Here is a 144179-nt window from a genome sequence, read left to right on the forward strand (position 1 = left end):
GCGTCGGAAGCTTTGCGAGCTCTGCGGGAGCGATACGTCGTGGTCCTCCACCGTGTGCTCGTCAGATGCCTGTCCAACGATGTAACTTTGATATATTGTCCGAGAGTTAAGGAGGCAGTCCAATGACTAACGGATGGATCCCCGATAAGCCAACGACGAGCTTTCCAGTACAAAGAGTTACTCGAACGGCTGGGAATCCAAATGGAGATACGCGAAGAAGGAATAAAAGGACAGCGCCCATCAAACGCAGCTCGTCGCTTTGTCGAGAACAGAGTCCAGAACTCCCCAGGACAATCAGAGACACCCGTACCCTCACCGTTCGAGTTGACCACAGAACGCCAGTTCTGAGCCACACCCTCGTGTCCCTTTGTGCGCAATGGCGGCTGCACAAGTCTCGCTGCTGCTTCTGGTACGGCAAAAGCAGCTATGTGGCTCTTCAGTGCGGAGTGGCGCGCAACCAGACCTGCATTGCCTGCAATTGGCGTCACCTCAACGTGATGTGTATCCTACTCCGCCCGGCTGGCCGCACCCCGCTCAGATCAACGCCGCAGGTACAAGCTCGAAAAGGTGCCCCCGCTGTTGTAACGGCTTCGAGCGGACACTCCGAGGCAGTGTTCGTATTGCTGCAGACGGCCCGATCCTGAGCAGAGGATGCACGTCGACGTCTAATAGTGGAAACGCTTTCATACACCGGCCGCCAACAGGTGTTCATTCGTCAGGATGGGTCTAAAGCACTCAAATGCACCGTGGTCGGCCCAGAAGGGCTAGCGCTGGTCAAATTTGGCAGGGCGCGGGCTGCCAATGGACAACCGGTCACTTTGGCAGTCTTGAAAGTTCCTGAGATTTGCTCCGTAACCAGTCCGCAAATGGACAGCGTGCCAATATGTCAATACATGCACTGGATGGAAGGTGGTACGACCTCGCAGATCCCTTGTAGCTAGGTGCCAGGCAAGAAGATGACATCACAATAGTGATTTGACCTCACGCCTACTGGAAGGTGCCCTAGGCAAGGTACAAAGCATCAACACAGACCTCACTGCTGTACAAAAATTCCCAGGTTGGAACGTGCAAGGAATGGATTGGTTTCTCAGCATGCACTTATACTAGTACCACGCTTCTCTCATGCATTTCACCGGTACATGTCGAATTCGACCCGTCCGGTATGTTATGGCTCGATGCCATCGGCATTGATCTCCCGAGTCCAGAAAAGTCGCTACAATACAGCCCAAGCGAAGTATGTAAACGCAACATCACACGTACCCAAGGTCGATGCCAGGGACCGCTTATGATTCAGGCTCGTGGTTTTCCACATAAAAGGGCAGTCTCTAACGTACGAAACGCCGTTTGCCGGTGCAACTCAATCGGTTCCGGCAACAGCCCGTTTCGCTCGAACAGTACGACCAGGCAATTCGAGCGTACTTTGAAGAAAACCATGCGGAATGAGTTAAGGAACAGCAGCGTCCAGGCAACAACCTGTTTTGCATGTCGCACAATGCTATCATCCGGAAGGATGCGTTGACGACTACGCTTCGAGTGGTCTACGACCAGTTTAACTTCTGAAACTTGGTCCACCATCCTTTGCAAAGTGGATGCCGTTATTAACAACCGACCTCATACGTACACTTAAGACATAACAGAAGAAAGACGGCCACTTACGCCTTCTCAATTCTCGATAGGCAAGCGGGTGCTTTGCACGCCGCAAGAGTTGACAGTGACCGAGACGTCTTCAACCACAGCCGAGCTACAACCGCGAGTCCGCTACCGGAAATGCTGACGGCAGAGGTGTGGCGAAGGTGGAGAAAACCGTGTATGCTGTTGCTGCGTTCACCTCACAGCCGTACTCCGGCTTCTTTACCGCAACTGAAGGTGGAAGACGTCGTGATCGTGCAAGGCTACAACGCTTTGCCGGTGCAGTGGAATATAGTGACATCGTTGCACTACGGCGCTGACGGCGTTGCTAAAGCTTTAGCGCTGTGACTAGCAACGGTTCACGTTATAAATTGGGATAAAACAGGGTTCACTGTATGCCAAATGAATTCCCTCAAGTTTTTGCAAATTATTTGCGAGCGTACTCACGCTTTGCATTTTCAATTTGGTTCTAACAACACTTCAGTCGGATTTAAAGTCAAATCAATCCCCTCCCCTTCTGTAGTTTTCGAATACCGTGCGCATACTATCATGAGCAATATTAAAGGGAACACAGGCGTGCGTGGCAAACAGCCTCGAAACAGACTCAGAAAGATACGCGAACGGCGCTGTGAAAAACAAAGGGGGAAAGGAGGGAGCTGTATTACTATACTTCGTTTCATACATGAAGTGCAACGCTGTGAAGGCCTACAGAAGTAGTCCGCAAAGAAAGTGTATCGCTCCGCGCTTTTTTTTTCTTTTTTTTCTTCCGTGTGGTCTAACGCGTCGTTCTCGAGAGAAGTCACCGAATTTTAAAGTGCATGGGTTCGAAACCACGTGGCGACATTTTTTTTATTTTTCGCGCATTTTGTGGGAGTTCAATTCTGAATCCTATTTTGTTCCCAGTAACTCAAATAACTACGCGCGTGCGGAAACGAACTGCACGTATGCGTTCATTTGATGCATACCGTGCTCATTTGTGCGGGCCGAAACAAGCTCGCACCGATGTTTGACCAGCAATGGTGTCGCGATTCTGCAGCATTGTAAATTTACCTCATTGGTTCGGGCGAGAACTTGGTGTAAGAAGATGAAGTTAAGTCATTGAGTAGTTAGCACAGCTGCTCCAACCAGGCTGGGTTAACAACAGGTGTTCACTTTCAACTTTCGTTTTCGCCGTTGCCATGATGATCCACTTCTTTCTGGGCCTCTCTTAAAACATTGCGCATGGTTTTGATCACACCGGGCCGCCAGCACAGCAACAGGTTCAGTTTTTACCGAAACAGTTTGGAGCCGACTTTGGCACTGCACTCTGGAGTGGACGGAAGCACTTCGCGCGAATAATGCATCATTGGTTATTCATTGGAAAGGCCAGAAAGCAGATTTCTGTTTCTTGGAATACTGATTTATGGCACAGAAACGCACAATACATAGTTTAGATTTGTTATTCGCCCGTTTCCAGTCCAAATCATGCGGCATTTTTTGTGAATACTTGTGCGTGATTTGTTTCTTCACAACAATGTTTTCCCCGGAAGCACGAGTTATATTCTTTTTTACCATTGAAAAGAGAGCTCTTTAAGCTATGCTCTTATTCGCCAGAAAATCAGTATTTTAATGGATGGGTCAATTGTTTTTACTTACGGAACCTTGATATGGCCTGTTTTTCTGTGTTAAGGAAATATCTATGGCATATGCTAGTGCAGTGACAAGAAAGAGTACTACCTCATGAGTTGAAGATCTGTTGGCATACATAAATGCAAACAGGGGCAATACGGATTGCGTGCCATAGACAAATATTGCAGCAGGAGGCCGACTTTCGCGGTTTGACAAACAAACTTCATTTATAGGAGAGCAACTCTGGTCGATTTCCTGGTGGGTTCTGACTTCTTCCTTCCTTCCGTTGCATTCTTCCACCCAGTTTTTTCAAAGTCATGTGATCGTGCCGGCTGTACACACTTCACGACAGAACAGGAGAGCACTACAGTGTAGAGTCCTTCACAGCCCGGGTCACTTGGTGACGTTAAACCCCACAAACAAAACCACACGACGAGGAAACAGTTTGTTTTGTCGTGGTAACAGAGCCTCAGTAAAATATGTGTTTGGGCTATTTGGTGCATTGCTTAAGGAAAACGAGCGCTGCAAAACCAGGCCACAAAACACGAAGAGCGACGAGACGGATGCGCTGTTTTTCTGTCCTGGTTTCGCAGCGCTCGTTTTTCCGCAAATAGCAAAGCCTTTTTGGGGGAATTGGCTCCGCATGAATCAGCGCGAGCAGGCTGGATAGAAAGGTGTCTACGCTGCGGCTCTGCCAGCTGACCCTCGTGAACAAAGCCGCAAATGACAGGTAACGCATTCCTGGGAAGTGAAACGAATTCATCAACGATTTCCACCAGCCCTGTCTTCGGAATTAATTGATCGCCCGCAGGTACCTGCGGCGCCAGGCAATGATGTCGCTGCGCTCGATCAGCACAAGGGTCCGTTTTCTCTGATCAAAGGTGAAGCCGATGTCCTTTATTAACCTCCACAAGGTGGTTTTCGTGAACTTGTCGTCGTCTTCGTTGACAGCCTGTCGCACACTGTCCGGTGTTTGGATCTCCCTCCTGGCGTACATGCTCTGCACTTTCAGACGGCTAGCATGGACTGTGGAGCTTTCACGTTTGACGGTTCGCGAGCTTGAAATCTTCACGTCGTGAGGTCTTTTTTTTTTTCGAGACACCAAAGGCCCACGCAGACGCCTCGGAGCGCCTTCAATTTCGCCACGGTACGGGGCGAAATTGAAGGCGCTCCGAGGCGTCTGTGTCCTCGCTCATAATAGTACTGCCAGCACAGATTTCTTCGGGAAACGCATCCTGGTACGAGCGTACACATTAGCAAGTATACGGGCTTGGCGTTCTTTGACAACTTTGATGTGCGAACCCTCGACAAAATGCGTAGAGGAGCAGTGGTCGAAGCCGCACTGCTGGACGCCATTTCTTCGACGCTGCCCCAAATAGTAAACAAAACACGGCAGCCAAGGTCACGTGGAGAGCGAAAACCTGGTACGAAAGCGACAAACATAAAATACAAACTCGCATATTTCGATTCTTTTTCAAACAAAACGGGCTTTTTTTGTCAAGCTGATGATAAATATTTATGCTTGAAAGTTGCCGGCGAAGCATTTATTGTTTCTGGCTCACCGCAAGCAACACACTACTTTTGGTCACGGAAGTACACAGCGCAAACAAGAGCGCTAGCTTTGACAGCGTTGCACTTGATGTATGAAACGGAGTATAAGTGTTGGCACTCCCACCACGCTGGCATTTCTACAAAGCAGCAGTTTACGTCATTTCGCTGATAATATGGTATCCTCCGACAGCCGATAAGACGCACGGCGGGAATGGGAACAGTTGTTAGAACAGCGTCCCCCTTTCCACTTTGTTTCTGACGACGCCCGCTGCGTATAACTGATAGGTGGGTCTGAGGGTGTTTTCTACGCAGTCCTCTGTTCCCTTTCATATTGCTCATAATAGTACTTAAATTTATTCATATCATCTGTCGAGTCTGCGGCCTTTTTACATTGGCATTCAAAAAATTCTTCGGTGCCGTAAAATGTCTTTACGTGGCTTTTAAACGAAACCATGTTAACTTCTGTTTAACTTCTGTTTAACCGTGTTAACGTAATATTTGTCTACTTCTACATGCAGGTGTGTTGTTATTCCCTATTTTCAGGGCATTATTATCAGAGTCAGCTCCTGCTAGCCTTTCTTGCATTGCCTTTTGTCTTTGCCATAGGCACACATATCAATATTTGCAGGGAACAAAGTTTTTGTGCGTCAAACGTTTTTGCGGCTGTCTATCAATGAGTTCTTCACGGTTACTTCAATCTAAACAAGAGCACTGGAGCATAGCGCATTCAGCCCTTGGCTTGGGTAAACATCGAGTTGCGCCTTCGAGCTAGACCGCGCTGAAATTGCAACGCATGGTATTGTACCCGGCAAATGTTTGCGAATACCCTTCTGTTCGCGAAAAGTACCAACATGGCAGCAGAGGGCATTCAATTTACGGCTTCGGATAAACATGTGCGGTTGCCTTTGAGGATAGCACAGAAAACCAATTTTTTTATGGGGCAAATGTTGACGAATTCATGGTGTTTCCTGTACCTACTGCGGTTTTGTGCAGCCTAATGCTGGCTGTATATTGCTGCAATGTATGGAGCACTTTTCGGTTTACTAATGATGCATAAGCTAGTTGTACGTACACAGAGCGGAGGGTAATGCCTACTGAGGCTGTATGCAACCTAATTCTGCCTGTATGTTGCTGCACTCGTATGGAGCACCTCTCGGTTTACGATTAGTGCATAAGCTGGTAGTACGTACACCGAGCCGAGGGGAATGCCTACTGCGGTTGTCTGGAACTTAATGCTGACTGTTATATTTCTACAAACTATGCAGCACCTCTCGGTTTACGAATAGTATAGAAGCAATTGGTACGGCATAAAGTGGAGGGCATAGTTTTTTTGCTTGAGATACACTGGCTGAGATGAAGCACTTTCGCGTGGCTCCTGGACAGTAGTGCGGCGCATGCGCAAGGAGCAGTGATGTCTCATGTCTCACGGCGCACAGCTGGCTCACCGGAGCCGCCGCTGCCGCGATTGGATTGAATTGGGTGGGTTGGATTAAATTGAATTGAATTGGATTGTAAATCGTTTTAGCAGCAGTAAGCATGATAATCAGCTAATCCTAGACTACCAGGAAACGTAAGAATAACCAGCTGATCCTTAGCTCACGCTACTTATATCCTGGCGTAACCGAGCTAAGCCACTGCTAATTTTTTACATTATTGTCTCTTATCTCTGCTTGCTTCTACCTTCGAAGCCTCTTTTTATGGTTTTATAGCGAAGCTGTTTGTTCCTAACTGGTGCCTCTCATCGTTGTGGCTAAAACGCACTGCAGGATAGCCAACTGACATAACGGGATTCACAAAGCCACAACGAGCGCCTCAAGAAAAATAAAACGTTTCCTGTGGTCCGAAATAAAGAATGGTCCTTCGCGTTATGAGACCGATGTTTAACGAACTGTGTCTTTCCAACAATCTTTTTTCACTGCCCCACTTTAACCAACCACTTACACAAAAAACACAACGATGAATCTCATAGCCAACCTTGCTAGCAGAAAGCGGCTAAAATTGTTTGAGGTTCGTTAGCGTGTCCATCACAGACAGCCCCTCTGACGGTCAGGTGAGCCCTCCACGCTTCAGTAATTATTCGCGTAGGATCACCAAATTACTCTTTCAAGTGCTTTGCATCAACGTCGTGATGACGTATGACCACACGTGATTTCCAACTGCCGTGTAGAACCAGGACCATGACGAGGTCGTTCGGCACCCCGTTGTCACTATCTGTGGCTAAGACCCTGATTCTTTTGCGTCCAGAGGAAAGTCCTTTTTCAAGGTCCGCTGAATCAGGTTGCAGGAAGCAATCCCAGCCCGGCACTCGAGGAACAATGTTCTACCATCTCAAGTTCCCTACACGGGTAGCAGTCAAGCCCCAAGAAAAGTACAAACCTTTCTCTTTTTGCCCGCCACTAAACACGGTCTAAGTAAGGGGCTTCGATTCTTCTAATTTTAAAATGTTCGTTACCTAATAACAAGTAGCCGCATATTGAACAACTAAACAGCTTACCTTTTCTGAAGTATACTTGTGTGTTTGGAGTGAGATTTCGGCCTAACACGGCTGCTTCTACGCAGCAAGCGGGAGAAAAGCTAGCGTGACATTTTTTTGTCTATGGCGGTTACAATTTTTCTATCAATGCTGAAAAGGCCGGTCGGCGCTTCATAACATCGGACATGAGTTATGATTTTGTTACTAAATTTTTGTGCTGACGTGAATCTTCACCATCACTGCTGGGTAAGTGATTTCTAATATCATCGTCAAAGTACACAACATAACCGATTCAAGCACATTTGAACTAAGGGTCCAATAAAGTATCTTAATTTAATTAGGCAATGCCCTATATACTGACCCTGAATCGTTATTAACCCTAAGCGACCGGTCGAGCGTCGAAATGAAGTTTGCTGTAATTGAATGATGCGCAGCGAAAGATGCTTCGACTACATTTGTGACGGATGTATAAAATTTTATGCGGCATTGAACCGTTCGAACTAGGCGTATTTATGTTATGTGGTACCTAATTTGCTACAGTAGAGTCCGAAAGGTTTGTTTGTTCCCTTGCGGATGTGGCTTCGGTTTACAAATACTGTCAAACAAGCGTTTAACATTAATCTTAACTCTATGTGATTGTATTGGCGGACAACGATATTCAGGAATGGCTGCAAATGCCTCGAAATGATAATGATGGTGATTAGAGGTCGAAGTTTTTGGTAGGTTAGTGTTAGGAACTTTCTTGCTATATCTATGAGAAGCAGAACTTGCATCACACTACACACTTTTTTTTAGTTTTGAAGTAGCCTGCGTTATTAAACTTTATTTAAACGGGAACGAGCAGAAAATGCTTGGGGGTACGTTTATGTCGTACCATCGGACATCTCAACACAAGTATAAACGCGCCAATGTCATTGGGCTCAGCAGATAAATATAACGCCTCAATTTTAATCCCCGCCTTTTTGGCTTCCTTATTGTTGGTAACCCAAAAAAACGGCCGTTTTAGGGGTGTCAGTACGCAACCCGTTCCCCACAAATCTACTCCTCTTGCAACCCTCCTTTTTAAAGTATAGCATCCACACCGCCTCTTACATTCGTTTAAGACTCACTGGCACAAAAACAGTCGTAGAACCTCTCGACGTACTCACCAACGTAACTCGACATTAGCTTAATCAAAGTGGCCATGTCTCTCTCGTCACTACAGTAAAGTTCTTCCAGCTTGCCTGTTCTACTTTTCTGCGCCCTCTCAATGGCAAACGATTTCCCCCTGGTCAGCACTTTGAGCCCTAACTGGTACGTAACTTCCTCCAACCTACGATACCCTCTTGAATCCATACGAGTCCCCTTGAAACGCGCATCTAAACTATCCCCGCTTCTCATAGTACGTGTCAGGTACTGCTGGGTGCAGTTTGTTTTTCCGTACTCACGCTAGCCTAAGATTATAGAACCCTCCGGGGTCGAAACGACATAGGCACCAGATTGGGAAGGTGCTTCCCAGCTGCTTCAAACTCGGGGACTCAAGTTCACCGTCATGTTTGTAGGAAATTTGCATTTACAAAGTGCTCTCAAAGATCGAACAGCACTTTGCCCAGGCCACTGTAAAGAACGGTGTAAAACAGACGCTTCCCACTGGCCAGACCTTATCACGTAAAGAATTTTGTCCTTTGAAAACCCGTGAATATTTGTAGTGTTAAAGCTGGCTGACTGTATCATGCATAATTCACAGCATTGCTCCCTCACCGCAAGTTTTACGTTCCCTCAACTTCGGGTAAGTATTTCTGACTGCACCGCTTCGAAGTGCGATATGCATGCAGAGCTTTAGAAATTCAATAAGCATTGGTCTATGCGTTCCTGCTTGGTAGTAATTTCTGAAAAACCTGGACACCACTTTGCATATTATGCAGCCAACCGAGTCCCAAGACATGACGAAGAAAAGACACAACATAGTCTGTGTTCGCAGTACAGATTTATTCAGAAGTAGAAGAAATGTAAAAGGTCTGGGAAGCAAACATAAAAAATTCCCCCGCATTTCCCCGAAGGGGAGTATGAGGAAGTGCGAAGCACGGGGTGATGCTATGAGGGGACTCGCACTAGACTAAACTCGACGCGCTCTCAACCGCTATTTATACGGACCTCGACACGCGCTCGACCGCACCTGCGCTAAGCCTGCGCTCGACTAAGCCTACCGCGGTCGCACGTGGAGCCCGCCGACACGATGGGAAGGGAAGAGGAGGAGCGCACCGCACCGCAGCGCACCGCAGCTGCGAAGCGCCGACCGGAGTGAAGGGAGAGGAGGCGCAGTCACGTGAGGGGCACGTGCTCGGACGTGACGGGTTCGGACGTGGCTCGTTCGGCTCCTGCTTTTTTGCAAAGTTTCCGGAGATTTTTTGATAGTGTTCCCCTGAACTTTCTGCATTTTTGGATTCGTGAAGTCAAGAGGAACACGCTGATACCCTACTTTTATGGGTGAGTGGACGTTTGTGACTTTTATGGCCGCTTTTCTAGCGACCACGCCGTGACTGTGGAAACGCTAACCGCGCTCGTGCGGCGAGGCATCGCTCGCCTGCCTTTTCTCGCCGGGAGCTTTTTTCACGGACTTTGTGATGGAATGCGAGGTGGAAGGGGAGCCCTTAGCCCCCGAGAACTTTACTAAAGACTTCGGGTGGCAGCACGTTGTCTCCCGACGTTCTTCAGTGCGAAACTCGGCCATCAACCAGATTGGCGGCAATGCGAGCGGGCTTAAGCCTAACGCCGATTCGAACGCTATGGGCCGCGCCGACCGCGCCGACCTTAAAAGCAAGATCATTCGAGGGGGCAGGATGCCTCCGCTGCCCAAAGAAGAAGCGAAGATCGTCGTGCGGCCCCGGGGAGGCCTGTGTATCAGCAAGGTTGGACCTACTGTCGTCGCCGACGCCATATGGCAAGCTGCCGGGCTCGGTCTGGCGACGCGGGACACCGACACGATGTGTCCCAACTTTCAACAAAATATCATGGTGATAAGCACACCCAGCAGGGACAACGCTGCATGCTACGTCGGCATCGAGGGCATCACCGTCACCGGTCAACGCTTCGAGGTGAGCGCTTACGAGGCAGCACCCCACTCCACGTGCAAGGGCGTCATTCGAGGCGTTCCTCTTAGCGACGGACCCGCGGAGATCGAAAAAAAGCTGGTCAATTCAAGAAACCCCGCGGCGCTCGGCGCCAAACGAATCAAGAAAACTACCACCGTAGTGGTCCTGTTCGACGGGTACAGGGTGCCTAATTTCGTCTCCTACGGCGGCACAATAATCAGGTGCACTTTATTTCGCAAGCAAATGGACGTGTGCTACAGCTGCGGCCGCCTCGGGCACCGCTCCGATGTCTGCCCTTCGCCTAACGATGCCGTCTGCAGGGGATGTGGAGAAGCAAACCCCGACGCTCAGCACAGATGCTACCCCAAATGCAAGCTGTGCGGAGGCGGTCACCTTACGGCCGCCAAGGAGTGCAAGCGAAGATTCCAGACACCGTACCTGGTCAGGCGCAGACGGGGGGAACGCTCCCGCGCCGCGGAGAGTTCGAGACAGACCGTCACCTTCAACGACGACGATTTTCCGTCCATGGAGACCTCGAATCAAGCTCAGCAATCACCGTCTCAACGCCCATCCGCCCGCAGCCGCTCCCGGTCCAAGGGGAGATCCAAATCTAGTAGCCGCTCCCGGAGCCGTAGCAGGAGCCGTTCCATCTCCAGGATCCGGTCCAGGTCGAGATCCCGAATCCGATCCAGTCCCAGGTCCCCATCCGGATCCAGGGGCCGTTCGGTTTCCAGAACCCAGCCAGCATCCGGACATCAGCCCGCCTCTACACGTGGCGGGAGGCAACCGTTCCTCGCTTGGGCCGATTTGGTGCGTCCCAACCCCAGCGCCAATACTGGGGCCGCTCCGGGCGCTCGTAACAACCCGCTCCCAGAGCAAGCTAGGGACGCGGAAGTCATTCGTTTACGCAAAGAGAACGACGACCTTAAGAAAATGATCAACAGGCTAGTTAATGAAATGGCAGAAATCAGAAAACTCGTTTCGAATACGTCGGGTAACGGTGAGGCAGTCAGGGCCACCGAGACTCCAGTCGCGGCTCCGGTAGACGGTACTGCAACATCCTCCAAACGCAGGGCAGTGGTCGATCACACATGCGAGTTGGGAGTGTTGACCGCAGAAGTTGGCGAGATTAAGCAAACGCTCACTGCGCTCGCAGACGGCCTCAAACAGGTCACCGCTAACGTCAGCCTTCTTAGCGACAGCGTTCGGCAAATTCAGGTTGCGCTCGGGGATCCCAACAGGGGCCTCGGAGCTCTCGAAGATCGCATCGACGCCAATGAGGCGCGAATGGCTTCACCTGCTACTGTCGTACATCCTCTAACCGCTCCCACCGTACTGAGGGAAGCTACGCTTAAGTATCCCACCAACGCGGTGACAGAATGTCCCATTTTTAGCGCAACCTTAACTGCCCCGCTAGGCGGTAGTCAGTTCGATCAGCCCCATAATGGATAGGTCCAAAGAAGGTTTTCGCATTTGGCAATGGAACTGCAGGGGGTATTCTACCAAGAAAGCCCCTCTGCAGCAGTTTTTAAGGTATTTGGCGGTTAAACCTCAGGTCGTCGCACTCCAAGAAACATTAGTCTCCGCCGCATCGCTTCAAGGCTACAGAGCCGTATCGGGCCAGCCTGGTGGCCGTGGTATTTGTACTTTGATCGATAAAAGGCTAACTAATCTCACCCACGACCTCAAGCTGGCGAGCGGTAGACTCGAATACGTCATGGTGGAGGTACTGCTCGACGCGCCACAGCGGAATCAGCGAAAAAATAGCGTCTTCGTCCTCAATATCTATAGCAACCCTAGAGACTCGCGCCAACAGTTCAAGACCATCCTCAAAAAAGCGACCGACCTGGCCGGCCCTCGACCCTTGGTCGTCGTAGGTGATTTCAACGCCCCGTACGGCCTCTGGGGTTATGTCTATGACACTACCAAGGGGCGCAACTTTTGGCAAGACGCCAACGAGATGGACCTTACTCTGGTAATAGACAAGGCTTTTCCCACACGCATCGGTAACTCCGCAACCCGAGACACTACACCCGACCTCGCCTTCGTCAAGAACGTGGACGACGTGGGATGGGAGAACACCGCCATGGAGTTCGGCAGCGACCACTACATTTTCGAGACGCATTTCAAGGTCGCTCGAAGTATGGTCAGGGAATTCACGTTCGTCGATTGGGACCATTTTCGCAAGATTCGGGAAGAACCCGGGAGAGCGAGTGCACCTGCCAGCCTCGAGGAATGGTGTGAAGGCATCCGCAACGACGCTTCCGCGGCCACCAAGAAAGTGGTAACCGATCTCGACGTCGAGCAAATGGATAGTAGGCTTGCCCACCTGATCGCGGCCAAAAATGCCCTGCTCCGCCGATGGAAAGGTCAAAGACTCAATCGCAGACTTCGAAAGAAGATTTCGGAGCTCAACAAGGTTATCGATGACTACTGCAAAGTGCTGTGCAAGCAGCAGTGGGACGAGCTCTGCGAATCCATCGACGGACAGATACGTAACGGCAAGTCCTGGGGCATGCTGAAGCACCTTCTCGACGTAAGCGGCCCCAAGTCAAACCAGAAGCACACATTGGCCCGGGCCCTTCACGAGGCCACATGGACTCACACGGGCGACGAACTAGTCTCCAAACTCCTTCAGAAGTACCTGCCCATCCGGCACAACGGGGATGTGGTGACGCAACTCCCGGACTACCGAGGCCCTCCTCGCCCCGTACTGAATGAAGACTTCTCCGTTGCCGAGGTCAGACAGGCCATCTTCGCGCTCAATCGCAAGTCTGCGCCGGGTCCCGATGGGGTCACTAACAGAATGCTGCGAAACCTTGACGCCCCATCGATTGCCTTTCTGACCGACAAGATCAACGAGGTCTGGAAGAATGGCGTTGTTCCTGCAGAATTGAAAATGGCCTGCACGGTTCTCATCCCAAAACCCGGCTCGGAAGCTCGGAAGCTCGGAAGCTCGGAAGCTCAGGCCGATTTCTCTAACGTCTTGCGTCGGCAAGGTAATGGAGCACGTCGTCCTTAATAGGATTAACAGGTACCTCGAAGACAACGGGATTTACCCGTTCAACATGATTGGCTTCCGAGTCGGACTCTCGACGCAGGATGCCATGAAACTAATCAAGCATCAGATCGTGGATGGCCGTTCCAGGGACGTAAAGGCCCTGCTCGGCCTGGACCTCGAGAAGGCTTTTGATAACGTGCTCCACACCTTCATCGCCAAAACAATTTCGGACCTGGGCCTCGGTTCCAGATTCCACATGTACGTCATCTCTTTTCTAACTGCCCGGAAGGCCACGCTTCGCATTGGAGACTTCCGCTCCGACGAAGTGCCCCTCGGAGGACGGGGAACTCCTCAGGGCGCCGTAATCTCCCCCATGCTATTTAACATCTCTAAGATTGGCCTTTCGGAGAGGTTGGCACGAGTCGAGGGCGTCAAGCATACCATCTACGCCGACGACATCACCATCTGGTGCTCCGGTGGCTGCGAGGGAAGAGTTGAAGAAGCTATGCAGGAGGCGATCGATGTGACCGAGCAGTACCTCCGCCCCACCGGACTTCGTTGCTCCCCCGCAAAGTCGGAGCTTCTGCGTTACAGAAAGGAGAAGGGAGGCAGACCCAAAGACTGGAAGCCAGTCTCCGAAAGCAACATCACTCTTCGCACCAGTGACGGGGGGCTGATACCCAGGGTCGACGTCATTCGGGTCCTGGGCATGTTTGTCGAATTCAATGGCGGGAATGGAACGGCTCTCCGCAAAATCATTGCAAAGACGGAAAACGCTTTCCAGCTCGTTCGAAGAATTGCAAACCGACACCGGGGCATGAAGGAGGACAATCTCCTCAGGCTGATCAATGCCTTCGTACTGTGCCACTTCACGTACACGATTTCCATGCACAACTGGCTCAGAGCGGAACGAGACAAGCTCAACGCTCTCATCCGTAAAGTAGTCAAAAGGGCTCTCGGATTGCCCATCAGGACTCATACAGAGGATCTCCTCAAGCTGGGGTTACACAACACCGCCGAGGAGATTGCCGAAGCCCAAGAACGCGCACAACTCGCTCGCCTGAACACCACAGCAGCAGGCAAACGCATCCTCGAAGAGCTAGGCTACCCTTCAGCAGGATCCTCGAGGAGCAGTACCCCGATCCCTAGGTGCATTCGAGAGAAGTTCATAGTGGCCCCCGTGCCCCGAAACGTGCATCCTGTCAACAACGAGGGCAGACGCAAGGCAAGAGCAGCAGCGATCCTCAAACAGATCAAGCAAAAAAACATTATAGCAAGCTTCGTTGACGCTGCGGAGTACATCAATGGGAAGACCTTTGCCGTCGCTGTGGTCGACTCCAGCGGAAATATTTCTAACTGCGCTTCCATGCGCACATCAGACCCCCAAGTCGCTGAGCAAGTCGCCATCGCCCTCGCCCTGCTAGACGGTCGTGGGTCAGAGATCTACAGTGACTCCAAAACGGCAGTGAGGGCTTTTCAGAATGGCCGCATAGCTGAGCAAGCTGCTCGCCTTCTTAGCGTTTGGCGTACAGATGCTCTCACGCATCATTCAATTCACTGGTTCCCAGCTCATATAGGATCTCTCGCGGGTGCTCCCCCGAACCTCAATGAGTCTGCTCACGAGGCTGCGCGCGACCTCACTGACCGCGCTTCCTCTGTAAGGAGAGCTGACTCGCCTCCCCCTTACGGCCACAGGGATGCTCCCGCTACTTATAACGAGGTCACGAAATTTTTCTACATGTCTAGAAGGGTCTTTCCACCCACTCACCCCAAGTTGAATAGGGCGCAAGCCGTTTCCCTTAGACTATTACAGACCTGCACATATCCGTGTTTGGCAGTTCTACACGAAGTTTACCCCGACGTATATCGCGACGACACCTGCCCGTCCTGCGGACAGACCTCTACTCTAGCTCACATGCTCTGGGAGTGCGGGTCCGCACACCCCAAGTTCAGCAAGGAGGAGTGGGACTCTCTTCTGCGTAGCCCCGCTCTAGACAAGCAAATCCTGGCAGTCCAGCGTGCCCGCGACCGGACCGGTGGGCTAGACCTGCCGATCCCGACGTGGGACTAGCCGGGTGCGCGACGAGCTCGCGTCATCGCCGGACCCTCAATAAAGTTCTTTCACTCACTCACAGTCACGTGAGAGAATGCAGAACTAGCGGGTTTGTAGTATCACGTGTACACCACGCAGTTATCAAGCCGCTATAACGCCGCTGAGTCGCCAACGCACGCCGCTGACGACGTAGTTTGAATGTGTTCAAGATATAAGGCGCGTTACTAACACGGACACCAGCGTCGCGTCCGTGGCTTAGTCGGTGGAGCGTCGCGCTGCGGCCGCTAAGTCCTCGGATCGAAACCTGGTGATGGATGCTCTTTTTTTTTATATAGTGTAGTGGCCTGGCTGGCGCGCCGAGAGAGGGTGTTGCGAGCTGGAGAGTAGTAAAGGGGCTTTAGGAGAGTAGGCGAGGGGGGAGAGGGGGCGCTATGCGAGCGCCCTCACGCGTCGGAAATCCGGCGCCGTTGCTAGGCACGGTAGCTAGCTCCGTTGCTAGGCTGCGGACGGAGGACGGCGGTGGAAGCAGGAGTAGGCCCGACTAAGAAGTGCTTCGCACTTAAAAAAAACTTATTCTGGCCTCTGAATTGGAGGCGAGGGCTAGGGTTTGTGTAAGCACCATTCCTTCTAGGCTCGCTGTGCAGCGTTTTTTTTTTTTCATCGTTATCATTCAATGCGCTTTTGTATTTAGAAGACTGGTTCCCTCCTACTTTACATACAATTCTTTGCGTTCGCTGAGTAACTATCCCTGTTCAATAGTTTCATTTCACTACCGAAGGCACATAAAATGTAGGTGAAATTTCTTCGCAATTAAAAAAAACTTATTCTGGCCTCTGAATTGGAGGCGAGGGCTAGGGTTTGTGTAAGCACCATTCCTTCTAGGCTCGCTGTGCAGCGTTTTTTTTTTCATCGTTATCATTCAATGCGCTTTTGTATTTAGAAGACTGGTTCCCTCCTACTTTACATACATTTCTTTGCGTTCGCTGAGTAACTATCTCTGTTCAATAGTTTCATTTCACTACCGAAGGCACATAAAATGTAGGTGAAATTTCTTCGCACTTAAAAAAAACTTATTCTGGCCTCTGAATTGGAGGCGAGGGCTAGGGTTTGTGTAAGCACCATTCCTTCTAGGCTCGCTGTGCAGCGTTTTTTTTTTCATCGTTATCATTCAATGCGCTTTTGTATTTAGAAGACTGGTTCCCTCCTACTTTACATACATTTCTTTGCGTTCGCTGAGTAACCATCCCTGTTCAATAGTTTCATTTCACTACCGAAGGCACATAAAATGTAGGTGAAATTTGTTTGTAGAAACCATTTTTATCCACATGGATAATAAAGGCGCACTTTTGAATAGACTACCCGTTTTAATGTAAGCGACTGCTGTTTGGACCAGTTACACAAAAATACACGAAGAGATACAGTCAGGTTTTCGAAGTGGTTCACGATAGTTTGAGAGGGAACGCCAAATATGTACAATGCACTACAGCAAGCAGGGACCTTCTTGGGCGGAGAGGCAGGCAAAAAAGTCAGCTTTAAAGCATGCGGACAAAACAAACCAGTAATCGTTTCGTACCTAACGCATTAGTGTACTCTTAGAAAGCCATTAGGATTTTGTCCTCATGAGTAATAACTTTTACATTAACAAATTGTCACATAACAGGCCGAAACAGGCAATCCATTACCCCGCGCAAGCTTTGAAATCAGCGTGCATTGTTTTCCTCTTTTCTTGTTCCCACGCTCCCCAACAGCATGATATTAGGCAACAAATCAACTAGCTTCTCCGTTCATGTTCTCCTTTCGTACCTCTTGATCTAATAGTGGTCCCATTTGAGGTCCTCAAAACGCCAGCCCCGTTATCTGCTAACGGAAGCACCAATTCCTCCTCTATTGCGAAAAGTGCTTCTGGACAGTTTCTTCTTGTTTGCAACCTGTTCCTTATTTACAAATAACTTTCTAACCATATTTCTTTCACCTGAGCTTGCTTTGTGTATACAAAATAGGCGCACTTAAATCACAAAAGAATAAATCTTGTATATAGAGAGAACCTTCAGAACTAGACATGTAAGGCAGGGTTGGTGTCTAACGTGTAATGCAGAAAAAAATGGTCCAGATAATAAGAAAAGTTAAGTCATGCATGCACTAGTGCAAAAACAGTTTCCGCTGCAAAACCCTGTTTTCTGGTCATAGCCTCACGGTTACGCTTGTTTTTGAGCAGTTCATTTTCTGAGGCCAGCACGAAAGGCAGATACCAGAGCAACATGCCCACAACGCGCTGTGACCATTTGTGGTATTCCAAGCTGCCAGTTGTTTGGGATCAAAAATCGCAAAAAAAAACTTCTGGCTACTTTGGAAAAGCGACTTTCGATACTGTCGGCACACTAAAGAATTGTCAAGTCACATGCGTAGAAAGGACCACACGCATCCAATATTTCTTTGAATGGTCAATCGACAGCCATCTTCCTGAGAACTGAATTCAAAGTAACACGACAACAGAACCACTAATAAACGCATGTGGTTACGGCTCTTCACAAGCACTGAACGCTGTCATCAGACACTACACTACTAGCAAACACTGCGGCTTTACATTGACCAGAATATCAAGCCACAAAATCGTCTTGTAGTACAGCCATGTTGCGCCCCACTTTCTTTAAAGTCACCTCACGTTCTCAATACTTGTTAAGTTCCTGAACATTCACAGTTTTTGTATATGGAATGAAGGGCTGTAGTGAGTTCTTTGAGTTTTCCTTAAATATTTGTCGCTTAAAATTGGAGGATGGCTTGTGACGCGTCTTCTTTCGCTTGCCACACATCCCGAAAAGCTGTTCTCCTTGAGCGATGGCCTCCTGTACAAGGTCATGTCGGAGTGCCTCCTGTAAATAAAACACAAAAAATTAAAAACAACGCATTGAATCACTTAATTGTGGAGCTTTTTTTTTCTCTGCCCCTATTTTTTTAGTTTTACTAAAGTCACGTGTGTATACTTCTGTGGTACCCCTTCTTCTCTTTTCACTCCTGCTTGGGCTTTGTAAAGCCTGCAGTATCCTAATAAATCAATAAATAAATAAATAAATAAATAAAATACACAGTTGTTGAAGACAGGAAGATATTATCTCTACGGAGACCCGCGGGGCAGAAAAACAGCCAAGAAAACTGAACGGTATCCGCACAGATAGTTGAAGTGTTAAGGTTATCGAATTCTAGTGCTATCAATAACGCGAGAACCAAAATAAGGTAACATCTAAAAACACGTTAAAGGGAGCACGCAAACTTTTCATTGCTTTCAGTTAAGAAAAAATATCCCTCATTTTGAAGTTCTTAAACATCACCCACATAAGCAATACCAGCACTTGCCATGACTCCAATGACTCTTTACTCTGCTGTTCAGTAAAGCCCATGCGTCCTACTACATAAACTCAATCTCAGGCAAACTTTCGGCGCTGCAATTGTAAGTAGTGGCTCCAAACCATGGCCGGTGCTGTGCAAGGCAATGTTTCGCGGTAAAGAACTCAAGGTAGTCACCTTGCATTGTACCGTGCGCAGGAATCACCCATGTGGACAAGTGGTACAATCTACCCGTGAGGTAATGCACCCATGCCGGGGTCAGCGGAAGAAGCACCGCGGAAGGTGCTTTTCCGCGGGAGATCGGCCACCTCCCAATATATATATATATATATATATATATATATATATATATATATATATATATCAAACATGCAGTCCTTACTGCAAGTGCTATTCGGCTACTTGAAGTCGCTTTATAGCGCCGAATGCGGTGATTGTCATTTTGGCATGATACTGGCACAAACAAGTCAGTCGGGAGTAAATCGGGCGCGATCGGAAGCGGGAATCCAACCAACGACATCCGCATAACGCGTGCGGTGCGCTAACAACTGCGCTATCCTGGCGGCGGATTACCTCTCGAGTTAAGCGGGGGCATATATTTAGGCAGGTCCAGAGACCGGTCAACTAGCGCCGCCCCTCGACCACTGCGGGAGACGCGGAGCGTCTTTCGTTATCCCACCGGCTCGCCACTTTAAAAGTGGTCAAATGTCGGGGTGAGCCAATGGCATTTCAGGACTGCTGTACAGAAACAGAAATACAAGGACGAGGGATTCCGTGAGAACACGCATCAAAGATGCAGTCCTTACTGCCCGTGCTCTTCAGCTACTTGAAGTTGTATAGCCCGAATGAGGTAATTGTCCTTTTTGTATGATACTGGAATAAAGAAATCAAAGTCGAGAAATAATCCGCCGTTATAGGAAGCGGGAATCAAACCCATGACATCCGCATAATGCGTGTATATATATATATATATATATATATATATATATATATATATATATATATATATATATATATATATATATATATATATATATATATATATATATATATATATATATATATATATATATATATATATGGCAAGCGAAAACTGACAAAGAGAGCATCTGATGTTTGGAAATAAAAGTCGGTCCCAAGCAAGAACAATCGCAAGAAGGTTTGCTTAAAACCGAAAAATGACTTTCCTTGGTCACATAAAGGTTTACATCCCATTACCGCAGTAATGCAATGTAAACCTTACTCTAACGAAGGCAAGACATTTGCCGATAAATAAGTAAATGTCCTTCTGATTGTTCTTGCCGTGCAGGCACTCAAGAAAACCAAGGAAAACAAAGGGGGAGATCTGGTAGGTCATTTATTATTCTAGAACCAGATACAGCTTTCTGAAAGATAGAAAAAAAGTTGATCCAAACATCCAAAGATACAAGCCGGGTGGGACCCTAACACACGATCTCTAGAATACGCGTGTGGTGCGATGACCACTACGCTACTGGCGAGCCTCGTTTCCATCCACTTGCTTGTATATTTATCTTAACGTAAATGGTTCCTGTATTTGGGGATTTAGGGGGGCTAGCCAGCGCCACTCCGACAATCGGGGTGAAGGGGACCTTCTTTTTACCCACGGGCCGTGATTCGAGCGTCTACGACATGTCGGGAGTGGTCCACAAGCGTTTGAACCGTCTTAAGCTACCTATGGCAGCAAGCCTGCCGGAACAGGAACCCTCGCTACGCATATAGCTAATCAGAATGGGAAATGACGGGCTCGTGAATATTGACAGAAATAAGGGTAGTCAATCAAAAAAGCCAAGGAAATTAAAGCGTAAAATGTGATAGGTCATTTATTATTCTATAAACCGATACAATTTATTGAAAGTAATAAAGAACGAAATTGGAGAAATACATGAGAACTTTAATTTTCTCGGCATTTGCTGCATTCGGAAGTTTCGGAAAAACCAGCGAAAAACGACGCGAAGAACAAAAAAAAACCAGTGAGTGTGGTGTCCTTTCTTTGACTGCGCGTTCGTGCTTTTTTCGCTGGGTTTTCCAGAACGTGAGAAATGCATGCACTCCGGGTGGAATCCGAACCCACCACCTCCACATATACGCATCTACTGCGATGACCTTCACCAGACCACTCCGCTTTCGTGGGTATTTATCTTAACGGAATTGTTTGCTGTATTTACGGGTGGTAGGCAGCGTAGTGGTAGCCAAATACAATGAACGATTACGTCAACATATACACGCAAGAAAGTGGAGGGAATTCAGCCCGGCCTGTGGCGTAGCGGTCATCGCCGCCCATTCTCAACGTCGTGGGTGTGCGAAGTTATATATATATATATATATATATATATATATATATATATATATATATATATATATATATATATATATATATATATATATATATATATATATATATCTATATATATATAAATATATATATATATATATATATATATATATATATATATATATATATATATATATATATATATATATATATATATATATTGTGAGAAACTGCGACCGGTACCCAGGTTCGTACGCTTTGTTCCCCTCGAGCTCCCGCTTTTTCTTCCTCTCCTTCCCCGCTTGGCTTCGGTTACACCACCTTTGTGGGCGATTGCCCGCGGAACGAGCTTCCAGTTTTGACTTTCGGTTTTTGCCTTCACAATATATATATATATATATATATAGTCAGGTAAAAGATAAGAACAACTTTGCGGTTAACTTGTTTATTATAAATTAGTCCGACAGTTTCGGAAGTGGAACTTCCTTCCTCGGGGTCAATCCCACAATGAACACCGAATCCTTATGCACACTGCATGCGAGGGAGTCTCTCTTCCTCTCCCTCATCAAGGAGGGGAATATGCCAGAGAACGTAAAACATCCGGTAACAACACGGCACTTGCTGAGTGGAAAAAAAAAAGGAAAGGCGGTGGTTTTAGTGAGAAAACGGCTCGGGTGGGGGAAGGGAGCGGGACCAAATGTTTCTATCGGCCCGCTGCGGCTGGGATGAAAGAGAACTGACAAACAAAATACAGACAACGCGTGAGCACAGATGGGAAGAGCGGGGCAGTGGTGTAGTAACTAAGGACGCGGTCTTGGCCCTGCATTTGTTTCATGGGTTCACCCAGAACAGACCGTTAAACGGAGAGGCATTGCTTTTACCAAGAAACCGGTGATAAGTCTACTTTGTTTGCCCTTTGAAGGGCCGCGACATGGCGACAGAGAAAGGCACTAGCGGCAGCCAGCGGCGAGCCGCACAGCGGTCGGACCGCGCGGAAGACAGGGGTCAAGTTACACAGGGGCGCGGCGAGTACCCCGTCCGTCCTTGGCCGCAGCGTAGAGTAATGTAAAGGCACACATACGACGCGACAAGCGTGAAGTTCAATGGAGGGCCGACACAGAAAACCACTGAACTACGCCACCGCTATGTCTCAACAGAACACGACAATCTCACGGTACGGCCAGACCGGCACTGCCGTTCAACGTCACCTCCCTCTCTTTTCTTACTCTTCTTAGTTGTCCCAACGTGGACAGCATTTATCGCGCAGCACGTGCAGTGCGGGGTTTAGGCGTCTTTTTTGGGCGGCGCTCCCTCTCGGTAGGCGCCGGTAGGAGCCTGCCCCTTCCCCGCACCCTGAACCGGCGCCGACGAGGTGGAGACTGGCGGTTTGTCAGATCATTCAACTGCGAGGCCTCCCATTTTGTGCGCGAGGTCCGCCGCATGTGCCAGCGGAAGGAGTTGGGAGCAGACGTGCGCTACATCGATCACGCCTTCCACGAACTACCGGCACGGAGGGTCTTTGCTGCTGACGGGCTCCACGCGAGTTTTGAGGGCGTTGCGCTGCTGGCGGAGCACTTCCGCAACGCTCTCTCGTTCAGGGCGCTCGGCTGGCAGCGGAGACCCTTTAAACCCCGGGCACCGAACAACCCAACACCAGGTGCAACGCCGGCACAGCGGGAATGCCAGCGGGCTCCCCCTTCTCCCGAGGTCTCTCCCACCACAGCTGTGACCCCGAAGACTTCGCCACGCCGGCCCAACGGGACACGCCAGACCCCCCCTGAGACGACTGACGCGCGTGTTCGCAACGACTGACTCCGCCCAAGTAAAGGTACGGCCCGAACGACACGACCCTGGTCGCGCGCCTTCCTCTCTCTTCGCAAAAGCATAGATAAGCGAGTGCGCTACAACTTGCACAGCGCTACTTTAAAATCATATGCAACAGCGCGTAAAATACCTAAAGGACTGCGGCTATGGCTGACACCGGCAATGACCGATCTTAATGCGGATGAAATGGCGCGGTGGAACAATATTCTTGAGGACGCATCCTTGCAGCTAATGCAGGTAATAATAGGACACGGAGAAAGAAAGACATTAGAATTAGAGAAGTTGGAAAATTCCCTTCAGAGCAGCCCGGAGATATCCGAAACGGAAAGAATGGAACTCAAGGGATACGAATCCCAAAAAGAAGGAGGTGTAATGAACCAAAAATTTAAAAAAGATGCGGAGAGACAATATCCCCATTCCAGATCACTCCTTTAGGGAGCAGGGAGTTGGATACTCAGGAAGCCAAACCAGAACTGAGAATTCTTCCATTCCGGATAATCCGGCTGCTGTACCCTTGGGTGAGGAGAAAAGCATATGTCCTGTGAGTCAAACCCCATCTGAAAGTTCGGCGCATCCAGAATCCAACGTTGTCAACCTATCGGACGAACCGCTCATAGAATCTGAACTTAAACTGCTGTCAAAAGGTCTCACATTCTGTCCCTCTACGGGTAAATTTAATGAATTTCAGCTGTACCAGGACTTAGACAATTTTGCGAGGAACTTGCGCCTTCGTGAATACTTCTACGACCGGGAAACGACCCCAGACAAAAAAATTCCGGGAGCATCAGACAAATGTTGGACACCGAGCGATGGTCGGGACAAACATCTCGATATGTACATTTCGGCCGTTCAAAAAGACGTGTTGAATGCATTAAAGAAAACAAAACCTGTCCGCAACAACCTATCAACTGATGAGCGCAAGGCCCTTTTCTCACTCCGCCAACGGGATGACATTGTTATAAAGCCGGCGGACAAGGGCGGAGCAATAGTCGTAATTAACAAAACCGACTACATTAGGGAAGGACTCCGACAACTGAGTGATGAGAATTTTTATGAGGAACTTCCTGCGGACCCAACACAACAGTTCGTGTCGAAAATCACCCTTGAACTCACAAGGCTTCTTGAAAATGGCGATATAACTAAGGACATGTTTAAAGCAATGACGCCCACCCAATCAGCACCGGGACGCTTCTACCTACTCCCCAAAATTCACAAACCTGGCAATCCAGGCCGCCCTATTGTATCTTGCAATGGTACTCCAACAGAATCAATTTCCAGCTTTCTTGATTTTATTTTGAAAAACGCAGTTCCCACAATTCCGGCCTATATCAAGGACACAAACCATTTTTTGAGAGAGATGTCTGGACTGGTAATCCCCCCTGGCAGTTTCCTGGTTACAATGGATGTCTCATCGCTTTACACAAATATCCCCCATTCAGACGGCATCAGGTATACCGTGGAGGCATGTCAAAACGCTGATATGGCACTAGAGATCAGTGAGCACGCCCTTACTGCCCTACTTGACCTTGTGCTTCGTTACAATTATTTCCAATTCGAAAACAAACATTACCTTCAAATTAGCGGCACAGCTATGGGCACAAAAATGGCACCAAATTACGCGAACTTGTTCATGGCGGCACTCGAGGGACCCTTCTTGGAAGCTCAACCCGTTCGCCCGCTCATATACAAGCGATTCCTGGATGACATCTTTTTTGTCTGGCCGCATGGCGAGGCAAGCTTGCATAAGTTCATTTCGGATTTCAACGCGGTCCACCCTTCTATATCTTTTACGCATAATATCTCAAGGACATCTGTAAGCTTTCTCGACGTCACAATTCAGGTAGAGGGCACGACCACGATCACAGCCCTATATAGAAAACCCACAGATCGCCAGCAGTATCTGCACTTTGAAAGTGACCATCCACGGCATTGCAAGATGAGCATTCCCTATTCCCAGGCCCACAGATACCGCAGAATTTGCTCTGACAACGCCGACTTTGACCACAATTCCCAACAACTAAAAAATGCCCTCATTCGTCAAAAGTACCCAGCAGCAGTGGTCGATGACTCCATCAACAGAGCTCGTAACCTAAACCGCGAGGAAATTCTACATGGAGGGAATCCCAGGAATGAAGGAAGCCAGACAAATCTTGTCCTCACCCACTCATCTGCGTTGCCTAAACTTAATAACATTCTTTCGAGACATTTTAATATACTGCAACAAAGTAGCCGGCTATCTTCAATTTTCCAAAAGCCCCCCCGAGTTGTTTATCGCCGCGGAAAAAACCTGAAAGATATGTTAGTCAGAGCCAAGACGACTAACATTGAGGGCACTCAACGGGGATGCCAGCCATTCAAGAAAACACGTTGTAAGGTCTGTTCACACATGACAACCACCACTACGGCTAAAGCCAGCTCCTCAGATTACGTATTCAAAATAAATGCGCATCTAAACTGTGACAGCCAAAATGTCGTCTACATGCTTCACTGTGACATCTGTGGAATGCAGTACATCGGACAAACAAAAACCGCCTTCCGTAAACGCTTTAACAACCACCGTTCGCACGCTAAAACACAACCGAACTTGCCCATTTCAAGACATGTCAGCCCCTCAGGACATTCATTCGACCAAATTAAAGTCACTCTGCTAGAGACCGGTTTTCACTCTAAACGGGAGCGCGAACAGAAGGAATCGTACCTTATTTATAAGTTCAAAACGCTGACTCATGGTATCAACGAGAGCGCTGGCAGCATGTCGTGCCTCCGGAGGACCACGGACGTTGATTGACAACAGGAAGTGGATGCACATTGTTCTACCCCCTTCCTCCTAGCATCAAAGTTTTTTTTTTTTTTTTTTTTTACTTATTCAGGACCATCCACTATTAGCTCATCAGAAAACCGGCGCCTACCGAGAGGGAGCGCCGCCCAAAAAAGACGCCTAAACCCCGCACTGCACGTGCTGCGCGATAAATGCTGTCCACGTTGGGACAACTAAGAAGAGTAAGAAAAGAGAGGGAGGTGACGTTGAACGGCAGTGCCGGTCTGGCCGTACCGTGAGATTGTCGTGTTCTGTTGAGACATAGCGGTGGCGTAGTTCAGTGGTTTTCTGTGTCGGCCCTCCATTGAACTTCACGCTTGTCGCGTCGTATGTGTGCCTTTACATTACTCTACGCTGCGGCCAAGGACGGACGGGGTACTCGCCGCGCCCCTGTGTAACTTGACCCCTGTCTTCCGCGCGGTCCGACCGCTGTGCGGCTCGCCGCTGGCTGCCGCTAGTGCCTTTCTCTGTCGCCATGTCGCGGCCCTTCAAAGGGCAAACAAAGTAGACTTATCACCGGTTTCTTGGTAAAAGCAATGCCTCTCCGTTTAACGGTCTGTTCTGGGTGAACCCATGAAACAAATGCAGGGCCAAGACCGCGTCCTTAGTTACTACACCACTGCCCCGCTCTTCCCATCTGTGCTCACGCGTTGTCTGTATTTTGTTTGTCAGTTCTCTTTCATCCCAGCCGCAGCGGGCCGATAGAAACATTTGGTCCCGCTGCCTTCCCCCACCCGAGCCGTTTTCTCACTAAAACCACCGCCTTTCCTTTTTTTTTTCCACTCAGCAAGTGCCGTGTTGTTACCGGATGTTTTACGTTCTCTGGCATATTCCCCTCCTTGATGAGGGAGAGGAAGAGAGACTCCCTCGCATGCAGTGTGCATAAGGATTCGGTGTTCATTGTGGGATTGACCCCGAGGAAGGAAGTTCCACTTCCGAAACTGTCGGACTAATTTATAATAAACAAGTTAACCGCAAAGTTGTTCTTATCTTTTACCTGACCGTTTCTTCTGGCCCGTTGCAAAAATCATCGAAATCTATATATATATATATATATATATATATATATATATATATATATATAGTAAGGAAATGAGGGGCTCGTTCAGGAAATACAGAAAGATAGGACGGCAGTCTACAATGCCAAAGGAGGCATAGGGGTGTGGTTAGGCTCTTTTCTTTTTCACAACGGTTAATTAAGTAAACATTTTTTTAAATATACAGAAGAAAGAAAGAAAGAAAAACACGCGCCCAGAGTGGGGCCGAACCCACTCTGTTCGGTATATATATATATATATATATATATATATATATATATATATATATATATATATATATATATATATATATATATATATATATATATATATATATATATATATATATATATATATATATATATATATATATATATATATATATATATATATATATATATATATATATATATATTTATATATATATATATATATATATATATATATACAGTCGAGCACGGATATATCGAACTCCAGGGGGATCGCGAAATAGTTCGATATATGAAAAATTCGATATAAGAAATATGGGCTCTGAGACCTCAACTATGGCGGACGATCACTTACCGATCGTCGCATTCAAAAATGACAACTCATTCCGCACTCACGACGCAACAGGACGCTTTATTTCCGTGAAAAAAAAATCGCTGATCTTGGCCTGCTTCTTCGTCCTAGAAATGAAATTAAAGACGCTGGTCTCGATCTTCTCGAGGCTGCACAACTAGAAAATTCCTGCAGTACGCTGCGCCTTCGCACACCATGCGCAACACGCACGCAAAAGAAGAACAGTTCTTGTGCACAAGAACTTTGAAGGTAACAATTCCAAGGCTATCTGAACGGACTCCAACAAAGCGCTCGCGTTGGTCATCTCCGAGAGAAACAGTGATCTCCGAAAGGTGTGGGACCACTCGCCAAATAACAGCAACAGCAGCAAAATGCAAAAGAAGGTGGAGGCTGTCAGCGACTTCCTTCCCTCTTCCATTTCCAGAGATGACATCGGGGGAAGACAGACCCAGAGAGAGAGAAAAAAAAAACCTCTTTTCGGCAAGCCGGGAAACGTACGCAGCCGAAAAAAAAGAAAAAGGACGTGCGCAGTCGGGGCATCCCTACCTCGCACTGTCAAATTTTCTGAGCGTTCGGGCTTGTGTGCCTAGAGAGATTTAGCATACCGGGCTCCGTCAGCTAACGCTACGGCGGCCGGTAGCGGGGCCCGACTGGGCAAGCGCAAATTCGTTCCGGTAGGGGGGATTAGTTCCGCGAGCCAGTCTTCGCCATGCCCGCGCATTCCTCCACATCCTCCTCAACCTCAATCGGGGGTGCAGCGACCGCCGAAGAGCACCTTCCAGCTCGCGCGGCGTTCGATATACCCAATGTCGGGAAAAATACGGTTCGATATAAACGTACGAATTCCTATACTTTTACACGGAATTTTCAAGGGGATAATTTATGAGTTCGATATAGACAATAATTCGATATATCCGTGTTCGATATATCCGTGTTCGACTGTATATATATATATATATATATACATATATATATATATATATATATATATATATATATATATATATATATATATATATAGAGAGAGAGAGAGAGAGAGAGAGAGAGAGAGAGAGAGAGAGAGAAAGAAATGAGGGGTGGCAGTGAAGACAACCCGGAGACCAAAGGGGAGAATGTGGTAGGTCATTGAAACAGATGGAGAATTTGGAAACACACCAAGTGGACAAAGAATGCCCGCCGGGTGGACGAATCTGAACCCACGACCTCCAGAATACGCGTCTGGTGCGATGACCACCACGCTACCAGCGGGGCTATTTCCCCTCCACTTTCTCGGATATTTATGTTAAGGTATTTTGTTTTCCTCCATTTCGAGGTAGTAGCCAGCGCTACTCGGACTACTCGGGATGAAGGGGACCTTCTTCTTAACCCCCGGGCCGTGACTCGAGTGTCTACGACATATCGAGAATGCTCGACCAGCGCTGAAGCTTCATAAGCTCCCTGTCTTAATTCAACGAGGCCCTCATTTCCCATTCTGATGCCCTACGTGCAAAAGCAAGGGCCTCTGTACTGGCAGTCTTGGTGCCATAGGGAGCATAAGAGGGTTCAACGCTGGTCGACCACTCTATACATGTCGTAGACTCCCGTGTGTACGAGATTTCGGCGCACGATAAAGATCCCCAGGTGGTCAAAATTAATCCGGAGCCCTCCACTACGGCGCGCCTCATCGCCTGCGTTGCGTCGGCGCGTTAAACCCCGCAATCAAACCAAATCATTATACATGTCGTAGACACTCGAGTCACGGCCCGGAGGTTAGCAAAGGTCCCCTTCACCCAGAGTAGTCCGAGTGGCGCTGGCTACCACCCCCAAGTGCAGGAAAACAAAATACCTTAACATAAATACCCGAGGGGGGGTGGGGCGGGGGAATAGTCTTGTCGGTACCGAAGTGGTCACGCACCAGACGCACGTTCTGGAGGTCGTGGGTGCGCACCCCACCCGGTGGGCATTTTTTCTCGACTTTCTTTCTGTCTTTCCAAATTTTTTATCTTTTTTAATGACCTACGACATTTTCCCCATTGCTTTCTGTTGTTTTCTGGACTGCCAACCCTTATCTCTGCCTTAATTCAACGAGCCCCTCAATTCCTTTTCTGAATCGATATATATATATATATATATATATATATATATATATATATATATATATATATATATATATATATATATATATATATATATATATATATATATATAGTTTCTGTAGGTTACCACGTCATCCAGTCTTTAACAAGCGCTAACGGAAATAAAGCGATAGAATCAAAATATTGCTTGTACACGTGATGATGGAAGGCCGTTAGGCCTTTGTTTACTTTTTGATAATTTCGGTGAATGTTTGGCTTTGTTTTTTTAATCCAACAATTATGCAAATTTGCTGACACCACACGACTCTTCCCGTTTCGTTATTTTGTTCGAGATGGCGAGCTCGGCCCTGCCTCCCCAATTACTTTATTACATCCAGTGAAAAATGTATTCGTACGACATTAGGCGGTGTGTTGAGGGTATACATAATATTTAATGCTATGAAGCCGCTCCGGCTTCATATAACCAAAAAAGAATCCGGGATTATTTGTGTGACCTAGGGAAATTGTTTCCTTTAAGGGAGTACATAGCCACTATTATTCAACAGTTTCCTTAGGTGATAACATTAATCACGATTACTCCGTCACTTGATTATTTTGTGCATTTTACCTAGTGTCCGTACTGCTGCATAGCTTCAAGGGAGATTGAAACTATTTAAATTTTTTTTCAGAAGTCTTAAATGCTTGTATGACGTAGTCAACCAACACGTAGAGTGCTTAGATTAGGGGATCACAAAGTACATATAGCCTAAAACTACTGCTCTATGCCTATCAGATAACCCAGAAAGTTGCTTAATGCTCTTTCTGACTTTCCTGGTCTTGGCGCTCTTTGAATACTGGAATTATGCAACTACAGCGGTGTAGTGGCGATGCGCCGGCTCTCTTTCAGTTGCAGAAATCAACGCATTCGATGGCCGCTTTTGACAAGAAAGCCACAAAAGCAAAGCAGAAACAAATCATAGAGTGCCGCTCCGTGCCGGCGATAACTATTGCTTTCGCAGTGGTTTCAGGCACGAATTAAAGAGTGAAAGGTTTTTATCTGAAGTGTTTAGGAATTCCTTGAAGGAAGCACAATATAGAGTGGTTCAAATTTAATTGACTTGTTGAATGTCTCAAACTTAACTATATCTGCGCTGTTAGGAATCCGTATGAGACGGAAAACGTAGACTTTATAAAAAAGCCGTTTTTTCATCAATTATGGCCGCATGGGACTCAGGTTCTCGGTGTAGCTGAAGAGACGAAGGCAAAGATTCTGGGAATCAAATTCATTTACTCGCTATAAAATTAGAAAGGTTCACTAGCACCAATTCTGTACTTAAAATGCCTTGCAACACGTCACATTTGTTCTTATCCAAACCCTTTGGCATTTCACCTTTACTGACCTATTTCAAGTTTGTTTTTTACGCGTTTTTAGAACTACAAAAAAAATTTACCCGAAGAGCGTTTCCTTTGTTCGATTAAGTAGAAAGAGACGTTTAATTTCGCTTGCAAGCCATGATGACTTTTCTTTTGTCAATATTGCAACGTATATTGTAATGAACTGGTTCGTATCTTTTGACGCTAGAACTTCACTACGACTACTTGCGACTCTGATCTGCACTAAGTACACAAATACATTAAGATAAAAAAAGATTACCTTGTTGGAGTATTGGAACCATGTTGTCAGAGCCCTCATATCTTGCTTTATGACGTAAGTGCAGTAGCAGCTTCTGACACGCGACGTTGCTGCCTTGTCGGCTTCCACTGCAGAAGTCACCCGTTGTACTCCTCATCACCGAAGCCACGAAGAAAGAGACGCCTTCTTTCACAGACACCTTCGTTTGTGAAGACTATAGCGAGATTACTGGATGTCCATTCATCTTGAACGAAGCCGTCAAGACACCTCCACCCGTAGTTGTCTCGTAGGTACCAGACTTGCGGAACATATTCCTTAGGGCACTCCATTTGCTACAGACGTACTGCACCATCATCCGGCGGAAGAAACGGCTTCCCAGGGTGTACAGAATGATGTTCACGGCAAAATTTGTGTAGTACAGCAGCATAAAGTATCGCTGTAGCAATAGCACGAGTTCGGGCACTGGCTGGCCCCCGATGGAGAGCACGAAGACGTGGATACGGACGACGTAACTTGGCAGGTTGAGGATGATAAACACTGTGCACACAAGGAACAACATCCGGTTCACGCTGACCTGGCTGGGGTGCATGAGCAGAGGCTCAGCCTGTTGCCGCTGGAAACGGGTGGTGCCTCCCGATGTGACCGTCACCGTGAGCGGAACGCTCCTGGGGCTTCCACTGGTTGGCGAGCAGCCGCTCGAACCACCGCTCTGGTCTGCAGAAAGGGTATTTCGATAAAAATCAGAAGCAGCGCTTCATCTAGTTGGAAGAAGATCCACCCTTAAATATACGCGAAAGAAGCTGAGAGACGAGCGCAACGGGGCTATAAAATGGACTATATTAAAATCTGTGCAGCCAAGTACATTTATACCTTTTAGGCTCGAAACAGCCTGTCCAGATTTTGGGTTCTAACTGCTTGCGGCTTCGAAACGGACTTCCACTGCATGTTTGTGGATTTAGAGCACTATTAAAAATTAGGCATCTGTCACATAATTTTTCGTGATTTTGATATTGTTGCGTCTCAAGTGGAGTAAGACAATATGTACCGGCGGAGCAAGGTTTTTAAATACCGCCAAAGTGCTGCAATGCTTTACAAAACATTGAAGGACTCTGATGCAGCTGTCGCAAAGGAACAATAAACAAAGTTTCTGCAGTAAAAAAAATGACAAGCTCGCCACCATGTGCTCCCCAAAAAACTCTCAGAGAATCATTGGAGCCACTAAATCAAAATGACGTGGCACTTGGTCAGCGTGTATTTATGCCGAAGCATACTTCATACATGAAACATACCGTCGTTTCGTAAACGTTGTCGATGAAGTCAGAATGTCATACATAAGAGACGAGCGCGCACATAATTTCATGTCAGACAAGATGGCTGCCTTACGCTTGACGCCAGCAAAAACCGAGCGGACGCTCCGCCCTTAGAGTGGCTTAATACAGCTGTATTCGGTTGGTCAGGAAACATGCACAACCTGCCTACATTGCATTCTTCGCTGCATTCATCGCCGCCTATCGATCGCACGCTGTGCTAACACCGCGGGCAATTCAGCCTCGTCTGCTGGCGGACTCTCCCCAGACTACTCGATCTTCAGACGGTTTCTTTCCGGCGCGCAGCGCAGCCTGCTATCCCGCGCCCGACCAAGATTGATAAATTTTCTTTGATAAAATACCGGGTCCACTGGGATACATCCGTTATTCGTCTGCCCATCTGTTCAGACTGGCGAACCAATGTAGCAATGCTGACTGTCTCTGGCGAAGATACTCTAGATTATGTAAGGGAGTCTGGCAATCGGGCCTTCTTCAGGTCAAGCTACATTACGCCTAATTAGCTCGAACCCTCCGACAAGGTAAAGGACTAATCCACGTCTGGGACGATCTTTTCCTTGGGAGCAGAGGGGGCGACCTTGTTTAATGACAAGTAATTGGTTTCTACGATTGCATTCCGTCCTCATGTTTCTAGATGTACTGGCTATAGGTATATTAAATCGTAGCCTATGTCCAAACTATAAGCTATTTCGAAACGTACGTTTATCAGGCTTCCACTGAAGTTGCGTAATTATGGGGAAGTAATATGCACATAGCAGTGGCGTGCGCAAGACTGCATTACCGTTGGTGGGGGAGGGCAAGTCCGAAAAACAGAGTGGGACAATATGGTAGAAAAAACAAGTAACCACCAGCCCAACGCAAGGAAAAAAACTTGAAGATCTAAACGAGTATTAAATTTCAAAACATAAAAATCTTTACCACGCAGGCAGCTTCAGGCGGGAAAACCTATCAATTTTGAACATTACTGCTTTCCTTCAGGGGCACAGCCAAAATATAACATCATGTTAAGAGAGCAGAGATGAAAGGAACGTTTCCTTAGCGCACTTAACGGCAAAAGTAATTACTGTGGTTCGTTATTTGATGATTGTAAAGGGGCTTAATGTTCTTTCCCTTTCGACTTCCACCCTCGAGCTCGAAGCCTTCGAGAGTAGTCGCGGCCTCGTTGCCCTCCACCGCCCTGCGTACGCCATGTTCGGGTTGTGATAAATTTGCTCTGTAACTGCGTAAATCCTTCAGTTTTAAATGGTGACTGGACTGATAAATCTAATGCTAAGGAATTACAAGGCTCATTTAACGACCTGTAAATTCCTACCGAGAAACACTGTTTGTAAATTGGTGCACTACAGTTGATCCTGCACATGCGCCATACGTTCAAGACATTGCACGGGATGTGTGTGGAGTTCATGGCCGGTCTCTAAGGCCGCAAGGGATCTACATGTCCAAAGTCATTCCGGTTTTACGAACCTTTAACTGAAGCACTTCAAAGACACAGTTGTATTGAACCGAGAAATATTTTGCCAAAAAAGAGGAAATTTTCAGATCGTATCTATGAGAATACTGTCCTAAAATCACAGCGACTGCATTGCTGTTCTATTTAAAAAATGTATCACGTACAAATGCACAGTGGTTCATAGGGGAAGGGAAAGGCTCCACTTGCGGGCATGCCAGCATTTAATTCTTGGAAGAGGGCCACAACAGGGGCGTAATTTTCAATCTGGCAAGCACAATTTGGCACAACTTCGCGCACACCTCTATAACATATTGGGGTGATTCTATGATGAAGATTTACATACGTTGGTCTTGTGAATAAAGCTCTTTCTAGGGCGGCCTGTTAGCGTTTTGATGCTTATGCGTATGATTTTTAAAGATGTAGCTCTACGGGTAAAAGCTTTCTCATCCTCACCATTTTCGCCATTGCAGTCTGTTGGCCCGCTTTCCGTCCGATGAAGCCTGCTTCGTGCGTTGATGAGGTACAGGGCTCGACCGATCATGAAGTTCATGATTACGATTAGGATGAACGGCACAATTAGGGTAACCACGGTGTCTATGATGTTCGCGTAATGAAGAATCCTGCAACAGAAAAAGATGACAAGTAATTATGCGACCACCATCTCGCAACCTCCCATGGTCGCTTCATCACGCACAGTGACGTATAAAAAACACCCCAAGTCGATGCTCACTTGGGCTCAACGCGCAAAAGTGAGAAAGCGTGAATCCTCCGCTTGCAATGGACACTCATTCCTCCCCCGTCCCAAAAAGAATGCTCTTTTTCTCTTTTTACTCCCAATAAAAGAAAAAAAAGATCATAGAAGCTAACCCCAAGAGAATAAAACCTACACCAGCAGGCGTCGAAGTACACTTATACAATCACAGTGATTCTCCGAGGACAGTACTGTAAGCTCCAAGTAAAGTGCTTTGAGCTTCAAAATCAGAAAAACTCTGTTCTTCGGCATACGTTCATGTGTTCATATGCGGATATATGCCGGAAAAGGATGACCAGGCCAGTTTATTTCTAAGGGTACTGGCCTTGCCAGTTTACTTGCACAGAAAGTTCTTCATTAGGCCCGCATGTGGGACGTTTTGCCTGTGTGCGTGGACTTGAACATGAGCTGCGGTGGCAAGTGTGTCTCTGCTCCTATTTATACTTTATCCAAGCCTTGTATAGTTTAACTTCTGGCTTCTCAGTTAAAACAGGGCAAAAACGCTCAATGTGAAATTGAAGTTTTCACTCCGTATCAGGATTGATTCGTAGCCAAATAATTAGACGTTTTTTTTAAACAGTCCTCTAGGTGTGTACCTAAACTTATCAGCAATTTCTGCGTTTTTGGTTGACCTCTATTCTATAATACGTCGGATCAAGTGTGTCACTCGCTGCTGGAGCATTTTATAACCAGCTGTATTCTAGTGCTATGCTATGACAGCTCTTTTATTAGACCAATGGCTAATCGAGCCAAATCTTGGCCCAAGCAATTTCCGGTATAACAGGGATGTCATCTGCCTCCTTCGCTTTTTACTATTTATTTCGGACCACTGTGCTTTTCAATGAACTTGCGCAGACGTGCTCAATTTTGCAATGTTTTAGTCAATGAAATTGAATTCTTTGCATGTGCCAATGATGTGGCCAATAGTGCAGGTTAGCATAGTCTTATTCCGAAGCCTATTTCAGTGACCGAAATATAAGAGTTGTTTAGGCGCTAAAACGTACTTCACAAACAGTTCTGCCTTATATTTTGGGACATGGGTGCGCAACCCAAGCGGATCGCCTTGCATTGAGCAGTCATGGTGGCTACAACGAAACACCTAGCTCACTGGCGAACAGCTATTATCACAGCCCACGCTTCTAACCAATGTGCAGAAGAAGACTGAATAGTGCGCAGAGTTTTGAACGGCACAATATTGTCGGTAATGCGCTACGGCATGCAACGTGTTTTTTTTTCTGCAAAATTATTGTATGTTGCACGAATCTCACTTTGCGCGACAATTTTCATTTAGCTATTTTACAAGTCCTGTGAGGCATTTATGCGAAAAAAGGCATTTGTGTGCTCATGGCATTTGTTCCACGGCGCCCTCTTCTTCACAGTACGTAGGAAAGATTACTCTCTGTGCTTGTTTAAACTGGGAGACTTTCCGTCAGGCACCTGCTGCCTGGTGATTCGTGTCGTCTGATTACTACGCTTTTTTTCTAAAATAAACCTTGTATACGCATTTTCCGTGATGATAGGTCCTTTTCAAGATTGCCCAATTGTCTTCGATCCATTTGTTCATTTTTTTGTAACATAAGCACTAAGTATGCTTTGAAAGTGGTTTCATTTGCTTCCTGCGGAACGCGATACTTACACACAGTACCACTGAATATGCATTACAGGTACTTAATCAAAAATAATATTTCCAACACGTTTCCATAGATAGTAGTGCATTAATCTTCCCGGGCAAGCTGGGGTAATGGCAGCTTGTAAATTTTCGCTTGCTTGAAAGAAAAAAATTTTGTTTCGAGGTACAAACTAAGACTTCGAGTGTTTGCGAGTTTCCGCCAATGTTTGTAATATTTTTTGCGAAAATAGGAATTCCTTCAGTAGGTATTCAGCAACCCCGTCCTCTACTTAGATTGCCTTGACACTAAGCACCTCTCCCAAAGTATTATTTTCCTGCACCCATCACGCACAACAGTACAGAAGACGTACACAGCATACAAAAGTTCACAACATAGCATAAGGGACACAACTATATCAGTGCTCCTCTTATGGCAGTCCAACATTTAGAATTCGGCCTATTTGTAACTGCCGGTATTCCGAAAAAAAATTTTCTATGCGTCATGAAATGATGCAGGTCTATAGGTAACCAAGCCGTTGTTGTGGCAACGCGTTGCAATAATTCAGGTGTTGCTACAGCGAAAATTAACTCACGAACTAAATACCAAAATACGAAGGATTTACCACTGCAATTTGACTAGTACGAAACGAACACAGTTAAAGCAGGGAGAACTAAAAAAATTTTGGTTGATTCCTCCGTCATAGGATGCAGTAAAACACGAAAGTGAAATGAGCAGCGAAATCTGCAGCTTAGAATGAATTGCGGGCCGGTGGCTGTCTTGTGGACGTGCTTGGTGAGTGACATCCTGCTGGCGGGTCGCTTCGGCAAAGGTACACTGGTGTCATTTCCGTGACGAATATGACGTCAGTAAAATTTGAGGTATCAAGGCAAAAAACACTTTCGTGTTGAAATATAAATCAGAAAACCAACAGCCCAAAGTATAACCTGCTCTTAAGTACTAAAGTTTGCTTCCCCGCAAGAAGACCCTGCATGCAGGGGTGCACACTTTACAGCCGCTTGCTTCGTTCTACTGGCGCCACTTCCGTGACGGATATGACATCAGCGAAGTCTTCGTGTATCCGGGAATAAAACACTTTCGTGTTAAAAAAGTCACAAAAACCTGTGCTGTCTCAACCACGCGGACGTCCAACTTACTGTTCGAAGTCGGGTCTGTGTGTACAAGCAGTCACCCCGTCTTCGTCCACGACGACGTCAGTGAGCAGGAGAAGGTAAGAGTTGAGCATGAGTGAGGCGGCAGCCGTGGCGCCCACCGTGGTCCGGGCCCGGCCGCGGGTGTTCAGCTTTAACCGCCACAGAGGGCACTGCACGGCCAGGCAGCGCTCCGCAGTGAAGGTCACGGTGAGCCACACCGACCAGAAGCTGAACGCCGATGACAAGTACAGGATACCCTGGCACACGCCTCGCCGGTTCAGCATCTGCACGTGGAGTGGGAAACAAAGGAAGGAGAACAAGATGAAGCCCAAAACGTCTGAAATCAAAATCACATGACGATTACTATACTCCCTAAAGTAAAATTTTTCCGCAGCACGAACTGCGGTTTTCGCGGTCACGGCGCATATCTACTGCGTCTCAGCAAATGACCCCGTGACCAGCGGATGCACGGCTGTGCACGGTACGCTGCCGTTACCTGGTAGCGCTTTGCTGCCGCAGAGCATGTTGTTTCAAACCGTGTTTGAACCTCCCGCGCAAACGTCGCGTGATTCAGATGAGCCGCAAATGGAGCAGAAGCGGCCGGAGAAAGTGTGAGGGAGTGTTAGTGATACATAGTCATCCGAGGCGACGCGCAGGAAGAAGGCACCTTGGCAGGCCGTGCCGGCCTTCCCCGCACACTTCTGCCAGCCGCTGCTCATTCATTTTCTTTCTGCCTGGGGTGTCTCGATCCCTCGCTCGTCAACGTGGACACCACCGCCTTCGTTGCCGCGAAACCCCTCTAGCGGGGGCCAAAGTGCAGCGCACTGAAAGTGATTTGTTTCACCTTCCGCTGTAGGTTTGCTCAAATTTGCGACTTGGGCTAAAGAAGTGACTGGACCAACTGAAAAGTAAGAATTGAATTCCACTGAATTTCAGCTATTTGTGTATATTAGGAACCACACGCACACATCGCTAAATATGCCTGTATAGGTATACAGAGTGATCAAAGTTAAGCTGACAGGCTTTTTAACCCCCGCTGTCCTGGTGGTTCCACATGGAATCACATTGCTGTAGTCACTCTAACGCATAGAGAACTAAAGAAAACTGCTAGTTTTGGGGGCATTCTCCTTCCATGATAAGTTTTGCGTTTTAGCGGAGCTAAAACGCAAAACCATTGCAGCGTTTTAGCGGAGCCGGACGCTACAAAGAAGGAAAAGGTCCAGTGAACGCGAAATTACGACGCCGAGGCTAGAAGAACACGAGGTCCTAGGTTTATTTTCAGGCTTGTAAATCTGTAAACATTTGCACTGGGGACCTCATTTTTTGCTTGTAGGCTCATGTGGTCATAAAATGTAGAAAAACCAGCAAATGTGTTCCCCTTACAAATAACACTTTTAGTTGCCAGATGTCTTCAAATATGGGACTCATTAATAAATCAGTAGCCGTAGGATTTGGCAGAACACAGACCAAACATTTTCGTGCTTGAAAAAAAAAGTTGGGACTGAAATGGCTAAACATTATTCGCTTACATCTGCATGAACACCACCTCTACGATAAGGTTGTGCGCCCAGGAATACAGAGAATGAGGTACCCGCCGCGGTGGCTCAGTGGCTAAGGCGTTGTGTTGCTGAGCACGAGGTCGCGGTTTAGATTTTCGGCCGCGGCCACTTTTCTGATGGAGGTGAAAAGCAAAAACACCCTTGTGTACGAGTTTTCGTCTCCCGTAAGAGATCCCCAGGTACTCACAATTAATCCGGAGCCCTCCACTACGGCGCGCCTCATCGCCTGTGTTGCAGCTGCGCGTTAAAACCGGACAATCAGTCGACACAGAATGAGGTGGTAATTATTTATGTCGGTGGCCCAATTAATGAAAATAAATAATTACCTTTTTGACGGCTACATAAGGCGGCATGTTTGTATTTATCACTTAGACTCAATCGTATTTATATGGTATTTCATTTGGCAGAATTCTTCTGGCCATCCACACTCAGATATATCGAACTTCAAAGTTTAATTGCCCCTTCTAAAATTAGGCATGCAAGGCCGCGAGAACCGGCACAAAGCTTCCCCCTTTTCTGATGTGCAATGTTTAGTTTGGCAACGGGGGAGGATGCTTAGGCAAAAGTAATAACTGGCGTTCTTTTGCTCTCGGCTGGCGAAATGACGGAACAACAGCTGTTCCGAGCACGGCAATTTGCGTTTACTCAGGTCAACACTGAAAGGGTGAAAGTATCACTTTTGCCTATGGATCCACCCCGTTTTCAAACTAAACACCGTACACAGCAGGCGCGTCACATAAGGGAGGGGCTTTGCGTCTTTTCTCAGGGCCTTGCATGGGTTATCTTGCGAACTGCAATAAAGTTTGCCCTTCGATATCTCGAAAGAAGGATAGGCTAGGAGAATTCTGCCAACTGAAACAGTGTCAAAACACGACTCCGTCTAACATTTTACTATATACATGCCTGCGTACCGCAGCCAGTCTAAAATAATTAGTATATTTTCATACATTTGGCGTACGACATCAACAATTGCCGCATTATTAGGTGTCCCCCTTGGTCCATTACCCCAGTGTACAGGTGGCCTTCACGTAGGCATAAGCGCCTAATTAAAAAAAAAAAAAAAAAACCTGTCGACTTAAATTTGATCACCCTGTATATAGAAAAGGGTTAGGTTTAGTATATGGTCGGCAAACGTAAAACAAAGCACGCACCCGAACCGGCACACGCACATTATTCTTGAGTGAAAGGTTTAGTGATTAAAGCAAGCGACTTTTTGTTTTGGGACCTAAAACGCCAATGACATGCAAAGAATCGCGCCTGCTTTGTTGCCTACAACCGTACCCAACCGTTTTTTTGTAACTTTGTCCTTTCTCTGTCGAATTTCTTTTTTCTGACCATTGTCCGCCACGGAGTTACTAATCAAAAACTCCTTTTTACTCCGTTGAGTTTGGTTATGAATGGTTCGCGACTGAACACAACGGCTAAAAAAATCACGCCATATCCACGGAATGAATGATGATAAGTGGGGCGAAGCTCGAGAGGGGGAGATCATCGGTAACCGTAACTCTCCCGTGAAAGTTCGCCCATTACATCATTAAGAAAGACGTAAGACTGTGTGCGTACATTGTACAAATCAACTTTTATTTTCGGAGTCAATGCTCCCAGGCCCAGACCTGGTGAAAGACCCCGCGCCATCGAGGACTACCCCGCACCTTCACCACATTTTGTCACGTAGGATGAGACACAACGGTAAAGAAAGACTTTTATTTAGGGCGAACTTGTGCCCGAACAAGACAAGAGGAAACGAGCAAAGGTCCTTGCGTCTCGTTCGATCTCCGAGAACGACTACCTGCGTTCGTGGCGTGATCTCTTGCGTGATCTCCCCCTCGCAGTGCATGTGCGCTCGCGCCTCCGTTGGCGAACACAGACAAGCTCGCGCTCCCGGTGCCGAGTTTGCGCTGCCGGTTGCAGCCGGTTCTTGCGCGTGCAACGCGGCCCACTTTGCGACATCTCCGAAAGCATGCGGCGGTCACGTACCACGAGACACAAGGGATGGACAGACCCATGGCTTTAGGAGCTTCGCCCCTAAAAGGCGGTTACCACCTCATTGTGTAGCATAGGTAGCACAGACTCAAACATGCTCCATCTAACCTCCGTAAACTTGCATACACAACTGTCATCAGACCTAAAATTGAATACGCCTCTGCCATTTCGGACTCTGACAAAGCATACTTAGTTGACCAAATTGAACCCCTTCAAAATCGTGCCGTTCGTTTCATCTTTCTAGATTATTCACACCATACCAGCGTCACGGCTCTGAAAATTCGCCCATCTTTACCTATCCTAACACATCAGCGGAAACTATCACGTTTATCATTGTTTCATAAACTGTACCATCACTCTTCACTTCATCCTGATTTCTTTTCTTCGACATGACCATCTTTCCCCGACGGGACCATGCCTTAAAAGTGAGAAGTGTGAAATGCCACAAATATTCACAATCCCTCATACCTCGCACAACTGTGGATTGGAATGCCCTACCATGTCACATTGTAAATGTAACAGATCCGACCAAATTTCAAGAACTTTTACACACTTACTCCGTATCTTAACTTTACTAAAACTTGCTTTTGTAGGTTTAAGAGTCCTTTCCAGATTTCTGTTTGTTTTCCTTATTTCTTGCTTTCTTATTCTTTTTTGCCTCGCACCCGCTTGTATTTAGTTGTCTGCCTATTAACCTGCTGTTAGTACTCTTTTGTATTCGTTCTGAATACCCCTAAAGGCCCCCCTAGTAAGGGCCTTTAGGGGAATTTTTGAATAAAAAATAAATAAATAAATTAATTGATTAAAAATTGGAGGACACTCGCACTTGACGCTCAAGCGTGGAATGCGGTAGCCTTATTGCACTCGGCGCAGACGGGTTATAGAATTCTGAAGCCCGCTCGCAACAGGTATGCAGCAACGCATATATCGCATGTGTATCGAAGCAAACACGCACTACTGAAAAGTATTCCCTAGCGGCGATGCCATCGTAAACAGCGCGTGCAACGGGTGTACATTTTCTGCATCCTTTTCGCCCACTCTTGGTTGGGACAGCTCCTTACGCTCCAGGTGATTTCGGTGGGAGCCGCAACGTTTCACTACGAGATTTTCGCTCAGGGTCAGTGCCGTCGACGATGCCTCCTGTTTGTTAGTGACACGGAAACCGTAACGCTAGGCTCTACTTTTTGAGTTTTTTAACGACCGAACCCGTAGCTGTGGGTATGGGACACGCTGCAGTGAATGGCTGCGGACTAGAATAAAGACACAGTGAAGGATGAATGGAATTTTTGTTTTAACTGAAAGATCAAACCTTTCGGACGTCTCTTGGCTCCTGTTCAACGAGCAACGATGGGTCATTGGCTGAGAAGTAAGCACATAAAGCTGCCGTTTCTCTCAACCGCTTCCTTCCCATTTTTTGGGACGTACCCATTGCTTCGCAAAGTAGGAGCGAAGCCCCGGTGCGGTATAGAGCGTAAACCGTGGCATCGGTACCTTTTAAGTCTCCAATTTTCGGCCGGCTACGGCAACGTTTCTCTGGCCAAGGAGGGCGGCTTAGACGTTTCTGATTTTTTGTCGACGGAATGACATCCGTGTTTCTTTCCTCCACTGGCCGGTGTGCACGCCTATTCTTTCAAACCAGACCCTTTCAAATCGGTTGCCAGCATGGAGGATTGCGGCGGCGCTGCTTTTGAAGCAACAAGCGCTGTTTCGAATATCAAGCGCGGCGTCCCGGGCTCCCGGGAGGCGCGTTCAGGAGGGCGCCTTGACTTCACCTCGCCTCGCGATCACAGCCTATTAGTTTCTTCTCTCGCGCAGCGTGAACCTAGAGCAAAATAAACACTCTTCACGGCAGCCATGTCGGCACTTGTTGTAGCGCGCGCTCCCCCTGACCACGGTGTAAGAATAGTTTACACCGTGCTCCTGGCTCACACGTAACAAGGGCAGAGCGAGGCACGCTTAACAGAGTATCAACAGTGGCTCGAGGCGAACGGGCGGATTCATTTTACGAGCGATTGTGTTCGTTCCAAGCGCGCTTTACTCGAGGCAACAATTTAAATAAAATATTACTCCTTCTTCTACTCGGCTTCCCCCCCGCGGGCGCAGAACGGGAGATTGGAAGCTCGAGCAGCTCGCTTACCACTGGCAGCGCATCTTGTTCTTTTGGCCGATTATAACAAAGGGACTTAAGCTCTTCCTGCCTGGAATACTGGTTGCGGAGAATGCCGGGCGCCCAGCGTCGGAGGTAATTGACTTCGCTAATGGTGCAACAAGGTTTCTTTATAGAAAACGAAACTGAAAGCACGATAGCTGACTAAGTCGCGAGGGGAGCAGCCTGCCTCGCAGTGTATGAAAGCTGTAGTCTGTGTTTCTATATACGACGAGATCACGGAAAGTTCTTATTTCACCTGCTCAGTCATACTGTTTATTTCAGGGAAACATCTACAGATGCTTTTCCAATCAACTCTCGGCGTTCCTCACTTCTGTGACGTCCCAAACCGTAAAAGCGTACGGGTGTCGTTTGAAGTTTTCTGGCGTTTTCTGGCGTTTTCACATCCCTGGCGTTTTCTGCCTAACTAAACAACTGTTACTTGCTGGAATGGTGCATTTAGATTCTCGGCACGGTAATCCATCGATACAGGCCCACATATTTCCACCTTTTAGTGTGTCCTTAATCTATCGACGATTCACTTGGGTTTAGCTACTTATGTATCACTCACTAAAGCGGTTAGGTTGCACAAGTAATTACAAAGGTGGCTGCACCCCAATATCTTTGAACTGATTTGACGTTGGGGGGGGGGGGGCGGTTTAAAGTCAATATGTGTCTAGTTGATGCAAATATTTGCAGCTGCCAACGGCTGTTTTCAAGGAGCTACGCCTAATGTCACGTAGGACTAAAAAAACAGGTGAACAGGTTCCCATTTTAAGACACAAAGCTGCAAAAAACGAGGCTTGTTTTAGACAATGGGAAGGGGGCAGGAGCGGTATGTTGAATTCTTCATAGAATAAGAAAATTGTGTATTTGAGAGAATGTCGAACCACTTGCACTTCCTCAAGCCGATACGGTGTTTCTCAGTGGGGTCCCTGGAGTACTTTTATTCAATTTAAATTTTGTGGATTTAGCTGTAATTATACATGAAAGCCGCTGAGACGATTTTACTAACGGCAAAATCAGCGCACTCAAAAGAAACTGATAACTTTATGAAGGAATAACTTTAAAAAATATATGTATACAGCTCGGGGGCGGTAGTCTAGTGTTGAAAAGATTGTCACTTCAAGGCAGTAGGTGGTCGTAAATGAATAAATAAACAGCGAAAAACATCGAAACACGTGAATGAGTACTAAGCGCGTTTCAGTTAACTCTCTCTTTCTTGTATTTTGTCATTTTTGCACTGTTTATTTCTTTACAATACATCGAGAAGAAAGCTTTAGTGTTAAAAGTACGGCTACTCACTTTGACCCCCAGCTTGTCCAACCAGACGAAGGCCATTAGGAAGAGGTAGCCGAAGTCGGAGAGCGCCAGGGTTCCAAGATAGAAACTCGATGCGCGCACCCTGAGCCTCGTGAACAGAAAGGTGACGAAGGAGAGTCCATTGCCCACAAGGCCCAGGATGATGAGCAGAGGGATGAAGAAGGTGTAGAGGTGACCGAGCACCGACATAGCACGCTGGATGTCCTGAGAGATCTCCGCGTCGAAATCTTCTTCCCCGGGCCACCCTTGCTCCCGGTGCCAGATGACGTCGTTCCTGGACCTGTTGAACTCGCACGGCGCGGCATGACATGGTTGTCCAGGGACTGCCGCAGTGTACACATCGTCCCCCATTTTTAGGACGTGTATGCTCTTACAAGCTCGAGTGCATCAGGCGGGATCGACGTTTTGGCAAGTTCTATCTGCAAGGAGACAATAAGTTCAAGATTACTTTCTTTGTCGAAGAAATTGAAGAAATCAGACAACGTCATGACGGTCTTACTAATGCACACATGCATACTGTCTAATACATTCCCCACCCATGTGGATAGGAGCCGACATCCGGCTCTCCCTGGTGAAATCTACTAACTTGCTATCGGTCCTCAGTACGGGTTATCGCGTTTCATTAGAGTCTACTAATGTGAAGTACAAGCATGAGTCACGTCGCTTCTCGCATCAGTGAGGAACAGGTGTCCTGTCGTTATTCCTGAAAGCAGTATGATGAGGATCCCATTATTTCTCCCCGTTGAGGTGGGAATATAGTAATCTCATGTTCATTGTGGAACGCGTCATGCTGTTGGTGATAATCCGTTGTGAGCTTCCACGCGAAAACCATTCTGCTTGAGGACAAACACTGTAACCTTCTGTGTAAAAAATTATCATTCGTCCGGTTCGTCAAAAGATGCGATGAATTCGTTCACTCAAACGTGTGAAATGAACACGTTTTGAGGACTAGTTTCTAATAATTAGCCCGTGTGGCTTCTAAACGATGGCATGTCAATTGGTGCCAGTTAATAGAATTCAGGGTACACAGATTTAGATCGCCTAGAAGTTGATGGTGGCTCTGTCGTCGTTCAGTATAAATGACCCGGTTGCTGATCACGCTGATTTTCCTATTGTTTGTGCTCTGTTGTTTATACGAGCCGTCTATTCTGTATTGCTGTAAATTAAACTAGAAAATTTTGGTTCTTAGAACTGAAGCAAATGTTCCTCACTTGCGCTCAAGGAAATATAGATGCAGTGTTATTAAAGTTTGCATGCAGAATAAATCTTTCCTAAGGCAAGCCGGGTTGTTTCAGACTCAACTGAACGCTGGTTATTGCGATGAGTTCGGGTGCTGCTCACAACCTTGGGTACCCGCGCCCCCTTTTTATGAGAAAGATCACGGAACCTTGGCACTTAGCAGTAATGTACGCTGATCGCACGAACGGAGAGCACAAGTGCAGAGAAAAGGTGAACGCGATCTCAATGTGTTCATTTACAACAAGGCTAAGCTGATAGGAGAGAAAGAAAGCTCGAATTAGGCGACGACACACTCAGCATTTGGCAGCAAAATCGCCACTCGTCATGATGGCGGGACCAGGCAGTGCTGTTAAAACACCCGATCAACGGACCACCCACGTTTATCATGTTTGCACGAACCGGCAAAGTCGTCGCTTAGAATGGCAGATGTGAACGCGAGGCTCTCCGTACGGCTGAGGTGTAGCACAGGAGGCAGCGGAAGAGCATTTTCAAAAACTTTCTCAAGCCGTATTCATGCAAATTTTGAAGTTGCTGCAGTGAGGCCATTCGGTAGCAGTGTCGTAGTATAAGGGCATGGTCAGCTTTCGCCATTATATCTATCTCAGGCGATGACAGGAGAAGCCGCTCATTTTGATAGCCGTGAGGCTGTGGATGGTTTCAGCGTCTACTACTCGTCTTCCATTTCCGCTTTTCGATGCGAGTCGCTCGCACCGCCAATTCAGCAGTAGAAACATTTTAAAATTACAAAACTTTTTGCCTGGAGAACTAGGATTCGGCAGCGCGATTGAATCTCGCGCGATCGACTCGCAAATTTTAACACCAGCGCTCTCAACATCCCCCAGCGCGCGTATATAACTTCGTACGCGTTCGCAAAAAAATTTAATATAGACCTTGTTTAGTAAAATCAATTTGACGCCCCTTTAGAACCTAGTTTGAAACCGTGAAATGGTGTAGAAGTTTTTGACGCCACTTCGTTAATAAATCACGCTGGAATTATCGCGTCCACACATAGCCTTGATGAGATGCAGTTCGTCGCATTCTGAACATAAGCCTCCTGCGCTGCCCAGGGGGCGCTGCGCAAGCGGCTTCCGGGCAGTACTTCCGGGTAGTACAAAGCTGCGCGGGTCTCATAGGATCCCGTGTTGACAGAAGCAAAATGAGCTCGACGCTCCCGATTATTTTGCGACGTGGTCACCAGCTCATCCCCGACGCGTCAGATCTATTTCAGCGATCAACTTGGCATTAGGGGGAAAAGCTTTGCAGCGCTAAACACGTTTACAGCGCCGACGAAAGTGCCGGGACCGTGACGGCGTCTGCTACTCGCAGGTTCACCGATCGATGGTCGTACGAAGTGAAATTTTAAGTAAAATTTATAGTTTAAACTAATACTCTAGGTGACAAAGACTTCTCAAAAACAGCCAATCAAAAAAGAAGAGTGACGCAATCGGCGATGATCGCGCTTTAAAAAGCCAGCGAGTCCGACGGACCGCAGGCTCGCCTGCTGAGATGCGCCGCTCTTTTGCGTACCTGCACACTATGCGTGCGCTTTCATTAAACAGTGCTCGTTTGCGTCGCCGTTACGAATACATGGTGCAGCGTTATCTTGCCGTTTTGTTGCGTGTCTCAGTGACAAAATGCCGATACCATCAGAAGCGTGAAATCTGTTTTCGATTCCGAAATTAGTGGCCGTAAAACAAAGTGGTCGGGCGAACTAAGAGGCCGCTCGCTTTCCTTGTTTGCTCTCACTTTACTTAATTACGCTCTTGCAGCGTACATTCCCAGTTCGCACCTAATAGCCTAGAATCAGGGTCAGCCACGGCTGAGTTCCATGCAGCCAACACAGCCGAGGGCTGGACGGCAAATAATGGGGGAGGGGGGGGGGAGGAGGAGGGGGGCTTTGAATGGAAAGAGAAAAAATTCAGCGAATTTCTAATAATATTTGACAATAATCTGGAGAAGTGTGAAGATGGGGGGGGGGGGGGGCAATTCAACTGGAGGACGCCACTTCTTCGTTCTTGTCTCGCTGTCTAACTCCATTTGAAGTCACAACTGGCGTGTCGGCGTACGACCCCTGCACTAGAAAACCAACAGTCAGTGATGATCGTATAGAAATATTCGGGGCCCCGCGCCGTGTATGCGGCTGTGTTATGTGATGTTATAGAAGTGCACATCTCTGCAGGGCGTGGGATTTGGTGCGTGTTTTGCGTCCTTTAATAGCGCTTAATTTGTTTATTTAATTGGCGCTATTGCCCCACCTACTCGCTATGTACCCTGCCGTTCGTAAATCGTGCGGCGTAAAACGTTACGCAAGAATCATTTAGTTTGCGAAAATACGAAACAAAATTTCCACTCGTTTCAAAGGTGGTGCCAGGCCAGCAGTGTCAGCTGAGTCGGCTGCGCAATTCTTGCCTTCGCTTGCATGCTCCCGATGAAGCAACATTTGCAGTTACCTCAGGATGTAAGATGAGCAGCGTTCCGTGTTTATGCTACTCGTGAACTTTCCTTTGTCGACCGCACGCAAGAAGAAAAAACTGTAACTGTCGTCAAACAGTTAAACCAGCCGACCTGGCGATATACTGTCCCACGCCGCGACCACCGCGACAGCTCGCTCAAAAGAAAGCCGACAAATCGGCTTCTTTTTGCGGATATTATTTTGTTTAGCCTCTGCAGCTACTTTAGGGGCTATTTCATACAGTATGCAGTGATTTAATCACGCCACAAAGCGCCACAACCAACTTTCACTCTGGCTTGTAATTGAAAACACATGGAGGGCGGCGAGGGTCGTCTGCTTTTGTACTACTCAGGCGTCGGCCGCTAGGGGCGCTGCATGTCGCCAAAACTCCAGCGCAGGAGGCCTATTACCATAAAAATGTACTAAAGAAACATTCAGCGGTATAGGTCGAGGAAGCTGTTCGTGCTAGCCATTTCCATATTCTTGGGACAAACATCACAGGCTCTTATTGCCCTACAGTTGAGGAGCGCGAGTGAGTTGGGAGTTTGGGCCAGTTACAAGCCCGACGTCAGTTGGGAGTTTCTGTATTGCGCTTCTGCGGAACGTCTCCGTTGAGAAGGTCGCACATGACTCATTAGGGCGCGCTTAGATGAGAGCAAATATAATAAAAATTAAGTGCTGAAAAGACTTTTATTAGCATACATATATGGATATATACATGTTGCGAATCACGAAGCAGAATTGGCAGGAGAGGCTACATAAATAAAAACAGAAAGGAACTTCAGCAGTCGAAAAAGCCAAGGAAGGCAGACAGGAAGAAAAGTGTGCATTTTTTCGTGCTAAATTCGGCTTTTTTAAATAAACGAAAGTGTAGAAGAACATGCACCGGACCGCAGACCTTAATCGACGACCTTTGGAATACCTCTACGGTACATAAAAATCAGGCTACAGAGCAGGGTGTTGTCCCTTCCGTTTTCTTCAGTACGTATGCCAATATAATAAATACATACGCTCAGTGGTGGCATCCACTGCCACTCCAACAACCCGGGACAAATATTGATAGTGTTTCACGTCTATAATTTAATTTCGATTTGATTTGATTTATTCTTGAACGAAAAAAACAACAACAAACAAAACACTTTCGCGCAAAGGGAGCCGGGAAAAAAGCCGTAAAACAGCTTGACTAGCCCCAGCACCCCCGTGCAACTGGCGGCCAGCGGCTTTGGCCAATATTAACAAAACTCAACACAGACAAAAAACTCAACGTATATGCAATATATGCAATGACTATAAACTGTACTCAGAATACATACTAAGCAGGGTTTGGAATAATACTAAACTTACGAATACAGTAGCGAGAAAGAGGAAGATATTTATCCTAATAACAACATCATAAGTTAAGTGTAAAGATGCTGCGTAGATGGTTAAAAGGAATGCTGGAAAGGTTTTGAAAATTATTTAGTACAGACGGCAATCTGTATCGCAACATTTTTTCTCCAAACTTTCTCCGGCATTTTTTTACTTTCCAGGTTTCGGGATGGCGAGTAAAATATATCGGAGAGACCTATTCTAGACCACCTAGAATTATTAGTGAACCGTTATGTACTACTGCTTGTCTGTAACATCGACAAATTTTATAACTGCAAAAAACCCATGCGAATAACATTGTACTTTTCGAATAGTTCTCGTGTAGGATAATAATACAAAATTGATTTGAATTGTCCGTCTCGGCTGCTGGGACATCAAAAATAAGAAAGAAACCTAAGTGGAGGGCAAAGTGGTAATCGAGGACCTGGTCAGGTGTGGACAGGAGAGCCTACGCCGCCAATGTCCACTGTTCAAGTCTTCTGGTGTGCCCCTCACACGCTACGCCATCAGGCGAGGAGCATGTTCGAAGGGGCGTAGCACCGTGATTCAGAATAAAATCGTCCAGAGCCTGCCAAACCTCGACGGCAGTCGCTGTTAGCGTGGATGACTCCGGGACGGCCCAACCTCACAGGAAGGGTGGGCAGTAGCTCAAACTGCACTGTGGCGGGGCTCGAGTCCGGGGCACAGCGTAGAGCAGACAGAAGGAACGCTGATGTCTGGGTCCGCACAAACTAGGCGCATGTAACACGCTCCCATGCTTTGAAGGGCTCAACCTGCGTTTTATTGTCTACGAAAACGCTGCAGCAGAGAGGGGTATGGCCAGATTGGACTTGTCGGATGGTGACTTGCAGCCGATAACTGAACTGATGAAAGGAAGACGAGAAATGCCGAAGACGTTTTAAGTGTTTGTTAGGCATGTCCGACAATATTTCTCAGATGGAAAAATGGCTTCTCGTTAGTCGTAACTTGCTAGTGACGTCTCGGTTGTGTAGTCGATGTCGCCCTCCGAACTGGGGCGCCCCAACTGCACGGATTGGAGTGAAAAGTATCTGTTTGCGCCAGTCTGTTTTCCTTTTCGTAATCCGGTATGGCTGGGTGATTAGTCATCCAGAGTACTGTGACGTCATGACCGAAGGTACAGGACGGGTTCACGTGCAGACGAAAGCGGACTGCAGTGGACGAGTACCCAGCGTCGTCAGAGTCCCTGTAGTCTTCATGCGAGTCCATAAATATGTTATATACGGGCTTCACGCTGCGGTCTTCTGAACTGTGCTGGAAGCTGAGGTGCGTGATTAAATCCATTATGACATGAATGTCAAGGGGTGCTGATTCCAGTATTTTTCGTGATGTTGTAACGACGCAAAATTTGTGCTGTATCTGTGTGCGATTTACAGACTTTTCTGTTTTCTTGATTTTGGTGTTTCAATGGCTAGAGAACTGAAGTTGGCTTACCTATCTACGCTTTTTTGTTTGTAACACCCCCCGCCTCCCCCCTATAATGCCTCAGGCGTGAGGTATGCGTCCTTGTGATGTGCCGTCGTCGTTAAACCACGCGGTTTCGATGTTGGGAAGGTGCATGGCACGTGCCGCATTGGTGTAGAAAACGTGACTTCCTTCGGCTCGGGAGGGGTGGTCTTTTAGACAACGAAGCCACTTCCCGAGCCGTTTTGCATATTCCTGCCTTGTGGCTTCTTGATCATTTTTTATGTGCCGTGGTAACGGCTCTGCATCGATCAGTGAGGTGCATTTTGATGGTGGGGTTGAAGAAGCTGGGGAGTACACTGACGTCGTGCTCAAATTCCGTCGCTATGTCGCTCCGCGCTAATGGCTACAGCAAGCGTGCAACTATTATGTGAATTTGACCTTCAATGATATCTGCAACGGTATCATGCTATAGCTGTTGAAAGCACCTAAAAGAATGTATCTAGGAAGGCTGGTCGCAATTCTGTGAGCTTCGTTGTAGAGGCATTCCATGTTCAGGTGTCGCGTTTCTGTTAGAGAGAAATATTGGGTTCCGTGCAGTATACGCATGTGGATGAAAGATTAGATTAAGTGGTGCCGTTCTCGTTCTTTTAATGCCCGCGCTCCATTTGTGATCAGGCGGGAAATCTGTGTTACCTGTTTCCTTGCTTTATTATGCGGCGTGCAACGTGTTGGATGAGGAGGTTAGTCCACGAACATTCAATGGGTGCCGATTACGGCTCTCTGCTGTACTTAGCTCTGTCGAAGTTATGGTTGGGTAGTCTCTTACTCGGCAGTCTTTGATTTCTAACGCCTGACTCCATGTATAGCGACAATTTCTGTCTTTTAGTAAGTGTTTGAAAGGCCGACTTTATTTGTATGGTCGTCAATGGCGTGTATGGCCCCCCGGGAAAACTGTTTGTTGCTCTCCGAGAGATATCGCTTTTGTAGATACTGTGACATCGCCCGTGTAGATTCATGATGAATACCGTGTTTACAAGCTAGTTGCTATGGACTCTTTCTCTATGGAAAGAGAAAAAGACCTCTTTATTAGGAGAAAGAACGGAGGTCTGCAGGAAATAATAGCCTACATGCTACTTGGCGGGAATAGATAGAAGGGATTAAAGGCTTAAAAAGAAGCAGGGAGGCAAAAAAGCAAAAGGCGCAACAATAAGGTAAAATGGGGTTTTGCATGGGTTGCGTAAAATAAAGGTGGTCTCTCAGAATGACTATATATAGTTATAGATTGTCGTTGCGACAGCCATGTCGTGTACATGTTCACATACTCCAACTAACACTTTTCGATGGAATGATGAAGATGTCCAGGGTGCAAAAAGAGCTTTCAGTGATACAAATCCGCTGTTGAGGCACTCGATCTTTTTGGCGAGGTGGTTCCTTTCCTGGTTGTGTGCCGCACACTCCAGCAAGATGTGCGCAACAGTTTGTTGCAATGCAACGGTGTCACAATAAAAGTTTGTGGTATGATCAAGGCGATGTCGGTAGGACTTCGTAAGTGCCCCTTTGTGATTCAACCGATAGTAAAGCGCCTGAAGTGGACATGAGATTCACTCTGCCGGCCTCATTCTGAGGTCAGAGTCTATATAAAAAAGAAAGGTGTCATCAGTTTCATGAAAAGACCAGAGGCGGTTTCGTTCTTCTAACGTGAACTCCTCGCCAGCGCTGCAGCCTCGTGCTTTATGAAGGAAATGTTCCCTGCATTTCGCAGCTGTAGCCCTCTGCGAGCTGCCTCATTGTTTTCTCGTTTCCGAGAATACCATGGTATGCCGGATTCCATCATAAGGTCGCACGATGCTTGGCGAGATAGGCTGGATGGTGCAGGAAGGTGACGTTGCGGGAAGCATGCTCGTGAAGCCTGAAGCCAGCGGCGCACAGTAGGGTTTGCAGCGCTGTCTTCGAGCCCATTCTGCTGGTGTATGACGAAGAATGACCCGCCGCGGTGGCTCACTGGCTAAGGCGTTGCGCTGCTGAGCACAAAGTCACAGGTTCGATTCCCGGCATCGGCGGCCGCTTTTCTGATGGAGGCCAAAAGCAAAAACGCCCGTGTGTACCAGATTTCGGCGCACGTTAAAGATCCCCAGGTGGTCAAAATTAATCCGGAGCCCTCCACTACGGCGGGCCTCTTCGCCTGCGTTGTGTCGGCGCGTTAAACCCTGCAATCAATCAATCAATCAATCAATCAATCAATCAATCAATCAATCAATCAATCAATCAATCAATCAATGACGAAGAATGTAGTAGAGGGTTTGTGTAATCGCGTGTAATCGGCAGGCGTGGATGAGGTTGCAGATCCAAGGCGGTAGGACGGCACTTGGCCTGTTGACGAAACGAAGGCGCCAGATGAACTACTGTGAGGTGTCGATGAACCGTCGCTAAAAGTGTGGGCCATATGGGAATATCGGCCACTGATGTGGGAAAACACAAGTTGAAAAAGGTCAAGTTTAGCTTCCTTCCAGGTGACACCAGGTATGTTAATTTTTATGAACATGAGTGAGAGACTGTAGGGTGGGAATTCAGACGGCATGGTCTATCGCGCTTAAGATTGTACAGACATGATAATACAGTTTATCATTCCTGAATCTCGAACTTTTGTTGCGATTTACAACAATACCTTAGGTGCATTAGGAATGTCTCCTGAAGCGTAAGATTATCTAAGGGCAGGCAAGCAGCCACCCTACGCAACTATACCAGCGCACGAGCAGCCACTAGGAATTTCTTTGTTTTTTGTTTTATTAATTTTTCTCAGACAGTGCCTAAGAGGCCACCGAGGCTCAAGGCAAAAATACCTGACGGGGCGTCGGTGACTTTACACGATTCAATACATACATTCAGAACATAATCAGCAGTTCAGCTTTGCGGTTCTTTACATCAAAAGCAACCTCACAAAAATAATGGAATAATAGGCAAATACATTGCATATAGAGTACAGGTTGTACATAAACTCAGGAAACATGAACTCAGAACATGAACTCAGAACTCAGAAATCAATAAAGAAACACGTATTCAGAAGCAGCATTTCGAAGATTGGAGAACATAGATAACTATTCAAATCGGGACATACACCATAAGTACAGAAAGTGGCAGATATTGTAATTACTGCATAGTAGTCAGTTGGAGCGTGTGATCACATTATCTAGGAGAGGCCTGAATGGATGAGAAATGTTCTAGATTTCTTTTTAAAGCAAGGGAAGGATTGGTCAAAATTTACGTTCACATCTGAGGTATTTAGCACTTATTGGTTTGGTACTGTGTTGTTTGTCGCACCTACTAATTTGTTCTTATTGTGGGTAGGTTTCTTTTTTAATGACGAATTGCGTATGTACTTGCATTTCCAGTTGGCCTTTTGTGAGTCCTATTGTTGTGTATCCTTTGTATGAGTTTAAAAAATAGACTTGGTCTGCTTTCAATAAAATGTGTTTCTTAAAAATTGGCCCCGTTCTTAGATTACGTCTGTCCCCTTTGTAATTCTCAAATATACGCAGCATTTTCTTTTGCAGGATGACAAGGTTGTTATAATTACAGGCCGTAGTAGTGCCCCAAACTAACATTCCGTAACTTAATTTGGAATAAAAAAGGGAGTAATATAGTATTCGTTTAAGCAAGGTAGGTACCAGGTTCTATATTTTATAAATACACCCAATTACCCGGACAAATCAGATTTAAGCTTGTTAACGTGGACAGTCCATGATAGGTATGAAGAAAACCACAGGCCCTAAAAGTTTCACTGTGTAACCTGTGTAAGTGAAATACCTTCATATTTTACATCAATGTACATGCAGTTTCGTTTATTTACTTGTTTTAAAATATTATAGTTGGTTTTAGTTGTATAAAGGCGCAAGAAATATTGCTGCGCCAATACGATAATTTTAGAAGATACTCGTTAGCAGTTTTTTCCAAGTATTCTTTTGTTCGTCCTGAGAAAAAAATGTTTGTGTTACATTATTACATTAGCATACATTATTACATTAGAACTACTTTTTATCGTCTTAACATCATTAATATGAACGAGAAATTACAGTGGTCCCAAAATTAGAGCCCTGCGGAACGCCGTCTTGTATTTTCCTTTTGGAGGAGGTTTGATTGCCTATCTGAACATACTGGCACCGGTTTGGGATGTAATTTCTACGTAAGGTTATAGCTATTCTTCGTACGCGTATTGTCTGAAGTTTTCTCAATAAAATGTCGTGTTGTACAGTATCGAAGGCTTTTTAGAAATCCAGAAAAAGCCCGAGCGTGAGTAATTTATTTTCAATATTGTCGATTATTTCTTCCTAATGTGCACGAAGGCTAGTTCAGTAGACTTATTCTTCTGGAAGCCGTATTGAGATTGGCTTATTATTTGATATTTTTGGAAGATGTGATTCAACCTATCATTAATAACCCTTTCAAATATTTTTCACAAAATGGGAAGAACTGAAAAAGGGCTATAATAATTAATATCGGCTTCTCCGCCTCATTTGTAAGCGGGGGTGACTTTGCCTGTCTTTATTTCATCAGGGAAGTCGCCTGTCTCACCCATCCTGTTTATTATGTGTGTTAATACTGTGGTAATGATATGGCAGGTATACATTAATGGAAGGGATTTTATTCCGTCATCTCCAGCGGCGGCATCATTATCGAGGCTGTCAACTATACTATCGATTTCAACAAATGTAGATGGTGAAAGAAAAATTGAGTCTTGAAGTTTATTGCATTCGATAGGGTAACCTGTGTATTGAATTTGCTCATTGTATTTCCCAATGCTTGTGAAGTGATTATGTATTTTTCAGCGAGTTCCTCCCCAGTGATATTGACGGGAATTTATGTTTATTTCTTGCACAGAGCTATGCTGCTGCTTCCTGTTCAACGAGCCGTTAACGCTATCCCACAATTTCTTGTGGTCCTCTCGTACGTTAAAAAATGTGCTCTGTAATCACTCTTCGCCCGTCGTAAATCATAATTTACCTACCTTATTCCGTACATTTCTAAACTCAGAGAATAGTTCAGAATCACGCTTGTGAAGGAAAATATGAAACATCCTATCTTTTTTTATTCTTTTATACAGTTCCCAAGTTATCCACGGCTTCCTATACTTTTTGTGTTGTGTTTTGCATTCTTTAGGAGTGAAAGCACAGTTATAACCTTCCTGAAACTTCGTAAAAATGATTTGTATGCCCGTTTTGGGCACTCGTCTGCATATACTTAACTCCATTTTACTTGTTCTATAGGCAAAGGAAAGGCCTTAATCATTCCTCCTTTATAATTCGTACCCAAAACTTAGCACGTCTTTCTGAGGAAATATTTTTGATTTTAAAGTACTCTAGGCAGAAAATTGGTAGGTGCTCACTAATATAGTTTATCATGCAGAACACCTGCTGAAACATTCTCAACATGTATGTTAGTTATGCAAATATCAAGACATGTGGCAGTGTTAGTGGTGATACTAGTTGGTATGTTGATCACGTATTACAGGCATTTGGTTGATAATATCTCTAAACTCCCTTGCAGAACGGCTTTCCGACATGACAGCTATGTTTATATCTCCAAGAATCATAAACAGTACCTTCATAGGATGAAGACAATAAATTGCGCTTTGAAGAAATGTAGTAAATATACACACATTGCCCGAGGGTGGCCTATACAAGGCGCGAACATTAGATGTTATACTAAATAGACTTTCCACGTTTTTACCCGCCGCGGTGGCTCAGTGGCTAAGGCGTTGTGCTGCTGAGGACGAGGTCGCGGGTTCGATTCCCGGCCGCGGCGGCCGCTTTTCTGATAGAGGAAAAGCAAAAACGCCCGTGTGTACGAGATTTCGGCGCACGATAAAGATCCCCAGGTGGTCAAAATTAATCCGGAGCCCTCCACTACGGCGCGCCTCATCGCCTGCGTTGCGTCGGCGCGTTAAACCCCACAATCAATCAACTTTCCACGTTTTTATTGGTTTTGCTTACATCATCAATAACACGGAATTGTAGATGACTTTTGAGATATAATATTACACCGCAACCTATTTTATTTATTCTGTTCAGGGTTACACCCCTGTAGCCTTTGAGGTGGGGCGTGAGGTCAGCATCTGTCAGCGATATCTCCGTAAGGACGATTGCATCGAACTCGGTAGTGAAAGAACTCTAGCACATTCCGAGATCATCCTCCTTACTTTTATACTTCGCATGTTTAAATGCAGTGCCCGAAAACCTCCTCCTTTGTCACCAAATTTTTCGTTGAAAGCCTCACGATCATAATAGCAACAACCTCTCTCTATAGTGGCCATTTCACGAGGCGAACGCTTTCGTGGTACTTATTCTTGCTCAGTTTGCCCTCTTTTTAATGTCGCTCACGCGTTCGATCCTCAGAGCGCGTGAGTCCTCATCCTTTCTAGCAAAGACCTTCCCCCAGCGCTCCAGACGAACTTCCAGGCGACAGTTTTTTTTTTCGGGCAACCCCTGCGCCGAGCAGTTTCTTATTCGATGGGGTAAGGTGCTCGTTCACGTACACTGCCGTGCTGTTACCGCTACAGTCAAGGTCGGGTGTTGTGGTTTTCTGCTTCCTACATTTCTGAAGGAAGCTAGCTCTCTTCGATTACTGAACAAAGCGCATGGTTATATTCTTTTCATTCGGTCGAAAAGCCGGGACACGCTGGCATACGTCGATATCTGAGTCTGCTATCGGCTCGTGTACGTGTCTTCCCATTCTTTTGAGCACATCTATTATGTCACCATCGTCCGGCACTCCCTTTGTGAACTCCGAGCTCGACACGCCCAACAGGTGCCATCATACGAAGATAGACTACGCCCATGAATCGTAGTCATGCCAAGGAGGATTGCTTTCCCTTTTAGAGTACGCCAAAGAGGCAGGCGTAGCCCGAAAAATTTAGGGCCTACAGGAGCCCTTCACCTCCTTTCAAACACCCCCCCCCCCCCTTCTTAGGCCACTGACCACCCCTTTTCTAAATGAAGATTTATACATACATACATTTCCAAGTTGTTAGCTCGCGAGTGCTGCTCGAGTTCTTCGATTCTTCCACTGAGCCTGCCGTTTTCTGCGGGACGTTCTTCATTTTGCCGCGAGGGTGCTAGGCGTTCTTTTCGAAGCTCCTTTATTTCGGTTCTAATGTCGTTTATACCATCACAGCTGTCACTACGATGTTTTATACTGTGCTTTAGGGTTCGAATGTCAGCCCTTAACTCTCGTTTGGGGTCTTCGAGGGCCTTTTGCATTTCCTTGCTCATCACGCCAAAAATACTGCAGTTCCGAATACGCAAGCACACCCTTATCAACCCTTTATTACAGCAGCTCATAAATACATCAAGATCAATGCTGGGTTTGCAGCATTGAGCATACAATTATTTCTTGCCCCATCAAGCTGCTTTTTGTTTGCTGCTCGACCGCCGCACCAAAGCAGGCAGTTTGTAACGCAACAAACCATCGAACTAAGCCTTGAAGAGCGCCACCATCGACAGCCACTGTTCTGTTGATTTCCGACAAGGCACTTGTGTCACCGCGGAAATGTGAGTACATAAACTCGGGACATCAGGAGCCCAGGAGTGGTTTCGATCTATAGTTGTCCCAAGTTACCTTTGAGTGCGGACATAATGCAGGCAATGGTTCCAGTAGAGGAATGGGTACTGAGTCATCCACGTGCGGGTGATTCCCATGGCAACTCTTCTCTCAGGCTCGAGGCGGAGACACTTCGGCGCAAGGTATTGAGATATATATTTTAGATCTCTCTGGAGCCGACATTGTGTATTTTGACGTGACCTCGCTGCACTCCAGGTGCAGATGTCCTCGGCGTAAATATTGACTTTGACGCCAGGAGGAAGGCGACGCTTTTGGTTTCGTGTTAAACAAATGACTCAGAACATCTCCTTGAGGTACTCTTTTCTCTGTGCTGTGACACAAAGAAGGTCGTTCCGGTGTGCTCGTAAAACGCTCCCATCATTCCAAGTTGCTCGAAATCTATACATACAGCCTCCCACCAAGACCACCTTCTTCCGTGGGTATTTGTGTGTGCACTTCCCCAAATTTCGTAGAGCGTGTTGAAATTTCCTCAGATTATTTGACGCGGAGACGTGGAAGAAATAGCATTATCAAGCCTGTTACCGTGAAAGGCATCTCCTGATTCCAGGAAGGAGGCAATAAACGTAAACCGCTGAGTCCCTATCAGAGTATTGGCACAAACATATTCATCATTGTCATAAGATGGGACGGAAACCGCTGCAGCTTGTATGTTTTTGCAAAACCCAATCAACAGCTGGCTAACTCCGGTCAGCCGGCCCGACTAAAGTAAATAATCATTGATGTCTGTACGAGTTGCTGAAAATCGGCAAGCTTTGAGCGCAAGCCGCGGGCATTCGATTGATATATTGTGCATTGTTTGAGATTGGCTTTTAAGGACACTGTTGTAGCTGGGTCGCCCCATACTACGACGTCTCAAAGGAGAATGATAAAAAGGGCACGAAAGCCAAAACCGCCTCGACATTAGCAGAACTTTTAGAGGAGGAGTTGGATCCCCGCAGAGCATTGATAGCGGCAAAGAAAATGGGAATGACAAAACTCGCAGCGTCTGTTTGGGTGAGCTGCTGTGCCTTCTTATCATGTTCCCTATGAGGACGTCGCAACGGCGGCGAGGAAGCGTGCCATTACAATTATAAAAAGAGTGGGAGATATGACGGAGCCAAGGGGAACCCTCACCCGATTGTATTTGGCTTTGATAGCTTCTGAGCTGGTTTCAACGTGGAAGGTACGATATTTCAAGAAGGTGGCAATGAAGTTGTGCATGCGCCTTCTCATTTCACCACTAACATCATGTAGGAATGAAATGTGACGCCAACGGCTTTCCTCGGATGGACTCTGCTACCATGCACGGGAATGGAGAGAAGGGATCGAGGGCGTCGTCTTTTTAGGGAAGTGTGATGTCCTGGGTTGTTAAACCCCTTCAGAAGCTGTACTGAGCGGGAAGAATTTTTTTGTTGTCTTGCGCCACCAAATCAGGCGGGCATTCACCATGCTTGCCTTACACGCATGACGTGAGAGACACTGGCCTAAGGTTCTCAAGGCTGTTAGGAGGTTTTCCCGGCTTTGGAATCGGCTTCACGATTTGTCTGAGAGAGCACCGGTTACCCACAGTCTAATAAACTCTTGGAGCAACGCTGATTTGTACGAGGTGGGACGATTTTTAAAAGGCGTACAATTACACCGTCAAACAACGTGACACGGCGCACGTTTCCCGGCTGAGTCCGATGTTTGTCACCATGAATGGATTACTCATAGCCTGAGCATTCGGTTGTCCGCTGCCCATGTCATATTTGCATTAGGGGACGACATCCTACAGAAGATGTCCGCTACCCTTTCTTCTATGTCTTGTGCGCTGACGCCTTCCCTGACAGGCACTCTTGGTGACGACTGTATTTCTATCGTACAAGGGCGATTGTGGGGAAATACCACGGAAGAGAAGTTTGCATCAGAGTAAAGTGCCAGTAAAGAGTAAATCATTTCAGTAAACAAAAACGTTAAATGAAAGAAAATTATTCAAAATGACTGCTGTTCAAGGGCCAGGATGTCCATATGCATGATAACAAACGAGGCGGAAAAATTTGCCGTCGCTAAGAAACGGAAAATTACGGAGCGGAAATCCCGGGTCCCCACCTAGAAAGTATGATTATTGTAGCAGGATGTGCTGTCCGTTAAGTTGTGGTAACTGCAAGCGTAATTGTAACAGTGAAGCGTTAAGCAAATCCTTTCTCTATGGTCTTTTCAGTAAAAAAGAGGAAGAACCGAGCGCTAAAGTACGCGTCTCAAGCGTACATCCGTCAATCCAACCATACCCATTTAGGGAATTGGCGAATATAGCCCAAAAACTACAACGTTTGCCGTCTCGTTTCAACACTTGCTCGAAACAAGTAAGACTAGTTATAGCGTACGTCGCTCGTTCCTTCTTTCTGATGGCATCGTGCGCATGCGCCAGTCAAGAAAATCTTGGAAAGCAAAGGGGAGATTGCGGTAGGTCATAGAAACAGATGACGAATTTTTTGAGTCAGAAAGAAAGTGGTGAAAAAATGCCCGCCGGGTGGGATCCGAAACCACAACCTCCAGAATACCGGTCTGGTGCCATGACCACTACGCTACCGGCGGGGCTGTTTCCCCACCACTTCTCGGTATTTATGCGACGGTATTTGTTTTTTCCTGCACTTAAGGGTGGTCGCCAGCGCCACTAGGACTAGTCGGCGTGAAAGGAACCTTTTTTTCTTACCCCCAGCCCTGACCCGAGCGTCTACGACGCGTCGAGAGTGGTCGACCAGCGTTGAACCCTATTTTGCTACCTCTTAAGCTCCCCACGTCTTCTACGGGAAAGCAGTTACTGCGTTTCGTTTTTGTTGTGGGCCCAGTAGGAAGTATAAGTCCCACAGCACATTAGGAAATAACGACATGAAGAGAGTCAGCCAAAACATGATAAAACCATAAATGGCGCGGAATGTACGACATTTTTAAATAACTAGCTTGTCCCCCTTTTAGGTTTCAGAGGCAGCATCTGTCCTAGAACATTTACTTTCCCATTACGTCAAAGAGCTTGGCGGTCAGAAGAAAGGCGGTTGCTACTCCAAACAAGAAGCTATTTAACAAAGGTATTTGTTATAAAATGTTGACTTGACTGGTGCACTTTGCAACTGCAACATTGAAGACTTAATTTTTGTGGAGAAACCTCAAGAGAAATAAAACTATTTCATGTCTGCACCCTCCTCTTACACTAAAAGCTTGCTGGCTGGCTTCTTTCCTTTTCTCTTTCTTTATTCATTTTTCTCATGTTATTTATTTTTAATTACTCTTTTTCGTCGTGTTTATTCTTTTCTTCCTGTATTTCTGTAGCAGCTTCCGGTCTCGGCCTCTTCCGTCTACAGCAGCCGTTCTGTGACGCCTTTGATGGTGGTTATAGTCAGACAATGGTCTCTGTTTTTTTTTACACTCCCTTTTCCATTTGATCTAGTAGCTTCCTGTCGAGAAAAAGCTGTTTTATTAACTCTATTTCTGTTTTTCTTACCTAGCCCGCAGCTTCGCTTTCAATGAGGGGGAGCGGTGAAATCAATTCTCCTGTACCTCGCGGAGCGATTTTTCCCCAGCTTATTTTTCTGCGCGGTTCGCGTGTGTGCAGACTGGGCTCCCGGTACGGACTTTCAACAGGCGCTTTAACGGCGCTAATTACAAGCGTAAGTAGGTTCGCTAATTGGCCTTCTAATTAGGCAGGTAAGAGAGTTTCAGCAGCCGCTTTCCTTTAGGAGCTAATTAAATTAAAAGTGCGGTAACACGCACCTCCATTCCGAAAAGAAAACCATCGCAACAAAAAAAAAAACAGCCCAAGTAAACAGATGAATAGAGGAATGTATTTGAAAGCCGAAGCGGGACAATGGAACACACGCAAAACGAACAAAACGAAAAAGCCGCTTTGAAGAAAAAGCTGGCTTTGGATTACGCGTACCACGGCCGCGATCGGATTACTACACGAACGTTTTAGCCTGTCTTTTCTTTTTGAAATTACTCGCCCGTCCTTTCGCGACTTGTAAAGTAACTAAACCAATTCACGGCAACTAAAATTACCCGCTCAGCCACATGCTTTTGAATGTGGTAAATACTATAAAACTTCGCATTACAACATTTCACAAAAACGTTTTTTACGACGTGTTTTCGGGAGGTAAGGAGTAACTTCGTGGGGTAGCTGTATTAGACACTGCGAATGTCTGGCCTAGCTCTATGGTAACACTTCATTAAGGTACAGCTCCTCCAGTAGGCACACATCCAAGAATAATCGTCATTAGGATCAGTAGGATCATTCTCACAGGCACAGATGTTAGATGATGCCGCTAATCTCATATTATGACAACTTCCTTCACTACTTTCGTTTACACGTGAATTGTGGGTGTCCTAAACAGGCGTGGCCTGTATCGTTTCCGTCAAAGCAAGAGTTGTTCCAAGTGCGTGAATGTAAGCCGTTTTACCTGTTATAGATGGTCATTGCAACCAGAGCCTGCACTTTCATTGACGGAGTCGGTTGGGCTAGGAGCTTAGTTTATTGTTATGGTCGAAATTGTCTGCTTCGACCCGGGGGCAGTCAGTAACCCGAACCATCATTATTATTTTCATCGCCATTTTCTCCGACGCGGGATCTTCTCCAGTCGTGCTCTTGTATACCGGCTGGCTTAAATGCACACGACTGATCCTGTGCTTGCTTACGCGGTGAAATTTCGCAATTAGGTTCATTTGAAGTTATCAGACCCACATAAATACGCTAGAACAGCGACAAGCTGTTTTGAGAGCCCACCTAATTTTATTTCTGGGAACCTCGTCATGACCCCCGCAACCATCTTTCTAGTCACCGACATTATTTTATCAACACTATCAACAATGACAACAGAAGCGGACTGCTCGATCCTCATACAGCTTCTGAGTTTTAGCCACACGTTATGTACGAAGTGCAGGTCACAGCAAGAAACATGCACCCGGATTATTGTTACGGAAGAAGAGAGACCAGAGCTGTAAGGCTGTTCATTGTAGACGCGAATGTCCTGAAGTAGCTTATGGAAAATAGCAGAGCCGCAGCAAAAGCTAGCGAAATCTCGGAGATGACATTCCGTTCCAAGGTAGGTTCAATGCCGGCATTTCCAGTATTCACCCAACGTGATCTACTAGTCCTGTTGGAGCACTGCTATTATTTTTACCCTGTGCTAAATATATCAATCTACAGGCTTACGACTAATAACGATTGACTTTCCTTAAGTCTGCCTTATTGAAGCTAAGAACAGAATTCGCTCACCGCTCTACAAAACTTCCTTTTAGTCCAAGGTTCGACGAAAACTCGTCTGGCGAGGAAATAACATTGTTGGTACAAAATTGTTCTACCTATTGTTTTTAGCACTTTGGCGAGTGTAGGTTTTGTACCAACAAAACTTCCTTTTAGACATCAGGCCTTCATCAAGTCCTTTATTCTCCTACCCCTTGGACCCACTACTTTTCTTCTGCCCTATTTCCATATTCACACCATCTTTCGTCTAAACACCAACATTCACCATTGCGTAACATGACGTTTCTGTACCACGCGTAAATAAAAAGGCCCTTTACCACCACCACCACCGCCACCTAAGTCAACTGCGCTCCGGCCTCGGTAGCCTATTTGTGGAATCGTGGGTCGAGCTTCAGCAGATTTTTTTTATCAACTACAACCTTTAACAGCAGAGGGTTTTAAGCATTTATTTCCGTCTTCCAGCATTACGAGCAAACTCAGCACAAGCGCCCTTGGGCGTGTGCCATGTGAAGAGCTCGCAAAAAAAAAACAAGAAAACATACCGAGGGTGCGTGCGCCTCGTGAGCAGTCCCCAGCGTCAGCCATGTCAACCATGGAGAACAGACTGCCCAGCGTTTGAGGTGGGATCCCGGATATTCTCAATAAAGTCTTGTTCTCTCTCTCTCTCTTCAATTCTATTCTCCTCGCCAGTTCACGTGCGTTCGCACCTGAAGTGGGGAGCACAGGTACAGCGTGCTAGAGCGGTCCACCTTAGGAGATACGCCAAAGGCTGATGACAAAAGGTTCCGGGCCTGCCAGTCATGGAGAGCTTTAGGCGGAAATCTCGTAAATCCATGTGAGCTAGAAAAGAGCCGCCAGTTCTGCTGTTTCTCTAGCCTTGCACCACCGGTGCAAGCTGCGCCAATTTTTTGCGCTTGATGTTTTTAACAGAGGAGCTGTTTAACCTTTATTCTCAGCGGTGCCGGGAGTCGCTCCAAAATTGTCGCAGCAAAGTTGACGGGCTCAAAATGCTAGGCCAAGACGAGTAAGGGGCATTGGCGCAGAGGCAAAAAGACGACAAGCTGGTGCGGGGAGTGCGCGGCGTGGTGGGTGGCGATGTTTGGGTGGATGGCGTGCATCGGGGATTGCTTGCGCATCATGACCCCGTAAGCCCTTTCGTGCAGGTGTTCTCCTAGTTGAAAGAGATGGCGTGCGCTCGGCAGCATCAGTGTCCGGTCAACTGACAAAATGGGCAGACGGAAGAAAGTGCTTTCTTGAGCAAGAAGCAGACCATCGTCGAAGGAAACGGGAAGTCTGTGTCAAGCACCCTCGACAAGATCCGGAATTCCGGGCGAGGGGACTACCAAAGCTAATAAAATTCGGCTACCTTCGCTATTGAGATGCGCATAGTGATAAAACAACGTAAGTAGTTGTCTTCAATAGCAGATATAACAGCTGCCTTAGATGAATGAAAGGATATATTTCCGCGGGATGTTGGGTAAAGGCCAAGTTAAAGCTATAGCGAATAGCAAAGATAAATAAAAAAAGCCAAACTAGAATTATACAAAAAGATAACTCAACATCTTTAGAGAAGGCTACCAGAAAGCGATAGAATAGCCGAGTTAGAGCTGTAGAAAAGTTAGGTTAAAGCTTTACAAAGTCAAAGTATAGCGGTAGAAAAAGAAAATGACGAGTGAGTAGGGGAAGTCGCACGGAACGAGAGCATGATGACTAGTTGTTCGATCGAAGACAAGAGGGCTCCAGACCGTCCAGAGGCTCAGGATCCTCTTGGGGCTGAGGATCCTCTAGGGGCTCGTGACCCCGAGGCGCTCGAGATCGCAAATCTAGGGCTCGGGATAATATTTCGCGATAACTTCTTGGACAATTTTGGTGCCGATCCACTCCGGAAATCGACCTTCGCAGCGTCACGAGTATGGCTTCGCTGATCGACACGCCTATGAAAGACCCGTGGCATCGTCAGAAGGAGCATCACGAGAGCTCTGACGCTCTTGAACGACCTGCTGCTCCAGCCCACTCAAGACGCCGCGACCCTGATATCCCTCTTCGATTATATCTTTCGGCAAGACGCTGAGTGTAGTTCCCGTAATCTAAGGATCACTAGGGCAATTGGTGATGAGGTACCCGAGCAAGAAGCCAAGGGAGCGGCAGAGTACAACAGTTAGATTTTGTACGCCATCTCTCGGTCAGGATTTTTACTAGGATAGGCCTAGCACGGCCGGACTCGACGCGGGAGGAGGAGAGTCGAGTCCAAGGTAAGCGCGGCAGGAGGAGAGTCGAGTCTAGCCGTGGGCCCAGCAGAACACTCCATCGCCGGTGGAAGCGGTGATTGAATCGATCCGGTCCCTCATCTTACGCGTGCGTCGTACGCCAACCTAAGTGCTCCACCGGATCAGAAATTCGCACTTCCCAAGCTACCGATCGAAACGTTCTTGGCAAATATGCATGATTGGCAAGCATTCTGGACCATTTCACCCTCATCAATAATGAAAACGCCGAGCTGCCGAAAATCGAAAATTTCGGGGACCTCCTAACGTACTTGATTGGCGATGCCAGGTGAGCCATCGAGGGAATCAGACATTGCGATGCAGACTACGACCTCTCAGTGAGCACCTTTGTTCAAATATCTGGCCGTCCAGACCTCCTCAGCAACGACGCTATCGACCAACTGCTGGAATCAGGACCAATACGAAGCTCAACGGATATCCAGAGGCTCCGTGAATTATCTGACAAGTTAGATTTCCGTGCCCGCGCCCCGGAAGCTTTGGGAATTGGTGGGAGGAAGCCTCCACCTTCACCTTTGCTGTTTCTCCATTTTTGAACTAGTGCAAACCCAGTCAATTTTTAATCTCAAGAATCACTGATTTTTGGAATATACTGCGAAGGTGGGGAGAGTAAAAATGTTTATTGAGTATCAACGGAGAGAAAAATAATTTTTTGTTGCTGCAGGTGCAAGAGTGTTTTCTCGGTCGGAACAATTCATGGCTGAGCTACCGCTTTTCTCCGAAACGGTTTGCAAGCCTGTCTTCTTATTTCGCGCTTAGGTACCTGGAGAATGATGGGGCATCGTTCGCACAAATCGAAGCAGTTTGATTGAGGTCCGGCAAATGATAATTCTTGCACTTCTGCCTGTTATTTTTTTGCTTTGTACCATATAGTGGTGCTCACGGCCTGTTACCAGCTCTGTTTAGCTTATGTCGTATTAAGAGCGCGATACGATGCAGGCAATGCTTCCCCAAGATTTAAAGGGCGCAAATAGGCGAAAAAGGGCAATATATCCTGACGGAGTATTTAGTCCACCGAAAAGGGCCCCGCAGTATGTTGCAAACACTGCATAGTTACACTACCAGAGTATTGCCTACAGCAGGGATATTTGATGTGAGCCGTTACGCACCTTCCCCTCATGAAAAGACCCCAACGTGGACTCCCCTCAAACTTCGCATTGTGCGTATCGTGGCGCCATAGTACTCACTATAAAAAAACAAATAATAATGCATAATGAACGTTTCCTGTAAAGCATTATCTTAATGGCGCATATTTCATCATTTCTTCGAAAACGCCCGTGTGTACGAGATCTCGTCGCACGTTGAAGATTGCCAGGTGGTCAAAATTAATCCGGAGCCCTCCACTACGGCGCGCCTCATCGCCTGCGTTGCGTTGGCGCGTTAATCCCTACAATCAATCAATCATTTTTGTAGCATTGTAAGTTATTCCTTGCTTTCTTGACTGTGGTGTACTTTATGTCGCGATTGTTTTGGCGTCTCTCCAAATGCCTCGAACAAATGGCGCGTGTAAACCGCCGCGATGGTTCAGGAGCTAAGGCGTTGCGCTACTGAGCATGAGAACGCGCGTTAGATTCCCTGCCGTGGCGGCCGCTTTTCTTGATGGAGGCGAAAAGCAAAAACGCCTGTCTGTACGAGATTTCGGCGCACGTTAAAGATCCCCGGGTGGTCAAAATGAACCCTGAGCCCTCCACTATGGCGCGCCTGATCGCCTACGTTGCGTTGGCGCGTTAATTCCTACAATCAATCAATCAATCAATCAATCAATCAATCAATCAATCAATCAATCAATCAATCAATCAATCAATCAATCAATCAATCAACCAATCAATCAATCAATCAATCAATCAATCAATCAATCAACCAACCAACCAACCAACCAACCAACCAACCAATCAATCAATCAATCAATCAATCAATCAATCAATCAATCAATCAATCAATCAATCAATCAATCAATCAATCAATCAATCAATCAATTCAATTCAATTCAATCTGTCAATCGATCGATCAATCAATTGGCGCAATTGCAGGGCCCTTGGCAATTTACACATCAGTCCGAACTGAATTGTTAAATTTGCAGTCCTTGCTCATACTTCCGCACATTGTATGCCAAAAGTGATCTAGCAGCTGGTCAAGTGGCTCTAAATATACCTTCTGCACCGGCGTAAAACTGTCAAAACAAATAACTTCTTTGCCGACGGAATACAACAGGCGATACGCGGCAGACAAAAATGCGCTCCTATGGCTGCTGAGTCGCATATCCACAAGAGAAAAAAGTTGTATTAGTTTAATATAACGTACTGTCGACATATTTTTACCATAATGGCTTGTATAATGAAATTTTTTTAGAACTTTTACGCGCATAAGTTAAGTTTTTTTTTATTTGCCGGCGCACTGAGTTCATAAAAGTAAGCACAAAAGTGCCGTTTGTTGCGGGTTATTCTCCCCCAACCCCCTATTTGCTGACGTCGTCTGTGACGACATACGGGAAAGGACATATGGTTAAATATAAATGAAGGGCTGTTACTATCTTTCATCGAATAATGTGGCCTTGAGCAAACATAACGCCAGTATGATTCATAACATGAATGAAAAAAAAAATCGAAAGGCAAAGATAGCATGAAATTACAATGCAAGCTTGAGTAAATATATACGGTAGTTGATTACGGTAATAATGAAATTCTTCAGGCCATTACAGGAAAAATCACCCCCTGAAAATTCACTAAGCAATCCAATGTTAAAATAGAGAGGCCATGCAAACAAAATGCAGCTTTGTGTCATTCGTTACTCGTTAAACAACATTGCAGCCACGAAAGACGCTTTTAAACGAAACAAAAATGTAGTAGACAAAGGGAAACTTTCAAATTTCGCGCTGCACCACAGCAGCAGTTACGCACCGGATGAAACACTGAGGCTATTTGATTTACAGTCTTGTACTCGCCCCGGGCTCCACGAGCAGCACTCAGGAGTTCATGTTTTCAATGTATCTCTAAGGCGTAGTTATTCCTCCGACTACCCGCGACTATCCACGGTGAGTCCGAGGCTGTAAATCCAAGAATCCCTCAGACAACAATTCATCATCATCATCACCAGCCTATCTACGCCCACTGCAGTGCCATGGCTTCTCCCATAGATCTCGAATTACCCCGGTCTTGTGCTAACTGCGGCCAACTTATCCCCGCAAACTTCTTGATCTCATCTGCCCACCTAACTTTCCGCAGCCCCAAGCCTCGCTTGCCTTCTCTAGAGACCCACTCTTTTACCCTTAATGATCAACGGTTATCTTGACTTCGCATTACACGTCCCGCCCACACCCGTTTCTTCTTAAAGGAGCCATGAAGACAAAATACATGTTTGTTTTATTCGAAATATTTCGTGTTTTATAGTGTCCCCAGCGCTTGTGCGGCAGAAAATGATGCCATATTCACTGAAATTTAGGTTAAAATTTTTATTCTCCCGCCAAATCCTGTCTTTTGGTGACGTGTAGAGGGAAGTCACACCGGCGCGTATACAAAACAACTTCCACTGCGCCATTCGGCTCCGCAGCCTTGCTTGCCGTCAAATTTCCCAGATGGCGCCAGCATACTCAGCACTCCGCCGTTGCTTTGTTTTTAGCCGTATTTACACCTGACTTGTTTTTGTTACGAAAGAAATTAATCGGCCTCGTGAAACATGGGGTATGCTTGACAAACAGGGTCACGTAAGGCAACGTCGCTTACGCCAATTGGCCAGCGTCGTATAAGACAACTCCAAAGCGTCGGATTGCTGTGCAGCTAAAAGAAGCATAGTGCGCCCAGCACCAACAGCAGTGTGCATCGGTACTTCTATGTTCACGTGTATTTTCGTAACCTTTGCTGTTTTCCGCACCCTTCTTACTGGTGTAAAATGGATATGCATTACATTTAGCCACCAAATAGCTCGTTCGGTAAGCTTATAAGCTCTGCCTAATTCACGATTGCTTTTGCCGGCCTCCGCCTATCGCAGAGCAGGCTGGTATGATATCATAGGTTCTGTTGCGGGAAATGAGCTAGTGGGTCGCATGGCCATTCCCTTTTTTCCTAATTATATAGCTTCTTTGAGCGAAGTTTACGTTAAAAGTAGTGTGAGTATGATTCTAACGAGGCAATATTTCGAATGAACCAAACTTGTGTTTTGTCTTCATGGCTCCTTCAATTTCTACTAATATGTCCTTTACACACGTTTGTTCCCGGATCCACTCCACTCCCTTCTTGTTGCCTAACGTTACACCTATCATCTTCCATTCTTTTGCTGGCCGAGTTGTCGTCAATTTAGGTTGAGCCCTTTTAGTGAGATAAGTTTATACGAAGTAGATACAGTTATCAGAGTGTTAACTGGCGTTTGGTTTGGTATGATCAAACGAAAATTGGGCACCACTAGTGGCACTACATAAGATTACAGAATATTGGCACTCTTTTCTCCTATTGTTTCTTGCCGCCGCCGTGACCATTGCGCAATCCGCATTACGTGACAGTTGTTTACAAGGCGCCGGTTCATCGGCGCCGTCATTTTGTTGTTTATGCCTTTCAGTCAATCAACTCTGGTATGCTTAGCCCGTCCTTCCTGCCCTGCGGTTTCGCGTGACTGACGTAGTTCCGAATTAAAATCAAAGATAGTGTGTAACAGGATTATAACATGAGAAGCGTGTCCAGAGATTAGGCAAATGCTGGTTCCTGTCTAGCTGGACGGACTCGTAGTGCGATAGATATGTTGCCCAGCTATTTTAGGGAAATTATAAATAATAACTTCTATTATTTGATGTAGGGTGCACTTCTCTTTTTCAATATAGCATTACATCATTCGTCCGTGCTCATTGAAAGTATGGTTTCTTTGCGTTTATCAAACTTCGAAGTACTTCGAAAATATCAAAAGTTTTGGAATGCTGTTTTCATTTGGAAGCCGAAAGGAGTATTTCTCTATTCACTTCGATATTCGGAAATTATGAATTTTCTTATACCTCATCTTGTAAGGCGTTACTGGCAACTCTGCTTCGTGGCTCCCTTTTGCAGAAACTACAAAAAATTGACTGAGGTTCATCGAGATGTTATATGACTGCATTTTTCAACACTTTCGAAGCAACTGCTTCTTGACGAGGTTTCGCGCCGCCTTTTTATAACGCCAGGTACGAAAACCAACTTTGTTGACACAGTTCCGAATGACGTTGTCAGCACGGACGCCCTCCTAAAATTTTTAGCAGTACAACAGCATAGATTTTTTAAATGGCGGACGTTTGAACAAATTAGCGTGTTTTAAAAGGGACAAATTTCAAGTGGTTGTTGCTTTCCTACCAATAATATTTTTATTTCAATATTTATCGCACTACTCCGTGCAATTTGCGGTTAGAGCTAGGAGCGAGAGCCAATGCTTTTCAACGCGAGTCTCCAGTTATTTCTAACAAATTGGATCAGACTGTGATGTGTGTTTTTGGTTTGATAAACTTTTTTATAGCAGCGGCTTCTTGCAGCCTTGAACATTTTTAAAATATATCAAGGGAAAAATAAAAAATACCCGATACACTAGTATAACCCACCATTACCAACAGCCACAAGTAAGATAGATTATAAGCAAGCAAACAATTAGATACAAATTTTCTACTTCAATAAAGTTGGCCAAGACAACTTTATAAATGTGGGGATGCGGGGACGCCGGAAAGTGCGATGGAGGGTCTAAAGCTAGTAAAAGAGATCCCTAAAAAAATTTCTCATCTCCAAATCAAAAACTCCCAAATTGCAGATGCCGAGTATTCCAAATCTCGGTCATTTATCAAGCCGAAACTGTGTGCTGCCGGGGCTCTCCTGAGTATCCTAATTACTTACTTGTCTTCCCTTAGAAGGGGGTGGTCGCTGGAGCATTTCGTGGGGTATGGGTATTTTTTATGTTAACTTAAAATGCACTCCATGCACGTATATTACAAAATGTAGCATCACAGCAGTAATAAAAACGTTCGTAAGAGAACCTGACATAAATCATGACTCCAAATGACTGCGAAGCGGCGACCTAAGTGCAGTAGGAAAATATAGTTTCATTCGCCTCTGTATTAAGGACAACTAAGCATAAGAAATATATAATGAATTCGTTAGAACCTTCCTAGGCACGGAAATACTTCAAAATACTGCTGCGGTTGGTACAGAACTAGGGCTTCGGAATGAGGGCAATTTGTTTTTGTTTCTTCTGGTTTTGCAATGTTCACGTAAACTTACAATGCTTAATCATCTGCGCAGCTCGTTTATATCAGTATATACTGTACCTAGTGGTACAGATAGAACAATACTGGAGAAATACGTTGGTTACGGGAAGTGTTGGCTGTGTGTTATCCGCGAAGACGAACATATGGCACGCGAGAAGATAATTGTAGCTATGATGCAAAGTTGTTCAGCATGCTGCGGTTAATGTGCACTAGAAAATCTGCGCGTTATGTCGATCGTCAGATGCAAACTTAAAGAAATTAATTTTATATTGGTTTAATGTATATTATAAAAAACGGGTACTCTCGATATGAGAACTATATTCTAACAAATGCCTTTCCAGTATTGTGGACGCTTCAATTTTCGCTGAGTGAAGACGACCAGTAAAATATGGTGCAGATAGCAAATTATTTTTTTTTAAAGATGAACAAATGCTGCTGATATTTCGGACAGCGATAAGTTACTTACAAGAGCGCGATATACTAGGATGTGTTGGCTCGTTTTATGAAGGATCCACTAATCGCATTGTTCATATTTGAAATACGGAGCCTTGAACTGCAGCCAACCGCGATTATTCTGACATGTTTATTTTTAAAGACATCTTGCATTAGGCTTTTGTTCAGACGTGGTCTTCGAGGTCACTAAGAGGTGCGCAAGATATGCAGTCGTCCGTAAATAGATGCTAAGTATACCTGTCGGAAATAAACGTAAGGAATTAAACGTGAAACAACGTGGAGGAAAAGCTGCATCATTAGGGACAGCAAGGTAGCGCATGGGATGCAACAGTATACAAACCTGTTATTTCAAGAAGTATTTTACTCCACGCTTAAGCGGACGCGGAGAATTGCGTAGAATCCGTTCTGACTGATTGATTGTACGGTTTAGTGCGCCGACGCAAAGAAGGGGATAAGGCGCACCATCGTGGAGGGCTCCGGATTAATTTTGACCACCTGGGGATCTTTAAAGGAGTACTGACACGAAATTTGAAAGCTGAGATAACTATGTAAAACGCTTCCTTTTTATCAGTAGATATCTCCCAGCAAGTTTCAACAGCAACCGTTCAGCGAAACATATTTAAAATCCATTTTAGTCTTCGCCCGCACGAGAAAGCCCACAGCGGGCCGACGTGACATCATCTGCTACTTGCCCCAAACTGCCAACGTCGGGGTTCCCGTGACGAAGCCGACGCGCTGGCTGTGGTTGGCGCGCGCTGCTCGGGCGTGTGTACACGTCATAGTTTTGGGACTGAGGTCATTCTGCCCGGGCCTGTGGAGACGGCGAAGACCTCAGCCGGTCTGGGCGCGCGCGTGCGCTCGCTCGCGCGCGCTTCCAGAGAGGCAGCGATACGGCAAGAATGGTGACGCCATGTCATACATCCTGTCATGGCGGCCGCTCGGCGTTTTTTTTTTTGTCGAAACCGAAACTGGCACGAATAAACGACGCCGTAAATGAATGTTTACGCTGCGCTCGACCGTCTAATCTGTCATTCTATGATTAGTGGGCTGGTAGGCACGCATAGCAGCAAAAAAAACGTAACATGAAAATTTCGTGTCAGTACTACTTTAACGTGCGCCGAAATCTCGCACACACGGGTGTTTTGCTTTAGAATTCGTTCTGATTAAATTGTGCTGGAGCACAATGTTGAAGGCATTTAAAAGCCTAGAAGTGCGCCTTCCGTCGACGTGCTACGGCTTGCGTCTACTCGCAGAAAATTAGGAAAAAGCATCCAGTAGGATCCTACGCGATGGGCACTTCCTCTCTCTCGGTTCACAGTTCCGGAAATTGCAGTTTCGTTAGATAAACGCTACCGACAACCAGTACACACTGTGTGCTTCCGTTTTTTGTTGTTATTGTTTTTGCTGTTTCCGGCAAACGTTATCAAGGTTTTTTTACAGTGAATTAAATCGAAAACATGATGCACATCTTTACGAACGAAAGAATAGGCCCTAGTTTCTAGCGTGTAAGATGTCAGCTTACTGCATTGATTCAAAAAAGAACAGTAACGAAAGCACGTCACTGGAGGCGCCTTCAAATGACTTTTGAGCACTTTGTATGGTATGATTGCCTTTCCCTGCCAAACAAAAAAGCCGTGATTATTACATTGGATACGATACTTGAAGTGTATAAAAAGCTGCTACATAAAATAAATGGCGTCTGATCAAAAATTATTCGGAAAATTCGAAGAAGGCAGGGCTGAAATCTGTGTAACGAATATTTAGACAACGAAAGCAAACACACTCCGACGTTTAGAAACAAAAACTGCAAATGAAAAGCTTAAAGTTTGGCGCGCGTAAAGTCTTAGTAGCAGAAACAATTCGAAACGCTCAGAAGGCTTCCTTAAGCTCTAAAAATTTGACGTTTTTGTTGTCATTGTCAAAATCATCATCGAGAACAACAACTACAAGTGTGATCGTGTTGAGTCTCCCGCCACTAAATCCCTTCCGAAGCCTCTGCCGCGACCAGCATCCAACCCAACGTGAAGCAGCGAAAATACTTCTAGCGCGACTGATATGAGAAAACTCTTTAATACTGAATCACTCTCTTGTACCGTGGCAGGATCGCGCCGACGCTGCGCTAGGGATCAAGGCTCTTATCACTTCTTTCACCCGGCATTGGTTCAGGTTTTTTAATCTTGCTATCCTCATATATTTTTTCTCCTGGCACTGCAACTTTTTTTCTTTTTTTTATATATCTACGGGATTTCATTTCGTTATCACTCTTATTCATTGTTTCGACGTACTTTTACCCCTTCCTTTTTTTTCGCCTGACTACGTTGCCCCCTTTCCCTGAACTAGCCAGACCCACCGTTTGTGGGGCTGACCTCTGCAGTATTGATTGAAGCTCTCTCTCTCTCTCTCTCTCTCTCTCTCTCTCTCTCTCTCTCTCTCTCTCTCTCTCTCTCTCTCTCTCTCTCTCTCTCTCACACACACACACACACACACACACACACACACACACACACATACACATACACACACTCTCTCTCTATCTCTCTCTCTTCTCTGCTGTGAGGTGAGTACACCCACAGCTTGTACTACATTTCGGTCGACAGCGAGCTGCCTGAAAATGTTAACAAGCCCAAAGTTGCCCAAAAGACTCGGTGTTCCACCTTATTTACGGAAGTTGTTATCAGTGACGTTATTCCGATCAACCTTGAGCAGCTCTAAAGGGTTAAAACGAAAATACGGAAAGCTAATCAGTATTGACGAAATATGAATGGCCTTTGACTAAAAACATGTTGGGAGTGCTTGCGACTGTGAACGCGATAGCATTTGTTTACCCTGGACTTGGCGAAACCTAATTTTACTTTTCAAGAGAATATTTCAATGGTTTGATTGATTTATTGCAGGGTTTAACGTGCCGACGCAACGCAGGCGACGAGGCGCACCGTAGTGGAGGGCTCCGGATTATTTTACCACCTGGGGATCTTTAACATCCGCCAGCATCTCCTACACACGACCGTTTTTGCTTTTCGCCTCCATCAAAAAAGCGGCCACCACGGCCAGGAATCGAACCAGCGTCCTTGTGCTCAGCAGAGCAACGGCTTAGCCACTGACCCACCGCAGCGGGTTCCAAGAGAATATTACGCCACTACGGGGGGGGGGGGGGAGAAATGCACAGAAAAGACTAAAAAATAAGGGCGGTGACATAATTCATTGCCATTGTGTTCTCAACAAAATCTGAATGCAGAACTTGGAGAGTTACTTTCAGACCGCATGGACCCAGATACCGGTGCCCGATAGCTTCAAATACTTCAAGGCTGTTATTACCTAAGGCGAAATTCTGACGCCACTGCATCTGCGTACAATTCTTCCAGCTGTAGAAGACAACGTCGATTTCCCGAGACAAAAAGTAGCCATATACGATGATCCAAACATCAAATTTTTTCTTCGCCGTATAGCTTCATTTGAAGTTGCTTCGCGTTTGTGAGTTCATCAATTCAAACGCATTCGATATACTGAATAAGACTGGTAAATTTCATGCCCATGTTTTAGGTGCAATAATAGCAAATTTCTTCATTTTAGATGAACTTCTGGCGAGCGACCCGCTTGGGTCGCTCTATAGGTTTCATACACCGTTTTCCTCGCATGTTATAGCCTATTTTTATCGTAAAACCGGGGCTACCACGGTATGAAGCCAGGCTTAGTAATCAAGAGAGTGGTGCTCGGGGCACCTTGGGCGTTGCCACGTCATCAGGATGGCAAAAGAGAAGCACCAGGGCGGAGCTGACCCAATGGGATGGCGAAAAAAGGCGCTCGGCAATAGCTGTTTCTCGCCCTGGGGGAAAACTATGTCACGGCTGTAGCGGTCAAAGCCGGTGCATGTTTGGGTCCGTCGATCGCAGGCGCTGGAAGTGCGATGCATACGTTGCCCAGGTAATTAAAGTAAATAAAGCCATTCTAAAGAAAACGTTTTTATCTGTTGGCAAATTTCTCCTTTTCAACGTGGCATACCCTCATTCGTTCGTGTTTATTGAAACAACGGTTGCTTTGCATTTATCAAACCTCGAACCTTTGTAATAGGGCTTGAAGAAGAAAAAAAACATCTCGTTATACACTTGGATATCCCAGAGTTTTGAATATTCGTACACCCCCACTCGTAAGGCGTTACTGGCAACGCTGCTTCGTGGTTCCTTGAAGGAAGTGGAAGAAAATTCAAAGAAGCCATGACTGAGGTTCTCCTGTAGTCTTTATCATTGGCTGCGTTCAGATGACAACAGCCAAAGGGGTGAGATGACCATTTTTTTTGTTTGAGATGAACCTCTAACATTACGTAGAGCACTATCCTCACCGTTGAATTGGAATTTTTTTAAGGAGAAACACCACAGTTTATTTAGTAAAATAATATTTAGGACGCGATCGAGCAGGGCTACTTTTCACATTGCAAGGTGTGGCGAATTTAGGGACCTATAAAACAAACCGGACATTTTTGTTTATCTTCCTAGTTTTTTTGGCCAAATATTTGCAAGCTTTGCTGCTCTACTGAAAATAATCGAATTCGTCATACTTAGGATTCCTGAGAAAATATTTCTCGAAATTGGTAGCGAGAGCAAAGCTATTCAACTGTGCAGTTATAAGAAAAATATTTTTACACATGAAGCTTTCCCCAGAAAAAATTTACACTAATATTCTTTGTTACACACCGGCTGCGCTGTCTAATTTCCCATACTCGTTGATCAGGGCCAGCTGAACACTTCACTACCTGCTCATTGCTCTCGAAGGAAAACTTTTAAAATGCTTTTTAAAATACTAAGCCACCTTTCGACGTCATTTAAAAAAAAACTATTGTGATCAATATCCCCGATATTTACACAAAATGGCACTTAATAACTGCGTATTCTTGAAAGGTAAAAATGTATTGGAATTGTTTTGTTGTAAATTGGGAGAATGGGGTACATTCAACACAATTTTTAATGTCCGGTGAACAGTGGAGTAGCAATTCGCAGCGAAATAAGACAAATAATTACGGTTGGTATTACATATTGGGCACGGCGGCTGTACCAGCACGCGGACCGTCTGTAATCCGTTCTTGTTCATTGTACAGATTATCACCCTACTACCGCCAGTTCGTGCCGGGTGCTCAGGAAGCTGTGGAACGACGCCTTCTGCGCATGACTGCGATTCTTCGGTTTGGCATGCGCCTGAACTGCGAGCATCGTCGTCCTGGGAAAGCCTGACTCGTCACTCGACGACAGCATGCGCCATGGATCACTGGCAGATGGCGGCACCAGCACCATTCAGCGCGGCTTATAAGTTCGCGCCCAGCGGTCATCTCGACCATTGGGCACGGCGGCTGTGCCAGCATGCGGACCGTCTGTAATCCGTTCTTGTTCATTGTACAGGTAAGAAAGCAGTATGGCAAATGTGTTCGCTCTGATGATCCTTTTTTGCTGGTGCTGCCGTGCCCATGGCTCAGTTGTTTGTTGTGCCGCGCAGAAACTGTACTGCGGAAGTTATTGTTACTGTGTGGCGATATTGAGACGAACCCAGTCCCGGATCTGGAACAGATTGCCAAAATGTTAACAGACATAGCGGTTGATGTCAAAGACATTAAAGAAAAGCGACTATCAGATATTGAGAAGAAGCTTGATGCCCTATCTGGGCTTGAAAGGAAGGTAAATGCCTGTCAGGAGCAGCTGTCCTCGTTGGGAAAAACAATAAGTGTTCTAGAAACTAAAATCGATCAACTGGAGAACCGTAGTCGCCGGTCGAATCTAATCGTTTATGGTCTTCCCGAGGCAGCAAATGAAAACAGCGAAACACTTGAAAGTGCCGTCAACAAAGACATTCTAAATGGCATCATGGAACTTGAACCTGTCAATATCGAGCGTATTCATCGTATAGGTAGACCTGAAACTGGAAAAGTTAGGCCAGTCATTTTCAAATTGCTTGATTGGCGAGACAAAGCTAGAATACTTAAAAACGGGACCAAACTTAAAAATACCGAGTTAGCTATCGGGGAAAACTTTTCTTAGAAGATACGAGATGTTAGAAGAAAGCTTTGGGCAAGTGCGAAAGCTAACCGAGATAACAATGAGAAAGTAAACTTGGCATTTGACAAGCTGTATATCGATAACCAAGCGTATGTCTGGGACAGTGACAAAGGCGAAAGAATTCCGGTAAAAAAAACGACGGAAGCAAAACCCGCCCGATCACCAGACGGTATGCCCAATCACTGAATCAAACGTAAGAAAACAACTCGCACTTTCTTCAAAAAATAATTCAACGAAAAGAAAGCTTTTCGTTACCGGTCAACAGGGCGTTAAACAAAAATGCCTTCGCTTGGTTAACGTAAATGCCCGAAGCGTCAGTAACAAAACTGAACTAATGGAAATTGCTTTACTTCAATACGATCCACATGTAACAGTTGTGTCTGAGACATGGTTGCTCCCCGAAATAGCTGATGATGATGTATTTCCACCCTCGTATAAGGTGTTTAGGAAAGACAGAACTACAAGGGGAGGTGGAATAGCCATCCTTGTGAAAGAAACACTGCAGGCCTCATTAATTGGTTACATTGACGACTTAGAATGTGTATGCATTAGACTGTCTTGTTGGAGCCACACTTTTATCTTGTACGCACTTTACAGACCCCCAGAGGCTACGTTTGAATTCATGAAAAAGTCAGCTGAACATATGTCTCAATTTTGCAACAACAAAATTTTGTTAGCAGGTGATTTTAACCTACCTTCTGTTGACTGGGAGCGTTATACGACAGGACCATTGTACAAAAAAGAGACTGAGATTGTGTTTAACATCATGCTAACCCATAACTTGATGCAAGTTGTGAGGGAGCCAACTCGTGTGCATGGATCCTCTAGTTCGATTTTGGATTTAGTATTTATAAGCCGTGAACTCGAGCTGCATACCGTTTCAGTAGAACAGGGCCTGTCCGATCATAAATTGGTTACCGTTTCTCTTCCTCTTAACAATTTTCCAAGTACTAAAAAATCTTCAGTGCGTACCTTTAAAGATTACTCGCGAGCAGATGACGTATCTGTAATAGATTACATGGAGTCGTGTTTTGCTGTCTTTGAGGTGGGCGATGTCGAGACAATGTGGAATCAATTTAAAGAAATGTGTCATCATTGTATCAATTGTTTTATACCGAATAAACATAAAACAGTGCACAAAACAACTCCTTGGATAACGTGAGATATAATTCACTTAAAAAGAAAGATAAAATGGTTAAGACAGAAGCATGCGCAGTCTCGTACCCTCTTAGTCCTCAAAGACAGCCTTGCGCGGGCTATACGCTCATCCAGAGATCGCTATTATAGGACGCTGCTGCCTAACTTCATAAAAACTGACCAGACTAAATTCTGGAACTACATTGGTGACAGAAAGAAACCTCTGACCGAAATGGCAATTGATAGCGTGATTGTAACTGACCAAAAAAAGATTGCTGATCATTTTAATGCTTATTTTCAAAGTGTGTTTTCTGGCTCTAGTGTTTACGTTCCAAACGGTAAAGTGTTCGACCCACGCGAAGCGTCCTTCGTGTCTTATTCTGGTGTTTTTTCGATGCTTTTGAATCTTCATTCATTGTGGGGTTTAACGCGCCAACGCAACGCAGGCGATGAGGCGCGCCGTAGTGGAGGGCTCCGGATTAATTTTGACCACCTGGGGATCTTTATCGTGCGCCGAAATCTCGTACACACGGGCGTTTTTGCTTTTCGCCTCCATCAGAAAAGCGGCCGCCGCGGCCGGGAATCGAACCCGCGACCTCGTGCTCAGCAGCGCAATGCCTTAGCCACTGAGCCACCGTGGCGGGTGCTTTTGAATCTTAATCCCAAAAAGTCATGTGGACCTGATAATCTCCCAAATGTGTTCCTAAGAAGATATGCCGAATATGTCGTTAAATTCCTGCATGAAATCTTCCGTGTTTCATTGTTGTCATCAAAGCTACCATGTGAATGGAAAGCCGCACGCGTAAGTCCTGTATTCAAGAAAGGTGATCGTTTGTCGCCTCAAAATTATCGACCCATATCCTTGACTTCACCTTGCTGCAAATTAGTAGAACACATAATTGCTACACAAATTGGAAATTTCTTGACACAACATTCAATCCTGACCAATTTTCAGCACGGCTTTAGAAAGAGATATTCGACAGTGACACAACTGGTTACAATAATTCACTCATTTGCACTTAACCTGGATAACAATAGGCAAACTGACATAATATTTTTGGATTTCAGTAAGGCATTCGACAGGGTTCCTCACGACAAATTGATCTTAAAACTTAAGGGTATTGGCCTTCCCGAAATTCTTGTAAACTGGATTGCAGATTATCTAAATAACCGTGAGCAGTTTGTTGCTATTAATGACCACCGTTCGCAGTCTCTTCCGGTCACATCAGGTGTACCCCAAGGAAGCGTCCTGGGGCCATTGCTTTTTCTTTTATACATAAATGATATAGTAAATGTCATCACCCTTTCTGTACAAATTAGATTATTTGCAGACGATTGTGTTTTGTTCCGGGTTATTAACTCTCTCGATGATCAAAATGAACTTAACTCAAACCTTCATAATATTCATCAGTGGTGCAATGAGTGGGGAATGATCCTTAATGCAGAAAAGTGTGTCTGCATGCGTTTGACACGTAAGAAAGTTCCACTAAATATTATGTACCAGCTTGGGTCTTCAACTCTGAGAGAGGTTACAAGCTACAAATACTTGGGCCTAACTATAACTAATAATTTATCTTGGAATTTGCATGTAGACAACATATGTTCAGCTGCCTTTCGGAAACTTGGTTTCTTAAGACATAAACTGCGTACCGGTCCTGCTAATGTAAAGCTTCTTAGTTATTATTCTTTTATACGACCTAAACTGGAATACGCCAGCGTTGTATGGGACCCTTACACTAAGCTTAATATTACCAAACTTGAGCGAGTTCAAAGGAAAGCTGTTCGGTTTATATATTCAAAATACTTACCGTCGGATTCACCTTCCGCGCTGATGTCTGCAAACGACATTCAGACCCTGGAATCCCGCAGACGCGAACAACGGCTGGATTTCCTTCAATTATTACTTAATGGTAAACTCGCCATCGATTCATCGCCTTACTTATCTTTTCTATCAACAAGGAACACCCGACAATATCATCCCCATTTGCTAACGCCATTTTTTGCGAGAACCGATGCCTTTATGTACTTTTTTTTTCCGCGAACAGTGTCGGACTGGAACAAGTTATGCGAACCTCATTTATTGTAACATATGTATAATGAAGTGTATTGTTTTTGTTTGGCGTACGTTACTACTTGTCAAAGTGTAATGTAGTGTTGTAGAACCAATTGTGTTGTTGCAACGCATAGCGAAGTGTATTGTGGTGCATAGAACGAAACGCATTGTTGATACATAACGAAGTGTATTGTAGCATGTAAACCAAAGTTTCATTTTTCGTATGATGTATATCATTACTTTTGTGGTATGCGGGACGTGCCCTTCCTGCTTGGACCCCTTAGGGTCCGCAGTATGTATTAAAATAAAATAAAAATAAATAAATAAATATTGTAGAACCCCAAAGCTATATTGATACCGCTGCATACTCCGCAAAGCCCCCAGCGGAGTATGCAGCGGTTACCGCAGGTGTTGCCATTCATTGCGCAATCCCGGAGAGAGAGGAGCTTCGGAGAGGAGAAGAGGAATGCCGGAGAGAAGAGGAGCGTCGGAGAAAAGAGGAGGAATGCCTCGCATACTACTCAGCGTTCCCCTACGGGAAGTTGACGACGGTGGTTGAACGCGAAGCTATCTCGTGATGGATTCTTTGGTTGGCCAATCCCTAGGGGAATCCTACCACAATCATCATCAGCGGGAACTACTCAGAGTTCCCCTATGGGAAGATGACGACGGTGGTTGAACGCGAAGCTATCTCGTGATGGATTCTTTGGTTGCCCAATCCCTAAGGGCTTCCTGCCACGATCATCATCAGCGGTGCCTGGCCAGGCAGGCGCAGTGGGGGTGTGGTGCTCCATCTTCCCGTAGGGGAACCCTTAGTAGTATAAGAAGTACCCTTGGGGTCGACTGAAGTTCCAATTAGTTTTCAGTTCGTCGTTTCTGTTGACGTTAAGCTTCGCGTGCCTTGGTTGTATCAGTAGCTTTTTGAAGTAGTTTGAATGAGTGAAGGACATAGGGCGCGTTTGCAGCACATGCGCCCGTCTCGGTTTGTAGCGCAGTGGGAAGAGCGCCAGGGACCTGCCATTGCGGCCAGAGAGTCGTGGGATCGAAACCGGGTGGCGCCTAACTGTTTCTTTTTATAGTGGACTGCGCTGACGTCAGCCCAAACGCTTACGGGGCGGAAGAGACGCGCATGCAGAGTAGAGGAGTAGAGTGCGGACGGGAACAACAAGGCAGGGAGGGACACAGCCCCCACCATGAGATGCTTCGCATCTAAAAACACCCGTGTGTATGAGATTTCGGCGCACGTTAAAGATCCCCAGGTGGTCAAAATTAATCCGTAGCCCTTCACTACGGTGCGCCTCATTGCCTGCGTTGCGTCGGCTCGTTAAACACTAGAATCAAAACCAACCATCCTACCCTCCATGCATAATTCCATCCGTCCTTCTGTACGACGGTCCGTGCATCCGCCCGCCCACGTGCATACGTTCTCTAGGCCGCAAAAGTTTGGGGATGTGCAATGCGTGGCGGAGCGGCGCAAGCCTGCATTGCTGCGACAGCTGCCGCCGCAGGCCGTCGGGTCGAGGGGAACGAAATATGCGCGCCAGGTGCGCTTTGTGCATGCCTGTCCTTTCTTCAATAACATGCCTTTGTGGTCACTCGCTGCCCTGCGACGTGATTTGAATATTCGCGGCAGCCGCTGTGGCGCCGCGTGACCATAGTCACGGGCCTGCTTGCACTATTACAACAAAAGACGTAGTTTGCGGCAGTCTTTCGCGAGGGAATCTAGTTTGTCTGAATATATGATTTCAGTAAAGAGATCGGCGGGTCCAACATTAACTAGTTGCTACGGAGCTTTTATAGCCTAAAATCTGAAGACGAAAACTGCGTACGTCGAAAAGGTGTGTTGCGGAAAGGCCAACTTTCTGATGAATGTTCGGTAGCTCGCAATCTGATGTAAGTATCTTAAAAAAGTAATTCTAAAATCGGCTGCTGCACAAGTCCGTAATTACGGCGAGTTTCGTTCACTCTTCACAATTAGGTAGTTGACAGGGTAGTTGTAAATATTGCGGTGTTTCTGTCAGCTATCTTGTACGTGGAGGAAACGAACAGCTTCATGCCGAAACCTTCAACAAGCGAAACACTGAAAACGGGACTCAAACGAAGGAACCACCGGACGAGCGCTTACTCCCAGCTGAAGTTCAATCCGGAAACACGAAGAACGCATAACCTACCAGTCACCAGGTTACGAAAGCTTGGAAGGTATAGTTTTTTCAGTTTCAGTTCAGTTTCAGAAAGCTTCAGTTTTTGAAGGTTTCGACATGCAAATTCCCAAACTAGCTCAACTCGCAATTTTAGACAGCTTCAAGTTTGCTCGCTAGAATGAAACTCTTCTCCGTCCAAGTTTTATTCAGGTAAGTAAATACGAAGTATGCTCAATCAAAATATACAAATTAATTTGCGGAGAAGGATGGCCAGCGTAACTGGGCGCCATACACTTACAGAAAGTATATTTATTGGTAAATTTTGATTCAGCATACTTCTGCGCATAAATAAATGGATTTTATGGGCATAGCCGTGCCAGTAGCGAATACAGAAGGTCAAAGAGCACCGCTACCCAAAACCAGGACCGAACAATAATTTCGCTGCTCGAGCTTGTATTCTTATTTCGCTCCCATCGTAGGTATCGTGCCGCATACCCAAACGGCGAGATGGCAAGATGGTGACCATGCAACAACAGGTTTAAAGGATAGCATCACTGTTGCAATATCCAGGCAAAAAAAAAAAGGCGGCCGCGAGCTACGTCTTTTGCTGCACCAGTCAAAGCAGGTACGCCCCGATGGCCACGCGGCGCCAGAGCGGCTGCCGTGAATATAGAAATCACGTCACAAGGCAGCGAGTAACCACAGATAACGAAGATAACCAAGTATGATAACGAAGAAAGAACAGGTATGTAAAAATAACGCCTAGCGCCTAAGTTTCATCAGCCTCGATCCGGCAGTGTGTGGCGGCAGATGGAGCAGAAATTGAGGTTTGCGCCGCGCACTGTACGTTCCTCTAACTTCGGTGGCCGACAGCACTTAGTTTCGTACGGCTACTTATGTACTTACGTGCGTACCTACTAACGTACGTACGCCCCGCACGGGGCACCTTGAGCAATCTTGGTGACGGTACTGGCGATACCGCGGACCCCGAGCCCCCAAACATAAGCTGGATCCAACCGTGGCGATGTGTTTATAGGTGGAGGGTTAGAAACCATGAACGGTGGCCGTCGGAGCCCAGGTCAAGCTCCGGCGGATGGGCTCCCTGTCTGTTTACCAGGCAGGGAGCTCCGGGACCTCTCAGGCTATCAGGGTAAGGTTTGAGAAGAAAGAACCCCCGTCCCCTGCTTCTATACTATGATGTATGGCATTCTCTAAACCCCCCCCCAAACGTGATCGGTCCCTGAAAAGGGGCCGCACCGAAGTATCTTTTCCTTTATTGCCATCTTTGACATTTCCTGAACCGGATAATTTCTCTCGATTTCTTGTGATGGAATCGCTCAATCCAACCCACCCTCTAGCATCTCAGTCAGTCTTCTTGATCGCCAAGTATCTTGAAGCCATAGTAGGAAAATCATATAAGTGCAAAAAACAAAGGTCTGGTGAACTCCTCATCGAAACAAATGACAAGCAGCAGTCCACGAAGCTTCTAGCTCAGACTAGACTGGCTGATCTAGACATCAGGGTCACACCCCATCGGAGCCTCAACAGCTCCCAGGGTGTGATATCCGAAACAGATCTCCTGAACGAAACGGATGCGGATCTCCTTGCCGGCTTGAAGGATCAGGGCGTCACTGCCGTGAGACGCATCACTATCCGCAGAGACGACAAGGAGATTCCCACCAAGCACATTATCTTGACATTCGACCGCGCAGTTCTTCCACAACACATCAATGCAGGTTTCATCCGTTGCTCCATCCGTCCGTACATCCCGAATCCGCGGCGCTGTTTTAAGTGCCAGCGGTTCGGGCACGGTACAACCTCTTGCCGTGGCCGAACGACGTGTGCGAAATGCGCGGCGCACGATCATCCGACTGACAACTGTCCATCCGAAACCCTCACTTGTGTGAACTGCGGCGGTCCGCATGCAGCGTACTCCCGCAAGTGTGAAAAATTCCAAATGGAAAAAAAGATAATTAACATCAAGGTCACGGAGAACATCACCTTCCCAGAGGCGCGAAAGAGGTTCGCCTCTTTTCCTCTGGGGAGGTACGCAGACGCGGCTCGCCGGGGGGCGGAGCGGCGTCTGGTTTCCACAGGGACCCAGTTCAGCGAGTCTGACCTGGTCCCGCCCCCGCCCCCCGCTGGGTTGCCTCACGCAGCCCAACCCGGCACCACGCCGCTTGCTGAGGCAGCAGCGGTTGTGGTGCAAACCACTTCTGTCGGGACCGGTGCCGCTCCCGCCTCTGTCTCCCCGTCCTCCAGTCCGTTGGAGGGTACCGAGGTGATGGACACCACGGGCCCCGCACCGGCTCCCACCGTCACCGCACCGCCCGTGCCACCTTTGGTGCCCCGGACGCCCTCGGCGGTGGCGGCTCAAACGAAGGGCTCCCGAGGGGGGGCCAAGTCCGGGGGGCCCGGTCCGTCGGGCACCCCTCGGACATCCGACGACGAGATGGATGTCGGGCCGTTCCTGCCTGCAACGCAGCGCAAGGAGCGGCCACCGACTTCCAAGCCTACAGACAGGCCTAAAAAGCCTAACCCCAGAGTAACAGCCCCGAAAGACGACACATGAACACATACACACACTCCATTCATTCTTAAACCTAAATAATGGGAACAGAAAACATCATTCAATGGAACTGCAGAGGCCTCCTTAAAAATCTTGATGATGTGTATGATATCCTGCATGCCAATCAGCCAAGTCTCATGTGTCTCCAAGAGACTCACCTCAATTCCAAACAGACAAATTTCTTAAATAGATACATGGTATTCAGAAAGGACAGGGTTGGCTGCACACACTCTTCAGGAGGTGTGGCAATTGTCGCCCGGAAATCCTTAGCCTGCCACCCTGTCACTCTGAACACTGTCCTCGAGGCTGTAGCAATTCGAACAATAATATTTAATAGGTTGGTAACGGTGTGCTCCATTTACATTCCTCCTGATCATGCACTTTCGAGCTCTGATTTCGAGGCGCTGGTCGACCAGCTGCCCGAACCATACATACTAACAGGCGACCTTAATGCGCACAACTCTCTTTGGGGCTCCTCCAGAACGGATGCCCGAGGTCGCCTGATAGAGAAATTTCTTACATCTTCAGGAGCATGCCTTTTCAACAAAAAACAGCCTACCTACCATAACTTAGGACATAATACGTACTCATATCTCGACTTGGCTATTGGTTCTGCAATTCTCTTTCCATGTCTTGAGTGGGGCGTGGGCACGGACCCATATGGTAGTGACCACTTCCCCACATCCCTAACATACAGAGGTAAAGGCCCATGCAGTCCATCTGCCCATAAAAGGTTTAATGAATCAAAAGCAAACTGGAGTACATTCACAGAAACATCTAAACTACACCACACAACCATAAAACACCTACACGTGGAGGAAGCAGCCCAACTCGTCACGGCGCACATAGTCGACGCCGCCGAAAAGTCCATGCCCCAGGCCTCCAGTGCGTCCCGCAACCCAAGGAGGCCCTGGTGGAACGAGGACTGCAGGCGGGCGCGAGAGGCCCAGAACAAGGCGTGGGGTGTCCTTCGCCGGTACCCCACGTCAGATAACCTCATTTCGTTTAAACGGGCAAAGGCTTTGGGGAAGCGAGTGCGTCGTGAGGCAAAAAGGGAGAGTTGGCGCGCCTTCCTCACTTCCATAAACTCATACACCGACACTCACAAAGTCTGGACACGAATACGAAAACTAAAAGGACAACAGACACACAGCCTGCCCCTGGTTAGTACAACAGGGGACACACTGGAAGACCAGGCTAACACACTCGCACAACACTTCCAACACGTGTCCAGCTCAGCACACTACACTAATACTTTCATGCAACACAAAACTAATGCAGAAAAGAAGCCCTTACGAGACAAGAACAAGTCGAATTCTGCTTACAACTCTGAATTCACACTTCATGAGCTGAAGGTTGCTCTTTCCACCTGTAAGCCCTCAGCTCCAGGGGCAGACAGCATTACATACACCATGATACAACACCTACACACAGACACTCTTGAGACACTCCTACACCTCTACAACAGAATATGGCTTTCGGGGCAGCTTCCAAGGTCTTGGAAGGAGGCTATAGTTGTGGCCTTTCTGAAGGAGGGGAAGGACCCTTCCTCTCCCGCAAGTTATCGTCCCATCGCCCTCACAAGCTGCCTGTGTAAGCTCCTCGAGAAGATGATAAACCGTAGGCTAGTGTACTTTCTGGAGTACAATGGTCTTCTCGAGGGCTGCCAGGCAGGCTTCAGGGTGGGGCGATCTACCAATGATCAACTTCTTGCACTGGAATCCTACATAAAAGATGCATTTGTCCATAACCAGTTCTGCCTTACTGTATTTTTCGATATTGAAAAAGCTTATGATACAGCCTGGCGCTACGGCATCCTCACGGACCTTAAGTCATTTGGTGTCTCTGGCAACATGATGAACACTCTTTGTAGTTATTTGGCCGAACGAACCTTTCGAGTGAGGGTTGGTGGTGCACTCTCCACTGTATATTTGCAGGAAAATGGTGTGCCGCAAGGTGGAGTTCTAAGCTGCACCTTGTTTATAGTTAAGATGAACTCCCTCCGAAAGTCATTGCCGCCGACCATTTCCTGTTCCATCTATGTAGACGATGTGCAAATATCTTTTAAATCCTGTAACCTGTCAATATGCGAACGTCAAGTACAACTCGGTGTTAAGAAACTAGCTGGCTGGGCGGACCTTAACGGGTTTAAACTGAACCCGGCCAAGAGTACTTGTGTTGTATTTTCCCGCAAGCGCGGGATTAACGCCGACCCTGAGATTACGCTTAACCGTGCACCTATTCCTGTTAAACGGGAGCACAAATTTTTAGGTGTCATATTTGATAACAAGCTCACGTTCATACCTCACGTCAAAACACTTAAACATAAATGCCTCAAAACACTAAACATTCTCAAGGTCCTCTCCCACCAATCCTATGGTACAGACAAAGAAGTGCTTCTCCGGGTCTTCACCGCGTTAGTCGGGTCTCGATTAGACTACGGCAGTGTCGTGTATGGGTCGGCATCGAAAACAACGCTAAAAAGTCTTGATCCAGTACTGCACTTGGGTCTGCGCCTTGCGTCGGGTGCGTTCCGCACTAGCCCGGCCCAGAGTCTATATGTTGAATGTAATAAGTGGTGCCTTGAGTACCAACGGACGTATGTGGACTTTCTCTACGCTTTTAAAATTTCGTCTTTGAAGGACCATCCTTTTAAACGTGTTTTTAATGATACATCCACATCGCCACTGTTTGTAAATCGCCCGTCTGTTCCTTTGCCGTTCTCACTTAGAGTGAGACAGGAAGCTTCAAATTTCGACATCTCCTTTTTAGACATTCACACATCTTCTTTTACTGACGTCTTACCACCCTGGGAGCTTCAACCTGTGTGTTGTGACTTGTCCTTCGTGAAAATTGATAAAACCAGGGTACCACAAACTGCTATTTTGCAGCACTTCTTGTCCCTGCAGTTCAAGTATGAATGTGCAGAGTTTTACAGTGACGCATCAAAAACTGCCCTTACTGTGTCCTGTGCGGCGCACGGACCCGATTTTAGAGTCTCTAAGACCTTGAACTCGAAGACCAGCATTTTTACGGCAGAAGCTCATGGCGTTTTGCTTGTTTTAAATCACATAGTGCAACATGAAATACCCAAGTCTATCATTTTCACAGATTCACTGAGTGTTGTACATGCATTGTCATCCAACAAGTCTTCTAAAAACCATGTTCTTAATGTAGTCTATAAAACCATTATGTCCGCGTATGCATTAAATCTCGAGGTGATCATGTGTTGGGTTCCTGGCCACTCTGGGATTGCGGGAAATGAGACCGCTGATCAGATGGCCGCTGCTGCTGCACATACAAATACACCGGACATAGCAACAGTACCCTACACAGACCTCAAGCCACACATAAGACAACACCTGCGAAGAACATGGCAAACACACTGGGACGAACAGACAGACAACAAACTACATGTAATAAAGCCACACTTGGGACGGTACATATCTGACTCACACAACAGACACTCGGAAGTCGCCTTGGGTAGGCTACGGATAGGGCACACGCATGCAACTCACTCGTATCTGCTGACGGGATCTCCTAGACCCCAGTGCAGCAGGTGCGGAGAGGCCCTATCCGTAGTGCACATACTAATAACATGCAAGGCACTTCACACAACACGACGCAAACAATTCAGAGAACTCTACAGACAACATATTCCCCTACATCCATCGTTTTTCCTAGGTGATGATGCCATTGTTTCCGTGAAACGTGTGTTTGAGTATTTGTCCGACGTGAAGTTTTTAAACCTCATTTCCTATCACGCATCATGAAATCTGGCCCTTTACACCAGCCATCCTCACTGTCTTTTATTGATTTTACTTTTGTTCTTGCTTATTGATTTCAGTGTCTAAGTTCTCACCTCTCATATTTAACCACTGTTTTGGCGCTCTTTGCCCTAGTTGGCCTTGCGCCATTAACATCCAACCATCATCATCATCATCATCACTAACGTACGTACGTAAATGCGTACCTGCGTACGCAGCTGCCTGCCTGCCTGCCGGCCCTCCCGCTCACAAACTTACCCACACGCCTAAGTACCTATGTTTTTACGCTAATCTGAATATTTATTCTTTGCTAAACAGTGCCTGGAATCCCAACAGTATCCCACAAAGGCATTTACGGCATTTGGAAGGGACGTTATTGACATATCAATGTGTCAGGACAAAAGCATGCTCTCGCTCCTCTTTACGAGCACATTTATTGAAAATGTTTCAACGAGGATGATGCAAGAACGGTGGGGTAATTCCAGGCATTTACAACAGTCTGGTAGGAGGAGTCGCGACAAGTCAGGCAAGCCGGCTGTGGCAAGAACAAGAGCGAATCCTGGTCTGCCTCCTCGTTCGCTGCAAGCGCTAGGAGCATGGGTGGTAAGTCCCAGGAACATAGCCCCGTAGTCTTTCTTGTGCTGAGCTTCTGGTAGTGATTCATCTCCCTCCTTACTTGTTTCCAATCGCCTCGGTGCAATGAAAAGAGCTAGTGTTTTTGCGAGGGTGCCGCGATTCTGTCGATTGCCTGGCAAAGTTGTAGCTAGTATTACGTTTACTTATCGGGTACCTGTAATATTGAGCTATATATAGGTTTCGCATGACATGTGAAACATTTTCACAAAGCTTACAATGTGTATTCGAGGATCTCGAATGGAATTTTCTCCGGCGTAGAAACCACATCGGACTGTCGTTTCTAGAGGTGCGACCGTCTTTGCAGTAAAAAATAGGGTCTTTTCGGTTGAAGGGGATATGAGGCATATACGGAAAGTATTCACAGTCGGCACCGCGGGTGAAGGTCGTTATATTGTGAGGTAATAATTATCATTTATAAGAATGCAACGTTCCACATTCCTTGTTTCTTTTGGTCACTTTAGATGGAAAGTTACCGCAATGCATAAAGAACGTGAAGTTATGGTTCTTAAACAGAAGAACGTGGTCGGTTTGCGGACATACACCATGCTAAAATTATTAAAAATACCGCTCGAGTTGTGTCAGGGTTACGATGCAAATCGCTAGCAGAAGAACTTAGCTCCATAACGCACACGAAGATGCTAGCATATGTTTCGTTACTAATAATTGTATGGTGTACACTTTGTGCAGCAATACCACCGGCTTCTAAAAAACCCCGAATACGTCGTAAATGACAGGTGAAAAAACGATGGTGTTCAATCTTTACTTCCATCCAAATACACTTGTCGAGAATGACAGTCAGATAAACTTAGGGTTTAATGAGTAAGTACCGCTTTATGGAGGTTGTTTCGACTAAAATAGCTTCTTCACACGTGGACCCAAAAACATCGCGGATTACGTATTCAAGTCTCCAGAAGAACACACGCGCACATACTCATCACAACTCCTGTAGCCGGAGAAGTACAGCAATCGAGTGTCAATTTTCCGGCCTCCGCAGTTAAGCGCTTTAGTCAACCGTCAACTTCTGTACTTACGACAGCCTAATTTCCGTTTCATCATTACAATTACAAAAAGTACACGTTTTGGAGTGTTTATAAATTACCTGCTCTGTATAAATTTACCTTAAGAAGGCGTTCCGCATCCAAGTTTTTTCTAACTACCAATAGTTTGGGCTGTCACCACAAATGCAGAACTCATTGCATTTATGTGAAAAATAGACACGGACGAAGAAGAAGTACACAGGACACAGAAGAAGTACACAGGACACCTGGTGACTGGTAGGTTAATTATGTGTTCTTCGTGTTTCCGGATTGAACTTAAGTTGAGAGTAAGCGTTCGTCCGGTGGTTCCTTCGTTTGTGTCCCGTTTTCAGTGTTGCGCTTTTTCAAGACTTCGGCATGAAGCTGTCCGGAATGAAGCGAGTGTCCTGTGTACTTCTTCTTCGTCCGTGTCTATTTTTCACTAGTAAAATGCAGTCAGATAACCAACTAGCCCAACTTTATGCCTTAGCAGAACTCATCGCTCTCCCCTCTGCGAGCATAATTGGATCCGCCTGGCCTCTAGATTGAAACAATGGGAATCTCCTTATGCGAACGCCAGAGTTCCGTAAGAGTGCGCCCCGTAATCTAATATCTGTTACCACCCCCGTGTACTTCATGCGGCCCGTTCGACCTGAAATGCGATCAACGTCCCGCGAATGCAAATGTGCCGCAGCACGCCGTGCGACACCGACCCCTGCCTGATCGATGATCGATCGAGGCATCCGATCGATTACGCTCCTTCGCAGTGAAGCAAGAAATGGGAGATTCCGATGTGACTTTCCCGGAATGCGCGAGAAAGATACAGAAGTAAAAAAGAAAGCTATGCAGATTTTGGATATTGTAAAAACATATAATGGCGCTTGACACAACAGTTCAAAACGCCCCAGAAATGCTTTTGAGCGCATTGACTCTAACTATGCATCTTACTCAACAGAAAAATCTGTTTTCCAAGTAAAAGATTTCGATTTTCGTGTTTTCTTGATGCAGAACTTTCTACCCGTCATTTCGCAATATTCCAAAATCGTTATCGATGAGTTCAAAGGGTCATCGTGGCCGTTTTCTGTTCAGGCAGAAGATAAACAAGCTCCAGTAAGCGCCGACCGACAGGTGACACTTTCTCAGAACGCTGCTGGGTGACTATGTAAGCCACTTTTCCCTAATAGCTATTTTGAATCTCGTTCCGCTTACGTGTGGGGGCTGCCTTATACTTTATCCAAGAAGCTGGCGCCAGCAGAGTTCCTTTACGCAGTTGCAACTTCCAAAAACCAATTTCTAGAAAATCTTTAAAGGGTCCGTAAAGGCGAAATACCATTTTGCTTTAATTCAGAGATACCTTTCGTAACTTATTCAGCTTCATTCCTACAGCGAAAGGCTTTTTTAGCCTAACGAAACGCAATACCTATTACAAAACTTCGAGAATTCGCGCTATAGTCACCTAATAGGAGCAGGATTGACGGGCAGCACTCCACATTGTACTCACTGTGTGGCACATTTCCGTTCCTTTGATACAATCAAAGAGATCTAGAGGCGATACAGCAATTGCACACACGTTTACAGGTGGTGCCTAAGGCTGGTGGCGGCCAGTCGCACCAACAAGATTCCGTAATGTCATAGAAAAATTGCCAGAACGTAGCGGGGGTGTCCGCTGATTTAAAGTTTGTGATAAACTTGGTATCACTGTACTGGGACCTGGCAGTCCTTAATGAATCACACTTGTATTTTGTCTTGATGGTCAATGTAAGGTAGACTAAGCTTCTGCAAAGCTGAATGTGGCACCCACCGGAAGTGCGACCACGTGGCTACTAAAGAAAGCTCTAATCTTTTCAATTGTAGGCGACTGCCTTCCAGTTATATGTCACATTTATTAGCAGTTGCAGTTTTGGTTAACTGCAGTAAAGACTGGGAATACTATTAAACACGTATACCTGTAACAAAATATGCCAAAGGAAAATATTAGCCTAAATTTACAGAAGAACAAGATTTCGGTGTCTGTGGATTGTGGATACAATTACGGCACGTGTTTTTTTTTCACTTACGCTGTGCTGTAAGCGCAGCAATAGCCTCAACTCTGGAATGTCATTATTTGACCTTAAATAAACAAAAAAATTGGTTGCTGGAAGTTCAAATTCACTTACTCCTGTTCGCTCGTCATGCGTCGCTGGTTCTTCCCAGTCGATAGCTAAGGATTTAGTGCGGCACATTGCTTACGGCTATATAGCTTTGCTAGATTCGGTGCGACAATCGAGATTGCTGCATGTTTTTACACTGTTCTAAAAACGCACAAATGTCAGAAATTTGATACGCTAAAAGATAGTGCACACGTGTCAACCTATGCTACTCCGTACGAAAAAAGACTCTCACCCTAGATATTTTAGCGTACTGTGAGGTGAGGCGCTACTTTTGACGACTACGACGACGACAATGTGGCAGGCACATGTCTTCCCGCGCAGTACTCGTGGCGCGAACGCGCGGTGCGGTTATTGCCCTCAGTGTGGCTGCACCAAGAAAGAAGCAGCAGCAAGCCACACGAGGTGGGCCAATGAGAGTCCGCCACAAGGAAAGAACGGTGGAGGCCTGGTCGGAATTGGAGAACGCAGGGGGAGTAAATGGAGCAGGTTCTAGGAGCGCGACGTTCAGCTGGAAGACTCGAAAGTCGTCGGGCTTTCGGGACCCGAGCTCGACAGGGGTCCCCCTGGCGTCTTGGCATCCTGCGGCCGATGCGCGATTCCTGAATACTGGAAGGCACGCAACTTTGGCGTGCCCCGCCCGAGGACGGCGAGCTGCGTGCTGCCCGTGGTCTACCGGCATTTTCCGGTTTCCTGCTTCCCGTTGCCTGCTATGACCTGGCACCCGTTCGTGAGCAGCTTCCCAGCAGAGCATTGTCTACGAGGACGAAGGTGCGTTTTCGCCGTCGACGTCCCGGCACGCGCAACGCCGTCATCGTCGGCCCATCGCACGTCGGCTCGCATTGTTGCCAGACCCCACGACGCCCTGCGCACACCACCTCATCACGGCGAACATTTAGCGATAACTTTTCTTTGTGTCTTCTTTAGGTTTGGTATTCCTTAGTGCTTTGTACATTTGGCATAACTGTGGGTTATAACTGGTTCCCCTGTGCCAATCAAACTGTAATCATTTGTAGTTTGATCTGCAGTGTGTAGGTTTGAGAATATATGTGTAATTATACTCTTCGTAAGCGCCCTCGTCTATTTATTAGCACTGGGGCCAGGCCCAGTTGCTGCTGAGTACCGAAGGAACCTGTGCTTTTCCTGACATATACCTACTTTTTTCCTGTTCACTGTGGCATGACCTCAACAATCCCTTCTACATACCCATGTTATCTATTAAAGCCTACGCGTATTCGTTTACCCTCGTAAACCTATTGTCGCCGAACAGAGAGGCCTTGGCAGATAAAAGCATACTGTAGCCACTTTGAATGCTGAAATTATCAAAACAACACATCAAAGAGCGGCCAAAGTGAAGGGCACAGGTGACCGTCACCCAATCGAAATCCGCAGTTCATTGTTGACCGGTATTTATAATTCAGTGCCGTCCTATCGGGAAACCCACAATCATAGCCAGGACATCGGCGATCAAGCTAGAATGATCTAGACAAGTAATAAATCATACAAAACACTTCTTTCTAAAGCAAAATATCTGGATGAGGGCTGTCATCCGCAACAGTTGGACTCTCTTTTCTCACTTAGGAATGGTAGAGCCGCACATGGCTTGCCGTTAATGAGAATAAAATATATAACTACGCAGCAGCACGCCCCATCATCTGTTGATGCACCGATTTATAATGGAACAAAACGGTTCTCTGAAAATAACGAAAACGGAATTCCTCATCTCTCGCGTGGCTCATTCAGGCTAGTCAGATGTCGGATCATAGGTTTGGTGCGCCCTCACGATGTGGGGTAGTCACCGTGGTGCACGATCTCAAAGGCAAGCTGGCCTACAGGGCGAGAGAATTCAGTATGGGCCGAAGAAAAGCGGCAAGAACTTTTAGCTCAAGCAGAGTCCTTGGACTGGCGTCCAAACACACACTCAGTGCCCTCGAGGCTACTCGGCACCTCGAAATCGAAAGTTGTTTCGTCCGGCTTCCGAAAGCTGATGTACCCTGTGCATGTTCCTGGCAACTTTAGACGGCGTCCTTGAGGTCTCGATTTTCAGACTGGGGATGGGGGTATCGAGCACCATCGACAATCGCAGTCAGTGAGTTCTGTACACAGCTCAAACGGAAGATATTGCTACGAGAACGAAAGATGACGTAGCAGGCGACGACGGTCTGGCTGGGCGTTGTCATAGGCAGCATGTACATACTGCAAAAAGAATTCTCATCATCCTTAACCATCGTTCGTCTCGGTTTCTATGCCGCCGCGTAACATCTGGAGGAACAGTCATCCCCAACCTGGTACCAGCATCGCAAGGTCTCGGGCGCAGCGATCGATGGTGCGCGGACCGAGTTGGGCGGTCCCAACCCCGGCGCTGTTCCGTGCTGGCATAGTAAATGAAACGAATGATAAACGAATGATACGGATGATAAGCGATCTATTTAGAGTGTGTACGCGGCGGCCATGACAGTTCCCAGCGAGGCCGCATGCCGCCAACTCCTTCGTAGTCGTTTGCGAGACGACGTGGTCTTTTCTGTTCTCGTTACAATTTATATATATATATATATATATATATATATATATAGACATAAAAGAAATCATAACTAATAAATAAATCAATTTACCATGGCGGAACATAACATTTTTTTACTCAACGGCTCGGACGGGGACCGTCCTTTCTCAAGGGTAGTATATGTTACAGATTGGGCCTATACAAATGTTTCAGGGAAGACTAAATGGTTTTAAAATGGGTTTTTGGGGTTAAACTGTTTTTCTTGCGCGAAGGGATCAGGGGCCGTGGCGGACCCAATAAAACAAGCTTCAATTGCCCTTTTATGTACTAATTAACCACTACTTGTTAATTAACTTTTGTTCATTGAAATTATGCGTGTGGTTGTAATGTGGACATTGTATAGTAACATGAGTCAATCCGATATCCAGCGTCAGATATGAAAAAAAGTGTAATTGCCCAAGGACATACTTCAGTCCTCCGGACGCACGCATCTGGATCACGGAGGCTGCGAAGAGCCGCAAAGCCATGCCTCACAGCTCCACAGCGCATGCGCTGTACACGTGTGGCTCGTACAGCTCTGAGTGACGTCGACACAGGGGCATGGCTTTGCGGCTCTTTACAGCCACCGAGCTAGACGCGCTCGCGTCCGGAGGACTCATGTACTCAGCCCATACGTGTGCAGGCAATTACATTTACAGAAATTTAAATCTCGGCATCGGGTTGACTGATGATCCTCTATAATTTAGGCCCACCACATGCCTAACTGCACTCATTAAAAAGTTAACAAACAACTACAAGTAAAAGACTTCTCTAAATACCAATTGGAACTTTTTTATTGCGCCCGCCACGGCCCCTGATTACTTCGCGAAAGAACAATTTTACTTCCGGAAGCCTCTTTTTATAAATTACTTAAAATCTTTCCTGAAACAACATCTACGTATATATACACGTACAGTGGGGTCCACTGTTAAAGGGAAACGGCGAGCGCGTGGCCACTGCGCTCCGCGAAGCGCCGGCGCCGAGAAGTGGCGAGAATCGGAGACAGCCGGCACATGCGCACTGACCGCACGAGGCGGCAGAAGCCGCTCTGTCGTCTGCTACGGCGTTCCGCTGCGCCGATCAGCTTGAAACAGCTGAGCGATTTCGCACTAGAAGGATGTCAGCGGCCGGGCGAAGCGCCGTAGCAGACGACACAGCGGCTTCTCTCGCCTCGTGCGGTCAGTGCGCAGGTGCTGGCTGTCTCCGATTCTCGCCACTTCTCGGCTAAATACATCGCTAAATACCGTGGACGAGGAGAGGAAGTGACAAAAAAAAACTCCGCAGTGCTTCAAGGTGTGTTGCAAAAGCATAAACTTATAATGAGGTAAAAAACGATGCACGTCAAATAAGGTCTACATCAGGAATACAATGCAGAATGTACGTTTTCTTTTTTTCATTAGAATTGCCCGGAATAAGACGAGTTGGTTCATCTTGAATGAAAATTTTTGCCTGAACGCAAAAACTAGGGCGGTACTAAGCAACAACCCCACTGCTCACATTTAGGTTCAATAGCCACTGTCGCTTGCTCAGCGTCACCTATAATGAAACAGGCATGAAAAAGAAGTATTGAAAATGGAGGTACTAATTAAAAAAGTATTAATTTATGTCTGGCCGGTGCAATATATTTACGACGAAAAATTTAGGGAACCTTGCACTCACGCGCAAAACTTGAAAAGCGAAGATGTTGTATGTGAGCATTGCTGGACACCATAGGCCGGCAGGCCCACTCACGAGTGCACTCCCACCCACACCCTCACCGCTCATGAGTGAGTGGTGGGCGAGCCTCGCCATCGTTTTCGACTGGCGAGAGCGAGTGCGAGTGAGGGAGAGCCCCCGTGCAGTGAGCCCCACTCACCACCCGCGAGTGCGAGAGCAACTCGCGGGGAGCCCCGGTTACCACTCACGAGTGCACTTGCGCTACTGGCGCCATTTGAGGGGCTTCATGCGGTTAGCGCCATTATTGCGCTTGTGCCCGCTGTTGGCTGTTCGTCACGGGAGCCGCTTGCTGAGATCGCTTTTAATGGCGGAATTGCTTTTAGCTTAGGAAATGGGTCGTCACTGAGGTCCTGCTATGTGGCACCCTAAAATAATTTCTCTGGTGGCTTGTTGATTTATGAATATAATTTCGATGTCCTTCTGGCTCCATAATGAACTAATACCGCTCGGTTTCCGGACTCATGGAGGGTCTTCTGCCCATACTCGCGTGCGAGGGGAGACGAAGATTGGTGAGCGCGAGCGCGAGTGAGTGCGAGTGGTGACGACCAATGGTGAGCGTGAGTGACTGCGAGTGGTGAGTGCGAGCTGTGAACGTGAATGCAAGTTAGTGCGAATGGTCACATCGAGTGTGAGCCCGAGTGGGTGCAAGTGGTGGAGGATGCGTATAGTGAGCGTGAGTGCGAGTGAGTGCGACTGGTGAGGGCTACTGGTGGGCATGAGTATGGGTGAGTGCATTAGGAAAAATATATTTTTCTGTGTGCGTGTGAGTGATTGGCGCTCATTTTGGCCGAGGTGTGCCCGACGCATAGTTAGGTTTCAGTATCATTGTATACTTGCATAGTTGCGGTGCTAGTAATCGTCATTATCATCGAGAAGCTCGTCTTCTTCGGGGCGAGTGGTTGATGCAAAGCCATGCTCACCTTTGTAGACTCCCACCAGCACAACCGACGAACTTTCCACTAAGTCGCGCAAGGCGGGAACCATAACGAAGCTGCAGGCTTTCTTTTGCGTGAGCTCTGAAGTACAAATCACCAGGCATTTCCACAAGTTTAAAGTTGTTTATTTGAATGTTTCATCACTGCTTTGCCCTGTGCTAGTAGTAGTCATGTGCATGTGTATCGATATAAGTGTGTCGCGACTGCCGGGCATTACACATGCGTTAACGCTTGACGACAGCGCTGAAGCTTGATTTTTTTTCCTGAAGCCTCTTCTAGAGCCGGGAACGCTCGGCGCGAGGCACGCGCTCACGAGTGCTCCAGATTCTGTTGGTAGTTCTTTTCCAGCAAGAACACACTTACAGCGTGTACAACAGCTCTGCTGTTAAAAAAGGATTTTGTCCATGCTTCCTTTTCTTCTTGTTCATGGTTTTTACGTTCAAGCTGCATTTTTACAAAAGAGATTTTCTTTCAATTGATACGTTCTGCTTACACAGAAAGGTATTTTGGCGCTGCGTTACTCAAGGTTGACTGGCACATATTTCCCTAGATTTAAACATTTCGTATGAGCTGCTCTCTGTGCTAGAACCGTATTGTTGGGTTGGAAGGAATGGTGGTACAAGCGTGGTACGCACACTGGGATGCCTAGTGCGAAAGTAAGCCATTTAAAAATGATAGATTCTGCTCGCCCAATATAACAAAGGACACATGTCAACAGAATCCGAAAACTGCCCCTTGGGGTACGAATAACGAACTTGTGTGGATGTTCCACAGCGCATATTTTAACAAGAAATTCAGCCTGACCATCTGCTTTTTAGCAAACCGTGTGAAAATTATGGTAATTTATTGGGAGCTCTGAAAACGTTAACGCTGTAGGAGGAACCCACATTTTGTGGCCAATTCTTCCGGCGTTTTTTTTTGTTGTTTCCTATGGAGTCATCGCTAAACCTTCTTAAACCATGTTTTGTTGTAACTTTAAAAAACTTGTCACTGCCAGCCTCCCGGGCACTACATGAAAAACCCCTTTTTGTGAGACGGGCTACTTTGTTTGCAACGATGGGGCATGAAAAATGCTTGCAAGCATTTTCTAGCGCGGCCATCAGGCAGGAAAAGGCAATGCACCTTTATAATACATTTTAGTAGGCTGACACAAAATGAAGAATTAGCTACGCTGTTCACTGTCTTCATGAAATCATGGCCTCCACGAGCCCAGGATGCGCAGCCATAGACCCCCAACCTGAACTCTCTTGATAAGATTCTCTGCGCTGCAGAATTCAGATAGAACTATGTGCGGCTATTTTTTGGAGCAAAGGCATGACAGACATCGTTAGACAGAGAGCTCACCACTCTGTGATGATCGCAGCAAAGCTGAAAAATGTTTCGACATGTTGGGACGGTCGCACACCGAGGCCATCGTGTCACGAAGTGGAACCTGCCCACGTACGTAAAAATTTTAGACGTATAACATACGTATGCGAACGTGTGCCCGCATAACAGCAGCAAGGTGCTCTCTTCAATCGCTACCCTGCCTCTGCAGCTCAACTTTACGCATGAACCTTTGATCCCACTAACACCCAAAATAGGAGCCCCAATAAACAGGGTACTAAACTCAGGATGGCCGAATACAGCTTCAGCCTCCCTCCGTGCACCAGCCTGATGATCACCATCTTTAGCACAAAATGCTCGCTCAACTCTGAAGCTATCGGGCAGAGGTACCAGATGGACCTTGTGGAAGATGTATTTTCATCACGAGACGTATTGCGCACTTATAATACACTGCGTAGCCACGCCCAAATTCTGGGCAAGCTTTTCACAAATACGTAACCGTAAAGGGACCCTGCAACACTTTCGATAAACGCTTCCACTCTTTCCTCTGCGTCTGGAAGCACTGTGAAAGCCATAGTTATTGCCAGCACGCAGCGGTGCTGCGTGATTTGCCCGTCGCAGCAGATATACCTTCCGTTTCTGTTTTGTTTTCGTGGCTTTATGTTTTAACTTACTATCCAATGCACTCATTGCTGCAACTGAAGGAAAACCCGCCAACAGCCGTTGCATCCTTAATGACGTGATTCGAGTGATCGAAAAACGCCAAGACGGGGGAAGAGAGAAAAATATTTTGAGCGAGTTTCCAAGTTAATTTTTGGCTGATGTAGTTTGCGACCCTTTAATCTAAGTATTGCGTGTGTTGGGTGTGTACGTTCAGCAAGCACTTACGATTTCAAAAAATGTTGATAAGAATTGTTGCAGGCCCCTTAAAAAAAACAGCGCATCAACAGAGCTTTTAAATAAACAAACGAAGCCAGTGAAGTAGCGCATTTCACCCGCTTTTATTTCAAATATCTGTGTGCTCGGGATGCTTCAGATTTCTTCGAAATGAAGCCTGCGCTCTACAAGACAAGTAACAAAATTTAGGCGATTGCTACAGCGACTGCTTTTTGCTGGCTGCAAGGATGTGGACGGCACCTGTGGCGAAGCAACCAGTAATATCATACGACGGACCCCGACCAACGATGCAGTCACTTTGACTGGTGTGTTCACACGAGCGCGAAGTAATACGAAATCAAGTTAGACACGCTGAACGACGACAAGATGCCAACATGGAAACATGGAAACGTCCCCAGGCAGCCCATGTTTCGCTTTCGAACGAAGATGGCACAATGAGTTTTTTGGAGTGCTACTATACCGAAGACGCAACGCAATCTCAAAAAGACGTATGCCCACTATCGCGAATCCACGACGTCCACAATGACCTGAAGCCGCCGGAAATACTTTTCTTTGATGAAACGCAAAAACAGACATCAAAAGTAGCGCATGCTTTCCGGCGCATTATTAGCGTCAGTGTATCAAAAAGTCCTTTTCATCTAGAAAAGCACTACGGCTATTCCGTTACTATGCTGCCTTCCACTCTCTAGTGAAATCGCTGCTGATTTTTTGTTCAGCCGTTTCAATAGAGATTGCGGATAGCGCCCCCAAAATCCTCCAGCATAGTGCTGCTGAGCACGAGGACGCGGGCTCAATTTCCGGCAGCACCGCCGCTTTTCTGATGGAGGCGAAAAGCAAAACCTTCCATGTGTACGTGATCTCGGCGCACGTTAAAGAACCCCAGGTGGTCAAAATTATTCCAGAACCCTCCACTACAGCCCCCCTCATCGCCCGCGTTGCGTCGGCGTGTTAAACCCTACAACCAAAATCCTCCAGCTTTTTATTGGTGTCTGGCTGCTTCAGACAAATTGGGTTCTCCGAAATAAAGAGCTACAGAAATTCTGACGTATGACAGATTATTGCGCTGCTGAGGTTTACGATACACGAACGGAGACGGAGAAACGCACAACACGTACGGGAAAACGCAAACCATAAACTGTTCATTCTTCGGAACGCCTCCTGCGGTTGCACACAAAATAGAGGAAACAAACTCTCAAAAAAGAAGAAGGGGAGGTTCACAGTTAAGATGAAAAACGAAACAACGAAGTACAGCAACTTTAACTCTGAACTCTTCAAGTGGAATTTCCGGCGGCCTAATCTTCAAAATCATCTGCGCGGGAGCATTTTGCACGGGCCAAGGCGCACCTTTACAAAATCAGTTTCGCAAAAACCTCGAGACAAGGAGGGCCTGCTCACGCGTTCGCAGAATTCACCTGATCCCATGCAACAGGGCTCCACAACTTCCCTCTTCTGCTGCTTGGGTGACCTTAACCAAACCTCGGTCTGCTCCACTGCCCAGAAGGGCTTAGGGGGCTCGAAGCCGAGCAAGGGACCAGAGAACAGCAGAGAAAGAAAAAAATTGTGCTTGATCCCTTTTTTATAGGAATTGGCAAAACACGAAAGTGAAAGGGGCCTTCACTGGAGCAGTTGAATGTTAAAGGAACCTCCTTCTCGTGCGAAGGGTTCGCGAGCCTGACCCCGCCAGACGAAGTGACACCGACACGCAAGAAACAAAAAACAACGGGGGTGCATGGAGGAAAGAATACTCAGAAGAGGCCCCTAGCATCCCAACGCATTGCGAAAAGTGTGGAGGAAGTCACGTCATTTTTCTTGAGCCCATGGACAATGTTGCTTACTTGTTTACAACTGCGGCGGCCAAATTTGGGCAAATAGAACGGACAAATTTTTAAAGCGCTTGGTATGTGGCTGCCTCGCTACGCTTGAAAACCAGCGCAGTCGCTACGACAAACGTTTTTAGATTAGGCCAGTTTGAAAACTCCGCCGTCGAAGGCGGCCTTAACTCGTACCCCGGCCGCAGCGGCTCTTACGTCGTGTCGAGATCGGCGGAGCGAGCCGCTGCCGCCGCCGGCGACCTGCCGGGAAAATCCCCTTCGCTCAGCGTTGGCGAGAGCCACATTTCGTTCTTTGCTCCCTTTGTGTTTCTTCGTTGTGAAGTGAAGTGAAATTTATCGCTGCTGAGACGTAGCGCGCAAAGACCGCAGTGCTGTACGACCCCAAACAATGCTCCCGTCGTCTGCGTTCGCCATCCCACGAACCTGTTGCTATGACGACGACAAACGCTACTTTGCCAGGCTTAAGAGCTGAAAAATCGTCCTTCTATCTCAAAAACGAAGGCCGTTTTTCGATTGAAACTTTGGGTGAGGATTAGAATGGGCAAATTGAAGGCGAAATCAACAGCTTAGAACATGATATCGCACCGAGGAATTAGCGACGAAGCTGTTTTCGCTTCGAAGCGGGAGGGCAGGGCGACGCCATGTTAGTCAAATCAAACCGGAGACAGCAAAGGATGATGGGATAGAGTGCTGGGCTCCGTGGGCTCAAGTCATGGTGGGACTCGGCTTCACAAATGTGACGTCAGGGCCTCTCCTAACCTTTTCTTTCCTCCATGCGGGGGTGCCTCAATTCACGCGCATCCCCCGTACAAGAAGGCACTGAAATCGAGATGCCAACTGTAGGCGCTCATTGCCGTCATGAAGCGCTAGTTCGCTTCGCCTCTCCTAGACGGCGCGCACCACCTGAATGAGTCATATGGAAGGACACAAGGAGCGTTTGTTGAGCTGCTCACGTCTCGGTTCGTGGCGCAGTGGGAAGAACGCCTCGTACCTCCCGTTGTTGTGAGAGAGTCGCGGGCTCGAAACTGGGCGGCGCCGCGCCAATGGCACATTTTCTGGCGGCGTCACTACCGTGACGGATATCACGTCACGGAGATCTTTGTGCACCCGGGCATAAAACACTCTCGTGTTAAAAAAACGCCCCGCGGTGATCCCGTACATACGCAAAATTTCCCACAAAATAAAAAATGTACTAGCTTGAAGCCACAAGTCGGAGTCGCTTTCTCAGCCCCCATCAAACTTAAAGGGCTTTGGAAAAGGGAAAATCCGAATGGAAACATGGTGCGAAAAGATCGGTGCGACACGGTGCGGGCGTAATTCGCTAAATTAGTGCATTTCTCCAGCCTATTTAAAAAAAAACACAAAAATAATGACTGATCAATGTAGCGAATTCGCTGACGTTTAGTTGGTGTTTAGCGCTCGCCCCGTGTCACTATCTTTTCATCTGTCCCCTTCTAGGGCGCTTTTTACCATGTCGAAGTCGTATGACCAACTAGCCCAAATTTCTGCGTTGAATAGTTACATCAAGGTTAACTCTCGCACGCTTTCGTTACATAGGGGTCGCCACCGATGGGCTTCATTTTGGGGCGGCAATGGGGAATTGAAAAACATTGTTAAGGCCAGGAATTCATTACGTAGAGGTTCGTTACATCCAGGTTTAACTGTATATCGGACATACAGGGAGGTGATTAAACACCAGGTTCAGGGGGCGCCTCTACGCTTGTGAGCAGACCCGGGCCGGGAAACGTATTCCCGCACTGCGAAGTGTGTGAATGCAAGGCTTTATTCGAGCACACCGAGTTATTGTTCGGAGGCGCTATTCCAGAAGGCCCCAGTTTCAGTAGCTGGGGTTATGAAGGTACTTATAGTGGAGGATCCAATACACCTCGTGCAAAACCGGGGCGATTGCGCGCAGCACGCCTGGCATATTCACTGCGCCGTATTGGGGCCTCTTATGTTGACAAAGTACGGCTTGTGATATCCGCATGTAGCGCCCTCTGAAATCCATCTGCAATACTCATTCTCTAGCATCAACTAGATAACCCCACTGCCACTCTGAAATCCTCAGCCTGGCTGTTGGTCACGCCCGGCGCGCAGCGATCCGTTTTAAAGCAGCACTTTACTACTTTCGTCGAGCGACTTAATGGAGGATGCGCAAACGGAGACACACCCCCGACGACACACCCCTCGAAGCGCATCGCGAGGTTCGCCGGGCCCGCTGTTGGCGCCCGCGGACGGCGACAGCCGTCGCCACCGCCGCTGCTGCCGAGGCAGCCAACCGCCCCGCAGCCTCCCATGCATGCTGCGCTGGGTCGTTTCGTCTCGCCCGTCTCGTCTGGCGCCCGGCTCGTCGTGACTCATCTCGGACCCGGCGAAGAGGAACGGTGCGTCCACCATGAATGAACACCGCGTTCGCCCGGCCTCCTTCTGTGAGCGTTGCACGGAACCGAACGGCTTTGAGACGTGGTCAGCAATGCAGCTAAATGAAAGGTTAACCAAGCGAAACCAAGACTCAACCAGACTAAGCCAAGCTTTTGCTTTGCATATCCAAGGTTAGTGGAGCTAAGCTACAGACATTTTTTTCTCAGTGTTCTCTTCTTCCCCTGATTTATGTTTGCTACTTCGCTTGAGGGTAGACCGAGTGCATCTCTGAGCCAGCACAAAAAAAAAATCGCGCCAATCCACCCCGTGAATGTGGTTGGAAAGCAAAGCTGTAAACGGCACCCATAACGATTACCCATGCGACGTCACTTAAATTCCCTCACATCGCTCTACAAATAGCAAAACCAGAGAGCAGTGAAATGCACTTAACCACACCATTTATTACTTCAAAGAGATATCCATGTTAAGGTTAAATCAATGCATGAAGCATGAACGGTGTTTGGTTGAGTTGTATTGGTGTAGCACAAGAGTGGAAACTTTTTTTATAAAATTAAAGTAAGACGATCTCTCGTCTCCGTCTCTGCGCCGCGGACGGAGGCGACGATATTTGCAGCAGAGAAGGAGGAGGAGGAAGAAATACTTCTGTTCAGATTTCTGAATGGCCCAGAGTGTAGCCCTGGGGAGTGTGGGGCCCATATGCAGTGCGCGAGGCCTGTGTTCTGTCCACCCGCTGAAGCTGGGTAGGTAGAGAGGGCCTGGACAGCAGCATCTCCCAATGCTCATGTGGGTAGTTGACGGAAAGAGAGGAGGGTGCTCAGGGCTAAAGTCGCACACCCCGATTACGGGGCGGAGTGTTCCTACTTCTGAACAAAATTTACATTCAGCGTCGTAGCGATTCCGATACAATAAGTGAAGACGCGTAGGCTGAGGGAAGGAGCCCGGTTTGTATGAGCCGTAGGGTAATGTGTTGTTCTCTGGAAAGGTCAGGGTAAGCCGAAGGACGGTCTGTCTCAGAAGGCGATAAGGCTGGATAAGGCCTCTCCCTAAACGTGACAAGCGGGTGACTGTCCTCGTGCAGCTCCATAGCTCGGGAGGTAAAAGCGCAGGCTTGTTGGGTGGGTGCATTTGTTGCCCTTTATTGAAGCGTGAAGGGGTGTCCAGATGAGCTGAATGTAACCATTTGGGGAGTGGTTTTTTAGCACGCGCAGTGCAGGTCAGGACACCGAACCCTACTGGTAATTCCAGTAGGCTTGCTGGGAATCGATGAGTACCCTCCGAACCCCTGGTTGAGCAAGAGCCAAGGTGATGGCTGCCTCTTCTGCTGCCGTCATTTATTGGGTCCTAAGCGAGGTACACGCAAGAAAATTGGTTCTGGAGGTAGCCACGATGATGGCGTATTGCTGCCCTCGATATTTGGAGGCGTCTGTGTAGTTAACTGCAAGATCCCCACCGAGGGTGGTGTTTAGCGCTTGAGCCCATACTTTTCGGTGACTCTCGTCATGTGAGGGGTTCATATTTCTAAGCAAAGGGAGCATCTTTAGTTTTAGTCACCAAGAGTCTGGGAGTAGGTCAAGCGGAGTAACATTCTGGGCTGCCCAGCCAATCTGGTGAAGCATGCGGTTACTCATCGCAGTTGTGAGTCGGACCTTCTCATTAGAAAGATGGCCTTCTATCAGCTCTTCCACCGTGTTGTGGAGCCCCGTGTTAAGCAGCCTCTGTGTGGACGCACTCATGAGAAGACCAATGGCCTGCTCGACCACCTTTCTAATCATTATATAAAGCATCACTATGTCTTCCTTGTCGAGAAGAACACAGGGGGTTGACGTAAGTAACTCTTGAGAGGACAAAAGCTTCAATTAATGGAAAGGTACCGGATTCCTTTAGGCCTCGCTTCTTGGTGGCAACTCGCCTGATCATGTGTATGATTTGATTAATGCTGTTTTTGAGGCTCTGCAAGGAGACGTCACTCTTGGTGTTAGCCTCGATATGTATGCCCTGGATTTTGATGCTGGGGCTTGGAGTGATGGCCTGACCATCAAGGAGTATTTGAATGTATTCCTTGGTTTTGCGTGAGGGCGGACAACAAGGAGCTGTGATTGTTTACGTGAACACTAGAGGCCACAGGCTTTAGCACATTGGCGTACTAGAAGTGAGATGTCATGCATTGGTGTGAGCTTCCTTTAATTTTTGTAACTATTAGCACATAAGCAAGGTGCGGACAGGGCCGCTAGACGGGCGTGAGTGGTAGCGTGACGCTTTCACGTGGCATTCAGTGAGAACGCAGGGGGTAAACCCGTAGATGTGCTTGGTGAGTACACCACCTGTCTTCCAGTCTTCGCGTGGGCTCGTAGCTAAATCGGTAAGACGACGGGCTCTCGCTTTGTTAGTCTATTAGTTCCAGGTTCGATTCCCAGCGGTGCCAATAAATTCTTTTATTTGTTCGCTGGGGTTTTCTGGTGACACCAACGGTCGCGAAAGAACCCTTGGGGGGTAGAGGTAAAAAGCTTTGCTTTAAAAAAAAAGTGGCCAAAAGGGGTTCACTGTAGCGAAGGGAACGCACCCTGCTCCCGACCATCAAATATTGCTTTTGATTGCGGCTTGGTTGAATGTGCACGGCGGGTGCTTATCAGAAATCGTCCCAGTTCAGCGTGTAAAAAGCGTGTTTGAGCATTGGCGAGTGCGTTTTAAACGTAAAAGCTGTGTCATTTGTGATCCACTGTGTTTTCCCGGCGCATGAAGAAGGCTCCCGTGGGAAAATCATGCTATCGTGGCCCCTCCTATCCGCTCGGACAAGAGTGAAAACCAGTTCGGACAGAACACCCCCGAGACTATCGCACCATTGGCTCACGGTGGCCTGGTGACTTGCTTTTTGTTGGCGCTAAGTTCTTGTGCCTGCTAAAGATCGTACGTCTTTATCTTTACATTGTACGCAGCAATAAAGTAAAGTGATGCTATTATGTGCAGAATTAAAATGTGTTCTTGGCTACTCCTTTTTTTATTGACACCCTATCTATTTGTTTGGTCGCTTCACTCGTTGCGCCCACGGGCGGCGCTTTCGCTCCTATCTGTTCTGCTGCCCTCCTGTTCGTCTGCTCCTTTTGATTTCACTGTGCGCACGTGTAGAAGTTTTGTAGCTCGCCTTGAAGCTGAAAATTTTGGTGTCTGAGTGCGAACGGGCTCCCGATGTCAGAGAAACAGAGAAAAGGACACAAGGCGTGCTGCGCTTCTGTGTGGGGCGACAACTCGGGGAGGAACAGCACGGCGAAATTTTTCCGCTTCCCAGCGGATGGCAGGTAAGAACAGTTTTTGTACAGTCAAAGTTATAAAAGAGCAAGCGCTATCTTTATCAACAAAGCTACAGGGCGAACCAAAAGATCTTCCGCGGTTGGTTTACAGTGAATTTGTTTTTCTTTGGCTCAACACATTTTTATGTAATGTCGTAAGCATGTGAAAATACTTCCGGCAGTTTCTCATGAGCCGATGGACACCAGCGGGCGCGAAGACAGAAATTTCGCTGCGGTGTCGACTTGGTGAGCGGTGGCTAGTAAGTTTTTTAAGAGCCAAGCTGTTTAGCAAATCGTAACTTTTAATATCCGCACTTAAAAAGTACCAACAAATTACCGAGCTCACGCACGGGAGCGCAGGCCTCACCGTTACCGCCCGGCAGTTAACAAAACCAAGAATAGGGCCCGTGAGCGCGCGCACTGAGTCAGCTCGTGCCTCGCGGCGACCGCCCAGCAGTTAAAACCCCAAAATGCACGCCAATCCATCCTGTGAACGTAGTTGGAAGATGAAGCTGTAAACGACACCCACAACGATTACCCAAGTAACGTAACTTGAATCCACACACGTGGCTCTACAAAGAGTGAACCCAGAAACCAGTGAAATGCATTTAACCACACCTTTTGTTACTTAAAAGGAATATTTTTTGCTAAGGTCAAATGAATGCATGATCAATGAATGGTGGTTGGTTGAGTTGTATTGGTAAAGCAAACGAGCGGAAACTTTTTGTCTTATAAAATTAAAGGACGCTCAAACCCGGTGTTAAATGATCTCACTTTTCCTCCGTTTCGGCCGCCGAACTCGTCGCCTGCGTCGGCGGCAGCAGAGATGGAGACGTGAGATGTCATGCGTTGGTGTGAGCTTCCATTAATTTTTACTAACTTTTAGCGCATTCGCAAGGTGCGCACACGGCCACTCCACGCGCCGTGGGCCGGCACGGCAGGTCGCCTGACGCTATCACGTGACATTCAGCCGGAACGCGGGGGGTAAACCTTCAGATGTGCTCGGTGAGGGCACCGTCTGTCTCCCCCATCTTCGCGTGGGCTCGTAGGTGAATCGGTAAGACGACGGGCTCCCGCTCCGTTTCCCTATTCGTTACAGGTCCGATTCGTTACAGGCCTCCTAAATTCCAGAAGCAATGAATTGTGAAAATATTTGGGATTTATGTTCTTAAAAGGTCGTTCAAGCAGACAAAATTAAGCAAAGACAAATGCATTTTCTCTCCCCGACCCCTTTAATTAAAAAGGGCCCATCTCCCCGCGAGGGGGACTCGAGTAAATGCGTCGCATAGGGGGTCGGTGTATTGCATTAACGTTTAGTGTTTGGGGAGTTGGTGGTAGTGAATGCGTTGTATCAGCAGCTTATTGACGTAGTTTGAATGAGTCAAGGATATAAGGCGCGTTCGTAGCCTTTCATTCTGTGTCGGTTTTGTTGCGCAGTGGGAAGAGCACCATGTACCTCGCGTTCCGCCCACAGGTAGTGAATGCGTTGTATCAGCAGCTTCTTGACGTAGTTTGAATGAGTCAAGGATATAAGGCGCGTTCGTAGCCTTCCATTCTGTGTCGGCTTTGTGGCGCAGTGAGTAGAGCCCATGTACCTTGCGTTCCGCCCGCACGGTCGTGGGATCGAAACCAGGCGCCGGTAAGTATTATTTTTTTATATAGTGTAGGGTGAGGGGTGCGGACCTGTTGTTGAGAGCGAGGAGGGTAGCGTGATGCGGTAGACGAGGAGTGGGGGAGGGGGCGCACCTGGAACGGCTGTTGCGAACGCCGAGGCACGCCAACGCCGGGTGACATCGTGAGTTAAAGAAATGCTCTGCATTTAAAAGCGACCGTGGACGTGACGCAGGCACTGCGAGTGCAAATGCTACCGCGGCTAAAGAACGACGCGCGACGCTCGAGACAGTGGGTGGAAAGACGCGCGCTGGGAGCAGCCGGCCGGTGTGCCTACAGGTCCGCCTACAGATGTGTTCGGCTTAGCACTGCGGCGGATATTCGATTGCCGCTCTCGTAAGCGGTGCAGACGACAATTTTTAATGCAACCCGCCATCGCATCATTAACTCCTTTCGCATATAAGCTACCATGGTTGGGACTTGGGTACAATTTCGCGCAGCGGTTACAAGCTATCACTCGCGCTACCTGCGCAGGCCTGGGCCACTTCGTGGCCGTGGCCGCCGCCTGCACAGCGACCGTGCGGCTCGCTCAGTGGGCTTTTCGTGTCTCCAGCGCGTTTTCGCGTCCAATGTAAATAAAAAGTAATAGAAACAGAGTGCCTGGAATCGCTATAGAACTTTGTTCGCGGCCAGCTGCCCGATGAGCTGACGAAATCACGGCGCCTCCGCCGCCAACGATCGGGTCGTTCGTTCTCGAGAGCAGAAGCTCCGCCCTCCGGCCCTCCGATTGGAGCGGCGAGCCGGGCGAGCCGGCGAAAAACGCCGGCAGTGCGGAAGCGGCTAACACAAACTCGTGACGTGTTTGGATGCTGTTTATTTACAAAATATCCGCGGGATGTCGATTGCGCGTGGTCCTCTGCTGGCTGCTCGGTTGCTCCTCGCACATTTTAAAATTGATTTTAAATATGTTCTAGGCTGTCTTCGCCGGTGATATTTTGCAAATGATGTATATGTGTTCACACCAATCTATCTCCTAAGTTAGCTCCCCCTCAAAATTTTGTGTCAGTACCCCTTTAAATTGTCGCGATGGTCATGAAGGTTGCGTATAGCTTCGCTACCTTCAAATCTTACTCAATAGTCTGATCTTCCTTATTTCCACGAGATGAAAGCTTGCCAATTGCTTTCCGAATGTGCATAAAGGCTTCTTTGACGAAGTGGTTTGGCTTTAGAGCGTTCCGACGACCAGTTTCTTATAGTGCCATTGGCATTTTTGGATGTTTATTAACACAAAAGAAGCCTCCGAAATCATTTACCTAGCTGACAGCTTGCATCTCGTGTTACGAAACGCTCGAGTTACCTGCGCGGCGGCCTAGCTGCGATTCACTTTTCAACCTGTGCTAGGACACGTTTTATTGTACCTTCTTTGGCCTCTCAATATGTGTTTTGCATTTACGTGTCTCAACATATGTTTCGCATTTTCCAGGCTCACCGAACCCAGGCTCACCGAACCAGTCTGCTGGCTTACATGTCACACAAAGAAATGAAAGCGAAGAAAGTGACGCAAACACGATAAAGCAGAAAAGAAGCCAGTCGAAGTAATTCCTGCCAACAGACAAAAAAAAATGAGAGGGAAACGGCTTAAGTACAAGGTATCAGTAAAAACGTCGTAAATAAGTATCGCCAAGCTTTCGTCTTCAAAGCACGTGACAAATTTAAGTGCGCCACTGAAATTTTGTATCCGAAAGCAGTCGAAGGGTTTCGATAACGTAACGCCGAGGAGCAACAATTTACTACGTAGCGCGTTCGCATCACCCGCTTTCTCTTTTTGCCAGTCGGCCCTAGTCTGATTGCATTGTCTGCCGCCGACGATAAAAATGGGCAGAAACCTCTTCTTAGGACGAAACGTTTCATACATAAAGCTTATATGAACGCAATAAAAAATGAACTTCGTATTGAAATACAGATTACTAAAATAAAAGCGCGATACAGTGAAGTAGTTGGATTTTCTCGCCCCCAGTAGCCACGAGTGCAGCGGGGGAGTAAGAGAACGCACTGAAAAATGCCGCGTGCCCTAGTTACGCCTCCTTGGAGCGCGCTCCCCTGGACCGATTACGTAACCTCAATAATCAGCACATAGCATAAATCGCTTTTCCAAAGCGCTTGAACTGCGCCAGAAATATTATCGTCATGTTACGTGGGCGTCGCTAGAGCTCCTGTCTCCCGAGTAAGACTATCTTCAGACTACCGACGCAAAAGCCGTATCGTGATCTATGGCAGAAAAAAACGACATGGCACGCAGTTCCGTTGGCTGAGACGTGAACTGACGTCGTTCTTTAAAGTTATTACGCCAGTTGCGGCAACAGTCTAAATCTGGGGCGGTATTCTCGTAACTGTCCCTTTTGAAAACGTCCCTTTTGCGTCCCTTTCATGGTGACGTACTTCCGGTTAAGCAGTGGGCGTTGGCAGCATGGAGAAAAATTGGCAGTAGGTTTGCCGCGCGTGCGTTACGTCACTTCCGGTTGTTTGCTTTTAGCCAATCAGGGCTCGCCAAAAGGGACACTTTTGAAAGGGACGCAAAAGGGACAAAACTCGAGAATTAATTGATTGATTCTGGGGTTTAACGCGCCGACGCAACGCAGGCGATGAGGCGCGCCGTAGTGGAGGGCTCCAGATTAATTTTGACCACCTGGGAATCTTTATCGTGCGCCGAAATCTCGTACACACGGGCGTTTTTGCTTTTCGCCTCCATCAGAAAAGCGGCCGCCGCGGCCGGGAATCGAACCCGCGACCTCGTGCTCAGCAGCGCAACGCCTTAGCCACTGAGCCACCGCAGCGGGAGAATACCGCCCCTGGTCTTACGCTTAATCTCAGGCCTTCTGTAATAGATGCACAGATCGTCCAAGCAGCCAAAGAAGAGGGAAAGTGTGGATTCATATTGCGTGGGATCACGCGCAATCCGGGAACGCCTGAGCACGCCTTCCTTGTCTGTGGGATCTTGCGAAATCGCCTGTTTAAAGGCGCGCCGAGGATTCTTGATTCTGAAGGTTCCGCCACTGTAAATCCCACTTGAAAAGTTCAGAGCTAAAACTGCTGCGCTTAATTGTTTCTTTTTTTATTATTTCTTCATTTCGTTCATTCACTCGTTCATTTTGATTCATTTTATCATTTTTTCGTTTGCTGCGCTTTGGAAACTGTATTTTTTCAAATACCTTTAAAGTGTACAACAAAAAACAGAGACCTTTGCGCCGTATCAAAAGTTTTCACTTCCTCGCGTTTTTCCAATTATGGGAAACAAACACAATCCTACTATGTACCTTCTCTTTTTAATAAACTAAGTAGACGCTGCCATTCGTTGTTTAAAAAAATCAAGGATTATTACCATGGATTACCACGCCCGGTTTCCTTTCTACTATGCTTACTAAGAAACCTTTTACAACCTTATGTTGTTTACAACCTTACTTTTCCTTCGTGGTAAAGACGAGAAACGTTAGCGCAGAGAACCATGTTTTGTAGTTTTCGATTTGATACTCGAACAAATTAACTAATAAAATAATTGAACTAAATGAACTAAAATAAATATAACACTTCTGTATTCGGGGGGCGCTGGTTTACGTAAACATCTGATTTCGCCAGAGTTTTTAGGATTGCTTATTTAGTTTTTCTTTGTAGTTATTTATGTGAGGCCGCTGCATTAAACGCACATTTTTAATTTGGTTCGTCGATTATACCTTTTTTGCTTTTCCTTTTTATAGTTCGGGTAAGGGCGCTGGATTATGTGGTACTTTAAGGTTTTTTTGTATCATTTTCTTTCTTTTTTTTTTTGGCGTCATTGCCAGGTTTTGCTTTCAGTAGCGAAATTGCGACACCTGGGTATTAATGTCGAAGTTGGGTGATTTTTCCCTTGCGTTCTATTTTGGTTTTGTGTGTTTTTTTTTCTGGTGATGTTAATATCGTAAATTAAAACAAGAAGAGTCTCAGTCTCGCCTATTTCACCATTTCGGGCTGCTGCAAGGCTTCTTGAACGGTTCGCTTTGCAATACCCAGCAATGAATTCCCCATTGCTTGCATTGCTGAAGCTTGCACTGGTTGGAACATAATGGGAGGAATAAGAAATAACGGCGTGTCAGACGGTACAAAAAGGAGTAAAACACCTAAGCTGATTAGTAACATAATTATGTTGTTTGTTCGGGGCACCGGCTCCATTGAAGCCGCGTGAAGCCGACACTACCGAAATAGAGAAAATAAATACTGAAGAGTCAGGGGACAAGAATACCGCCTCGAAACACACATCAGGGTCACAATTTCGAAGGTAAGTAATCTCATTTTCGTGATGCTAAACAGTGCAAACACTAAATCATTCATCGTAGAATTGGGCAACGAGTAAAACGTTCTCTGTATCACGTGCCGTTTGGTATGAATAGCAACATAAGACAGGATTTTTTTTTTCAAATAGCATGGAACCGCCTCTTTTACGACAGGGCGGTGCTAGGTTACTGCCAACAAGACCTTTTAGCAAATTAACGAGCGCACGCAAATGGTCAATGATGAAATCGCCTGTCTGACCAATGTAACACGACTTGCAGTTCACTACAAAATTGTCCAAAAAAAATCCCGTTGACGTGCGTAGAGGCCCACATTCGACTGACAGTACGTTGCATGAACGACCCTACGCGTGACCTCTCAAATTCGCTAACAGGTTCGGTGTGAGGTCACCTTGGTGCGAATTCCCAATAATTCGTCCGCTTCCTGTTGTCTGAAAAAAAGACATATATTACGTCGCTATTGAAACGAAAGGGTACGTGAGAGCCACGAGCCTTCTTTCCCTTACAGGGCGTGGCGATGAATGTATGGGCGTCCCGAGTGACTCTCTGCTTGACAGGGAGATGGAGTGCCTGTCAAATTGACATGCTTCACGTGCCATCCCCCCTTTTATGGGCTTCGTAATTGGACTCCTGCGGCCCCCCTTCGCCGTCTTCATTTCTGTCTTTTTAAATGCAGAGCATTTCAGTAACTCACGATGGCACCCGCGTTGACGTCCGTAGTCGTAGTCCGCACCACCCCTCCCCCTACACTATATAAAAAAAATACTATCCGGTGCCTGGTTTCGATCCCTCGACCCTGCGGGCGGAACGCAATGTACATGGTGCTCTACCCACTGCACCACAAAGCCGACACAGAATGGGAGGCTACGAACGCGCCTTATATCCTTGACTCATTTAAACTACGTCAAGAAGCTGCTGATACAACGCATTCACTACCACCAACTCCCCAAACACGAAACGTTAACGCAATACACCCACCCCCTATGCGACGAATTTACTCGAGTCCCCCTCGCGGGGAGATGGGCCCAATTTTTTTTTTTGTTGAGTTGTCCTCGCCTGTATAAAGCCGGCGCCCGGAACGAAAAATATGATTTGGCTGCGTGTCACCGCAAGTTTTTGTCTAGTGCTTTTTTTGCGCCGTCTTACCCACTGTTGTTTTTTACTCTTGCCAAAAGATGCACATCAGTTAAAAAAAGTTACCTCAATATCCAGACAGGCTCAACCGGTCTAAAGCGCGTTTAAAGTCTCCTCCGTGGACCGGGAAATGATGGCGGTTACCGGGGCTGTGGAATGCAGTACCGGCGGGGAGTTGCTTGCCTATAATATTGGTAGAGGTGTACTTTTTCGGTTTACGACGAACCGTCGGTTCGCGTAGAAGGCTTGGCTGCTGGCAGATCTTTCCACTTTAGCTGACTTACCAGGCTGTCAGGGTGTACAGTGTATAAAAGGTAACTAACGCAGACGTCTACCACATATCAAAAAGCGAGCGAATTGCTCCAATTACCATTTAACGGTGAAGTGTCCACTCTTCAACAAATGAGACGCAAACAGATATAGAACATGCTTCGCAGCAAATTGCAATAGTGAGCGCTTGACAATGACGGTTAATACGCAACTCCCCAGAACCAGAAATCATTCCTCATGATTTATTCCTGAGAGGAGGAGGGCAGCACGTTTTGAATCAAATGCAAAGCAAATCGAAGCACTAGTAACTCAGCAATGCGAAGAGCATGCCATGTTAAAAAAAACACGCATGTAGTAAAGTCGAACAGCGGGCTGTTTCAGATGATTCAAGCAATTTCTTGGTACAAAATTTCGACTGCAAGAGTTGTCCCTCGACAAACAAATTTTATTACCTCGTCGACTGGCAGCAACAAACCTCCTGGCTAACGAAAAATATTCCGCCCAAATAGACTATTCCACATATGTTTAACCACTAAGCAAACTGCTTTGCGGCAAAACAGTCGCGCCCACATTGTACGAACAAAATAAACCGCTTGCACTCCTCCTTATATGGCAGTACTGTTAGAACTATTTGTTGGTAAAAATTTCAATAAACCTCATAAACTGAACCAGTGCCCTCTTCTGGAGAAACTTGGGTATTTCGTTCCCGCACGTACAATCTTTGTTCTTCTCTATAACACTGCTAATTGTAACTTAAAGAGAACAAGAAGGACTTTTCAAGATTAGCGCCGTTTTTTGAAATATTTGCCACCGGTGTGTAAAATGCTGCGTCTGCTCTCATTTAAATGACACTCATGTGTAAGGAAACCCGTAGGACAGAATGCATCTTTGTTTAATTTGAAGGTACCAGCTGGGTAGATCGCTGCACTTTGTTCCGGCTGTGTACGATTTGTTTTCTTACAGAGAAAAAAAAGGTCTTTGTTGTTAACAGTCACATTTCCCCGCACGTAATCAGCGTCAATCGGGAGGCTCTAAAAATAGTGTAATAGCTGTGTTAACTTCACGTTAAGTTCAATCATCATGATGAAAGGAACTTTAACGAATGACGTTGGGTATTACGCCCGCGTAACGCCCGTATGACGCCCTGCATTTACACGAAAATGCGAAATTGGCAGTTTTAGTGCACGTGCTCTGTATAAGGGCGTATGTTCAGATAATTGGTAGAAAGAAAAAAAATATTCAACCTAAACATGTACAATACAAAATGGACACAAAAATGAAAATTTCCCAAAAGAATGACGGAAGCAAGCGCAGAAAAATCGGGAAAGCGAACCAACCGTGTCGCGCCCTGCATTTGTACAAGAATTCGAAATTGTTGCACTTAACATATGCCGTATTTATGCTGGCGTAAATGGCGATAATTGGTCAAATGGTGTTTAAAAACGAGAAGCACAAAAATGAAAAAGAAGCGGTTATTTCAGCGAAGTACCAAAACAAAAATATGCCATATATATCGATCTCCCCAGCAAAACGAACATCAAAATAAAAACCCACGGACATTATAAACCTCTAACGTAAGAACAGCTGACAATGCGATTAGAAATCGCGAATACGGACCAACCGTGTAATGATATGCATTTGCTAAAAAATGCGTAGTTAAAGAAGTTAAATGATTTAATTATTATACTAGTGTAAGTGGAGATTGTAGCGGCCGAAGATTAAACGTTACCAAAAATGTGTATCTTTTACAGCGATCACACAAAACGAAGACCAAGATAAAAAAGAACAACAGAAACACGCACAATTGTGGAGAAGCACTAACTATGAACTAAGCATTCAATCAGAGCACAAATAAATAATTAGCAAAGTAAGAGAAAGAGAGAGAAAGCTTTATGAATACTGAATACGTTACTGCATCTAATTGCATTAGAGTAAATGTGCGTCATTAGGGGAGAGAAAGAAAAAAGGAAAACTATAAAACAACAAAATATAACGTGTTTGGTTACTCAGAGCCAGCTTAATTTTGCTAATTAGTACCGCATTTTTTTTTTCAATTTGTGCACATTTCATGGTCGTAGCTTTTCTTGGCGGTTGCAATAGCAAATTTGTCTCGATTAAGTCACAAGCATAGGGCCGAACACTGGCTGGAATTTCGCCACTTCATCATCTGCTTTCGATTGATTGATTGTGGGGTTTAACGCGCCGACGCAACGCAGGCGATGAGACGCGCCGTAGTGGAGGGTCTCGAATTAAGTTTGACCTGCTCGGGATCTTTGACGTGCGCCGAAATCTCGTACACACGGGCGTTTTTGCTTTTTTCCTCCATCAGAAAAGCGGCCGCCGCGGCTGGAATCGAACCCCCCGATCTCTTACTCGATCCTTAGCCACTGAGCCACCGCGGCGGGTACATCAACTGCTTTCACTTGTCATGTTGTTTAATTCTTTGAAGCACGCGTTCAACTTGTTTTATTCTTATTTTGCGAAGCAAACTTACGAATAATCCAAACTGCTGCATTGCTTTCATGTTTCCTTGTCCAAGCCATGAATCCAGAAAACACCTTGGCGTAATGAAACACAGACAGAGGCTGCGCTGCACTTAAAACAGTCGACATACTAATGACCAACAGGACAAACAAAAAAATAAAACGAATATTTTTCTAATGAAAGCGACCAGAGGAGAGCAGCCGGAACTGACAGGGATGATGAGTTGAGCAACTATTCCTTGACCAAAACAATTACGTAGCTGCACCCGCAAGGCACGGGGCGGGTGCAACTTCCACGACAGGACTATTTATCAACATGTTTCCAACCACATGCCGCTGCTAACGATGTAGCTGTCATATTGAAAACGCCCATTTCCGCGTCCCTATTATAAAACAGTGATACAAGTAACGAGACATTTGTTGAGGCAGTTTTTATCAAAATATAAATTCTACGCTCCTCTATAAGGACCAAGCGGCAAGCTACACACACAAAATCACGATTTACAGCCTCTTGTGCCCAATGTACAACAATTAGCAGTTTTGTTTTGTGCCTTCGCCTGTTCAGTATACACGCACGTGGAAAATGCATATATTATATTTTTATAAGAAAAATGGCTGTTTACAAAAGAAGAAGAGATGATAAATAAAATCATGTGGTGTACCTTCAACTAATGATTGAGTAGGTTTGCACGCTTGTTGTTGTGGAAAGTTTGAGTGGTACTTTAGCTTAGCCCATAACGACGCCGCTTGCAACGCGAGTTCATAGAGCTGGTTAGGGTATTTCTCCGTAGTTCGAGGAGTGATCGCCTAATGCGTGTATCAACGGAGATTTTTTATTGTGTGCCTGATGTCATCGCCGCTACATCCCTCACAAAATTGATAATAAAGCACCAATTAAGCTTGGAAAATAACATTTCATTGAGGACTATTAATTGATTGATTGATTGATTGATTGATTGATTGATTGATTGATTGATTGTAGGGTTTAACGCGCCGACGCCACGCAGGCGATGAGGCACGCCGTAGTGGAGGGCTCCGGATTAATTTTGACCACCTGGGGATCTTTAACGTGCGCCGAAATCTCGTACACACGGGCCTTTTTGCTTTTCGCCTCCATCAGAAAAGCGGCCGCCGCAGCCGGGAATCGAACCCGTGACCTCGGGCTCAGCAGCGCAACGCCTTAGCCACTGGGCCACCGCGGCGGTTAGGACTATTAATTGCATATGTGTTTAAACTGCGTGAAATATTTCAACATCTTTTGGTGTACACGCCTAATGAAAGCGAAACAACTCGCAGCCTTTTTAAATACCCCTCCTGTTCTCAGAAAGTACTTTCTTGTAATAATTTCACTTTCGTGTACCTTTTTAAAAATGTAATTTATTTCTTCATAGTAAAATTGAAACTCTCCGTGATCGTTCTTCGTTTACTCGCAATCATTCAAAGTGCTTGCCGCAACGGTGGGCCCAATTTTTTTCTGCTGAAGAGTTTCTCGCAAGCGATGTGCAGAAAATTGCGTCAAAAAAACCTCGTGTGAACTGTGTGCTTCAATGCGGCGCAGCGTGTTTTAGCAGTTCTCTGGGACGAGGAAGTCTAATCTGAAAACCTAGATCTCGGGATTTGAAACCTAGAACCTGGAAAATTGCTGTGTAATCTTATATCCACAAGCCCGACATTGTCCATCACAGCAGTTGTTTAAGTGCACTCCGTGCGGCGTTTTACCGTTCATCCAGTTAGTATACGTTTCACTAAGCAAAAAATAAATCTTATTCACTTGTGCACATCGAGGTGGGCAAAGAGTTAAATCAAATAGATGGTGAGTTTCAACATCCTAAAGTGCGAAACCATTTCGCATTTCGCACGAAAACTCATGAAATGGCTCAAACTTTATCTTTTCATCTTCTGCAGCAGACATGCCATCCGCTGGCAAAAGAGATTTACAAATGGACCAACATCTCTATTACCATGTCAACGTCCTATTTCTTCATTTTTCAGTATCTGGCGGTCAATGTTCACTCTTGGTTGTTCTGCTCACTAGAACCACTGCACATTTAAGGACTCTTGTAAAGAAAGAGGGCTCAGCAAGAATGCTTACAATAGGAGTGGGATCCCCTAATTACTTCTGCCGTGGTAAGCGTTTAGTGCACACCACACCTTCTTACGATATCACCCAGTTAGAAGCAGATGCACCATCCCTCGTGCAGCAGTACTCACCTTGCAGCAAAAGCGTGGCTCGCAACGCGGTTGCAGAAATGTGCGCGCACCACAGTTTTCACAGCGCTGGAAGCACAGAATCCCCTCCGATAAGGCTGCCAACGCTCGCATATATCCAGTCAGAAGAAGCAATGTCGTAGTCGAAACTTTGGAAAGTGATACGATGTGAAATGCACCCGTCCACTCAGCGGGTCTCAATATATTAATGCATTCAAATCGACTTCACGTTCACTTGAAGTAAAAAAACTCCCCCTTAACGAACATTACCTTTTTTTGAAACTGGCTACTGTTTTTTTTTTTTACCGAAAATAAATACAACAAACTTCAAGTTGTTTACAGCATAATAAACTTGTCATGTAGACGCTTATCGGCTGCAATAAGGCACCGAAGACAAATTAGCAACAACGATTTGCTGCAAGAAACTTAATGAAGCGACGCGCCAAAGTGTTGACCGGCCATCTCGAGATTCGCGATCACAGGAATGAAGGGTTCAGGCGCACCGGCTCCTTCCAGCGCCGGCAGGGCACTGTTTTCAGAGCGGCGTTCTTCGAGGGCATCCCTTCAGGGGGTAGAGAGGGAAACAAAGGGTGAGAAGGGGAAGCCCTCTTCCCTCGCGTCCCCTTTCAACGCGCGGACCGTTCGCGGTTTCTGCACCAGGTGGCGCTTCGGAAACCTCCGCTCCTTGAACTGGGCTTCCTTTCATTCATCGAGGGGAGCAGTCTCGCCAGTGGGCTTTATTATAACAAGTGTGGGCATGGCTCGAACTACGCAGCCAATGCCAATAACTCCGCTTTCACCCATGCAACAGCAGTCTTGGTATTGACTTAGTGGGCATACCATCTTAATGCGGTTGCTGAGGCGATTCGCTCTTTCGGGAAACTTCAAGAAGTCCTTGGTGTGCGAGGTTGATCGTTCTTTCGACGCTTTTGGAGTGTGGAAAGGCCGCAATTCGGCTTCCAATCTTAAGAGGGTGGAGGGGTAGACCTGGAGGGAATGAGGGGGCGGGAGAGGAACAGAGGGAAGGGGCGAGAAAAGGAGACGTGGTGAAGAGGAGGGTTGGTAAAAAGAATTTTGTTGATCACAAAGCTGTCACAGAATTGGATGGGCCCTAATCACATCACACCGCATATCACCGACGGTGTGCTCTGCTTAATATTTTATATTCTGTTATCCTTGCAGCTCTTATAAAATTCTGTTGATAATTAAAACTAATTACTATATATACCTGTTCACGCTGTAATATCTGCCCTTGCTAGAGTATGCTTCCAGCCATATACTGCAGCTCATATATATATGGAGAGAGACCAGTATTAATGATACTGGTGAGGTTAGCCTGGCCAAGGCGCCTAGCTTGCTACACACCAGATGTTTGAAAAAAAGAGAAATCGATGAAGTGATGATGGTGACTATGATGACGATGATGCGCTAATTAATAGAGTATTTTTCAGAGAGTCAGATGCAGCCCTGTGCTTCGCAGGAAAGACAGTAGAGCTTTAGTCACTCGAGATCCTCGTTTAAAGATAGACCAACGGTCTAACACGTCACTTAAAGGAGTACTGACACCAAATTTTTACGTCATGTTTTCATTGCTTAGATCGATGCCTACGGGGCTAACTATCATGAAACAGTAGTTTAAATACATCAGCGGACGATAAATGAGGAACCATAGCGCAGCGAAAACCACCGTCAACGGCTTATGTTTCAAATCGCCCGGAGTTCGCGGGCGGCTAAAAATACGCTCGGACGTCACGGTTTCCCCTGAACAGGGCCGGAGTTATCACGTGGGTATGCAAAAACCTGTGACGCTCCATCCACGTGCCAGACAGTTGCGCCTTGCCATGAGCCGGGTGCCGGGTGGACGTCACGGAGCAGGGGAGCACGCGGATAAGGCACCTCGTTTGCTCTACCACAACCTGATGTCACGCGATGTCGATTTCGGTGGAAGCCACCAGCACAGTAGTCTCGTCGGCGCTACATTTGCAATCAATTTAGGATATGTTTCATGCGACGCATGCTGTTCATACTCTACGCAGTGTATCCTGGTGTTTAAAGGAAACAAACTGTACAATAAAATCAGCCCAAAAATTGGTGTCAGTACCCCATTAAAGTTAGTCCTCTAGAAATCGGAAGGCCCAAGGACACTAAAAGTGACGTCTTAGCTGCTCTATACGGCGTTCATTCAGATAGTTCTTACTCTGTAGCCTCCCATAAAGACTACCTTCAGGAGATATGATGGTAACCACTGTTTGTAAGCCTCGAAAAACAAGAATCAAAGTGTCAGACCACCGGAGACACTCGAATAGGGTACAGCTCCCGCCTTTGAATGCAACCTTAATATGCTTTGGGATACTGGGCCAGGCAGGATTTAACGTTGATATCTCGCTTATAGGAGGCAAATGCCACAAGAATATCTTGAGGGACCCTCAAGCACTTATATATAGTCAAGAATAACCTATTACGATCACTGCTGCTTAACTTGCATTGGATAACTTAAAAACTCTGTCAATACTTTTTATGTTTTTCAGTGTTCTTCGGAGTGTTGGCTCTGCTCGCGTGCTTGAGTGACGTCACGCAACCAATATTCCCGTTTTCCCGGCCTTTCTGGTTGGAGCAATAAAATTATTGTTTAGCCGGTGTAAAGAAAACCATGGAACAAATGAAGACTTACCTAAAAGAGGTCGCGGAGTGAAGAATACCCGTCAGTGCCACTCTGTGCCTGCAAAAAATATAGCTGCTGAAGGGCTCGCAGGTACGAGGGAGAATGAAATCGTCTATAGGCATTGAGTTCGGTATGTATGTAATTACTCTTGGGCTAGGTCAACTCTGGAAGTTTTGTCTGTCTGTATGTTTGTCCATCTCTCAGTATGTACGTGGGTATGTGCCTGTCTGAGCGTCCATTCTTCTGTCAGTCTTTCTGTCTGTCCGTCGGTCCCCCCAATCAGCAACATTTATTTATTTATTTATTTATTTATTTATTTATTTATTTATTTATTTATTTATTTATTTATTTATTTATTTATTTATTTATTTATTTAAGCACAGACTCGTGAGGACACGTGATCTGCTCGATGCTGGGTCCCTGACTGAGCGGTGAGCTGAAGAAAATTACTGGTGAGTCGCATAACACCAGTGATGCAGCAGTGAACAGTTGTCCTCCACCCGTAGGCCATCACCAGTTAGTCACTACTTGGTGTGCTGTTCGTGCAGTTCACCCATTCCCCGTGTCCAGCACAGCCTTCGTTAACGCCGCATGAAAGTTGAAACATTAGGCACCGCGCAGACGCACCACGCCGGACAAGAATTTGAACCTTCGTCAAGCTTCGAAATACAAGATCGATTATGAAATTGCGTACTGGTACGGTGAAAATGCTACCGTGTTTCGACGCCGTCTGCGGTGAATAACCACGCTCGGTAGCATTTGGCAACAGTGGTACTGCTTAAAAAAAGAGCTTTGTGGTCTTCGTTCAAGACTTCGAATACCAATGTTACACGAGCAGTTGCAACGGCCGTTAACGCAAACGTAGCGCTTTAATGGCTCTGGGAACTTAATGGGGGTGGCTGTGCTCACACGGCGCTTTCGATGTTCACCTCTAATTATTTTCTGCGCTACATGTATCACAGTGTATTTCTTTTACTCTTCGCAAAAATTTTTCGTAACAGTGACAGGGAACGTTATATAGCCGGTGCCCTCCGATTCATGGCTTTCAAAATAGTCGCGTTTGTTGTGGTTTTGACGTGGCGAAGTGTCCCGTTTTACGATACATCGCTTGAAGTAACCGCGGCGTCACTGTCTTGTCACAATTTAATTAGGGAATGCGTCAGCGACGGTGTCCACATGAAGCGTTTTTGAGTCGGTGCGCTCGCCTGCAGCGGAGACACGTTGTTGCTGCGGGCAGCCATCTCGCCTCAACGGAATGGAGGGAAACAGCGGCGTACAAAAACCGGCGACCTTCTTTGGAGCCGATCGCCGTTGAGTTTCCAACAGCGCTCGCGATGCCGTGTACTACCCTGTTGACGGGCTCCTTAAAGGGACCCTGCAACTATTCTTTAAACTTTTTTTTTGAAATCTTGATTGAAGAACGTAGTAGCCCAACACACCCAGTACTTCGATTAGGGGGTCGCAAAGTACATCAGCCAAAAATTTCTGCTCTATGCCCATCAGATATTTTATAAACTCGCTCAAATTTTTTTCTCGCTTTCGCGGTCTTGACGTTCTTCGACGGCTCGAATTACGTCACTAAGGCCATGTAGCGGCTGTTGGCCGGTTTTTCTTCAGTTGCAGCAATGAACACTTTTCTGTGGGAACTTAAAAAAAAGCCACAAACAAATTATAAATGGAAGGCATATCTGGTGCGACGAGCAAATCACGCAGTGCCGCTCCGTGCTGGCGATAACTACAGCTTTCGCAGTCGTTCCAGACGCGAAGGAAAATGTGCACGCGCTTATCGAAAGTGTTTCAGGGTCCGTTTAACGGCCGTTGACGATATAGGTTGTAGGCTTTAACGGTCGTTAGGCGGAATTACACGGTAGAGCGAACGCCGTTGGAAACCCATCTGCGATTGACACCAACGGAGCTCGCCGGTGTGTGTTCCGCCGGTTTTCTTTCGTTCCTTCGGCAGATACGCAAGATAGCTGCGCCCAGAAAAAACATGTCCCCGCTGCAGGCGAGCGCCCCTCCACAAAAAAATGGCAGCATGTCCACTCCGTATGTGATGGTGAGGGTGCGGTGTACGGGGTCTCGAAATCACATCCCAGTTGCGCCCCGAGTCACATCTGATGTTCGCCCCGACCGTCGTTCGATTTGAGCCGTTAGTTGCACCTTGATTATTCCCTAAATAAAACTGCAACTCACGGCTCCAATCTAATTTCGCCTGATTTTCGCTTGATGGTGGTGTGCGGAGGCATGGACACGGACGGACATTGGGACGTCCTAAGCTACTCTGCGCCGTTACAGGCGAGGGAGTAAGCCGTTTGACTCTCGGGTACTAACTCACGATCGTAGATCGACTTGGGAGCGGACCAGCCGCTCGAACCTGTTTCGCGCGGTTCGAAAAAGAGGCTTGGGGCTCTGCCACTTGTTTCTGAAGCAGATTGTGTCCAGGTTTTGTTTCCTAAGGGATCAGAATAATCCCTTTCTACGTACGGTCATTCAAGTGCGCCTTCGTGATCACGTACCTGAATTTGTTGTGTCCTCTTTTGGGGGTACACGAGCGAGTCTGTGTGGTTTCATGCGCGAAGTTGTATGTGCGTTCACATTATTGAGAGTGAGATTTTCGATAGAGTACTTGAGCAATGTACCACGAAAAAAGTTATATAAGGACCTCATTGATGTTATGTTACACATTCCCCTATATAGGTCTATGTATGCAGTGGGAAGGGAAGGGGATGTGCTCAAGAGGGTAAGAGAATGCCCGTGCGCGCATCCGTTAAAAGTTTCTTTTTCAGCTCCACAGTGGCACGCTTCCTGTAAAGCCATGGCTCCAGGAGGAAGGATTAGACATACTTTGGAACATTAACTGTCGCATATGCTTAAAGTCAGAAACTATTGACCACATTTTTCTGGACTGCTCAGACGCGAGATTTCACTTGGAATCGTACAGCGCACTTTTAAAAAGGACCTGCCCATAAACCCTATCGGGATCCGTTTTCTGTCTGTGTGTGATACAGGAGGCGTGCCATTCGACATGTTTATGTTGGTCAGCTTGCACAGCTTGTGGCGCACAAGGATGGCTGACAGGCATGCCGATCCCAATGCGCGGCCCGCCAGAGAGTATTTCATTGAGAGTATGGTCCACATACGTGAGCTATACAGAGCGCTAAGCGAACCACCTGAATGGTTACCAATGCTAGATGACCTTGTTCAGCTGAAGAGATTTCAAACTTGTGCTATCGAAAAGGTGGCGAATGTTATAAAATCACTGTAACCTAGTTTTTCGTTTGAGACAAACGGTTATAAAGAAAAAAACGATCGTAGCCCAATGGGTAGACGACTGACGCTAACTCTGTCTGGTCTACCAGACACAGGTTCGAATCCTGCCGGTGCCTGTGTGATTTTTTGCGACTGTACATGCTATGCGCCCGGACGCGGACGGACATTGTGCGGCCCTAAGGTGCTCTACACCTAAAACACTTCTTCAGGGCAGTGTCCCTGACACATGTACTGATTAGTGCGGGCAGGACCACCTTGCCCTACTGAGGGCTCCGGACCACAATGCACCGGTGTACGTGCGTATGGCCGCGGTGTTTAATGAAGAGTGCGGGTAGGCTGTGTGCGTCACTGTCAAACAGATCAAGCACAAGATGGAAAACGTGGCACGAGCGCACAAGGAAGTTACCACAATTTTTTTCAGCGATTTTTAGCCCGACTCAGCACCTTGTCAAGAATGTGCAATAAAATCTGGCGCCCGTCAGTGTACCCCACCTGTGTCTCGATGCCATAGGCAACGCCGAATGTTGCTTTACTTTGGTTTAAACGCGACTTTTTGGGAACGTCCATGCAGCAAGGCCTAAATAGCGATCACGTCTTAGCGTAGCACAATAGGTTATTTTTAGCCGTTTGCCGTAAGCTAGGCTTGGCCCGGCGCAGCCTCTCACAACGTATTTTGCACCGGAAAGCATGTCCTATCAGCCATTTGAAATGAAATGTTAACCTGTGAACCAGCCTTCCTGTTGTGTGAGAGCAGCACAGCTAACAATCGCTAGAAGTCACACTATAAATGAAGTAGTGTTTGCATTAAATGCAAACACTACTTTTTTTGACACGGCTTTTTTGTTTTCTATGCAAATGACATTTTCATACACAAGAATAATACTATGCTAATACTGTTATTTCAACGCATTATTTTTTTCTAAGTTGGAGTGGATTGGTACGTTTTAGGCCGTTTTCGACAAAGAGGACTGCACTGCATAACAAAAACTTACCATTTCAATGCAACCGCTCAGTTTATTATAGATATACACAGTTTTCACATGGTGGTGGCCCCTTTTCAGTCGTGTATGTAGCAATATAGGAAAGCGGACAATATGTCATGCATATGGGGTCGGCGGAAGTAATTGAACTCTGGTAAGAGCAAGCTGTTGGGCAAGTTTGTGCATAATGGTGACAACATAAGAGCACTACTGAGACGACGACACAAGAAACGACCGGCTCACTCGCAACTAGTTTTTTTTAATTCCAAGCATTGTTTCGTATTTATACAGCTGTAATTATGGGAGCTGGTGCACTCGAAAGAAAACTAAGCATAAAGAATAAAGAAAGAAAAAAGAAAGTGACAACCACTAGCGCTGACTTACAACTAACTTTTTTTCCCCTTACATACATAAGGCGATTAGAGGCCACTTAGGCGTCCACTGTCAGGATTGCCCCAGACTGCCCCCAATCTTTCGAAAAACACAGGTCATTGCAAAACACAAAGATAAAATAACGAGAGAAATAACTGAAGCTGCAGAAATGGAGCGCCGAAAAGAAAATTGTGTCAGCGTACCCTCCTTGTGCCTCTTGCAGAAAGTGATTAATGTTCTGTTTCACAGTAGTTCAGTAAGTGTTTGTGGCACATGGCGTCGGTGAAGTGTGACGACCGCTATGGTTATCTCCAGCTTTCGTGTTACTTCTGCTTTTTTGTATTTTTGACTGCCAGCCTATATATGTTACAAGCCGAAAAAAAAGTCAGTTGTAAGTCAGCACTGGTGGTAATCACTTGATTCGTCTTGTGTTTGGTCTGTGTTGCGCTGTTCCGACCTCTATTGCTGTGTTCCGACCTCTATTTGTAATCATCCAGCAACTCACTGAAGCCTTAGCCCTTGCATGCCCTACCTCCTAACCCCGCAGGAAACGTCAAACACATCGCTCTCTCCAACTTGACTTCTTTGATCTTAAACAGGCTCGAGAATCACTTCTTTCGCTCGACCTATGGCATCAACCTTTCAATGTCGCGGTATTATTACCGGTTGTCTATGAGTGGCGCAAGGAGTCCTCTTCCTTTGATTTTCCCCGTGGCGATTATACGCGTTAAGGCCAGAAGACATGGAGCAAACTTTCACGACGAAGTTCGCGCGGCAGGAAATCCGCCGCTGCAGGACGCCGTTTGCTCATCGGGCTGCACTACATGGAGCGAAGACAGGGCGCCCGCTGCGCACCGCCGGTGGGTTACCTGCATGCCAAGAATCCACGGCGGCGTTCAGTAAACAGACCAAGTGAAGGAGCTTCCCGCTTGGGATGTACGTCGTTTGACGATTCTGCATGACTAAAGGGTGTTTCGTGTGCTGAAGTATGTGCTTTCAGTTTTCAAAAGCATTAAAAGAAGTTAAAAAAAAAAGAATGTACCCCGGGGAGATTCGAAACAGCCACTCCCAGAACAAGGAACTGGCGTTGTACCTCCACTCTATCTCGAAAGATGGCGCTATGGTGCAAAATAGAGCTACTCAGGCTCGGCTTTAAACACATACGGCTGGCTGCTTCTAGTATTTTGCTGTATTTGAGAGGCCCTCGCAGTAATACCGCCTGCTCCTCACACGCCGATCTTGCAGACTGGCCCATGTTGCGGTTAATATAAGTTATGTACCCGGAAAGCCTTTATTTGACCTAATAAAAGCTATTGTAAATGCCTGTCATTGCGACACAAGCCACGGTAGTTGGGTCGGTACCCTGTTGCGCTTGCGGCTTGAGCTATCAGAAAAGCGTGGACTTAACATGTTGCAACATCATTTTCCTCAATCGATCTCAGATGCACAATAGGTTTTTTTAACTCGCGTGGGCGCTGAACAAGCGTACGTCTATCAAACTCTTCTAAAGCCTGTATACGACATACTCCATGGAGGGGAAATGATTGGTTTATTCGGTTTGCCGCTCGCTGCCAGTCCGCCGCTGACGAACTTTTCTGACCCTGCTAGATCGGCGGAGGACGACGTTTTTAGATGCAAAGCATCTCTCAGTCGACCCTCCGTCGTCCCGCGTCCGCCGTCCGCACGTCCCCTCCTCTCCACACCACCTGTGATAACACTACTCTCTCCCCTCCTCCTCTCCACACTACCTGCACGCTAGCACGCGCTGCTCGTCCTCTCCACACCACCTGTGCGCTACGCGCGCTGACCCTCCTCTCCCCTCTCCACACCAGCTGTCCAATCACGCGCATGCGTGCTGCTCCTCCTCTCTACTACCTATGCTCTGCAAATAAACCCGGTCCGCGCTCCATTCAGTTGCTTCTTCGGTACTGCGCCGTCCGATGACAGGAAATGGACGCCAACGATTCCGTCAGCGAACTGGCTGGCACACCTTCAACTAGCGCCAGCCAGCACACTGTCAGAACCACGAGCACTTCCGAAGACAAGGCTGCGCAGAGGAGAGCTCGCGACGCCGAACGTAAACGGCAGCGTCGAGCAGCGGATTCCTCGCTTCGAGAACGAGAAGCCGTTTTGAAAAGCCAGCGGCGAGTAGCTGACTCAGATTGCACGGCTTTGCATCCCCTCAGGGTTCCCACGTGGGAAGATGGTGTAATTTTTTTCCTCCGCCGAGCGTCGGGCGCGCGCCGCCGGGCGTTGTTCGTCGACTTTTCGTCGCATATTCGCTCCATGTATTTTGTCCTTTATACAGAGCGCTCAGCGAGGCGAACTGGGAGCCAGTCTAAACTTCGCCCAATGTATACGCAGCTGTGCAGCTTCTCCCAAAAACTGTCCAAAAAGCAATTGATGAGCACATCCTGAAAACGTCTAAGCGCCCTCCCAAATTTGCCTTGTGGTTTAGCAAAGAACTTCGCAGCGCGCTGCGCCGAAAGCGTCGACTCCACGAGCTACTGAAATCTACTAACGCTCCGTCCGCCTGCATGAAATTCAAAGAACCGCGTGCACTGGTGAAAGCACTCCTCGCTTGTGACAAAAAAAAAATCCGGACTTTACGGAATCTTCGCTTACGCGTTCCCCGGGTGACTTCTGGCGGAACGCAAAAATGCGCTCAAGAAAGGCTCCTAAGCGGATTACTCTTCAGGACGGCGGCAACATCGCCTCCGACCCAGTCAGAATATGCGAAATTTCACAAAACCCTTCTTATCTGCGTATTTCTTGTCATGCGACGGCGGCTCCCCATCTGCATTCGCGTCGCTACATGAAGTCACACACACGCCCAAAATGACTGTTGAGAATGTAACGGCTGCTATCCGCAGTCTGCCTTCCAAGAAGACTTCCACTCATAATAATATCCCACGGTTTATTGCAAAAAGGCTGTTCTGACACTCTCTCGCCATTGCTATACCACATCTTTTGTCTTTCGCTTGAAGAGCGGTACTTTCCGACAGATTGGAAATCTGGCGTTGTTTTCCCTCTTCGTAAGTCCGGAAACGTAGCGGTGCCTGGGAACTATCGACCAATTTCTCGCCTTTCTCCTTTCTCAAAAGTCTTCGAAAAAATTACGCCCACCTCCCCTCGTGGGAACCCTGGTGTGATGCGACGCTCAGGGGGGTTCAAGCGCAATTGGAGAGCAACCGTCGACCGAAAGGCCGCCGGAGAGCGGCACACCCGTTATATCCGCAGCGCGCCCGAAGGAGAGGAGACCGCGGAGAGAGTGCCGCGGCTATGACGCAACACAATCCATTTTAATCCAATCCAATCCAAATCCAATCCCAGCCAATCCAATCTAATGACCCTCGCGAGAGAGGGTTCGCTATCGGAGAGGAGTGGCTGCGGACAACAACAACGGACGCACGCGGACAACAACGGACGCAGGCAGGAAGGATATGGCCGCCGACAAGAGATGCTCTGAGCGTCTCATCTAAAAGTAATACACCATTGTCTCTTGATCAAAATCCGCCCCTTGATTCACAGTAATCAGCACGGGTTTATGCCTGCACCGTCTGTCAAGTCGAACCTTGTCTGCTTTCTGAGCGACGCCAGCAAATGTGTGCTTTCACATATCCAAATGGACGCCATTTACTTCGACTGCAGTAAGGCTTTCGACCGCCTTAATCATGATATGCTCCTTCCCAAGTTGTCTGTGTATGGTCTGTCTCCTGCTTTCTGCGAGTGGTTTTCTACCTACCTCAAACATAGAACAAATTTTGTTCAGTACGGTGGCGCACAGTCTCGCAGCTTCTCTGCGCAATCCGGAGTTCCCCAAGGCTCTATTCTCGGCCCTTTACTGTTTAACCCATTTGTGAATGATGTGCAGTTCATTGAAAAACATTAATCTCTCTTGCAGTTTGCACTCGACATGAAACTTCCGTGCCGTAGTAACACAGGCAGATAGAGAGAGAGAGAAAATGACTTTATTGAATGTTCCTGCGGAAGGAGGGGGCTACGGCCACGCAGGGCCGATAGTGCCCAGCTTCAAAGCGACGTACATGTAGCGGCAAGCTACAGTGCCAGCGGCAGCAGCGTGACGCAGGCCCACGAGCGCGTTGAAACAGAGACGACCAGACCACGCAGCAAGGCCGGTTTATTACGAACGCCGAGGGGTCTCTATCTACTGATGCCAGAGGCGCGCGAGACCTCCGGCGGGTGAGCGTGCTCGTGGGCCTGCGTCACGCTGCTGCCGCTTCCACTGTGGCTTGCCACAACATGTACGTGATTTCCGTGTGGTGCAAAACTAACTACATAGACCTGAATCCTCTGATGACCGTTGCTATTACATGGGCTCGAAAGCATTCTCCTTTAACCTTTTCAAACCGCTTCGACTCTCAGATGATAAAAAGAGCAAGCGTAACACCTGATTTGGGTGTCTTGATGGACTCCAAATTTTTGTTCACACCTCATGTTCACCACCTAGCACGCACACCTCTTCGGACTCTGGGTGCCATATCTCGCGCAACAAAGGACTTCACATGTGGATTGTGCTTTCTAGCCCTTGCTATCTCAAAGGTGGAGTTTGCATCGGCAGTATGGCACTGCTTGACGCGTCTTCATGTTTGCGCCTGGGAGGGCTTGCATCGGCAGTATGGCACTGCTTGACGCGTCTTCATGTTTGCGCCTGGGAGGGCTGCAAAAAGGTTCACTCGAATCTTCTCTCGTCGCTTGTTTTCTAGTGAGTTTTCCAGGACAGGGTAGATGATATGTGCACGCCTAGGTATTTATAGGACAGGACATCTTCAAGAGGAATATTGTTAATAGAGTAAGAGAATGCTTGGGTCTTACTTCGAGAAACGCGCATGCTTTTACACTTATTAATATTGATTTTCATTTGCCAGACCTCACACCACTGCAAAACACGGTCAATATCGGATTGAAGTGCTATAGCGTCAGGATCACTGGAAATTTCCCTGTAGATTACACAATCGTCGGCGAAAAGGCTGATAGATGAAGAAATATTAGTTGGTAAATCATTTATGTATATTAAAAACAACAGTGGTCCCAAAATGGAACCTTGTGGAACCCCTGAATTAACTGGAGAAAAAGCCGAATTAGTGCCATTAACATTTACAAATTGATAACGGTTAGTCAGGAAACAGTGTAACCATGTGAGATTGTTGGGCACTCCCAAATAAATAAATAAATAAATAAATAAATAAATAAATAAATAAATAAATAAATAAATAAATAAATAAATAAATAAATAAATAAATAAATAAATAAAAGTAGTTACACAACTTAGATGAATCGGTGATTAGTAAAATTGGTTAGCAAATCATCTGTAAAAAAACATGCAGTTTGTCTCGACATTGTTTGCAGCTAATATCAATCTATCTTCACTATCAGCTGATTTTGATTGGAGCTTATCTACGGTGCATTGGAAATGGACTGACAAACCCAACTTGGCTTTAAAAAACCAGGTTTGTTGGCGGAGACAAGTTGCAGTAATGTTTTGATCATTTCAAGCTATTAAAACTTTATCGCACAAACACGAAGCATTGTTGTTACCTAGAGTACTAAATATACGCAAATGTATTTTGTCATAAGATTCACAATTAGCGCTAATATTTCCAACATAACGCATGACGAAATACTTGTTACATTTTAGTAGTTATGGTGCACCACAACTGTCTTAGCGAAATCGGCAATCTTTGTATAAATGATTGCTAAGTTTGAAATGTTTGTGCAAGCTATCTCTACCACTTCCACTCAGAATACAACGAAATAATATTCACTTATATGGAATATTCTATATCTGCCTGTTTTTCTTTTGTGTGGTTAAGCTGGACATGGTGCATGAACGGCTGCCAGAAAGCGCAGAAGTTGTGACCTAGGGTGCACCGCCAACAGCACCCAGCAGCCCAGGGTATGTGAAGCGTCAGCCAGCCAGGCCTCGACCAGCCAGGCCTGAACCAACGAGGCGTCCACCAGCCACGCTTTGTATGGAGACGCATCCACGAATGAGCTATCCACAGTCAGGCTTCATCCCCTGGTTCCACAGGCGATAAAGGCCATAAACGAAAAACGCGGCAGCAGGCAGAGCCAACTTACAACGTTGTGCAACTGCTGGAGAGGCTAGAAAAACGTGCCTAGAAACTGGCGAAAAAGCAGTACAAACTGTCAAAGAAGACTGCACGCTTCCATGAGAAGACAAATGCGATCCAAAGAGAAATGGTGGCCACAATGCGCCAGTGATTTCAAGGTCGGCAGGAGCGTCTGCCTGACCTCCCTGACAGCATGGACTAAAGCCCAATGTGCGTACTGGCACAAAAATTGCAACAAAGCTGCCCAGTCTTTTAGGTTACGTTCATTATTCATAATTGCATGCCTAAAACGCAACCTTTCGGAGTACGGCGACCCGACACAACGACGACACAGCGCTGAACTCTCAACTGAGTTTTATTAAAAAAACACACAGATATGTACACCACTCTGAACAGCCAAGTGGCTTCATATCTTGTGATCCGCGATTATATCACAAGTAAAGCATTGTCAGACTGCGCGTACCGAATACCCCACAATGCGCACCACGACCAGACAGACAGACAAGTTCACTCTTGGCAACCGCGATTACAAGACTGACAGACTGTACGTGCAAGGACCACACCAATGTGCACTGTCACAAGTCAGGAACACAAATTCACTATCAGCTAACGACACTGAAGGAACGTTGACCCACTTGTCCCAATTCTGTTCTAATATGATAAGCTTCTATAATTTCCCGCACGGCTACTACATTTCACGGCTACTTGTACCGAAGGACCTATATAGTTCTTTTAAGTGCGAATGCACTTCTTAAGCGAGCCTGAATCGTCCGCCGCCGTAGTCCGCATAGCAACAGCTGCGGGTGCGCGCGCTCCTCGTCTTCCTTAGCAACGGGGGGAGATGGGCGCGCGCTGCCTGGCCGCTGACATGGCACATACCCACGTGGGGGATTGGCCAGGAATCGGGCGTGAGAAGGGCTAATGCACCCGCTTAAAGGAGTACTGACACGAAATTTCAAAGATGGGCGCGCGCTGCCTGGCCGCTGACATGGCACATACCCACGTGGGGGATTGGCCAGGAATCGGGCGTGAGAAGGGCTAATGCACCCGCTTAAAGGAGTACTGACACGAAATTTCAAAGCTGAGATCCGCGCTTAAAGGAGTACTGACACGAAATTTCAAAGCTGAGATCCGCTCTAGCAATCAAGTACAACGACAACACAAATACGTGTCTGTGAATAAATGCATCTTTCTTTCTTTGTAGTTGTGTGTGTGTGTGTGATCTCTCTTTCGCAAACATTATCGAACCGCGCAAATTCAACTCGTGCATTCGCACTTTCACATTCTTCCCCTCGGGGAAATGCGGGGAATTTTCTTTTTTGTGTGAACGCATGTGCTACATTAAAGGTGGATATCCCCTTTCTTCCTGAACGGACATAAAACCGCACGTAGAGCTTTAAATTGTTTCGCACGCTTGTGGCTGATACTGGTCGAAATACACGATGTTTCCCTGACAGTCCGAGTGGGGCGATTCGGGAGACTAGAACATTACGATTTGCATTGCTTTCCGCGTTAACGACCGACATGGTCGCCGATAGTTGCGGGTCACGCTTCTACCTCCATTATTGAAGAGGACAAGCGATAGTCGATATCTGAACATTTTCGAAATGCACATAGAGTAACGGCTATGGCCATTAAGCTCATGGTTGGGGTCATACGTAAGTAAGCCCTGCCGCGACATCGAGTGCTTCCTGGTTTCAATGGTCACCCGCGTTGTGCGTACACCATTAAGAGCTGAGCACATAATCGGAAAAGGACGCGTCCCCGCAGGCGTCTCTGCCCCTGAAACCGGTTTGGCTGCCGGCATAGAGTTTTGTACTAATATATGAGGCATTGTGTTTTTTTGTATTTTTTTAATGAGCCAGATCCAGAAACCGGAACTAAGTGAGATAAAATTACAGTGAGAAAAACAACTCGGCAACTTCCCCCTAAAAAATGGCTGGCAAGAAAATCGTTGAGATAACGCCCTGAAAACGTGTTCGCAGATCGTAGTTCGCACCGAAAATGAGCCAAATCTATTTGCCCAAGGGGAGTTTGCTTTTGGCTTGAATGTTTAGACTGTTTCGTGGGTGTTCTCGGAAGTGTTTTTTTTTTGCTTTTCGTAGTGGGCTTATTATGAATTCAAATGGCAATTAGGAGATCGGCCAAAGATCTTTCCCCCAATGTCAACGACGAAGTGAACGGAAGAAGTGAACGAAATGAAACTGAGAGATGTGAAACAATGATTTCATTTCGTATTACCCGTCCCTACGAAATAACTCTGGTTATATTTATTTTTTACTTCATATTTACCAATTTAGTACTCAACTAAATAGCCGCCGCTTACCACCCCTGACCCCTCTCCGCGCCCCCCTCTGAGACTACAAACCACTGAATTAAGGTGTAGAAAAAGATATGAGCAGCCTTCTTCTGAAGCGTTTTGGAAAGTCGTGGCAAACCAATGAAGACCTTGCTCACTTTGTGAGTGCCTTCAGGCGTGCTGAAGAAAATTATATTAGGGGAAAAATCCTAAAAGAGCTGCTAACGATGCCAAGAGGACTCACCTTCTTTTTATGTATATTTCTACTGTTTCTAGAGCCCTGTTGCATGAATTTAATGCCTTTTTCACCAAAACGTCAGAGCAGCATGGTTGAAAGTCAATTTAAACATAGTCTTCCTAAGAAGGCTGCATTAACTTGAGAGATTCAGTTCAATAGGAGCCAAATTCAAACTTATCACCCCGGTATTGCTGTAATACACGGCATAATTTTAATTACTTGTGACTCTAAACTTCCCTTAGACGACATGTAATATATATATATATATATATATATATATATATATATATATATATATATATATATATATATATATATATATATATATGTTGGCGGCTACTTTATATAAGTTGGCGGCTACTTTACCATCTGCTCTGAGTTTTTTGGCCGCTGAACTTGTGGGCGTGAAAACTGTGAATGTTTTTATGCTGCCCACACTTGTGTGCATATATATATATATATATATATATATATATATATATATATATATATATATATATATATATATATATATATAGACTGAAAAGATAAAAACTCACACAGAGCGCGAAAAAAATAAGGTTAGTAGAGACAGAGACAAACGAGAAACTACTAACTACTAACTACTCTGTCTCTACTAACCTTACATATATATATATATATATATATATATATATATATATATATATATATATATATATATATATATATATCATATAATAGCTTTGACGGCGTTGCATTTAGGTCCGGTAACAAACTTCCGCTTGTTTCTCAAATTTGCGTTAGGTAAATCTGGCTCATTTCGAAAAAAAACGCCTCATATATAGTGGAGGGAAATGTGGCGCTGCAATCGCGGCCCGTCGCGGGCGCCGCCATTGCAGCTGGCAGACTTTAGTGGCGTACTTGGCTTGACTAGCCACAAGGCTTCTTTTTCGTCTCGCAGGCAAAATCAACAAAAAAGGGCTACCTCTTTTTCTTGTTCAACTTCCACGTAAGCTTCTAAATATTCCCTGAAAAGTAAATCTTTTTGGGGCTTACAATTTTTAAACAACAAAACAAATTCGATTGATCTCTCACAGTAATACTGTTGCTTTTTTTTCAGCCATGGGCAACTTTCCATCATGTTCATGAACCATGCCAAGGACAAGTGTAACGTGCCTTCCCGGTACATGATGCAACACTCGCTGAAGCGCGGATCGCCTAAATAGTAACGCCAGATTTCCATCTAGTATACTTTAAGTGCAGAGCACTTTAGGGGCTCGCCTTGTCGTCGTAGCCCGCTCGCTGCACCCAAAGTAGAGCCACACGGCGTTTCGTCGTAGCGGCTGTCGTCGCGGCGTAACCCAGAGGCTTCGAAAGCCAAGCGATTTATATAGTTATAAGCGTTGTAAACTCGTAAACCGCTGGCGCTTGTCGTACATCTCCCCGTTGTTTAGTGCAAAGAAAACTGTTGGTACGTTTGAGGCAAAGTATACGTTTTTAACCGGCAGCGCCCGCATTCCTTCAGTTAGGAAAGCTCGTTGAGTTGGTGTCACCCGTTTCGTTAAATTAGGGTGCACTGTCAAAAGATATGGGGAGTCGACTCAAGAGAGCCAACAAACCCCACCGAATCCACAGGGCACAGGTGACAAAGGGGGTGGCCGTCTGATGTGCGGCTTTCGCCGACCAGAGCGGCAAGAATGAGCAAGAGCCTTGAACGAAAAACAGCACAAAGACTTATATTTAGACAGGCAAGTTACAAACACAAGCACGAGGTAACGGATCGATAATGACAGACAACTTAGATAGAATTCAAATACAAGAAACAGTCTAAAATTAGACAAAATGATACAAACAGGAGCGTTAACAAATTAATATTACGAATCGGAGCAGTTAACTAAAAAAGAAACGAACAGTTCGATGCATATGAGAGACAGAGTCCCAGCATATTCACCGACCGGGCCGGACGATGCACCGCTGTCGGAGGCGATTCGGCTACCTGGGAAGCGTGGCTTCGCTGTAGGCCAGGCCGTCCGAGACGATCACGGTGATTCGAGGCCCGGGAGTACGTTGGAGTCCTCCAGGGCGCGGGTCGCCGATGGTGTGATGCACAAACTGACAGGTGCCGTTGTCACATCACGACTGCCAAACGTAGCTGGTTTGCTTAGGCGCGGCTTCTCTTTTTATAACCGTGCCGGCGCTGAGAGGGAGAGCACAACACCGGCAGCCGCCGCCGTCAGCGAATAACGTCCCTCTTCTCCCTTCTAGAATCATCGACGCACTTTAGAACTGGCAAGGCCACGCGCACCTCCTCGAAAGTACTGGAAGCTTCGACGAAACCGGAGCGGCGGAGGTTTTATTTTTGTTGTTTTTTTGCCGGCGAGCCGGCGGGTGATCGTGTTACCGCCTCTTCGTTCGCGAAAGTTCCAGCCTTGTCTCGGGGCGAATAGAACCGAACTGAAGGAATCGGACGAGTGTAAGAAGAATTAGGCGCTCTACAATAAAATGAAAAATTTATACGGTACTTTTAGACGTCGTACGCTCGAGTTTGTGACAGTTGGTTTTTACGTTATTAAGCGAAACAAAAGTGGCAGTGCAACGCCGGCACGTGCGGGAGGAAAAGCATGCACAAAAAGAACATAACTCCCGCTGGCCCAATTTCAGGCACAGGGCGCGCGAGCACTGCGAAGGCGGGAAATTTGATTTGCATTGGTTGATAGCACTGAGCGGATAACGGCGCTACGGTCCATTATGGCGAATCACTGCTCTACACTTCCGACAGCTGTCACATTGAATGGGACGGCTTTAGTTTTCAGTATGACAATCTCTGGCGGCCGGATCACGCAATGCAGCGGCCACGTCCGCACTCATTTAACCTGCAAGATACTTTGTCGTGCCGCGTTGGAAACCGGGTTTCTCGGACGTACATACACGTGTCTACCGCTTTACTGGGAAGCCGTACGGTGGCTGATGAGTGCGGATACCGCACGTTATGAAGAACACGTGGATTTGAGCGCATTTTTTCAGGAAGCAATCCTAAATGCAGCGCTTACATAACACCCAGCATCCTGGCCATGACAATTTTCAACAACAGTGGCACCGCAATTAGGTGCGCTGTACAGATGGCGCAAGTCCGTCCGCTATCGTTACATCTACCGAGTTCATTTGGCGTTCCTTGATCGTCATTTAGCTACAGCTTCTGAAGGCGACAAGACGCTCGAGCTGCAACCTCTCCTCGAGCAAATACATTGGCCTCCCCGAGTTCAACAATGCTACAGCACTCTGAGATCTTGACCCCCTTATTCATAAGCCTAAATTACACATAGGCTAAACGTCTCTGATGTTTCCGCCGCCTTAAAGAAGTCATGCAGACAAAATACAAGTTTATTTTATTCAAAAGATTTCGGGTTTTATATTGTCCCCAGCGTTTATCCGGCAGCAAATGATGCCGCATTTCCTAAAAAATAATCAATTCAGCCTAAAATTTTTATTCTCCCGCCAAGTATTGTGTTTTCGTCATGTCTGCCATGAAGTTACAAGAGAGGGTATTGAAGCGAACTTTCAGTGCTCCAATACGCCACGGCCATGCTGAGCCACGTACGGTTGTACACCGTTGCTTTGTTTTTGACCGTATTTGCACCTGGCTTATTTTTTGTTACTGTAGAATGTAGTCGTTTCGTGAAACATGGGGTATGCTCGACAAACAGGGTCACGACGTTGCTTACGCCAATCGGCCAGTGTCGTGTAAGACAACTCCAAAGCGGCGGACTGCTGTGTAGCTAAACCAAGCATAGTGCACCGAGTACCAACAGCTGTTCGTGGTGCTGGTGGTGGTTGTGTGAAATCAGGCGGGGTTAGCCTGGCTGGATATTCCGGCGATTGCTCCGGCCAAGCTCCTCCTAATTAGTCAATGGTAGTGTCCTTTCAGCATGAGTTTGCCAGTTCCGTATCCTGTAACACGTCTCTGCGCAGCATCCAATGTCTCCTTGGAAAGACGATGTGGTCCGGAGTACTTTGTGAGGATGCCAGCTTTCGAATCACTGAGAGCATTGCAGTCCGCTTGACACCATGATCTGGGCAACACATTACATAGTGGTGTACATCCCCTATTACTGCACATGACGAAGACAGAGGCGATCGCACGAGGCCAACCTTGAATAGCCATGCTGTGGTCTTCGCTGAGCCCGTTCGGATGCGGTACAGCAATGTTGCCTCCGATCTGGTAAGTCCCTTTGTAACGCAAGGTGGTGATAGGGATTTCCCAAGGATTGAAATGTTTGACGACTGTTCGCCTGAATTCATTAAAGTGATTGGCGGAAACTTCAACAGTCGGTGCAAATTGCAGCGCATTCCGTGCCATCTGATCAGCGGTCTCATTGCCGTTGACGCCAACATGAGATGGAATCCAATAAAACCCCCACATGAAAACCCTTGCTGCTGAGTTCTTGCACCAGCCGTAAGGAACGCAGACAGTACCTTTTCATGGGGATCCCACGCTCCAAAATTTGTAGTGCTTTTGAGTCAGTCAGAGTTGCAGCTTCCTGCGGCTTATATGACTTAAATTTCCTCAAAGCAGCCGCGATGGCAATGCACTCGGACTCGGTGGAGGACACCACATGATCCATGCGTGCTGTCCAGGAAACCTGGGCATCACGTTCTTTTAAGTTTACGTGTATTTCGGTAACTTCCATTGTTTACCCCACCTTTCTTACTGCTGTAAGATATATATGCATTACATTTAAGGGCAAATAGCTAATTCGGTAACTTATAATCCCCGCCTAATTGGCGTTTGCTTTTGCCGGACACAGCCAATTGCAAAGCTGGGCATATCATAGGTTCTGTTGCGGCAAATCAGCTAGTGGGTCGCATGGCCACTCCCTTTTTCACGAATTGTACAGCTTATTTGAGCGATGTGTGCGTCATCACTGGTGTCAGTATGATTCTAACAAGGAAGTCTTTCGAATGAACCAAACTTGTGATTTGTCTGCTTGGCCCTTTAACTGCGCCTTATCAGGGCACGATAGGCACGTAAACTTCATTCTCCTCAGGGTAGCCCTGATGTACTTTACCCGTGTCTTTTCGCGAATAACGTTGCCCATTACGATGATGGACTAACCTAGCTTGGATATTTGTTGTGTCGTGCGCAAGAAACTAAGGCGTCTCAATATCATACAGGCTTTTCTGCATGCCAAAACGTTCCGTGCACGCGGGGGTCTTTTGCAGACATCCGTGAACCCACGTGTCACGTTAAGGCATTCGCTTCGTATAGCGGATGTGCCATGGGTCATGACATAGTAGAACTGAGTACATCGACACTATGCTACCTTTTAAATTTGGGGGTTCCCAAAAGGCAGGCATTAGCGAAATATCGATTAATCATAGCACGTATAGCTTTCCCGCGTTATATTCCTACCTAGGATTTTAATCTTATTTGCTGTTCACCGCTGACAATAGGTGTGAGCTGCTGTCCATTCATAGTTTGCCCCCAGTGAGCGATGACCTTGAGATCAGTCATCTTTTTTAGTGTAACTTCACTAATATTACCACAACAGTGGAGTAATTTGAAATTGACTGACTTTTTTTTCACTGTCTTCACTTTGGCCCGTAAAAATAATCCGCAATCGCGCTTTAATACACCAAATGAAACGCCACAATGCAGGGTTAGAAGACAAATTCTCTTCGACCGTCAGGCACACAATGGCACGTTCGTGTCAGCGTCTGACTGGTTGTCTCTGCCTGCTCACACATGTGAATCCTAGATTCACATATGTAAGCAGGCAGAGACAACCAATCAAACATATGGTACGCCATATGGTATATGGTAGGCCATTTTAACGTCTACTGATATGCTCTGCACCTACGTTCTTTGCTAGGGCGTATTCTTGTCTTCTTACTGGAGCCACATCGCAAAAGCACAACTTCATTATCGATCACGGCCGCAATGTGCGAGTTACAAAACTGCAATGGCGCCTGCCTGCTCTGGCCTCCGCCCCGTTAATAGAAGCGGAAGGTGTTCAGCACGGGCACAGCGGGCCACCGAAATGCGCGGTGCATTGTCTAAAATTTCGAAGATGTATTCACGTATTTCGTATTCAGATGAACACGTTCTCTACAATCCATGTGCCTGGGAATTAGGGCGTTTTATGCCCATTTCCAATTCATGGCTGAGTACCTACCATAGCGAACGTCGTTCAGTGATATACTTTGCCTATTCTGCAAATCTTCTCAGCCAACCGGTGTGCGTTGTATTTCTGCTGTTTTCGTTTTTACAGTAATGCACATCTACAAAACCTTTGTTCTCGGCTGGGGGCGCGAAGGACGAAGAAAAAATGCTGCATTCATTTATCGATTCACCAACCGTACGAAAATTCTCCCAAACGCATCAATATGCAAACGTGCTCCTACAGTCGGGCGCAAAAACATGAGCAGATATTTGCAAAATAAAGCACCTGCTACTTTATGACACAGCTATCACGAAGTTACAGTTGTATTGTAAACAAAAAATACAGCCAATGGGCACAGACACCCAGTGTGGAACTAAATAGTTTTCTATGCTTTTGAGGGTAAATAGCTTCTGCGTGCCAGCCCATCTATGTTTCGGTGCGCCTGTGCTGTACTCATAAAATGAGGGTTACGTTTTGGGCTGTGGTTCATTGTGTGTGTGAGTAGTCGCTCTTCGGCGGGCGACGCTAGGTGCACTACTTCGTACAATTGTGCCTCTCGCTTTAGTGTACCGTGTAGTGTCACATAAGCACGGAATGCCGCACAAACCAAATAAAACGTTGGTAGGATACGTCAAAGAGCATCGGGCACGCTGGGCATAACGGCGTTCTAGTAAAGATGAAACGGCGGAACAATGTGGCTCGATGAAGACAAATGACAGCATCTCCACTCCGTGGATGATGGCGAGGGTGCGGAGTACGGCGACTCGAAATGGCATCCAAGTTGCGCCCTGAGTGACGTTCGATTTGCGCCCCGACCGTCTTTCGAATTAAACCGTGATTATTCCCTAAATGAAACTGCAACTCACGGGTCAAACCGAATTTCGCTTGATTTTCGCTTGATGGTGGTGTGCACGCGGATGGACGCTGACAGACATTGGGAGGTCCTAAGGTACTCTGCACCGTTACAGGCGAGGGAGTAAGCCGTTTGATTCTCGGGTACTAACCTACGGTCGTAGCACAACGGGTAAGACGGCTGACACTAACTCTGTCTGGTCTACCAGACACAGGCTCGAATCCTGCCAGTGCCAGCGTGATTTTTGCGATTGTAAATGCTATGCGCACGGACGCGGACGGACATTGCGCGGTCCTAAGGTACTCCGAACCTAAACTCGTTGCTACGTGACGCCAAGGGGCATCTGAAA

General features: G+C 46.7%; 2 protein-coding genes across 2 annotated transcripts; one reads left to right on the forward strand and one right to left on the reverse strand.

The window, feature by feature from the left end:
* The first annotated feature begins 13991 nt into the window (after nucleotides 1–13991).
* LOC144141617 (uncharacterized) lies at nucleotides 13992–15474 on the forward strand. The gene has a single exon (XM_077673159.1). It carries the CDS (start codon nucleotides 14043–14045, stop codon nucleotides 15402–15404), a length of 1362 nt encoding a protein of 453 aa, XP_077529285.1. The 5' UTR covers nucleotides 13992–14042; the 3' UTR covers nucleotides 15405–15474.
* Nucleotides 15475–16603: 1129 nt separating this feature from the next.
* LOC144141618 (uncharacterized) lies at nucleotides 16604–121440 on the reverse strand. The gene is made up of 6 exons (XM_077673160.1): nucleotides 120943–121440; nucleotides 44229–44665; nucleotides 37239–37519; nucleotides 34177–34343; nucleotides 30970–31662; nucleotides 16604–18256 (listed from the first exon to the last, which is right to left on the reverse strand). Exons 2-5 carry the CDS (start codon nucleotides 44595–44597, stop codon nucleotides 31163–31165), a joined length of 1317 nt encoding a protein of 438 aa, XP_077529286.1. The 5' UTR covers nucleotides 44598–44665; nucleotides 120943–121440; the 3' UTR covers nucleotides 16604–18256; nucleotides 30970–31162.
* Between the last annotated feature and the right edge of the window lie 22739 nt (nucleotides 121441–144179).

The sequence above is a fragment of the Haemaphysalis longicornis genome, unplaced genomic scaffold (genome assembly GCF_048455015.1).
Source record: "Haemaphysalis longicornis isolate Haplotype H1 unplaced genomic scaffold, Haemaphysalis longicornis Haplotype H1 scaffold_6, whole genome shotgun sequence".
In the NCBI taxonomy this organism is placed as follows: Eukaryota; Metazoa; Arthropoda; class Arachnida; order Ixodida; family Ixodidae; genus Haemaphysalis; species Haemaphysalis longicornis.

Excerpts from the sequence above, each read along its gene's own strand:
- LOC144141617 (XM_077673159.1), top strand. The coding sequence starts at position 14,043 with ATGTTTGTCGAATTCAATGGCGGGAATGGAACGGCTCTCCGCAAAATC.
- LOC144141618 (XM_077673160.1), bottom strand. The coding sequence starts at position 44,597 with ATGGGGGACGATGTGTACACTGCGGCAGTCCCTGGACAACCATGTCAT. Across the intron at positions 37,520-44,228 it reads TGGACAAGCTGGGGGTCAAA|ATGCTGAACCGGCGAGGCGT; the intron begins GTGAGTAGCCGT and ends CTCCACGTGCAG. Across the intron at positions 34,344-37,238 it reads CACAGACCCGACTTCGAACA|GATTCTTCATTACGCGAACA; the intron begins GTAAGTTGGACG and ends TTTCTGTTGCAG.